Genomic DNA, 144,179 nt, shown 5'->3' with positions numbered 1-144,179 from the left:
GCTGCACATTCACCATACAAGGGAAAGGTGGTTCCCTGTGATACAGATATTTGATTTTTCCGTCTGGTTGTATTACTCTTTGTTCGGACCAAAATTCCCTCTGCAAGTCCCTTGCTACTCTCAACCATGCTTCTGCACTTTCTAGCAGACCCTTGTCTCGTAGAAGACCCCTACGTTCGGTTACAATTATTCGCCAGTTTTCCGGCTGTAATCTAGGAACATGGGAGGTTAAATCGCAAATTTTTGCGAGTTTGTCATATTCCTTAACAGCCTTTTTTCCCTCCCGTCGTTTAACAATTTCAAAGGCCGGTATCCCTTCAGGCTGTTTGCTATTTGTGTTTCCCATTTTGATATGAGTGGGTCAGGAGATTGGGTCTTTTTAGGAATGTCTCCTATTCAAACAGTAATTACATATACACAATACACAAAGAATACCTACTATCCCTAGACTTAACACAAAAAATACAATATGTGGATAGACAAGGAAGAGAGGTAAAGCAGACATACAGACACCGTCACCAATCAAATTACTGACCCCGCACTCCTGATATTAAAAAGGGGCTTAAAGGTATGACAGAAGGTCTCCGACCCTGTCTATTTCCTCAGCCTCACTCTCGTCCAATCCAGCTGCTGGGTGACTGTCGCACACAACTGGGTGTTGGCCGTATATCTCTATATAGACAATCACCGCCTCACACTGGCTACTTCACAAAGATTCAACAGTGGGAGGTTTAACTGGTACTGTCCATATACTTATATAGAGCACGACCGCCTCACACTGGCTACTTCACAAAGATTCAACAGTGGGAGGTTTAACTGGTATGCATCTATATCTCCCGATACTATCTCTGTTCTCTCCGTCCAGGGTCCCTTATATTTTATCCAAATCACCCAGAGACGAAGTAACACACAACATAAACAGGGCAATAGATACTCTTATACAGGTCAGGTAAATGACCCCAGGCAAGATGTTACCTGTCTTTGCTGACTGCTAAAAGTCGATATCGACAATAGGCACGACCAGTAGTAGGTATAGGTATGACACAGGCAAGAAACTAGAAACATAGGTCTTACCTGTGTCCCGGAGGTGATCAGTCTCCGTCCTTTCCTCTACTGGGCGACTACCGTCCTTGGCATCGGCTAAAGGTCAGGCAGAACCTGGGGCCCCACGTTGGGCGCCAATTGATAAGGACAGAATCAGTCCTGAGAGTATCTATTCCCATCCTAATTAGTTTGTGCAAAGGTCTAGACCGAAAGAATGACACTGACACAGACAGTTCAGTATACAAAATGCTTCTTCTGCTTTATTCTAAGGCACAGAGGGTTATATAGGTTAAGTGGGGTGTCGGCTGGCAGCCCCGGATATAAGAGTTTTATCAGCATAGCCAATGATCATAACAGAAATCATAATATGTCCTTATTCGGAAAGCTTCTGCAGTCATCTTCATGAAACAGGTGCAGAGTGGCTTGGCCACAAACCGTTGTGACACTTTCTTAGCATGACCCTGTTTCTTTGAAGAGGTTCCTCTTTGTTACTTCCTAGCATATAGCAATATATGATATATGTTTGCAAACAGCTGAGCAAGGAAATAGTTCAAAACACACAGCATAACAGTAAAATAGACTTTTTACCTAGAAGATGATAAAGTAACACAGACACCTGAATCTGATGTGTTAAAATGTGCAGATACAAAATCTGTGCCCCCTTTAATTAATTATGGAGAATAAACCATTGGAGGCATGGATGAAAACCATGACACATTTCTATATGACCCTACAAACATAATGATACTCAGCAGTATGAGGAAAGAAGTGTAAGCATCTGCACTCACTGGGGAATAATGGCATGTCAGGAATTCCTGCTCAACTTCTGGTAAATATGTGAAAATAGGAATTTTATAACGTATGCTAGATTATGCTTAAATTATTTTTTTGTAGTCTTAGAGGGGTTGTTCACCTTTAAATTAACTTTTAGTATGATGAAGAGATATTCTGAGACAATTTGCAATTGGTATTCATTTTTTTATTATTTTTTTTTTTTTTAGTTATTTAGCTTAGCTTTAATCAGCTGCTCTCCTTTTTGCAATTGTAGGTCCAAATTGCCCTAGCAGCCATGCACTGATTTGAGTAAGAGAATAAAGTATGAATACAAGAAGGCCAGTAAAGAAAGAGGAATAATAAAAATTAGCAATAGCACTAAATCTATAGCTTTACAGAGCATTTGTTTAAGATGGGGTCAGTGACCCCCCATTTGAAAGCTGGAAAGAGTCAGAACAAGAAGGCAAATAATTCAGAAACTATAAAAAAGAAAAAATGAAGGCACTTGAAAAGTTAACATACTAAAAAAAATATAAGAAAATTAACCAAAAGGTGAACCAGCCATTTAATGTGCGGTGATTCAAATTACATTATTATCCAGAAAGCCCCAGTTCCCAAGCATTCTGGAAACAGGTCTCATACATGTATGACAATATGCCATTTTCCAGTATTATGATATTATTACTATGATTTGAAGAGAGAGAGGGAGGTTTCATCGTGTGTTGGATGCAGGTTTCTGTACACAAAGGAAGCTTACCTGTAGTTATCTGCCCACAATGCTACTACTTTGGGAGTGCTGCACAACATAATCATACACCCATTTTTATTATTTGATGTCTTCATATTCTCTATAGATGTTATTCCATCAAAACAGATTTAATTAAAGCTTAATAATGCCTCCATGCCCTAACATAAACAAACTTGCCTTTTTTTCACTTTGTTGTTGCAAGGAGTGGCCCCATTGTGAAATTCTGTCACCGGAGTGAGGTAAGTCGCCTGATGATCTCATGATAAATAAGCAGCTTTCTTTTTAATACAGGCCAATGTTGTCTTGGATCAAATCAGAAAATGTCTGGAACATATATGTTTCCTACATCTGTTGTAGATTTAACTGGGGAGAAAGGAAAATGGACTGCAGCGCTAGGAAATCTGTTTTTGTAAGGAGCTGCTTTATCAAATGCAGAGCAGTTTCAGTTGCATAAAGGGGGGAATAGAACCAGAAAAATGTTGGTTTTATCAAAGGCAAACACAAAAGATGACTCTATCCTGAATCATTGCTGCATTTATGTTTCATATTGAGGAGTAAACATAATATAAAATTAGCTTTTTTTATTCTATTACTTGGGTCTCTTTAGTATTATTTGTTTGACTTTGCGGTGCTCTGGTCTCTAGCATGCATTTTGTGATAGTAAACCATGTCACACTGCCAAAATAAATAAAATACAGCATGGTAACCATTACCCTCCTTTTGACATTGGTTTAAAAGAGTTCCTGCAGCAAATACCCATCAAACACCCACAATTGATATTTGCAGACAGTGTACTTGCACATACATTATGGTTGAGGAAGACTCACTTTTATTCTCAATAGCCCCTAGATGTCTTTCCCAGAGGCCTCCAAAACAGTGTTACTAATATCATTGTTGTTAGCAACAATGAAGCTCTTCTTAAATGTGCCTCAAAAATCACCTCCAGTGGCAGAACTATTGTGAGAGCAGTGGTTACAGTTAAGCTGTTACCCAGAGGCGGTGCATGCAGGACCAGATTTCAACCCAAAGCACCCGTAGGCCTCTCACACACCCCCCTGCTGCCCACCCCACATACTACCACCCGCTCACACCACACTCTTACCCCCTACTGCCTCGCCAACTCCCCGCTACTGCTGGTGCCAATCTCTTGGGTCACTAGGGACAGGGTGGGCAGAAGATTCAAACAACGTCAAATTCTCCCGTCCAGTCCCCCAGTTCAGATGCAGCCAGCATATGGCATGTCAGCCTTTGTGGCCTGCCCACTAATCTGGCATCCTCTAGCCAGGGATATTAAAACATTGTTTATCTGGTCAGTGTCGGACTGGCCCACCAGTATACCAGGAAAACTCCCGGTGGGCCCAGGTGTCAGTGGGCCCTCTTGCTTCTAATCATTTGGCATATTTCATGATCTTTTCCCTATTTCTATGAGAACAAAGAGGCTAAATAGATGGATTAATAGATTATAGTATGTAAAGAAAAGAGAATAGGAAAATAGAGGTTGAGTGAGGAGAGGAAGAATAATAGTACGGAGAGTGGGCCCCTGGTCTAAGGTTTTTGGGTGGGCCCCTGTTGTCCCAGTATGACCCTGTGTGGGCAGTGGGGGCCCCTGAGGTAGCAGTCCCTGTGGGCCGAGGACCCCCAGTCCGACACTGTATCTGGGCTTACTTAACATTTTTTACCTTTCCAAATGGATGAAGGGATTTTATTTGCTTATCTAATTCAGGAATCAGTCCAGAATGGCGGCACCAGTTTTATGAAAATAATACAGTGAAACCTTCGTTTTATCTCCCCTGATTTCATATTTTCCCTAATTTTACACCATTTTACACCATTTTTGTGGTCCCCTGAAAAACATAAAATAGGGGTTCTACTGTATAAATGCATTGTACACAATGTGCTAGTGTGGAGATTAATGGAGACATAAGTAGGATACATATTTGGAATAGGGGTTCTTGCCTGTTCCAACCTTTCACAATTATACATGTCCACCTACTGTTTGAGATAACATTTAGTATGATGTAGAGAGTGATATTTTGAGACAATTGGTTTTCATTTTTTATTATTTGTGGTTTTTGAGTTATTTAGCTTTTAATTCAGCAGCTTTCCAGTTTGCAGTGTCAGCAATCTGGTTGCTAGGGTCCTAGTTACCCTAGCACCCATGCAGAAATAACAGACTATGAATAGAATAAAATAGAAAGCTGCAAAGAGTCAGAAGAAAAAGGCAAATAATTATAAAACTATAAAAACAAATTAATGAAAACCAATTGAAAAGTTGCTTAGAATTGGCCATTCTATAACATACTGAAAGTTACCTTCAAGGTGAACCACCCCTTTAACTAACTATCGTGCAGTCCCATGGAATAAAAATGAGTCTCCAGTCATACTTTAAGCATTAGAATTTCTCACCCATTGCATAGGACATACTGTATACCATAAAAATCTATTGTTTAAAATACCAAGTTGATTTGTTTTTACCCTGCACTGTAACATAAAAAAACAATATATGGCAGGGTGATTTCTTGACTGGGGGGGAGGTCTTCAATGTTTTCAAGAGCAAGTACAAAGCGGATTCTGACATATTTGGTTTATTTCTAATTGTATTTCCCATTTTACAATTTCCGAGTTTGGCCATTGTCTTCATGCTTTATTTAGCAAACGAATGGCAAAAAGACATTTTAAAAAACTCTTCATGAGTAATAATTGGACTGGGCATGTGGTCGGCAATGAATCAAAAAGAAATGATGAATTAAAGGCGGCTTCTGTTCAAAGTCTGTCCTTGTAGAACAATCAGTGAATTTTTAGTAAAGGGAAGCAAGGAGAATCTTTTCATGTGTGCAAGCAAATGGTCTCCACGGGAAGTGACTATGTATCCATGAGCAGCATATTGCATGCAGATGACCAGATGAGTCAGTTCATTTGGATCCCAGAAGCTTATAAAGAAAACTCCCAGTCATTATCCAAGACCAAACTGGGTGATTTTATTTATAGAGATGAATTGTGCTTATTCCAAACTGCATCTATCATGTACATATTTTGGCTTAACCATGAAACCTTGTGCTTCCCCCACCATGGTGCTTAGACATAAATAATGTTCTTCGTTAAACCCTTTTTTTGAATTATGAACAGTAAGCTGGATAGTTCCTCTATTAAATTCATTGTCTCTGATTTATTTTTATTATAGGCTATATATATTTCATCTGAGTACACTTTAGCCAGCTTTCTATAAACCTTTATGGGTTCAAAATTAAAATCTGTGCTGTGTCAAATGATTTTTTGTGTAGACCGTTAGACCATTAACAGCAGTCAGTGGGGACATTTATAAAGTTAGAGCAGAGCGTATTATTTAGCAAATGGTTGTATTGCCCATGTTTTTTCCCTGAAAGCTAAAATATTGCACTGCTGTGCCCATCTTTCAGTTTTTTTTTTTTGTGAATTTGCATTGCCAAAGAAATATTTACAAATGAGATGGGTGTTTGCATGTGTGCGGGCACTATGTGAGGTCCTTGTGTGAAAACAGCATTGACAGTAATTAAATTCGCCAGCAGAGTAGGTGCCATATTTAATGACATACTGTATTTAAAAAGCTATTACGGACATTCGCAGTGCAAATAAACATTTGCAAACCTGTTTGCACATTAAATACACCACTCTTATCCAGCTTTACAAATATAACCAGGGGTGCCTCGCCAATGAGGCGAGTTGAGGCTGTCGCCTCAGGTGGCAGCACCCCACTAGGTACCAGGGGCAGCAAAAATGCTGCTTCTGGTACTTTAAGAGCTAATTTCCGGGAGAGGGAGGGCAGCAGCAACTGCTGCTGCCTCAGGCGGCAGAGGGGCCAGGATCGCCCCTGAATATAACCGTGCTCAGGGCAGTATGATCAAACCATTCTGCGCTGCACAAACTTTATAAATGAGCCCCAGTGACTGGCAAAATGACCCATCAGAATGTTACCACTACATTATTAAATGGAAAGTGCCCATGCTAATGCACATGGAACTCTGAGAGGCACACCACCATGCTAAAATGCATGAGCAGATGTCTGTCTGTGGACAGACTTTTTTTTCCACTGTTGTTTTACTGCTGGATCAAAGGTGGTCAAAATTGCCTCTGTGCCATTGGCCTTAAGGGTGGTGGCAGACAGGGAGATTAGTCGGCCATCGACAAATCTTCTCTACTGCAGGCGACTAATCTCCCCGAAATGGCATTTCTGAAGTTGCCCAAAGTTTCCTCGTGAGGCAACTTCGGAAATCCGAAGCGATTCACATGCCATCCCGCCGGCGATTTGTATTCTTGCCGGCGTGAAGGCATTTGGGGAGATTAATCATCTGCACTACAGAAGATTTGTCGATGGGCGAGTAATCTTCCCGTCTGCCACCATCCTAAAAGGTAAGTGTATGTGGGACTTACCCAAGGTGCATGGCCATCAGATTGTGTTCATATATATATATATATATATATATATATATATATATATATATATATATATATATAGTGAAAATAAAAGGATATTATAAGTTACAGAGGAGTTTAATGACCATATAAAAACACAAGGCCGATAATATGATAATAAGGCTGAGGGCTACTGATAATACTCTTAATACAGTGCTGATTGAGGGCCTGACCTGGCTGCTCTTTTGCATTTGAAAAGGCACTTTGTAATCCTGAGGGAAATTGGAGATCACTTCAGAAGAACTTTTTCCATTTCATCTGGATCAGTTATACTGTAAGTAATAGGTAGGATTTATTTGAACAGATTTATATTTAATGCAAGATTGTTTTCCGATCTTAGCTATGTGACTATGGATGTGACTTGATTACACAGGCAACAAGAGAACTTATTTATATATACTGTATATATTGTCACTCAGCACAAGCTATTAGTGATTTATATGTGCGTTTCTCCTAGGGGTGGAATTTATTTTTATACAAGGTTAGAGACCTTGGTCATACATGGTGAACAGTGACTGACTGCTACTTGTAGCTTGATAGAAATAAGTGCAAGTGTTTTGAGTTGTTGAGGTTTTATAAGGCAATTTGTCTAGGAGATAAGCAAAGAGTAGGGTTTAGAAATATTTTGGGCTTAAGGGTGATTCGGGGAGATTAGTCGCCCAACGACTTTCTCTTCTTCGGGTGACTAATCTCCCTGAAATGCCTTCCCAAGAAATACGAATTGGTGGTGGGATGGCATAGAAATCGCTTTGGATTTCCAAAGTCGCACAAAGTTTCCTCATGAGGCAACTTTGAGCGACTTCGGAAATTTGTATTCTTGCGGTGGGAAGGCATTTTGGGAGATTAGTCATCGGAAGTAGGGGAGATTTGTCGCCTGGCAACTAATCTCCCCGTCTCCCACTACACATGGCTGATCTACAGAAGAACAGCAGCAGTCAAAAAGCCTAAAACACAGTAGTTTGTATCTGCTTCTTATAGTATGGCAGAGGTATCTGCTCCTCAACGTATATGGCAGACACAGGTTTTTACAGCAGGCAGGGGCAGAACTAAGGGTAGGCAGAAGAGGCACATGCCTAAGGTGTGAGTGGGGCACCAGGCACATAACTCATTTGTAGCTACTCCGAGACCGGGCTCTTTTGCACCTTAACCCCTGCATGTTTTTCAGCTCTCCCACTACCCATCAGCGAGACAATGGAACATGCACACATGTACATTCGTTAGATCGGCCATGCTCTGGTGAGGGGAGATGTGGCTTGGCCTGGAGCTGACAGCAGGCACTGGATGTTTTAGGTATTTTGCCTGCTGCAGTTGTTCAAGGTTATCAAAATGCCCAGGGTGCCATGGTCTTTACAGCCAAAGCTCACCCTTTGAAGTGATCCCCAACCATTGGCTCATGAGCAACATGTTGCTCACTAACCCCTCGGATGTTGTTTTCAGTGGCCTTAAAGTAGATGTTTAATATTCAATTCTAGGCTTGGAAGCAATTTTTCATTGCATAAAAACCAAGTGAAATGCTGAACAGAGCCTCTTGTAGGCTGTCAGACCACATAGGGGTTACCAAATAGCCATCACACCCCTTATTTGGCACCCACAGTTGTTTTTCATGTTTCTGTTGCTTCTCAACTATTTTAACATTTGAATGTGGCTCTCATATAAAAAAACATGTGATGGAAGAACTCTACAAGCTAAGGCAAGACAGGTTAATATACATTTGTATTTATTTTCAAATAACATACCTTCCAATAAATATTGTTTATTTTAATCACATGCTGTAGGCTCTTCTAATTGTCGCACAAGATGCTGAAAACATCTTCGAGTCTGTTTGGCAGCACGGTGTGTCCCTCAATGGCGGTGTTTATCAGAAGAACGTTGATTGACTTTCAGTGGGAAACATAACTCACACTGTGTCACAAGGAGAGCTGGAGAAGCAGTCGCCCACTTCAAAGGCAACCACTAACTCACTCTGGTTTCTGCCCCTGAGAAACGTTTAGTTCTATTTTTAATTGAAGATGAATGAGGTTTCATATAAGAAAGTAAGATTATGCTTTAATGTGTCAGAACTGAGCTCATAAAAAACGGATTTGGTTTCAAATGTGGGTGAAACTCTATTTAAACACTTTTTTTTTTTTTTTTTAAAAAGTCAAATAAAATATATGCCTAGAAACCTCTGTAAAACATAATATATAACCTCTCTATGAATGCACGGGCCATACTTTTTATAATCATACCACACAAAAATAACAGGCAATAAAAATCCTTCAGAATGCAGCTTTACTGAATTATTAATGTTCAACCAAATATCAGCAGTAGTAAAGAAGGAAGAGGCAAAGTATTTTGGTGCTGCACACTAGGGTTACCGGCATTCTTCTGCTGCATGTGGAACTAAGGAGGACAACTAATTTGGTAGAGGAAGACAGGAAGAAGGGGAACAAGCAAAAGGCAAGTGCGTAGAAAGTAAAGACATAGCTTATTAGGAGAGGGCTTTGACAGAATGGAAACTATAGGAGCAAATGGTGATTAAATAAGCACAGAAATGCAGAACGGGACATTGACAAAAACAAGAACACACTGGCAAAGCAAAGGGGCAAACAGATACACAATCCCTCACTCAGACTTGTAAAGGTATGGGATCAGTTGTCTGGAAACCCATTATGCAGAAAGCTCAGAATTATGGGAAGGTCATCTCCCATAGACTACATTTTAATGAAATAATGCAGAGTTTTGAAAATTATTTCCGTTTTCGCTGTATTTATGAAACAGTGCCTTGTACTGAATTCCAAATGGGATATAAGTAATACTTATTGAAGGCAAAACACTTAAATTATGGAAAGATCTCTAATCCAGAAAACCCCAGGTCCCGAGCATTCTGGATAACCTGTACTGATATGGAATGTGTTTAGCTTGATATGTTACTGTACATGACCCTAGCACCCTAAACAGCCACAACCCAGCTACTTTGGCATCTTTGGAGACACAGATCTTTACTGCTAAAGGGCTGTGGTTGCCTTGGGCTGGTACAGAAGCCCAAAACATAATGTACATTTCTAGCTGTAAGTAGCAGCTATCATAGGAATTTCCACTCAATGGGACATAGTTCATAACTGGTCTCTTCATTATTCATGGCAAGCAGCAGGCTCCAGGAAAGAACAGGCTAGAACAGGAAGCAATGAGATATATTGGGCAGTTTTCATGTTTATGTTTGTGCTGACAAGATAATGCGTCACTCAAGAAATTTCCTTCCACTGGACATTTATAACATTATCTACGTGCAGTACAGAAAGGCATTCAAGCCAAGAATGTTATCTGATTAATTACCCTGCACATACATTTAGCTCTATGTGGGGCAGTGACCTCCTACCTGTCTGTCTTTTAACATCTGTATTTTGTTAATGTATATATATATATGTATATTGCGTATTCAACTGTTTGTGTTAATAACATGCTGTAAAGGGACAACCATATATACTACTACGAACTACATCCTTTTTTGATATCCAGTGGAAAAAAAAATACTAGCACATATCCCTCATTATGATGATAAATGCACTTAGCATGCCCTGTAAGTGCGGATTACATAATCATTGTTTGAAAAATGCTAACTGCTACGGTTAGATCAGGGGTAAATTTACTAAACGGTGAAACATCGACAGCGACGGCTTCGCAGCCAGCGCAACACTTCGTCAGGCGTAAATTCACTAGGAAAATTTACTAAAATGCAGTAACGTCCAGGGCGTTACTTCTGCAATCAAAGCGAATATGCGCTAGCGTTCAATTCTGCCTAACGCAACTTTGTTAGAGGTCTTTGCTCAGGCTAATTTGATTACGGCGGGAAATTTAAAGTTGAATGGACGTATATGTTTCAGCAAATACAATACATTACACAAGTCCAGGGAACCTTAATAAAGACAATAGAGTTGTTATAATGCCCTACACATGAGCCCACTGTATAGTTTACGTTCCATATGTTAGGAAATGTATGGGGGAACCCGGTTTCCCAAAATAAATTTAAGGACTTCTGCAGGCTATCACTCTGAAAAAAGGAAAAGACACCAGCATTTTTTGTGACTTTTTGAAACTTTTTCCACTAAAAATATGATGTAAGTAACAGAAGAATGAGGAATATCTATGCACTCCATTGCACTTCGCCTGGTCTGAGCTGGAGAAGGCAAGTCTGGCGAAAGAGGTAACGTTCAGTAAAATCCGCATCTTAGTGAATTTGCGGAGTAACATCCATTCGCCAGAGCAAAAATTTGCCTGGCGATAAATTGCGAATGACTGCTAGCGTCTGTCTCTTTCGCTAGCAAAGTTACCCCAAAAAAGTCATGGGTATATTTATCAATGAGTGAAGTTAAAGATCGCCACAGTCCTCTAGAGTGAAATTCCGCCATTCATTTCTATGGGATTTTTAAAAGAGTATTTATCAATGGGTGAAAGTGAAAGTTCATCCTTTGATAAGTACGCCTTTCAAAATCCCATAGAAATGAATGGAGAGTGGCGGAATTTCACTCTAGAGGACTGTGGCGATCTTTAACTTCACTCTTTGATAAATATACCCCAGCTGAATTTTCACTGTTTTATGACTTTTTTGGGGTTTTGACAACCCAAAAAATATCCCGACCCAAAAACTAGTCACGGTTGAGTAAATCGGCCCTTTAGAGTCGCACACACAGGGGCACATTTACTATGGGTCGAATATCGAGGGTTAATTAACCCTAGATATTCGACCATCGAAGTTAAATACTTTTTTCCTTCGATCAGAAATTGCTAGGAAAGCCTATGGGGACCTTCCCCATAGGCTAACATTGGTGCTAGGTAGGTTTTAGGTGGCGAAGTAGGTGGTCGAAGTGTTTTTTAAAGAGACAGTACTTCGACTATCGAATGGTCGAATAGTCGAACGATTTTTAGTTCGAATCGTTCGATTCGAAGTCGAAGGTCGAAGTAGCAAATTCGATGGTCGAAGTAGCCAAAAAAATACTTCGAAATTCGAAGTATTTTTTATTCTAATCCTTCACTCGAGCTAAGTAAATGTGCCCCACTGACAACTGTAATGTTCAGATGTATTTTAGCACACTGTAAAAAAAGGTCCATGTGTGAGAACAGAGGTAATGCATTGCCTGACGGATTCTTCATTTCCTTTCCCTGCAGCCCCTTGTTACTAAATAAGAGTTACTTCCCGTGAATATACATTTCCACAAATATTACAAAGAGCACGTACATCATGCGGAGTAAACATTACCAGCAGGGGAACAATATTAACAATAGCCGACAAATATCCACACGCATACACTTATATTGGATAATGAGACCAATACATAGGAAAAGCTGGACTGGGTTGCTGCAGGGCAATTATGAATACATCTTTCTGAAAACACGATTACAGTATACAAATGTCTATTTTTAAAGCTCACTTTTTCAAATTTTTTTCTATGGCTGTAAACGGCACAGCTAACTCTGTTAAAAGAATGCTCTCTGCTATTGTGGGGACCCAGGCATAATACTTGGGCCATGGATAAAAAAAAACTCTAAAACTTAGAAATTGCTTATAACAACAGACCAACATGGAGTTTAATTAATCCAAGAAAAAAGAAATGCTTTGGTAAGCTTTTTCAGTTTTTAGCAAATCAGGTAAAACATTGGGGCCCATTTACTTAGCTCGAGTTGGCGCCCATTTACTTAGCTCGAGTGAAGGAATAGAATAAAAAAAACTTCGAATTTCGAATGTTTTTTTTGGCTACTTCGACTACGACTTCGAATCGAACGATTCGAACTAAAAATCGTACTCTCTCTTTAAAAAAAACTTCGACCCCCCCTAGTTCGTCACCTAAAACCTACCGAAGTCAATATTAGCCTATGGGGAAGGTCCCCATAGGCTTTGCAATCTTTTTTTGGTCGAAGAAAAATTGTTCGATCGATAGATTAAAATCCTTTGAATCAAACAATTTTTCATTCGATCGAATGAATTGCGGTAAATCCTTCGACTTCGATATTCGAAGTCGAAGCATTTAACTTCGACAGTCGAATATCGAGGGTTAATTGTTGTGTTTCAAAAGGAAAAATACAATTTTAATTCAATTGGGAACCCAAAAATTGCAGTTGTTTCCCTTAATATACCCCTGGTTAGTTTAGAAGGGTGAGGCAAATTACTGCTTCCCACAACCATTTCAAAAGTTTGTTTTTTTGCATAGCAGACAGACATTCAATACGAGCCAAATGACAGAATGAGTTATTCCTCCCTTTTGTCAAATAGCCCACATTTTCAAGTAATATATTGTGGGGCGTCTGGCAGTGGAGAGATCGAATACAGCTCTAAATGTGCTTGTTCTTAACGTTTATTATAGGGCATTTCTCTGCCTCCTCTAACTATGTGAAAACGGCTAATGATCCAGATCATACTTGGCAGTTTCTGGGTTTGGGGGCAGATTATTAATACTAATGTTCCACCATAACCATGTCTAGAAGCTGTTCGCACGAATGAGCCTAAATCAACACTGAGGTATGTGAGCTTAGATGGCAGGCAGTATTTCATGTCTGAAGGACAAAAAAATACGCTGCCTATCTGATTTAATATGTAAGTACAATACTGGCTATGTAGTCATTTCATGTGCAGATGCCAAATGAGCAAATGCAGTATAATAAAAGAAAGAAAAAACAGAGAGAATTTATGTTTTATATAATACAGTTATATACTGTAAAGTGATCACAACTTTATATCACAGCATAAAATGTAAAAAAAACAATGGTAGTGGAATGCGGATTCTCAAAGACTCATATGCAAATTTAAAAAAACTAATCTCATGTTCATATTTGATGCAAAAATGTACTGCGGCAAACAATATACACAGAGAAACTCATAGCAGGAAGTGACATAGAAAATAGAATTATGGACAACAGGCTTGGCATATAAAAATGATGGTTTCATCTTCCATGTTTCAGGTCAGACCATTAGTTAACCATATATTGGGCAATTCTAGCAATTTGCAGTATAGAGCATCACTAAAATTTGGCCTTCCATAACCCTTAATAACAAATCCTGCATGTTATTGCTTTCCACAATTTAGTGGTTTGTTGCAGACATATAGCTGGGGTCAACTTCCATGTTACAGTGTATGAAAAAAAAAAATAATGTTCAATAATAATGGCCTAAAAAGTCCAATATGACACTAACGTGAGTTCTTGCTAGAGGTTTCGGACCTGTTATCCAGAATGCTTGGTTATCCAGATGAGGGATCTTTCTGTAATTTGAATCTCCATACCTTAAGTCTGCTAAAAAATAATTTAAACATTATGGGGCACATTTACTAAGGGTCGAATATCGAGGGTTAATATTGAGGTAAAATCTCGTAGGATTTACCGCAAATCCTATGATCGAAGGAAAAATTGTTCGATTGAGCTATAAAATCCTTTGAAACGAACAATTCGAAGGATTTTAATCGATAGATCGAAGGATTTTCCTTCGATCAAAAAAACCTTAGAAAACTGATGGGGAAGGTCCCCATAGGCTAACATTGTAGCTCGGTAGGTTTAAAGTGGCGAAGTAGGTAGTTGAAGTTTTTTTTAAAGAGACGGTACTTCGACTATCGAATGGTCGAATAGTCCAACGATTTTTAGTTCAAATCGTTCGAATTGAAGTCGAAGTCGTAGTCGAAGGTCGAAGTAGCCTATTCAATGGTCGAAGTACCCAAAAAAAATTCGAAGTTTTTTTACTTCAAATCCTTCACTCGAGCTTAGTAAATGTGCCCCTGAATAAACCCAAGGGATTGTTTTGCCTCCAATAAGGATTAATTATGTCTTAGTAAGGATCAAGTATATGGTGATATTTTTTATTACAGAGGAAAAATAATTTTAATTATTTGATAAAAATGGCATCTATGGGAGATGGCTTTCCTGTAATTTAGAGCTTTCTGGATAACGGGTTTCCAGATAACAGATCCTATACCTGTACATCTGATCATCACTATGGAAAACTACAGAATTATGTCAATTTACATACATAAATATATAGTTAGTAATTCAGTTATGCGTTACACTATGATTGGCCAAGCAGGGCAAGAGGTTTACATATGAAACTCCAGTTTGCCTAGCTCAGAGTAACATGATATTTATTAGAGATTAGTTGATAGCAGTGCTCTTCAGTGAACCCTGGTTGACTGCAGTTGTTAAAGGTTTGTTCTAAAAGAAGAGGCAAATTCAGCTCTTTCTGGGCCTTTTGGGCACTGGGTTTCCATCCTGTCCAGTATTTTGATTCATTACAGAGTTCCCATACGATGGAGTATACAGTATATATATTAAATATTTCATGATGAGTGAATCTGTCCAGCATCTATTCAGTATTCGAGAAACGGCGAAAGATTCTAAATGCATTGAAGTCAATGGGCGTGCAATTTTTTTTCTCTCTAAATGCATTAATGAATTTTTGCAAAAGTTACGTGAAATAAATCACAGGTGGTGAAGTGTGGAATTTCCCCAAAAAATTCATGCCTGGGTGAATTTGTCCCATTTTGCCTAGCCAAAAAATCCACAAAACCCTGGAAAAATTCACAAAAAGGCGAAAAATTGTTGAAAAACTTTGAAGTCAATGGGTGTCAAAAATGTTTTTACACGCAACAATTTTTTTATAATCGCAACAATTTTTTCTCACTCCAAGTGGATTAAAGTCAATTAGAGTTTTTTTATGCGCGCAACAATTTTTTATCACTCCAAATGCATTAAAGTCAAGGGGTGTTTTTTCTTATGATAACTTTTTTGTCTCAGCGATAATCTTGTCTTGGCAACTTTTTTGTCCAAATGCATTAAAGTCAATGGCCTTCTTATGGCGACTTTCTTGACTTGGCGACAATTTTGTCATGGCAAAATTTTCCAAGGCAAATTCTTGCCGCAGTTTCATAAAAACATTTCTGCGGATTTTTGCCGCAAATCCATGCCTGGTGAAAAAGTGCGCTTATCATTACTAATTAGCGCTTTTGAATATCTCAAGCTTAAGGTTATTTTTTTTTCAATGATATAAAAAAAACATAGACAAATAATATATATAGCTTATTACCTGTACAATATACCTGTATAATAAAAAAAAACTACAAATAACTTGTAAATATACATCTTTATAAATGGTGTTTAATTATGTCATCATTTTGTGATATCACTTGAGACTTTGTAAAAATGATGCATAATAAAAAATATGAGGAAAGTCACCTCAGAGTTCTATGTCTATATAAAAGCATCAAATGCCTTCTATTTCTGTTATATGTCCATGGAACTCCATGGAGATTTCTGATAGCCCTATATTTAAAGGGATACTGTCATGGAAAAACCTTCCACTACGACTTCGACTTCGAATCGAACTAAAAATAGTTTGACTATTCGACCATTCGGTAGTCGAAGTACTGTCTCTTTAAAAAAAACTTCGACCCCCTACTTCGCCACCTAAAACCTACCGAAGTGCAATGTTAGCCTATGGGGAAGGTCCCCATAGGCTTTCTAATGTTTTTTTGGTCAAAGAAAAATCGTTCGATCGATGGATTAAAATCCTTTGAATCGAACCATCGATCGAACGATTTTTCGTTCAATCAAACTATTTGCGGTAAATCCTTCGACTTCGATATTCGAAGTCGAAGGATTTACATTCGGCAGTCGAATATCGAGGGTTAATTAACCCTAGATATTCAAACATATGTAAATCTGCCCCTAAGTGATTGGAGTTTATCAGAGCACAAGTCACATGACTGGGGGCATCTGAGTAATTGACAATATGTCTAGCCCCATGTCAGATTTCAAAATTGAATATAAAAAAATCTGTTTGCTATTTTGAAAAATGGATTTCAGTGCAGAAGTCTGTTGGAGCAGCACTACTAACTGATGCCTTTTGAAAAAAACATGTTTTCCCATGACAGTATCCTTTTAACAATGGTATACCCTCTATATACCAGTCAACATAATCATGTAACTGAGTAAATGTGCTGATTTTTTTGTCTTGCTAAATACTCTGCAACCTAGTCTAATTGCTGCATACAAGAGATGGCTCATTGCTTGCCTGCTCATTATCCTTGTGAAGCTTTTCTATTACTCTTCTTTATGCACATTGAGTACTGTTCTTCTATAATATCTTGGTGGTATTAGTTACTATACATAATATATTATTTAGCCTTACTATACTGTTTAATGCTTGCCATTATGACATTATTGAGGAAGACAGTTCAGACTTTTTATGATTTGTTAATATCATCTTGTGGAGGGCAATTTGCAGAAACCTTGGGCTCTTATCCAATGATTCATGCAATAAAAACAGATGGAAAAAAAGGAAAAACCATAGTCAAACATACAGAAAGAATAATATAATTTTCATTTGCTTCCAAAGAACCAAATGGCAGTTTTATGTAAGGCCTTTGAAGAGTTCGCTGACTGGCAAAAGGTCAGATCATCTGTCACGATTGACACCCTGAATCCAGAACTAGTGCAAGGCTCCTGGTCACGGCTCAGTATTCTGCCTGTAGCAGCCGCCTTTGGCCTCGGGAAGAGCCCTCAGCTACTCAGATGCTGCCAGGTCTTTAAATCAGAGGAGAAAAGTGAGGAGTTCTGGACAAGCGAAGGGGCGCGTTTGTAATTCAAGATTAGGACGGAAGGCAACAGTTCAAGGAGTAGACAATAAAGGTGGCCATACACGGGCTGATAAAAGCTGCCGACAGACCGAGTCGGCAGCTTATAGGCCCATGTATGGGGCCTCCGACGGGCTTCCCCAATAGATATCTGTCCGAAAGTCGGGCAGATGCTGATCGGACAGGACTAAACATCCCGTCGGATCGCAGCCGCATCAGACATATCGTACCCAGGAAACTAATCAAATTAGACCTAACAACGGCAATAGTTTTCAGCCCAAAGCCCCTTTAAATATTTAAATTTTCACGCTGCAGCATGATGACGTCATGTGCCGCCGGCATAAACCCAGAAGTAAATGGGCGCACGAGCCATAGAGGAATTACAAATCGGCCCAAGCGGATCAAGACAGCAGGCGTCCCTGCCAGGAGAGCGGCAGACATCCCCTTACATCATCATCACAATATGAAGTTGCCGCAAACTGTGAATGGATAAATAAAAACTATAAAAGGGGACAAATATGTTGAGTTATAGCCAGATCAAATTAGAAAAACATTATCATCTGAAAATATCATTGATGTCTATGAGAAATGATAGCAGTGCCAGTGTCCAGCGCAGAAAGTGAAATTGCGCTCTCTGCACTAGAAAAACCGAATTTCCTGGAGAGGCTCCTGGTAACTTCTGGGGAGCTGATGGGAACATAGAGCGATATTGGAATTGTCAAAAATAAAAAGAAAGACCAATTGAAAAGTTGCTTAGAATTAGCCATTCTATAAAATTTAACATAAAGGTGAACCATCCCTTTAAGTTTTAATAAATTTGGAACTGAAATAGAAGAACATTTTATTCCTCAAAATATTTATGGCCAAAAGGCTCTGATTCAATTTAATGAAAGAAACATTCCTCCTAATTCAATTTCAGTATTCCTTTATATAATTTAACTGACTTTACACATTACAAACCATGAGATAAATCAGCAGATTCACTAACCGGCGAAAATTCGCACCCATCGCTACACTTCGCTGAACTGTCACCAGCGTTAGTCACTTCGCCCTTTATTAAATCTGCCCCAAAGTTCCCATCAAATAAGCCAATGGGGCAGATTCAGTTTGATGAAAAAACTTCATGATCATGTTTTATCATAAGACTAGGATCTGTGGCATGAGAGCCCACATTAAATACTGATCACTAAACCTTTAGACCAACTCCCATAAGAAACCTTGAGTTTTACCTCGTTGACTTGGCCAATGACCAATATTCAGTTTGATGAAAAAAACATGTCATGTTTTATCATGTGAATTATTCCGGATGTTAAGTGAGAACCCTTCAATGTGGGAGTTTAAGGCTAGGTTTTTTTTGTAGCAAGCTTTTAATTTTTCCCCAAACCTCCACTCCTGGAGAGAAAAAAACCCTTTGTTTATTTTAAGATTCAGTCGGCAACAAACCAAAGTATCTAAAAATAAAAAAGGCAAGTATGTTCAGAAATTTAGTAGCAATTTCTGTTACTGATTGCTAGAGTCCAGAGGCTCAAAATATGCCCCCAAGTGTGCCTATGGGAAACAAATCTCTTTCCTCTATCTCATGAAAACGCAATAGAAATATATGGGGAAACATAAAATCAAATTAGGGAGAAACATTTTTGTTGTCAGTTTTAACAATGCACACTAACCATGTACAGCTTGCCTGTTGGGTGCCAATTCATTTTGCCATTTTTTTGAATCCCAAAAAGCAACGTTATCAACATTTTCTTGTTTCTCCACTCCACCATAACTCCACCAGTTATGTACAGAAATTGTCTCTTTTCTCCTGGCTATGGAAGGCTTTTTCTTTTCATACTAGAAGAATTTTAACCAATATAATAGACCTTAGTTATATTTTGTCAGCATTGGCTCACACAGCATAAAATAAATTAATTTCTTCCTCTTAATTATATGATCTTTACATATTTTATGACGAGTATGAGTGCATAGAAAAAAAAATTGTTTACATGATATTCAACAATGGTAATTGGACAACAAACTAAAATCCAAAATGTACTGTAACTGCAACTATTTTAAAGGCCCTCTTTACCGCTTTAGTTACTCGTTGATTTTTGTATGTAATCTGTATGTTATACACCTATTATTATACATTGCTGTTGAATTGGTTGGTGGTTTATAAGCACATGTTAATAGTACTACTAATAATAATAATAATATTGCTGCTACCAATTGTATGGCAAGCTATTTGCATGGCAATGCAAACCTCACAAAACATTTTTTCCTATAAGAGTGCTGTTGATTTATTTCTTCATTAATAGAAAAGGTGCTAATACGTTATTTTCTAATTAGATTATTTAACAGAATACCATCTTGATTTGTAAATAACACTTCTCTGCAAAGTCTAGATAGGCTTTCCACACCTTCAGTGCTTTAGTTAACTAGCCCTTTGTTTGTTATATGTGTAAGTAAACCAGCTTTATTACTGCATTTTATACTACTTTGTTATTATTTTTGCTATTATTATTATTATTATTATTATTATTAACATGTATTTTTAGAGCCCCAACATATTGTGTAGCACTGTAAAATGAATGTGGTTATACAAAGAAATAATCACAAATATGGAGCGCTCACCTCCCAACTCGTCTCACAGTTGCTGTGCCAGGTGCTGAACCGGAAGACCCCAATCCTGTCAAAGGGTCACATCAATACTCCAAGAAATTACCAGCAGCACACTGTTAGTCTTGCATAAGTGCTCAAGTGCAGATTTATTGTGTAGCCCATAGCATATAAAGGCAACGTTTCGGACCTCCCCGGTCCTTTGTCAAGCTTGACAAAGGACCGGGGAGGTCCGAAACGTTGCCTTTATATGCTATGGGCTACACAATAAATCTGCACTTGAGCACTTATGCAAGACTAACAGTGTGCTGCTGGTAATTTCTTGGAGTTATACAAAGAAATGACATGAATTACATACAAATAACATACAGAGTTACATACCTAAAGGGTAAAGGAATGAGACACAAGGTGGGCAACATCAAAAATAAGCAGGTGAGAGATGTAGCATATGGTATTGCATTTGGTAGCTAAACAGAGTGAGTGTAGGCTTCTCTGTGTATTTGAAGAGATCTTTTGACAGCAGACAGGTTAGGAGAAAGTCCGACAGGGAGAGAATTCCAGGAGGGGTGCAGCAAAGTCTTGAATACGAGCATCTGAGGAGGTAACAAGAGAAGAGTTGAGGAGCAGGTCAGTAGAGGAGCGCAGTAAGCGGTTGGGTGAGAATATAGAAATGAGATTAGAGATGTAGGGGGGGCAGAGTTATGATGTCCTTTGAAAGTCAGGGTCATTAGTTTGAATTTTATTCTGAAAGGTAGCGGACCCCAGTGCAGGGACTGGCAGAGTGACATGGCAGAGGAGGAGCAGTTGCTGAGGTTTATGATCCTTGCGGCAGTGTTCATTATGGACTGGAGAGGTGATAGTCTCTGGCGGGGCAGGCCAATTAATAGAGAGTTACAGTAGTCTAGACACAGTGGTGTTACTAGATATTAATGGGGCACACAGTAAATTATTTTTCAGGCCCCCAAATTGTCTAGAGGTTGACCTTTTTTACCAATATTTATTCAACTTCTATATGAATAAGCGCCTCATGGGGCCCCTATACCTTCTGGGCCCCCCCTGCAGCTACAGGGTCTGCTTCCTCTGTAGTTACGCCCCTGTCTAATGAATAGGAATTTTGGTGGAATCTTGGGTGATAAATTGTTGTATCTTGGATATGTTCTTTAGGTGAAATTTCAGAGTAAATAATTCCACTGGCACAAAGGTCTTAGTTGCAAGCAGGGACAACCCTTGCTGTATTTTATTTGCGTGATGCATGACGCAAATAAAATACAGCAAGGGTTGTCCCTGCTTGCAACTAAGACCTGTGTGCCGGTGGAATTATTTACTCTGAAATTTGTGGGTTTCCGAAGCCTTCTCGGCCGGGCACCGGGCAATATACGATTTGGAGAGCCAGGGTGTGCAAGCTGGTAACTATACCTGTTTCTTTAGGTGAAATTGACATGATTTAATACGGGACTGGATATGAAGAGTGAAGGACAGGGTAGAATCTAGGATATCCCCAAGGCACCAGCTTGGGAACATGCCGGTACGTTCCAGCCTGCAACGCTGCCTGAGGCGGCATTCAAAATGCCCCCCCGCCTGTCGCACTTACCTTAAAATCGCAGACGGGGGTCCGGGGGGCGCATCGCTAGCGCAGAAAGCTGAATTGCGCTCTCTGCACTGGAGAGGCTCCTGGTAACTTCTGGGGAGCTGATGGGAACATAGAGCGATAGTGGAATTGTCAACTACGGTAGATACTTCTGGGATGTTATGGGTGTTATTTGGGAGAAAGAGAACAATTTCCGTTTAAGAGAGGTAGCGTGTGATATCCAAGTAGAGATAGTCATGAGGAGACCCAAGTTAAGAGCTCTGGATCAGGATCTGGATCAAATTCGCCCATCAATAGTCTTTTTTCCATAGAAATCAACCCCAATCGTCGCCCCCTCATAATTTAAGGCGTTGAGCTCATTTATATCCCTCTTAAGGACTGGAGCCCAAAACTGCACTGCATACTCCAGATGAGGCCTTACCAGGGATCTATAAAGAGGCAAAATTATGTTTTCATCCCTTGAGTTAATGCCCTTTTTATGCAAGACACACCCCAGTCCAACTCTGATTTCACCAGGATTTCACAACTTCAACTGGGTCAGAGTAAAAGATTTTAGCCCCACTTCTGTCACACGGTCAATTGCCATCCACGAAGAGGGGAAAAAAAGCATTTTTATCCTTCACTACATGTTGCTTATTCACCACTTCAGGTGACAATAGAAAATTTACCCTAGATGTAGGAAGCAAGTTTCCATAAGCAAATACACTGAAAACAAGCCGACAAAGAGTGGTTTAAATAGTAGTCCCATGCTGCTGTGACTACACACGTGTAATTTCCCTAGTTCTCAAACTGAACAGAAACCTATTTTGTTTGATCGTATTGTTTGGCTATGATTCCTGCATTTCCCTGCCAACAGAGGTGTGAGCTGAGCCAGTGAATTGTGTTGGGGTGATTGAACGTTTGTCCTTGAAGCGTGAAGACAAGTTGCTTGTCAGGCAAGAACCTGGTGTAACTACATCGACCAGCTGGGACACTGAAAAATGATCAGACACAGAAAAGCAACAACTTAATTATGACACCACTGGACCTTATGGTTTGTGGGTTTTAAACAAGGCCTTCGCCCAAGAACAACAACGTTTCTCTCCTGAGTCAGTTGAGGCTCATCAGAACTTAATGTTTTACTCTAATTTAGTCTCCTTTGATGAGCGCAGCCTACAGCCTACAGGCTCAGAGTATTTTTTGCATTGTATTGGTTATATAGCCATCTTATGGGTGATAGGTCCCCAAATGGAAACCGGTCAGAAAAGCACTCTTCAGCCTGGTTTCTGGGTTACTAAAGACAAAAGTACTCATCCAAATGAAAAGAAGTTCAACTTGTATGACTTTATTCTTTACTTCACCTCTGTGAAGGGGGTGGCTTTACAGGAGGTTCCTTGTAGAAATGACACTGTATATTCGTATTAGCAGTCACTGCAGTGAATACAGTATAAAGGTGGCAATAATAATGTAGTGGTTATCATATTCACCTCATATTTCAAAGGCCCCTGGGTAAAACCCACCCCCTCGGTAAATTCTTTACTGGCACCCTCACATTGGAAAGGTCTCTGGTCTTAAAATGGGCAGAAACATCATATTGTTATGTCTGATCCATTGGTGTCGGTAATAGGGGGCAAGAGGGGCAGTTGCCACACCCTGGCTTCTTCAGATAGTTCCAGGACATTGTTTGTAAATTTGTATTCCCAACAGCACAAAATGTTTTTTAAACTTCCCACCCCAAGGCAAGCCTTAATGATTTTTTACTCACACAGTGATATTGGAAGGGACTAAGGAGGATTTGAAGAGAAGCCTGCAGTGCCAGTAATAAAGTTTATTGTGGGCAGCAACTTACCTGTAGCATTTGCAGAGGATTGGCTAAGCTAAGAACATGCACTCAGTAGGGAGTGTCCATTGGCTGTTACTACATTAGTGGGAGAGGTTAGGATGAAGGAATTGTGTTCCTATTAACTGAATTTTTTTAGACACATTTTAATTAAAACTGAGTCTACACCTATGCTGAGTAGAGCAGAGTAACACTAAATTAAATTAAATACAATTAATTTAGCTAGGAATGTATTCATTTATTATCATATTATGCATAATTAGATTATCTACTTCATCGTCATAAGTTAATTTTCAGTGTGATGCTACCCTATATAATATTATCTTACTTGCCATCCCCGCCCCCCCCCCTCCCGGAAAATTTTCTGCAGACACCCATGGTCTGATCATGATGCTTCAATTGATAAGGGAAAGTTTACCTTTATGCAAAAAAACCCTAAATATAAGGCCAGCTAGGCATGCAAGCTCCTTTTCAGGAAATCTTTAAAAAAATCATTTAAATACTTACTTTTCTAAACTCATATAACCTCTATTCTCAGTGCAGCTCCTATGAAAGTGAAGGGAAATGTGGAGTACCTGGGACACATAGTTCTGTGATCATTTCCTTCCAAATCTATGAGTGCCAATGTGCCCTATGAAATATAATAATTACTGAATAAATGTATTGTAAATGGAAGCAGGATGCTGTTTGCTTTGTGCTAGTAAATGTAGAATTTTGGAGAGCCCATACAAAACATTGGAGCACTATATTGCAGGAGAAGGAAAGAGCTTACAACACCCAAACCGGTGCATGCACTCTAATTGCCGGAGTCGTCAATTCCTTTACTGAATACTGTTTTGCTCTAATGTAAGCCATGTCAGCAAACACGTTATAGGGGTCAGTGATCCCCTCTGTGAGCAGGTGTCCCATCCCAAGGAATTTAGTGATATGGCAAACTCAGAGATTAATATCTTTAAACCCTTACATTTTTGATAATGGGTGTGTATTGGGCATTTTCTCTATTGAAAGCAACTTGTGTGAAGGTGAACATCCCCTTTAAAATCTGTATCAGCCTCAAACTATTCATTATTACAAAGCAAATACATGATGCTGTCACAACTGAAATAATTGTCATGTTTTCTATTTGGGATTCAGTGACTCATACATTTAGGAATGAAAAGAAAATATGTTTATTTATAATGAGATGAGGTGATTTGGAGCAGCAGACACATCTGTCAGGCCTGATGCTGAGCCGACACTAACAATTAGCAGCGCAGCAAGGAGATTTTCTCACATCTTGATGAGATGCAAAAGAAGGAAAAACTGTCAATTGAACGGAGGCAAACATGTCTGGAAAGAAAAATAAAGCAAGAAAAATATTAATACAAAGGATTAACAGATTTCTTGCTGTGTTTGGTGTCAGCATGTGTGAGAATGGTAATTGTTGGCTAGAGCCCATATTATGTCTTCAAACACTTTGACTGTGATTCAGAATTTTCTGCTGCAAAAGAGCACATTCGTCTCTGAAAAAGAGACAGATCTTTATATTTCATTCTGCATTTAACCCTGTACAGCAATGCTGATAAATCTAGTAATGAAAATAATTATTGAAGTAGCAATAGCACCCATATAACCTAGGCTTTATTTTGCTCCATTAGGCACATTACTTGTAAATAAGGTAATGCCTATTAACCTATTTTTAAAGTGGCCACTCGGGGACTCATAAAAGCCACTTAATTGGCTCCTCTAGAGCAAGTCAGCTATACAATGTTGCATCCTATTGTCTAAATAACACACAAGTTAGGGAACGCGTAGGGGTAGGATATAGTGTGAAATTCAGGCAGAAACAACAGTTCAAGTAAGAATGTGAAAAATTGCAGTTTGCACCCGTTTTGCACTTTGTGAGAAGAAATGTCAGTACTTAAAAATGTTTTTAAGAACTACTTTTACCCATAAATATGAACCCCATTGAAATGCATCCTAAATAGAAAATGGGCTTCCCAGGTATAAATGGAACAGGTAGCAAAGAAAGTAAGCGCCTTATTTATCAAAATCCGAATCTTTCTTTTAAAAGAAAAGAAAGTCAGACCAAACTATTGAACCTTATTTATTATTAAAAAAGCTTGATTTAATCAGATTGGGGACAAACACAAAAAAAAAGTCGAGTACAATGTTTTTGGTGGGTTTTCCCTGAATTGCATGATTATTTCGGGCTTTTTCCCAAAAAGACAGAATTTTTCAGATTTTTGGCCGAAAAGTCCATAATAGTCGGATTTTTGGGCTAATTCTAGCACAGACCACAGAAACTTCCAAATAGGATAGGGACCTCTCCCATTGACTTATATACAACCTCGGTAGGTCTGATATGCAGGATATTTGGATTCAGAGTTTTTCCATCCTGGGGGTGTAATAAATCTCAAAAAAAAAAAAAATTTCCAATTTTTTCATTTTATAGTAACAAAAACTCAATTTCTTTAAGTTTAATAAATAACCCCCTGAATCTCATTACAAGAGAATTGAGAGACAACCTGAAACAATAGAGCGCACTACTTGGGTCCCAAAAGTAAAAAAATAAACCTTGGTGTCACAGCTCCCTAAATTCAGAACAAGTGCTAAGCTCCCTGGTCACGGCTCATTCTTCTGCCTGTAACAGCCGCCTTTGGCCTTGGGAGGAGCCCTCAGCTACTCAGATGCCGCCAGGTTTTACATCTGAATGAGCAAAGGGGCATGTGCATTTCCAAGGTTTTGGACGGAAGGCAACAGTTCAGGGAATAGATAAAAGCGTAGTCAGGCAGGCCGGGGTCAGTAAACGTGGAGTTCAAGCAGGGTCAGACAGGCAGTGGTTGGTACAGGCGGATTTCAAGCAAGGCCAATCAGGCCAGGGTCAGTACAGGCAGCGTTCAAAGAATAGTCAGGCAGGCAAGGGTCAATACCGGTAGAGTTCAGAATGGTCAGGCAGGCAAGGGTCAGGATTAGCAGAGTTCAGGTCAGGCAGGCAAGGATCAAAACTGGAATCAAAACAGACAGAATAACAACGGGCAATGATTACCAGCCCAAAGCCCCTTTAAATATTCAGAATTGGTGATGTCATGACGCTCGCAACATGCAAAACCCGGAAAGTACGTGCTGTGCACACCATAGGAGAACAGGAAAGTGAAGAGAGAGGATCACCGCAGCAGGCGTCCCAGCCGGCCCACTAGACCACCAGGGTGAGTCCTCACAATTGGCTTATCGGTTAATAACAAAGCACACCAGTTAAAATACACAGAAAAGTGGTTGTATTCTAACATATGTGGTTTTTCCTGGGTACAACCAAATACATCAGGATGCAACCATTTGGCTGCAGCTACTTTCTTGTATATTTTAACATGTGTGTTTATTTTATTAAGTGAAAAGCGAGTAAATGTGTACTTTTGGAACCCAAGTGGTGAGCTGCATTGTTTCAGATTTTCTCTCCATTCTCTTTTAATATAATTGCATTCCTTTGCTACATTTTTCACATGGCAGCCTGCCTTCCAGTTGATAAAATGAGCACTACAGTATAGATGTTTATGCGGCAGTGTTTGAGTTTCCATCAGTTATCATGTGGTGGAAAGATACAGCAGATGTTTTTGATGCAATACTTCCAATATAGCACAATGCAGCTTATCCTTATTCACATTTAATTGAATGGTATTCCATGTGGGCCATTTTGTGCTTTGTTTTGTATTATTTAAAAGGTGTCTAAAGCCAAACTTTGGAAATTCAAAAACATTTGCCAGAATGTTCTCCTAAGCACGTTGTACAGCTTACATTTCTATTTTGGCTTTATATTATGTTTAATTATAATGAGAGGAACAAACTGTCTCATACATTAGCCAGTGAGGCAACTAATCTGAACCTGCATTGTATAAATGTATCTGCCAGAACACTTACAGGTCATTATTAAAAGCTGCAAAGTGCAAAAAGCGGATACAAGGCTCACTGTTTTTCATAGTCTGTGCTCCACCTTGAATATATCTGAATTTCTGCAGATGTGTGCTCCAAAATAGAGCAAAGAGACCTTGCATTCCCCCCATGAATAAAGAGCTGTCTACATTTGGCAGTGATGTCTTCATAAAGCACTCAATGTTGAGTGATAAAAATGTAAAAACATATGATTACATTGGCAAATTTGCAATATATGCTGTAGATTACACAACTTTTTTAGTTGAAGATCACTATATGGTTACGTTGGAATTATATGGCTTTCTATATATAAATATGAGAACAAGCATTCATTTAATTTGGACCTAATGGGGTCATTTCCAGAGTCTGGGGACCTCTGACATATGCAGAATATCCATGATAAACTGGTGCAGAGATAGGCTACCTAAACCACCCCAAATGTTCTAAGCATTTGCAGTGGTGAAGGTAAACTAACCCTAACCCAAAGCTAATTTCGAGATTCAAATAAGCTACTGGAGGAACTTTATTGCAGTTCTGAAAAAGCATGGTGCTGGTTAGGTGTGCATTATCCAGGTCTAGCACTTTGTGGTTAATCTCACTGGGGCTCATTTACCAACACTGGGCAAATTTGCCCATGGGCAGTAACCCATGGCAACCAATCAGAATGCTGCATTCATTGTTCTACTTGCATCTGGTTTCAAAAAGCTAAACACGAATTGGTTGCTATAGGTAACTGCCCATGGGCAAATTTGCCCAGTGTTGATAAATGAGCCTCACTTGTTTATTCATCAGCACATGTTGTGCAGGAGAGATGTACAATACAAATACAGGTATGGCACCTGCTATTCTGAATGCTTGGGACCTAGGGCTTTCTGGATAATAGATCTTTCCATAATTGGGATCTTCATACCTTAAGTCTACAAGAAAATCATATAACCATAGATAAATTCAATGGGCAGTTCTGCTTCCAATAAGGTTTAATTGTATCTTAGTTTGGATCATGTACACGGTACTGTTTTATTATTATGGAGGAAAAGGGAAATATTTCCATAATTCAGAACTTTCTGTACAAACGGGCTTCCAGATAACCGATCCCATACCTGTTCTAATTTCATATAAAGGGTTATATGGTTGTTAGGCAGGGTGTCTTTGGTCTATATCGATAGTGGTAAATTATTTACAATATATATATATAAGTTATATACATAGACACTTGTAGAAGTGAAATCAGCATGTTGTTATCGCTCATCTCTGCAACATATTGACTGGGACTTTTTTTTACATGGGTATTTCCTTAACAAGCATAATATCATAAGTTATGATAATAAATCTACAATCAGTATAGATATTGGTATATATATATATATATATATATATATATATATATAAATATATATATAGTTTATGCGTCTATAGATAGGTCGGTATGAGTGTGTGTAAGGATATACACTGGGATTATTTGGAAGGGTTGAAAATGATAGACTTTAGTCTTTTTCTAACCGTATCTATGTAATATTGGACAGTCCAACCAGTCCTTAGTTAACCTGAGGAAATGTACTGGTCTGATAGTCCTGTGAAATATTAGGGAACTCTGTTGCTGGCTATTGATGTTATGTATATAGCCACATGCAAGGAAAACACTTCTAAAATATATTTTTGTGTTGTATTAAAAGATAATTTTTTATTAAATTTTTGCTTCCCAGTTACATGTTAGATTATCTGTGAGGCATTTTTACTGGCTATCATCACTATATGTTTAAGTTGTTTTAGTTCTCCAATTTTATGATGCAGAGACATTCTTCTATAATCACTTTACATTTCCAAACTGTCTGGGGCTTATTTTAAATGATCAATGTTTATAGATGGTTTATAAAGAATGTTAGACCCCTGTTGAAGTGCATTTTCTTGGACGTGATGTATCTACTGGTTGATCGCCAGAGGATTGAAGTTACTAAAGATGCTTGGCTGAAACATGCTGCCATATTGGACACATATGTTCTGGCCACTTGGACAAAGAGATATCCAGGATTTCATATAGTTGCAGGGTTACAGATCTGAATTCCTGCGGCAAGGACTTGCACTGAATGAACTGAATATCATGGGATCACTTTACATAGTTGTAGATTACTAATACAGGATAGTTTGCCAAATCTTCTCTGTAACAATAAAACAGTGCCTTTTACTTGCTCCTAAGTAAATATAAATGTATATAAGGTCCATATAAGGTCCAAGATCCAAATGAGGTAAATGAACCCATGTCCCAAGCAAACCAGCACCACATATTTAGTGTATTTATAATAACAGAGCATGGTGTATATAGAATTCTATTTTATATACATTCATATGTTATTCATTCATAACAATGTATATAGAATTTTATAGCATTCATTAATACACCCCAGCTTTATGCAGTAAACCCCATTGCTTCCTCATGTGTATGTGCATGTTCCCAGTCTTGCTGGTGTGTTGTGGAACATGTGATGGTGTAACAAGTTGGGAAGGCACATTTATCAAAGGTCAAATTTCGAATTCATGTGAGTTTTTTAAAACTCCCCTAAACTCCCATAAATTTGAAATATCGACCAAAATTCATTATTAAAATCAATTTTTTTTTCAACTCGGACGAACTGAAACAACCCCGAAAATTCGATCAAACTCGATTCGGAGTTTTTTTTACGAAAAAAAAATCTAATTTGAATTTTTTTTAAAAATTGAATTGAATTTGAATAACCTTAGTCAAATTTCACAGTTTTGAAAAAAAAAATTGAAAATTCAACTTCAGATTTTCAATTCAACCCTTAGTAAATCTGCCCCTTAATGTACAGCATGTGTGTTGGCATCATTACGTGCATCCTTTGTTTACATTGTGGCATAGAGTGTAGGTGGCCAATTTAGGCGCTTATTAATGAGCATTTTTAGTATTTCATGTTGTAACAGGTTAATTTACATTTATTGAATTTGCTATGGGGCACAGTAACATCTAGTTCCACCACTGGGTGTTACATTCACTTTCTAAAGCAATTATCTTGATAGGCTGTTCTATAATGCCTTATGCATATACTATTTTAGTTCAAACATTGGCTATTTCCAGTTCAACTTTCCTTTGCAAAGTTATCTATAAAATTTGAGGGCCTTATTGTTATTGCTTTAGCCAGTCAACTTTATGTGGTCATTCTAATTTCTTGGGATTATGTGTGCAAACATTATCTTTTGGTGCACTTTTTAAAACCCTGGATGCACTTTTAAAAAATGTACAAAATTATCTTCATGCCATTTTTTATTAAAGGTCGGATTTTAGTGATATTAGAGCTTTTTGAAACCACAATTAAACCCATTTTCTCTAAAACGATGAATGATATAAAAGTTATTAAAAAATCCAATTATAATAAAGCAGAAACAAAAAATAGCTGCTGAACAATCCAAAAAAAATCCGAAACCCTTCAAAATGTTTGTAAATGAACATTTGTGCGCTCTAAAACCATGAACAAAAGACAGTGTCGGACTGGGACACCAGTGGCCCACCAAAAACCCTTAGACCAGGGGCCCACCCAAAAACCTTTAGACCACTCAAAGTATTATTTTCTTCCTTTCCTTATTCAACCTCTATTCTCCTATTCTCTTTTCTTTACATACTATAATCTATTATTCCATCTATTTAGCCTCTTTATTCTCATACAAATAGGGAATGGCCATGTTTAGAAGCAGGAGGGCCCACTGACACCTTGGCCCACCGGGAGTTTTCCTGGTATCCCTGTGGGCCAGTCCGACACTGACAAAAGACAGATCTTTGCATGAAAAGAAGAGCAGCTTCCATTGATTTCTACATGACCTCAACCACTTAGTTGGTGAACGTTTGTATTTGTAGATTGTATGGATTTTACACTTGAATAAATTACGATACAAAATAGTGGATTTAGGAAGCATGAGAAAAATGCACTAAAGAGCCCAAATCAGAGAAACGAACTTTCTGAGAATGTTCTTTAATTGGTCCCCAAGAGTGAGAACTGGAAATATTTTGTATATTTTTTGTATATTTTGTGTTCATAAAAATTGTTTACACCAATGATAAAAAATCCCAGCCCTTTTAGCTGCAAGAGAACAACAAAAGTATATAGTGTAGTATTTATTGCTTCAATTATCCACCATATATGTGTGAGAGTTGAGAAAACAGGTGTAAAAAATGATTCCCAGTTGCCCCAGGGGACTGCAAGGGATAAAAAAAGTAGACTGTACCCAAAATCCGTAAAGCTTATTTAGATGGGTACTCACAGACCCCCTACCCACTTGGGTATTATCGTATCTGAATCTCACTCCGCCCAAAATACTCTGCTGGTATGTTCTTCAAGAAACTCACTAAAAATATAGAAGCAGGGGAGTTCCCAAAAGTGTAAAACACTTCGTTATTATCAAGCTTAAAAAAAGTATTTCACTTACAAACAATCCTTGATAATGCAGGCACTCAGTAAATCACTCAAGTCCACTGGTTTGGATCCTCTAGCAGTGAGGGTAAATATTAAATGCCGGCGTTCCTCTCTACTATTGGCAAATATTCCTGCAAAGAGGCAGATGGAGTATTTTATCTTGTATTTTGGCCTATATACAAAATATCGTTTAGCTGTTTGCTTTGCCATAAAATGCTTTGCATTGCAGATCAAAATTCCTGGGCAATGTCAAATTTCTGTAGTATTTATATTATATATACCGGCTTACAATGTCCACATGAATAAGCAGCACCACCTTTCTTTCACTTACATTTCGCAGAAACACTATAGGTAAACATGGAAATAACTAGTGTCGCTTCTCATACACTGTGCTTTTTGTTACTGCTGTTTGTTATTAGGATTTTTCCAGCTGCTAAAATTGGAATCTGTCTACCACCTTGGTTTTTCGTCACAGTTCACAGTCACATGTCTATACTCTGAGCAAATAAATAATCACCAACTACACACTTCCACGGATGATACTTTCAAACATCATCCGTGCAAAAAAGGATTTCTTCCTGACTTCCTGACATCTATATCTGCATGTGTGGGCTCTGTATTGTCAGACACATTGTGGTATTAATGGCTCATTTAATTTACATATTTAAACATTGAAGAAATCACATTTGCTGCATAGGAAGTTTAAACAGGCAAGTTTGGAAATGACGTGGAAGGAACAACCAGAAAAAGTGGAACTCAACCACATCCAGATCCCAAGTACCACTTAACAAATTGTCTTGTACTTTGTTTCTGCTTGTCTAATTACCTTTACTTACAAATGTGCCGCTCAATGCTCTATGGTACCTTACAGCTTTGGGACTGTGCTATAACGGATGCAAATATTATGCAGAGAATATGGACAAACTGATATTGCTTTTAAGTACAGGATGAAGTACAGGATGAATAACACAGCTTTCCTGCTGCTAGTATGTTAATAAAGAATGAGGTGACTTTTAACTTACATGACTTTGTGCAGGGACGGACTGGGGGGCAGGGGACCCACCTGGGCTGCTGTCACAGGGCCCTCCCTCCCGGCAGCCCCCATGGCTTCCCTCCCCCCGCGGCATTAAAAAGGCTGTTTTAAGGAGAGTTGCTGTAGATTTACTTCTACTAAATATCTAATATTAACATACCTTCCAACTGTCCGTTTTCTGTGGGTCAGTCCAGATTTTGACAGCTCGGCCCGCAGTCCTGGATTTTTATTAAAAAGTTCAGAGTTTATCTTTGATCTCTTGCATTAATGGCAGAAAAAGATACAGGGGCACATTTACTTAAGGGTAAATTTTGTTTTTTTTTGTCAAAATGACAATTTGCAACGACATTGCCTAATTTACGAAGACAATTTGCTAGTGAGAAAACTCAGCGCTAGAGAACGTTTGCACCGTTTTGCCAGGCAAACAATCGCTAATTAGCAAATTTACGAAAGTGGAAATGGAAAATTGTTAAGATGAAGCTACATCCTCAGCATTACTATGTCAGTGACATCATATCCTGTATTCAAAAGAGTCATATGAAAAGAAAAAAACGCTAGCGTTTTTTCATATTTTAATGTGGGATTATGTTTAAAAGTAACTGTTAGCGATATCCTATTTACACTTTTTCAACCATTTGAAGCCCATGTCACATTTGTTTTAGCGTAGGCTCATTTTAGAACAACAGAGGATCTCTTTTGTCTTTATTTTGCTTCCTTGGACATTTTAATAAGTGGCCACTTCCAGCAATTTCACCAACATCACCATGTGGGGGCCCCAGTCTTACAATGAGTGCAGCGGAGGAGGAAATATCACTAACAGCCAGTACAGCAACAGAATATAAGCCTGTATGTTGTACTGCCCCCCCACCTCATTACACAATACAAAAAAGTTCTGCACACAAAATTCATACAAAGGCAAGAGGTCCTCTGCAATCAAACCTTTATCAATATACATTTTGTGCATTAAAGGAGCAACAAACCCTTGCTACTAAAATCCCCTACCCTACATAGACCCCCCTCCCTGCCCCCCCAGCCTTGGTGGTACCTTTGCTAAATCCTCCTAACTCTTTACTTACCCCTCGGTGCAGATTCTGTCCAGTGGAGTTCACAGGCATTATCTTCAGCAGCTTCGGTAATGCGTTGAAAATGGGTAAATGAAGACATCTCAATTGAAACTTTGCCAGTGCTGTCGTGTCCCACCTTTTAATTTTTCTTTAATATATGCACAAAAGAATAGTAATAGCAATAATAACACAGAGTTAACATAAGGCATTAATAATAGTTTCTCTAATGCACCTGCAGGAGACTACACTGCAAAACAACTCGTGCTTGCATCTCTGGTGCTGGATTGGTCTAAATTATCCACATTGCAATGCACCTTGACTCTTGTGCGGATTAAAAAGAAAGAAACACTGTAAAGCTACATTGGGTATTTTTTTTGCTAAGAAAACAAGATAACAATGTGTCTTTTTACAGACTTTGTTTAACTAAAAAGCATGTATTGGGTGGGTAACTAATGCAAAAACTAATGCAAAATGCTTTGCTCTATTTATAAGCATGATGCCCACTTTGGCACTAAAGAAGCCATAGCTGTACAATAATATTGCAACCTAGGGCCCATATCTTGTAAATGCTACAAAATGCAAACCTAAAAATAGTATATTTAAATCATTAGCTATGGGTTATATTCCTGCCAACACTCAAATGAGCTGGAGATAAGAGCTGCCAGCAGACTTTTACTCCTACAGCTGGATAAGTACTAAATCAATGCTGTGAAAATTAAATATCAGCATTGGGGCACAAGCCATCATTCTGCTCTGGATTCAGGGAGCTTTTGAGGTCAAGCAGTTGCTAAAGGTTTGGAAGGTTTAGATAAACATAATTCCCTCTGTACTTCTCTTAACCCAACCTTCAAAGCTTCACTATCATCTACTCATTCAGCTCAAGCCAGCATTATTTCATCGTGTGTATCTCCATATTTATTTCTCTTCTTTTTAGGCATCCTTCTATATTTATTTTGCATTATCTAATATCTTATTCTTCTTTCCAGCATTTCTCCAAAGTTTTGAAAAGCAGACACAGACATACATGATGTACTGGACCCAGGAGGGCGAGGAGCTCTCTAAGTTTGATGAGCAATGACTGCTGCTGCTTTGATCATTGAGCTTCTCTTGACCTTCTGTGCACATGGCTTGGAAGTTATAAATGTATCACTGTCTGCAGAGCAGTACTGTAATAGTATCTTTACTTTAACTGTGGACCACATTGAAAGAGGAGTCAGTAAGTATAATAAACACTGGTTGATATAATAGCCCTGTATAGATTGCTGTTATCCATGTTTTCCCATAATAATAAACATAGGAGTCAAGCCCTAGTATTAAAATTAATTAACAGTAGGGAAATGTAAATTTAACAACGGCCTGTGTTGTTAATAGTCCTAATACTGGTGGTGGGTCAGCTGCAGATTTTGCGGTTTCTTAAAGGAGAACTAACCAACCCACCAAAAGCCCCCCACCTTAAACTTGCCCTGAAGCACATTTCGGGGAGGGAGGGAGGCAATGCCTGCAAGTTTAAGGGTCTTTTGCTGGAGGTTTTAGTTCTCCTTTAAAAGAGAAGGAAAAAGCCAATCCAAGGGGGCTGCCAAATCTAAGGGCACCCCCCAGAATTGTAATGACTTACCTGATACCCCAGGCTGGTGTTCCTGTCAGCAGATAACTGAATTGGCCCCAGGTACTTGTGAGCAAGCAATCCTTATCCTCCCTTCTTCACTCTTCAAAATCCAGTAGCCAATGCATGCACAGTAGATCGAAAAAGCCAGTTTTTAATTTAAAGTCCAGCCTTTGACTCTACTGCACATGAGTGCCCACACAAATAAGGAAGGAAGGAAGAGGATCACTCACTTGCAAGTACCCCGGGCTGATACAATTTTCTGCTAACAGGAGCACCAGCATAGGGTATCAGGCAACCCCCTTGGATTGGAGTGTTCCTATATAATTAAAAACACTAGTGATTAATTTTTTTTGCACAATTTTTATGTGCAACAATTTTGTAACTATTGCAACTATATATTTTTTTTTTTACTACGAATGCATTAAAGGGATTCTGTCATGATTTTTGTGATGTAGTTTTTATTTCTAAGTTACACTGTTTACACTGTACATAATTCACTATACCTATAAAATTTTCATTCCTGAACCAGCAGGTGTATTTTTTGTGTTGTGATATTGGTGTGTAGGCAGCCATCTCAGGTAATTTTGCCTGGTCATGTGCTTTCAGAAAGAGCCAGTGCTGCACTATGGAACTGCTTTCTGGCAGGCTACTGTTTCTCCTACTTAATGTAACTGTATGTGTCGCAGTGGGACCTGGATTTTACTATTGAGTACTGTTCTTAGAAGTACCAGGCAGCTGTTATCTTGTGTCAGGGAGCTGCTATTTGGTTACCTTCCCATTGTTCTGTTGTTAGGTTGCTGGGGGGGGAGCGGGGTGACATCACTCCAACTTGCAGTATGGCAGTAAAGATTGACTGAAGTTTATCAGAGCACAAGTTACATGACTGGGGGCAGCTGGGAAACTGACAATATGTCTAGCCCCATGACAGATTTCAAAATTAGATATAAAAAAATCTGTTTGCTCTTTTGAGAAAGGTGGCGATTTTTTTCCACGACAAATTTTTGCCGTAGTTTCACAAAAAAATGGTGAAATGTGGAATTTCCCTGTGAATCCATGCCTGGTAAAAAATTCACTCATCTCTAAAAGTCACACAAAATATATAATAAGGTCAATAGAATAGTATCTAAGAATGGTATCTGTCTATAATATTCCAAAAATAAACATAAAGGTGAACTTCCTCAATAAACTGTTTTGAAAATAATTGATCTGAAACTGAATGGGAGGGTGATATGTTGCAGATTAAAAACTCTTTCTATCCTGTACATCTAAGGCTTGAGCTGGGTAATGCGTTTCTCCACAGGTCGAAAATCCACTCCTCTGATGCTCAATGGAGTCGCACCCAAATAATTTGCCTTGAATTGGGTCCAGGCAGACCTAGTGGATTTTGGTGCTGAAATCCACCATGTCTGTTTGCACCCGAGCCAAAGAAATGTATTTGGGTGCAGGCATCAGAGGAGCAGTGGAGGAGCAGCTTTTTAGCCTGCGGAGAAGCACATCGTCTGGCACAAGACTTAGATGTACAGGATAGGAAGAGTTGGCTTCTCAGCGAAATGATTTTTTTTTATCTGTTGTTGGCACCACAAGTACTTTATCCATTTATCTTCACTTCAGTGGCCCTGTTAAATCTGTATGAATTAGTCACTGGAATATGTTTGGGCTTTTATCAGTATCTGAGCATAATGTTCAATGTTTAAAACTAGCTACAGACTGCCTCTGTCCACAACAAGAATTATTGCTAGATGAGCAGTCAATTTAAAAAGTAATTGGACATGGCGATTGCCAGAGGATCCCTCTATAGAGAAGTAAAATAAGCGTTCTTCATCCCTTATTGTAATTTTTTGTATTAGCTGCAACAGAGAACATCCATTTGGAATTGCATGGCTCTACAAAATTCTGGGGCAGTGCTTGACACCATTTATTTATTATTATGGACAATTATTATGGACTAATGTGGCTGAACTTGGCACTTTCCAGTGTTGAACTGTGGTCAATATAAATACTGTGGAAATAGAACTGGGTCCGGGAGCAAGAAATAATCAACCCAAGATTTTTTTATTCCATGGCCTGATAGTAAGCAAACAACTAAAGGCACTGCTTTGTTTATGTAAATACAATTGGGCAGATATCATTTTGGACAAACTTCAGTATCTTTTCCTCAATCAATTTCTGCAGATCCCAACTGTTTTTTTTTGCAAATAAAATGTTACATTACCTAAATGTTACATATGTGACGTAATGTAAAGTATTTTCAGATGTTCTTCTAATAAATAAAATTGTGTGTCATATTAGAGCCTGTAATAAATATAATTATCCAGCTCTTCTCCATAGTTATAGGGAGACTTGGCAAATTTAGGATTGGATGGAAAAATCGGGCTGCCTAATGTTTGCAACAGTTCTTCGGTCATAATGACTGATGTTTGAAAATAATCAGGGAAGGTGACAGTCTCGTTGGAGTTGGCCATTATGAATATGGATGCAAAGGATACAAGCACCTTATAACTTTGTTGTATATTTGCAACGTACATGAGGTGTTTGCATTTACAAATGCAGTAGAGTCCTCACAATTCTATGTTGGGGCAGTTTCAAATTACAGGTATTGGGACTTCTTATCCAGAATGCTTGTGACCTGGGATTTTCCAGATAAGGAATATTTCCATAAGCTTACATCAAGGGGCCCATTTACTTAGCTCGAATGAAGGAATAGAGGAAAAAAAATGTTGGATTTCGAATGTTTTTTTTGGCTTCTTCGACCATCGAATGGGCTACTTCGACCTTCGACCTTCGACTACGACTTTAAATCGAACGATTCGAACTAAAAATCATTCGACTATTCGACCATTGGATAGTCAAAGTACTGTCCCTTTAAAAAAAACTTCGACCCCCTAGTTCGCCACCTAAAAGCTACCGAAGTCAATGTTAGCCTATGGGGAAGGTCCCCATAGGCTTAGCTATCTTTTTTTGGTCAAACAAAAATCATTCGATCGATGGATTAAAATCCTTCGAATCTAACGATTCAAAGGATTTAATCGTTCGATCGAATGAATAGTGCTAAATCCTTCGATATTCGATGTCGAAGGATTTAACTTTGACAGTCAAATATCGAGGGTTAATTAACCCTCGATATTCGACCTTAAGTAAATTTGCCCCTTAGTCTACTATAAAATCATTAGACATTAAATAATCCCAATAGGCTGGTTTTGCTTCCAATAAGGAATAATTATATCTGGATCAAGTACAAGCTACTGTTTTATTATTTTAAAGAAAAAGGAAATATTTATTTAACATTGATTTATTTGATTTAAATGGAGTGTAATTCTGAGCTTTCTGGATAACAGGTTTCCAAATTACAGATCCATACCTGTATAAGCATACTGTACAAGTACTTTTTGTTGGAAATTAAAGACTTTTCCATTGCCATAGACATGCTATATATCTTCAATGCCAGTTGTGAATGAAATGTTATAATATGGGAGATGGAGGTGCTGCTACTTACACTATTTACTTATTACACTAATAAAATGGACTGAAGCTAGAATCTGAACATTTTCTCATGCCCTTGGCCTAAACCATCCAATGAGGTACAGTATGTAATGTGACATGAAGGATCTGACATGAAGCAGAAACAAATTAATCAATAATTAATCTTGGCAAGAAACTGGTCATTTTGTATTACTTCTGTTGCTAAGATTTTTTTATCTGAGTCTGATTTAAGGTGATAAAGACATGCAGTATATTTGAGTGAGCTAATAGTAATGTGACTAGTGGTCTCTACACCATCTGACAATGAAAGGAAATATCTCTTTGATGTATGACTAATCAGTGTTCTGTTCATTTAATACAGATGGTATTTAAAGCATCCCAGACCTGCAAAGAACGCTCCCCATAATGTTTGCCGTTCACAGCTACAATATCCCGTGCGTCTGCTGATATAGTGACACGCACAGAGTTATGTAAAAGCCTATAAAATGTGACTGTTATGGAGGTAGTGGGAAAGTTATTAAAGAATAATGTGGCCTCTGTGCTCATCACAGTATTATTAAAGGAACAGTAATACCAAAAATGAAAAGTGTTTGAAAGGAATGAATATATAATGTACTGTTGTGCTGCAATGGTATAACTGGTGTGTTTGATTTGGAAACTCTACTATAGTTTATATAAACAAGCTGCTGTGTAGCCATGGGGGCAGCCATTCAAAGCTTAAAAAGGAGAAAAGGCATAGGATACACAGCAGATAACAAATAATCTCTGTAGTATACAATGGGATTCTTCAGAATTTATCTGTTATCTACTGTGTATCCTGTGCTTGAATGGCTGCCTCATGGCTACACAGCAGCTTGTTTATATAAACTATAGTAGAGTTTCTGAAGCAAACAAGCCTGTTTTACCAGTGCAGGGCAACATTACATACTATTGTCATTCCTTTCAAACACTTTAATTTTTTGGTGTTACTGTTCCTTTAATACATAACAGGTTCGGTTTTTACACTAACAAGTTGCTTAAATGATTATAAGTATAAAACTGCTGCTCTACTGTTAAAAACTCATTTTAAGATGCAGATACAGTATCTATTATCCAGAAAGCTTTGAATTATGGAAAGGCTGATTCCCTTAAACTTTTTTAAACAAATAAATCGAAATTTTAAAAAATAATTTTTCTATGTTGTAATGAAACAGTACCTTGTACTTGATTCCAATTAACATATAATTCATCCTTATTGGAAGCAAAACTTTAATGGTTTCGGGCATCAAAGCCGAAAAATTCTCACGTTCCAGGTGTCAAATCTGAAAAAGTAGCAGTACAAATCCATAAAATCGTATGTTTCACAATGTTATCTAGTTTTTTTCCTGAAATTTTTTTTTCCTGAAAATGTATTGATAATAGGGGAAAAAGTCAATACGGATTTGGTTGGAGTGGTCTTCAGAAAATAGTGAGCACATTTTGGATTTTGATAAATAACCCCCTAAAAATCATACATGTGATTTTTTTTTAGCAGACATAGAGTTCTACATGCTTTAGACAGATTTTAGTTGGAGTATTTTCGGATTCTGATTTTTAGCAGCTTTGGAGCATAATAAATTTAAAGTTTATTTTTTTCCTTAAAAATTTGTGTTTTTTCCCTGTAAAAACTCGACCAGATAATTTTGAGGTTTAATAATTAATAAAGTCCATATTACAGAAAGCTCCACATCCCAAGCATTCTGTGTAATGGATCATATACCTGTATATTGTCTGCATTTTTGTTTGAAAACTATTTGCACAATAATGCCCAAGAAATGTTCCTCTATATTGGCACCTTGGCCAATTGATCCTGCTTTTCTGAGTAAGTTGAAAGGTGCTAATTTCCAGGGACTCTTTTGCAGTTTGGTCTTCACTTCCCCCACATCTACTATGCACTCTGTAGCAGGTTTTTAAATTAGCCCTGAAATCAAGAGTTGTTTAGATAAGAAAGCTACAAAGGAAGATAAATTAAAACCCTGTGATTTAAAAATTGCAACATATCTAATACATAAAAGGCTTTTTTGAAAATTCGTGTGGTCTCGCTAAATTGAACACAAATGTATTGACACCTTTCATTAAAGGTGCTTGACTAAGTGAGAATATTATCCAATATGAACAAAAAACAAGTACCAGGGGTACACTCATGGTGTACACACTCATGGTGGATCCTCTTGCTTCAGGGCACTGGCGCAAGGAGATTTGTTGCCTAAATGGGCAGTAAATTGGCACTACCATGGGGTATTGAAAGTCCTGAAGATGTCTTCCTCTTGCCTAAACCTTGGATCTTTGCAAGTGAAACATGTTACTCAAGGAGATCGAGCTTTCCCACCATTCAGCAGTGAAGCACATAAAGCTTAATCTAGGGGAAGACTATTTCAGATGATTTGTCACAAGCAGTAGTACAGAGTTGAGTGTGCCGGCACCCTCAAGTGGGCTGCTTGCTTCAGAGGGCTTGGTAAAATATTATCAAAAAACATTCCTTTAAGAAGCCAACTCTGATGTTGATTGGCAGTAGTCTTCAAATGAAGATGGAAGACCCGTACACATAGGGTGGGGGGTGGTAATATGTTAGGCCAGGGGTCCCCAACCGCGGACACTCCCGCCAAGCCCAGTGCACAAAAACAAGGCCGCCACTCCCCGCCACGAACCCTCCCCCTCCCCCCCCTAGTCCTTGCAAAAAAAAAAAAGGTTGGGGACCCCTGGGCTATGGGCACCGCTGAGCACAGTGCACAAAAACAAGGCACGCCAAATTGGACTGCTGACCCGTGACACGACCCCTCCCCCGCCCTCCACCGACCCCAAATCCCAACCCCCCCCCAGTCATCTCAAAAAACCCAAACACAGAAGAAAATGTCAGCCACTGTGATCCAGAAGGCGTACTGGTACAGGATGGTGTTGAATTGTTCCATGCATTCTGGAGAGTTCCAGCTTTCTGGACAGAGTGTATATACCCAAAATTTGTTGCCGACCCCCGCCATGACCCCACCCCCCTGGTCCTCGCCCCAAAAAAAAAATTCAAAAAAAGTTTGGGGACCCCTGTGTTAGGCAACCCCAAAAGACGATGGGGAATGGTAGATAAGATCACGGATATGTTTTCATTTTTCCCTAGTTTTGTGCAGTTTATTCCTTAAAGAAGCACCTGTTTAAGGAATAAAATAGAGATTACACTATGGGATAGGGGTTAACATATTGGTCCCCCCATTGAATGATGATATGATTGCATGTGCTGGGAGATGTCCTACATTTGAGTACAGCCGCTCTGCTACAGGTTTCTGGTACACAGCTTGAAAATGCTTAGTACTAATTTTTTTTTTTAAAGTTATAAACGACTGTCTATACTGTATGTTTACTGGGCACTTACAGGTGATTCCATTTCAAAATCAAAGGGGGGGAGGTTATTTATATTGTTTTCCCTCCCACCCATGGAGCTACAAAATGCTTAAGATCACCCTGTGCACCATTACCCTTTGTGTTCCCTTTAAAAACAGGAAGGAAACATCAGTGTTTGATGTCCATTTCTATAATCTGCCTTAATTGCTGAAAAGTCTTTCCTAATTAAAAATGGTACTTCTTGTAATCATCCAAACAATATCACTGTTCTATTTATTGCATTTTGTACGGTACTAATGGAAATAGAGTCAATGTTGTTTGATGGTAACTGTGCAAGAAACACATGCAAACTAGGCTAAAATTAGAAAAGCACTTCAGGCCTCTCTGGAGAAAATTACTTTTAGCAAACGTCATCAAAGTCATAACTGCACGCACAGAAATAATTAGGGAGCAGCAATTTCACTCGGTTTAACCTAATAACGTATCCGGTGGCCATCTGTGTTAGGTCAGTTATGTATGTTTTCATCTCTTTAAATATTTCTATTTGACTTTTTAGAATGAAATTCAGTTAGAGAGCAGATTTTTTATTGTCTGCCTATGAATGAGAATAGTCTCGGACACTATATACACAAAAATATACCACCAGAAATGTGCCATTGTTGAAAATCATTTTAATGTGAGGATATATGCAAATTCTAGCATAATACTATTTCATCATAGCCAGGCTCATCTCTAATGTTCCCAATTAGAGATCTAATGGGGAACAAGTTGCAAACCTTACAGGCCATGACATTCAGGGGAGGCTCATGGACTGCCCAATGCCCATGCACACAGAGGGCCTAATATAGGCCTGGAGGTAACATGGAACTGCAGGTCAGGGAGCCTAACAAAAATGGTTAAAATGAGCCAGGCAGGTAGAGACAGCAGCTGAGATGAATCAAGGTAAATAGGAAAGGTAGAAATGCCACCTGGGGTAGGCAGCATGGTATAAATTGCAAGCCTGCTGGGCTAGTGGTACTAAACCAATGGGGCACTATGAAAAACTGTTATGTATTGTTGCATAGAAAATAGTATAAAAGGTTTTGGTTAATTTAGAATTGGGCTGACTTAAGCTGAGATGCTCCTGGCCAAATATTAAGGCAAGGGCAGTGGACAGGCGGCTGGGGATTTTTACTCTAGTCATCTAAGTTCATAGTAAAAGTTATTATGTGTGTTGCTTGTATACTATAAACAAGCTGTTGATATTGTTAACTGCCTATATCTTGTCTCTTTTCTAGTACAGTGTACAGGTATGGGACCTGTTATCCAGAATGCTAGAGCTTTTTCCGGATAAGGGATCTTTCCATTATTTGTAGACCTTAAGTCTACTTAAAAATAATTTAAATCTTAAATAATCCCAATAGGAGCATTATGCCTTCAATAAGGATGAATTGTATCTTATTTGAAATCAGGTACAAGGTACTGTTTTTTTTATTACACAGGAAAAACGAAATAATTTTTCAAAATTTGAGTTATTTGATTATAATAGAGTCTATGGGAGATGCCCTTCCTGTAATTCAGAGCTTTTGGGATAACAGGTTTTCTAAATAATGGATCCCATACCTGTACAAACATTTATTTATATTTAAATGTTTTTATTGTTTTTCATATTAAACAAGCAGGATTTCAAACTAAGGATCAAAGAACAAAGCTATACAATGAGGCAACCCTATACAACTTGTTGTGGCTAAATGCACAGTAAGAAAAATAAAATCTAGTTTTTAATTGGTGATGCCACCTAAACAATTTACTAGATTACAAATGAGTAAATTAAACCAAAGCCAACAAGTTAACTACAAAATCACGCTCAGTGAATGTTTGTAAGATTCTTAACTGTTACAATCATACAACAAGGAATGAAAACTACTTTTCATGGACACATCAGATTAACCACTATAGGAAAACTATAACTGTAACAAGCCCAGAATACGTGGTGGTTTGAAGCTAGAATCAATTTGGTCCCAGAATATTGACCAAGTTTCAGTAAATCTTCTTTTTAGATGGGGATCTGCTGGTTTAATCCTTATTGCTTTTTGCCAGCAGAGTTGATTTAAAAGGGACTGTATAGAAAAGAAAAGGGGAGTTGCAATCGCATTCCGCTCACATTTGTCTTTTGCACCGCAAAAAATCATTTTAGATTCAGAAAGCAGATATATTCTCTTACAGGGCACTCTATTTGGTTTGGAGGTAACCATTATTAATGTTTATGCTCCATTTACAGGACTACAGCTATTTTATACTAAAATCTTTGATTTGTTACATCGTTATGCTAAGGGAATGATTATTTTTTTGGGTGATTTTAATTTGGTAATGAACCCTTCATTGGACCGTACAGGAACACTTTCACACACTTCTGCTGCTTCTCCGAAATTTTTGAAACGTATGCTAATAGATGCCGCTCTCGTAGATACCTGGCGATATTTAAACCCCACTACCCTTGACTTTACTTTTTATTCCCCAGTGCATTGTTCTTATTCCCGTATAGATTTTGTTTTTATGTCACAAGCTTTTTTGCCTTCCCTGACTTCGGCACTTATAGATACCATCACCTGGTCCGATCATGCCTTGGTGCTGATTAACATCAAATTACCCACTTCCATCCCTGGTAGATCTGCCTGGAGACTTAATGAAACCCTAATTTTGAATCCGGGAGTTCAAGAACACATTGCAAATGCCATTGAACAATATTGGGTTGAGAACTTAGATGATGAGTTATCAATGGGTACCTTATGGGCGGCACATAAGTGCACTATTAGGGGGGAAATAATTAAATTGGCCACTCACCATAAGAAATCTAATAATGACCAGATAATAGCATTGGAAATGACGGTATCCCATCTCGAGTCACAACATAAGGCTGCCCCGACTTCCACCCTTTTTACTGAATTACAGGCAGCAAGGCACCGTCTAACCTCCCTTTTGCACTCTAGGGCCGATAAACAGACTAAATGGGTTAAACAGAAATTATTTCGCTTAAAAGATAAACCTGATAGGCTTCTTTCAAAGAAATTACAATTAGATTCTGGATATAAGCCCATTCATAGTATAAAATCAAAGACTGGTGTCCTATTACAAAACCCTGTAGAGATTCTGAAAGTTTTTCAAGACTTTTATACTAAATTATATGCTACTCCAACCCAGGATAGTACGGTGATTAAAGAGAACCTATTGGGACACATTCGTTTACCTAAATTAACTGAGGAAGATAGTGCTGCTTTAAATTCCCCGATTACTCTCCAGGAAATTGAAATTGCGATTAAACAATTAAAAAACACTTAGAGTCCTGGACCTGATGGTTTTCCGTCCATTTATTACAAGAAATTTCAAACACTTCTCCTTCCTCATCTGGTCGTATTGTTTAATGAAATGCTCCAAGGCCACTCTTTACCCCCAGAGATGTTGCATGCTAATTTATCATTAATCCCTAAACCGGGAAAAGACCATTCGGAAGCACAAAATTATCGTCCAATTTCGGTCATTAATGTGGATGTGAAACTTTTTTCAAAAATTTTGGCCACTAGGCTTAGCAAATATTTGCCTACTTTGATACAACCAGATCAAACTGGCTTTATCCCTGGAAGCCAAACTACAGATAGTATCCGCAAGCTTGTTAATATTATTGCAGATGCGAACCATTCTCAATCTAAACTGTTGGTGTTAATGTTAGATATCCAAAAAGCATTTGATTCTGTTACTTGGCCATATTTATTTCATATTCTCCCTCGGTATAACATCTCTGGAGCCTTTTTAGATGCCTTACGAGTGTTATATCGTGACCCACAAGCATATATCAAATTTTTAGGGCGCCAAACCTTACAAATTCCAATTCATAGGGGGACTCGTCAGGGGTGTCCTTTATCACCTTTATTGTTTTCTTTAGCTATTGAACCTTTAGCCTGCCTTATTCGCAATAATGAAGATATAACTGGATATGTAAAAAAAGGTCATTCACATAAGCTTAATCTCTACGCAGATGACCTATGCCTTACTCTTACTAAACCCCTGACGAGTCTCCCTAACTTGTTCTCTCTTTTAGACAAATTTGCTAGAATCTCTGGTTTACAAGTAAATGTTTCCAAAACAGAGGCTTTGCCTATTAATATCCCTCATTCACTTCTGAAACTATTAGAACTCAATTTCCCCTTTCATTGGAGGACTACCACAATAGATTATCTTGGAGTTAAAATCACAAAGTCCTATCAAACTTTATACCAACACAATTACCCACCTATGTATAATAAACTGCGGACATTTCTTACAAATTGGAACAAATTACTTATCTCGTGGTATGGTCGTATTGCTGCTATTCGGATGATAGTACTCCCCAAGATTTTGTATTTATTTAGAGCCCTACCGATTGCTGTCAGAACAACAGACCTCCTGTTATTACAGAAACAGGCTTGGCAATTCATATGGAAGCACAAATTTCATAGGCTGAATAGGAATGTTCTATACCGTCATCCGCATCAAGGTGGTCTCAAAGTTCCGAATTTCCAATTGTACTATAGATCTGCCAGATTGGCTCAGATTATACAATGGCATAACACCCCTGGTACACTTCGCTGGGTCGATTTTGAAAATGATACCATATTCCCCTTACAGCTTTCAGCATTGTTATGGACTACTACCAAAAATATAGCAAAACATACTATTTCCAATCCCATTGTCAAGTATCATTTGCATTTATGGCACACATCCTATATACTAACCGAAGGCCTATCTATGTCCCGAGTGGAGGGGAGGCAGATGCGCACGCAACTTCGGTTAGGATCTATGAGATGCGCGCGCAACTTCAGCCGAAAGACATAGATGCGGCCTTCGATTAGCAGATGTGCTGGAAGGTTAGGATCAGAACAGGTTAGGATCGGGGAGGCAGATGCGCTGGAAGGTTAGGATCTAGGGAGGCAGATGCGCTCACCGTCTCCTTCTGCCTCCCGCCGCCTCTTCTTTCCTGCTCACTCAGGCGGCGACCGCTGGAATGTTAGGATCTAGGGAGGCAGATGCGCTCACCGTCACACTAGGGGAACCGGTTGCGTACCTGCACGAAAGTCTGTATAAGCGTCGGCCATCTTGCTACTCCTCTGCGACTTTGTCATCCGCCCACTGCCAAATCCGCCCACTAAAGTCTGTATAAGCGTCGGCCATCTTGCTACTCCTCTGCGAGTTTGTCATCCGCCCACTAAAGTCTGTATAAGCGTCGGCCATCTTGCTACTCCTTTGCAAGTTTGTCTAATGGCGGCGCTAGCGTCACTCTAGGAGGGGAACCGGTTGCGTACCTGCGTGGGTGGCCATTTTTAGCAAAACGGGCTATATTATCTCCAAAAAATATTGATGTTGACATGATAAACAACCAAGTGATTGCATTACTTCCTGGACAAAGCTGTGTCTTTCTGAGTACTGACTGTATTGATTCTGAAGACGAAAGTGAGAAACTTAACTTCCCATTAGAATATTTAAACACTATCAACAATGCTGGATTACCACAACACAATCTTATACTCAAAGTAGGAACAATAGTCATGCTGTTAAGAAACCTTAAGGGTAGGGGCACACGGCGCGATTTCGCCGCGATTCTGCGCTAAGCGAGTTGTCGCTGCGTTTTTTAAGCCGAAATAGCTTTGCTAACTTTGGCGCTGGCGTCAATGCAAATCGCGGCGAAATCGCTGCGCTAATTCACACGCGGCGATTCGTTTTCTATTGTCGTCCGAAGTTGCCTCGCTGAGCGTTTCCGGGCGACAGTAGAAAAAGAATCGCCGCGTGTGAATTAGCGCAGCGATTTCGCCGCGATTTGCATTGACGCCAGCGCCAAAGTTAGCAAAGCTATTTCGGCTTAAAAAACGCAGCGACAACTCGCCCAGCGCAGAATCGCGGCGAAATCGCGCCGTGTGCCCCTACCCTAACACTAAGCAAGGTTTATGTAACGGTACACGGTTGGTTGTGAAGAGCATGAGACAAAATGTTATCAAGGCAGAAGTGCTTACAGGATCCCATAGCGGTGATACTGTTTTGATTCCCAGAATTGACCTTACCAGTTCTGACCAGGAATTACCTTTTAAACTTAAACGACGACAATTCCCCATTAAGGCTGCATTTGCCATGACAATCAACAAATCACAAGGACAAACATTGGATAAAGTCGGCATTTACCTATCTGAGCCTGTGTTTGGTCATGGTCAACTTTATGTTGCATTTTCAAGAGTGCAGCGTTCATCTGATGTTAAAGTCAAGATTTTAAGTACAGCTCACCAGGGAGAACTCATTCAAGGACAGGAGAACATTTTCACAAAAAATGTTGTTTATAAAGAAATTTTTCAGTAACACTTTACTACCAATAAACTCAAAATTTAAGAATTCTAATAGCAGATAGGTAATAACAAGCAATAGGCACAGATTCACTCTACATCCCCACAAATTAGCGTCGCCAGTTGCTGCCTGGGGATGCCGAGTGAATCAGCACCCATCGCATTTTGCTGCCTCACTGTTGTTACCATTCTTTCATTAACGATTCTTTAGAGAATCGGGGGTTTACTGGTTGAAAGCTAAGCTTATTCCACAAACTACCAATAGCTATATGCAAGGAATAATTGGAAATCCGGATTTTCCTCCGGGACTGCATCATAAAGATTTTCAGTGGTGGTCATCGCATAGTCTTACCAAGCTGTATGATCTCTTAACTATTGGAGGTTTCAAATCATGGACTACTCTTAAAGATCAGTTAGCTGTACCCCCAAGAGAGTTTCTACGATACTCTCAACTTTCTCACTTTTACTTCTCTCAGATAAACTGCAAACCTACTCTTCAGGGGTCTTGGTATGAAAGCTGTTGCAGAAATCCTCAATTTACTAAGGGGAATATTTCCCAGATATACTCATCGCTAATAGACACACAACCACTAACTTTTACCTCATATATGACAGCATGGGAGAGAGACTTTAATCTCTCCTGGACTTTAGAAAATTGGTCTAGAGCACTCACTTCCACCCATAAAATTTCAACTAATATTGTAACTCGAGAAATATCTTATAAAGTGTTATCTAGATGGTATATTACTCCACACCGTAAAAGCTTAATGCACACTAATATCTCTCCACTATGTTTTAGAGGTTGTGGTACGCTTAGCGATTATAAACATGCCTGGTGGACCTGTCCGATAGTAACGAACTTCTGGCAAACAATAGTGAACATGGCTTCCTTAATGCTAAAGGTCTCTTTGAAATGTTGTCCACAATACTGTTTGTTAAACTATCCTTACCCTGGATTGTCCAAGGACGTAAATTATCTATTACTTCAATTATGGGCTGCTGCTAGATAGGTAATAGCATTGAATTGGATATCTCCAACACTTTCTATACCACAATATGTATCCCGACTGAATTACATGGAGGAAATGTTATATTTGACCTCGCTTATTGAGGATAAGAGAGAAGTTCATATGGAACGTTGGCAGCCATGGTCTGAATTTAAACAATCTCCTTCGTTCCCCTTATTACTCGCCTAATTTGAATTACTCGTACATATCCCGCATGGCATAACTCACGTTTCACCTTTGTTGATTCTTGGATAATGAGGACATACGTATATATATATTTTTTTTTTTTTGTTGTTTTGTTAATGTTTATTGCTTTCTTTGCCTTGATACAGTTTGTCTCTCTTTCTCTCTTTTACTACATTTCGCTTCAGATGACTTTCTATACGCCTTACCATGTAAATGTCGCATGTGTGTCACTATACTCTGTATAAGAACATTGTGCTGCATTTTATGTATAATTGTATCTGATATCTTGCTATGTATCCTTTTTTTGGAAAATAAAAAAAGAGAGAAGTTAAAAAAAAAGGGACTGTATACAGTATCTGTTAAAGAAGGAGTGGATTCAGACAGCCAATTTAAGAACTATTATTTTTTAGTAGCGGCTGCATACAACAGAATTAGGCTGAACAATAAATCACTTAGGGGTTTGGGGGGTAGCCCCTTCGGATTGAGTCCTAGAGAACCCAGATGTAGTAGCGCACACTTTGGGCTTAATTTAATATGAAGCTTAAATTTGAGTCTCAATAACTTCTTCAAGGTTAACCATACCCTGTATACAGTAGGACAACTCCAAAAGTAGTAAAATAATTCTACTTTTTATTGTTTACATTTCGGACAGAAGGACTGGGAGCCCAAGCTCGATGTCCTTTTATACTATTTTCTATAGCCCAAGTGGACTAATTTAAAGTGTTGTACTCCAGTTTCCAGACACCAAGTACTTATAATTACTAATGTGAAAGTTGGGAAGGAGTGATTGCTGTTTTTAAACAACCCGACCACTTTTCTGCTACTTTATTAAGAGGATGTGTTTATTACCGGAAGACCAACGTTTTTGAGAAATGAGATCAATGCCCATCAAGTCAGGGTTTTCAATAAAATCATTTATTGACTTACAAACATTTCTTCAAGCCTCAGTATGTTAAAAAGTAAATTCCAACTGATTCTGCTGTAATATATGCCTAAAATGTGGAGGTCCAATACAATGTAATAGATACACGGCACACCCGGAGTTTACTCTCTCTGCAGTAGTGGTGCTGGTTCTCCGTTGACCTGACACGGTCAACTTTCCATTTGATATTGGTGGTGTAAACAAATAAAAAGAAGGGGAATTTTCCTCACTGCAGAAAATTTGTATGTGTGCGGATCCGTGAATAGAAAGTTGCTAAAATGTGGAGGTCACATCATAACACACACCATATGCCATCCAGTAACTAAAAGCAGCTCGCAGGAACCAGTCAGCCTTTCCTAGTTTAGTGCAGATAGAATAATGAAGGCTAACTCTTATTGATTACTATGAGTTACTCTGAGTATGTCACTACTTAACCCCCATAAACTGTAATGCTACATTCCTTCTTATATCCAATAGATAAGTTATTTAAGCTGTCAGAAACTGTTTCACCAGAAAGCTCTTTATTACTCTCAAACTCAGAGATATGTGAGAGAGCCAAACAGCTGAACATAGTCCGCAGTGACTTGGTGGCACACCCTATAGTCTGTTGCTTCAGTAAATTCCACAATAACCATAGCAAGTTGAGCACTATGGACTTGTCCAAATGCCCCCCTGAACTTTTGTTTGTCCACTTTATTTTTACAATATCCCCATCTTGCCTTGTTCACATATTTTAAAAATGTTAAATGATACTACACAATGATATTACACAATGATACTATTTAGAAACGTACTAAGGAAATATTACCAATTATCTACACCCCAGCCCGACCAAAGCCCCACCCCAGATCCCACCTACCACACACCACAGTGAAAAGGCCACACTGACATCAGCGTTAAAACAGTAAAAACTAGTCATAAAAAGCCATTAGTGGTCAGGGCCCCCCTACAAGCTAAAAAAAACATAATTGGTGGCCAGCCCCCCTAACAATGCTCTGTGGGATGGGGACAAATCATCCTTTAGCCAGTGCTGTCCAACTGGACCCCCCTTGTGTGGCCCCCAACATGAAAGTCTGCCTGTTGTGACTACCGGTACTTACCTTGTGTAAGCTTTAAAGGGTATCAATACTGAGATTAATTGACCAATGCATTGGTTTACCCTCAAATTCAGACTGTAAATGTCTGCATTGTTTACCCCTGTAATCCCCCCTGTATTGTTCATACCTGTGACACCTCTATTGTTCGCACCCCTAAATCCCTGTACTGTTCACACCTCAGACACAAACTGAAAGTGCCCACAATGTTCACCTGTTCACACCTCACACAATAACTACTTTATGTAGCACAGAAAAATTATCTTAAAGTTCTGACAGGTTTCCTGTCTCCTGCTGTATTCTGCCTTTCCTATGCTCCCTGTGTGTGCCATACTTTGCCTGCCCTATGCTCCCTGTGTGTGCCATACTTTGCCTGCCATATGCTCCCTGTGTGTGCCATACTCTGCGTGCCCTACGCCCCCTGTGTGTGCCATACGCTGCCTGTCCTATGCTCCTTGTGTGCACCATATTCTAATTGACCTATGCTCCATGAGTGTGCCATACTCTGCCTGCCCTATGCTCCCTGTGTGTACCATACTTTGCCTGCCCCTATGCTCCCTGTGTGTGCCATACTCTGCCTGTCCTATGCTACTTGTGGGGCGAGAACCTTGTAAGGTTTGTTAGCATTTTGAAATTGTTGTTAGGGGCCCCTGAGGTGTTTAATTATGTGCTGATGGTGCTGTATGTATTAATATGACTTAAAAGTTTCACATTTTAGTGATAAGTGATATCCCTGCAGTGAGCACCAACCATTTATTTTTTTGGAGTGCTACCACCATTAATGTGGACATGGTCTTGTGGTGACATGGGTGTGGTTTAAAGTGGGTGTGGCTTAAAAATAGGGAGCGCTGGCTTCCGTTATTGGCCCTCCACCATATAGGCCAGAAAAATTCCATCCCTCGTTACCACAGAAGTTGGACAGCTCTGATTTATGCCATGAATAAAGTTTAGCCAGAGTGGGACTTAAACCTAGTTAAACTATTAAAAAGAGGCAATAGACTTTAGAATCTATTGAAGGATTATTAGAAAAGTGGCAGGTCCATCCGGGCAAGGATACAGGTGAACTGTTAAGCTGTTCACTTCCAAACCAAATATTTTTGTTTGCCACCCTCTACAAAGACCAGTGCCCATCCTTGATGTTAGTGGTCTTAATCCTTTATCTGGAGCCCATGAACTGTAGTTGGTGATGGCATTATATTAACCCTTTAAGTGCCACAGAACGTAGAATCTACGTTCTGTGGATCAAAGGACCAAAGTGCCACAGATCGTAGATTCTACGTTCTGCAGCACTTCCGGGTTTGCGAGCGGAGGAGCGGCTGTTAGAGCCGCTCGCTCCTTCACGATCCCCTGCCCCTAGACAACGAGCAGAGCAGGGGATCGTGTGGCCCCTGGGGCGCGATCGTCCAGGGGCCCCAAAGCAGCAGCAGGGACGCGTTTCCTATGCGTCCTGCTGCTGCCTGCGCTGCACTTCCGCCCAGCTCCGCCCCCCCATGGCTGCTGACCGTTGGAGCTGGAGATCTGCTGCGTGGGACCCTTTCTCATGGATCTGATGCATCTACCCCAGGTAAGTGTAACATTTACACACACAAAAACACACAAACACACCAACACACACTTATTACAGTAATATACACTTACAGTCACACTTACACACACTCACACATAGATTTTTGGGGATTGGGGGGGTCACACACACTCACAGCACCCATGTACACTTGCACACGCGCACACGTGCAAATAACATGCAATTTACCCGTTGTGCACACGCATATGTACATATATGGCTTTGTGGCTTTTTTTTTTTTTTTTCTTATCGCATCGTCTCTTTTTGGGCTAAAAAAAAATGTTTTATTGCCGTTCCGAATAGCGTATTCGCTAACCGTACTGTGCAATAGTTTTTGTATGTTATTTTGGTGGTTATATTGCAATTTTTGGGTATTTTGGTGCATTTTTTGCCATTTTATTGAATTTTTAGCCATTTTATTGCATTTTCAGCTCTGCATTTGTGTTGTTCACTTGTTTCTGTCCGTATAATCGATTTGGCCCAGCTAAAATATTCAAACGGTAATTCTGGTGGCCGATTACACTAGTGTGAAAAAAAAAAGCATTGATTTTTGTGGTTTTATTAGTTTTTGGTAATTTATTTGCATTTCACACTGTTCTGTGTTAGTTTGTTTTGCCTATGTAAATTTTATCTACTATATATCCATTTGTGAGTCTCTGTGCGCCACATAGTTTGGTATATCTATGCATATTGGGCATCAAAGTGTTCAGTAGACCCCTGTCGTTCATATTTAGGATGTTTTATGCTGATACGTTACGAAATGTGGGGCATATAATGGGGTAAAATTCAAGCTTTGTGACGATTTTCAGAAATTTGATAAAAACCGTTATGTTCAGCATTGCTTTGCAGTTTGGCAGTTTGCAGTAGAAACACTTATTCACCCATTTTGGATTTGTCAGAATGTGTACTTTCTGAAAATATATGGTTTTCTGGGGTCTCTGTACTGTTAGGGGGGGTCTAATGTCGCATAATACACACACCAGGTGCTTATATTGCAGCAGCCAGCGCGTCAGCTGTGAAAATGTATATACATATTGTCATTTGGGGGTCTCTGTGCGCCACATACTTTGGTATATCTATGCATATTGGGCATCAAAGTGTTCAGTAGACCCCTGGCGCTCATATTTAGGATGTTTTATGCTGATAAGCTACGAAATGTGGGGCATATAATGGGGTAAAATTCAAGCTTTGTGACGATTTTCAGAAATTTGATAAAAACCGTTATGTTCAGCATTGCTTTGCAGTTTGGCAGTTTGCAGTAGAAACACTTATTTACCCATATTGGATTCGTCAGAATGTGTACTTTCTGAAAATATATGGTTTTCTGGGGTCTCTGTACTGTTAGGTGGTCTAATGTCGCATAATACACACACCGGGTGGTTATATTGCAGCAGCCAGCGCGTCAGCCGTGAAAATGTCTATACATATTGTCATTTGGGGGTCTCTGTGCGCCACATAGTTTGGTATATCTATGCATATTGGGCATCAAAGTGTTCAGTAGACCCCATGCACTCATATTTAGGATGTTTTATGCTGATAAGTTACGAAATGTGGGGCATATAATGGGGTAAATTTCAAGCTTTGTGACGATTTTCAGAAATTTGATAAAAACCATTACGTTCAGCATTGCTTTGCAGTTTGACAGTTTGCAGTAGGAACACATATTTACCCATATTGGATTCGTCAGAATGTGTACTTTCTGAAAATATATGGTTTTCTGGGGTCTCTGTACTGTTAGGGGGGTCTAATGTCGCATATTACACACACCGGGTGCTTATATTGCAGCAGCCAGCGCGCGTCAGCCGTGAAAATGTATATACACTATTGTCATTTGGGGGTCTCTGTGCGCCACATAGTTTGGTATATCTATGCATATTGGGCATCAAAGTGTTCAGTAGACCCCTGGCGTTCATATTCAGGATGTTTTATGCTGATAAGTTATGAAATGTGGGGCATATAATGGGGTAAAATTCAAGCTTTGTGACGATTTTCAGAAATTTGATAAAAACCGTTATGTTCAGCATTGCTTGGCAGTTTGGCAGTTTGCAGTAGAAAGACTTATTTACCCATATTGGATTCGTCAGAATGTGTACTTTCTGAAAATATATGGTTTTCTGGGGTCTCTGTACTGTTAGGTGGTCTGGCGCATAATACACACACCGGGTGGTTATATTGCAGCAGCCAGCGCGTCAGCCGTGAAAATGTCTTTACATATTGTCATTTGGGGGTCTCTGTGCGCCACATAGTTTGGTATATCTATGCACCTTCAACTTCCCAGCACCATATCACCCATGTATCGTTATGTATCACAAAAAAGCACCCAAATTGTGATTGCCAGGGGTCCTCCAAATAGTTTGGTGCCCACTGTGCATAGGTTTACCAAAGTATCTGGCATTTAGAGGCCCCAAAATGAAGTTAGCGCATACAAACAGTCCCGTGGGTAACTTCAGCTAATGAAAAATCAACACATTGACTGCATTTTTGTGGGGTAACAACACAGAAATATATGTTTACCCCCCAAACCCATATATTTTTGGAAAGAACACATTCTACCGAATCTAAAATGGGTTCCCATGCCTTTCTGCTCCAAACTACTGAGTCGCAAGGCTTTCCCACAATTGTCGGTTTTGGTGAAATATCTGAAAATTGCCTCAAAGCTTCAACTTCTCAGCACCATATCACCCATGTATCGTTACGCACCAAAAAAAAGCACCCTAAATATGATTGCCAGGGTTCCTCCGAACAGTTTGGTGGCCATTGTTCATAGGTGTACCAAAGTATCTGGCAGTTAGAGGCCCCAAAATGAAGTTAGCGCATACAAATAGTCCTGTGGGTAACTTCAGCTAATGAAAGATCAACACATTGACTGCATTTTTGTGGGGTAAAAACACAGAAATATATGTTTACCCCCCAAACCCATACATTTTTGGAAAGTACACATTCTACAGAATCTAAAATGGGTACCCATGCCTTATTGCTCCAAACTACTGAGTCGCAAGGCTTTCCCAAAATTGATGGTTTTTGTGAAATATCTGAAAATTGCCTCAATGCTTCAACTTTCCAGCATCATATCGCCCATGTATCATTACGTAACACAAAAAAGCACCCAAATTGTGATTGCCAGGGGTCCTCCAAACAGTTTGGTGCCCACTGTGCATAGGTTTACCAAAGTATCTGGCATTTAGAGGCCCCAAAATGAAGTTAGCGCATACAAATTGTCCTGTGGGTAACTTCAGCTAATGAAAAATCAACACATTGACTGCATTTTTGTGGGGTAAAAACACAGAAATATATGTTTACCCCCCAAACCCATATATTTTTGGAAAGTACACATTCTACCGAATCTAAAATGGGTACCCATGCCTTTCTGCCCCAAACTACTGAGTCGCAAGGCTTTGCCAAATTTGGCGGTTTTGGTAAAATATTCTGAAAATTGCCTCAAAGCTTCAACTTTCCAGCATCGTATTGTCCATGTATCATTACCAGCATAAAGCATCCTAAATATAAACATAGGGGTCTACTAAACAGTTTGATGCCCAATGTGCATAGATATACCAAACTATGTGGTGCACAGAGACCCCCAAATGACAATATGTAAAGACATTTTCACGGCTGACGCGCTGGCTGCTGCAATATAACCACCCGGTGTGTGTATTATGCGACAGACCACCTAACAGTACAGAGACCCCAGAAAACCATATATTTTCAGAAAGTACACATTCTGACGAATCCAATATGGGTAAATAAGTGTTTCTACTGCAAACTGCCAAACTGCCAAGCAATGCTGAACATAACGGTTTTTATCAAATTTCTGAAAATCGTCACAAAGCTTGAATTTTACCCCATTATATGCCCCACATTTCATAACTTATCAGCATAAAACATCCTGAATATGAACGCCAGGGGTCTACTGAACACTTTGATGCCCAATATGCATAGGAAGTTGAAGGTTTGAGGCAATTTTCAGATATTTCACCAAAACCGACAATTGTGGGAAAGCCTTGCGACTCAGTAGTTTGGAGCAGAAAGGCATGGGTACCCATTTTAGATTCGGTAGAATGTGTAATTTCCAAAAATATATGGGTTTGGGGGGTAAACATATATTTCTGTGTTTTTACCCCACAAAAATGCAGTCAATGTGTTGATTTTTCATTCGATGAAGTTACCCACAGGACTATTTGTATGCGCTAACTTCATTTTGAGGCCTCTAAATGCCAGATACTTTGGTAAACCTATGCACAGTGGGCACCAAACTGTTTGGAGGACCCCTGGCAATCACAATTTGGGTGCTTTTTTGTGATACATAACGATACATGGGTGATATGGTGCTGGGAAGTTGAAGGTTTGAGGCAATTTTCAGATATTTCACCAAAACCGACAATTTTGGGAAAGCCTTGCGACTCAGTAGTTTGGAGCAGAAAGGTATGGGTACCCATTTTAGATTCAGTAGAATGTGTACTTTCCAAAAATGTATGGGTTTGGGGGGTAAACATATATTTCTGTGTTTTTACCCCAGAAAAATGCAGTCAATGTGTTGATTTCTCATTAGATGAAGTTACCCACAGGACTATTTGTATGCGCTAACTTCATTTTGAGGCCTCTAACTGCCAGATACTTTGGTAAACCTATGAACAATGGCCACCAAACTGTTTGGAGGAACCCTGGCAATCATATTTAGGGTGTTTTTTCTTGGTGCGTAATGATACATGGGTGATATGGTGCTGAGAAGTTGAAGCTTTGAGGAAATTTTCAGATATTTCACCAAAACCGACAATTGTGGGAAAGCCTTGGGACTCAATAGTTTGGACCAGAAAGGCATTGGTACCCATTTTAGATTCGGTAGAATGTGTACTTCCCAAAAATATATGGGTTTTGGGGGGTAAACATATATTTCTGTGTTTTTACCCCACAAAAATGCAGTCAATGTGTTGATTTTTCATTAGCTGAAGTTACCCACGGGACTGTTTGTATGCGCTAACTTCATTTTGGGGCCTCTAAATGCCAGATACTTTGGTAAACCTATGCACAGTGGGCACCAAACTGTTTGGAGGACCCCTGGCAATCACAATTTGGGTGCTTTTTTGTGATACATAACGATACATGGGTGATATGGTGCTGGGAAGTTGAAGGTTTGAGGCAATTTTCAGATATTTCACCAAAACCGACAATTTTGGGAAAGCCTTGCGACTCAGTAGTTTGGAGCAGAAAGGTATGGGTACCCATTTTAGATTCAGTAGAATGTGTACTTTCCAAAAATGTATGGGTTTGGGGGGTAAACATATATTTCTGTGTTTTTACCCCACAAAAATGCAGTCAATGTGTTGATTTCTCATTAGATGAAGTTACCCACAGGACTATTTGTATGCGCTAACTTCATTTTGAGGCCTCTAACTGCCAGATACTTTGGTAAACCTATGAACAATGGCCACCAAACTGTTTGGAGGAACCCTGGCAATCATATTTAGGGTGTTTTTTCTTGGTGCGTAACGATACATGGGTGATATGGTGCTGAGAAGTTGAAGCTTTGAGGAAATTTTCAGATATTTCACCAAAACTGACAATTGTGGGAAAGCCTTGCGACTCAGTAGTTTGGACCAGAAAGGCATGGGTACCCATTTTAGATTCGGTAGAATGTGTACTTCCCAAAATATATGGGTTTTGGGGGGTAAACATATATTTCTGTGTTTTTACCCCACAAAAATGCAGTCAATGTGTTGATTTTTCATTAGTTGAAGTTACCCACGGGACTGTTTGTATGCGCTAACTTCATTTTGGGGCCTCTAAATGCCAGATACTTTGGTAAACTTATGAACAATGGCCACCAAAATGTTCAGAGGAACCCTGGCAATCATATTTAGGGTGCTTTTTCTTAGTACGTAATGATACATGGGTGATATGGTGCTGGGAAGTTGAAGGTTTGAGGCAATTTTCAGATATTTCACCAAAACCGACAATTTTGGGAAAGCCTTGCGACTCAGTAGTTTGGAGCAGAAAGGCATGGGTACCCATTTTAGATTCGGTAGAATGTGTACTTTCCAAAAATATATGGGTTTGGGGGGTAAATATATATTTCTGTGTTTTTACCCCACAAAAAATGCAGTCAATGTGTTGATTTCTCAGTAGCTGAAGTAAAGTCCTGAACAATTTGGATGTGCTAACTTCATATTGGTGTCTCTAAATGCCAGATACTTTGGTAAACCTATGCATAATTGGTATCAAACTGTTCAGTGGACCCCTGGCAATCATATTGCAGGTGCTTTTTCTTGGTACCTAATATAGTTTGGGATATGCGGAGCAGCAAAATAAAACCTTTGAAATGATTTTTCAAAATTTTGAATTTTATTTTGAAAAACCGCTATGTTCAGACAAGCTTTTCTGTTTGGTAGTTGGGAGTAGAGAGACATAGTTACCCATTTTGTAATCGGCAGAATGTGTACTTTTCAAAAATGTATGGTTTTCTGGGGTAAACCTATGGTTTCAGGATTTTTTGCCTTGGAATCTAAAGCATGCCGTTTTCTGCCTTAGTGCTTTCAAAATTCAGTAATATACTGCCGGGAGTTTTTGCTGTACAGAAGTCCTAAATCTCCCTAAAACTATACATATCTGGTATTGGCACGTTCGAGAGACATAAGGCTTTCCAAATCAGTTGGATATTCATCTGTAAAATGAAATATTTTTCTGGTATAAATTGATATACGATGAAAAATGGTAATTTTTCTTTTTTTTTTGGTATTTAGCACTATAAATTTTTTTGCACAGGTGGAAATACATGAAAACTCAGGCAGATTTAGAAAGCTCAGTTTCTACCGAAAAAATATAATATAATAATAATAATATAATATAGTTTTCCTAGGTAAACTATAGGTTTCCCCTCAGAAAATGCCCTTAAAGTGAGAGAGCACAAAATGCTTAAAAACGGCTGGCATTTCGCGTAACCAAAATGTGAAATTCTGCTGGCACTTAAAGGGTTAATCATAAAAACAAAACAACCAATACTGTAGGTGCAGTATGACACCTGCATCAGGCATATTTTCAGTTCTTTATCATGCATTTGACTGCTCAAATTGTACAGTAAGTTGGTGTTGGGCAGCCACCAACACATGGAAGATTCTTGACTGTGAAGGCTAGACGCCCACTCCTCTAAGTGAGTTGCTAAAGTGTTCATCAGTTGGGTCATTTAGGAACTGTGCTAATAGCAAATGTATTTCCTATTATTTGTGTCTCTTATTAAAGGCATGGCAACATGTGGGAGGGTTTTTTTGCAGAAACCTGCCACATTTAAGAAATTAAACATTCTCTCCAATCTCTGAGTTTTTTTATTTTCAACAATAAATGTAAATCCAATCCCTATTATGCAAGTTCTTGAATATGTTTTTATCCACGAGACCTATTATGAGAACCTGCTCCCATCCATTTATCCTGGCAGTTTCCTTCTGATTTGTAGGTGTTGAATGCTTATGTATGCAAAAAGGCTGATTTTCAAACAGTGCTGTCATGGTGCTGACACTGCGTAGAAACTGGGAGCAGCTGGTGTCTGTCTTGGTATATCTCCATAATTACAGGGTATTTGACAAACGTCTGCCTTGTGGTAAAGATGCTTGTTATGTGATGTCTTTTTTGACTTTGAAAATTGTAAATATGCTTAAAAAATAGAAAGGAAAATAGGGCATTTATACAGCACATCTCTCCAGAGACTAAAAGTTCTTCATTAAACGTTAATGAATGTAATGAATGCAAAGCTGGGGGTAACTGCGAGGGGCTTGTCATATGCGAGTACTTATATTTGCTTCAATAATAACAATGTCACTTGCAATTTAAATCTATTTATATAACAGCTTGGGAATATGGGAAACTACTTTACCAATGCATTTGGTGCAAGAAACGTGCAAAATAATGCATGCATAAAACAACAGAAGAAAAACCATAAAACATGTTTTATTTGTTTCAACTGCAGCTGAACAGTTGGTGATTTTTTTTTGTCCGTTTCTTCTGCATGAGATTTAATGGAAGAGGAAGACTCCAATTAAAATAAGCAGAAATTAGCTGCACCCAGTTTGCTCTCTGGGGACTGTACCAAGTGTGAATGCCAAATACAGATACTGTAAGTGCTGCAAATCCAATTTTAAGTGTGTTTGTCATTTCAGGGCACTGTCGTAGCTACATATCCTTGGAGAAGTCTGGGGTCAGCTAAGTCCAACTTTCTTGTGTGGTGGAAGGCATAAAAAGGCCACAGCACAGAAACCCAATTAGAAATGCCTTTTGGTAAGTATATAAACAGAAAAAAAAACTATCCAGAAAAAATTGCTTGATGTTGCATAGGAATAGGGGAGTCTCAAAAAGCATACTGACGTAAAAAAGGTAAATACTGCATAAAAATAATAAAATATTTTTTTTCAAAAAATTTAAATCTAGGCAAGTGCATTTTTTTGTTTTCAAACTCTAAATATATTTTGAACATGCTGAGTGCATAAAGATGCAGCATGACAAAATACACAATGGAGTGTAACCATGCACTTTGGTGTCCTCAAATATGCTTCCTAATCCTGAATTAAACACACACAAAAAATCTGTGTAAGACCCTTACATTGATCCAATTGGTTATGAAAGTAAAGGTTTAGACTTTTGAGCCTAAAGTTGGCCATACATACAGAGGTCAGCTCGTTTGGCAAGGTTACCCCAATATCCCTAGGGCCCAATGATCAGATCACAAGGAGGAGAATATGGGCAATCAACGAACCGATGTGCTCCTCCATCTAACTGGATTTTTATACCTGCCCAAACGATATCTGGACGACTTTTGGCCAATTATCGATCAGAGAAGCCACATGGGAGCTCCATACACTGCACAATAAGCTGCCGACTAAATATGTCCCATATGGGCCCATGTATGAGGAGCTTAAGAGCTGGAGTTTAAAGGAACAGTAACTCCAAAAAATTAAAGTGTTTTAAAGGAACGATAATAAAATGTACTGTTCTTTGCACTGGTAAAATGGTGTGTTTGCTTCAGAAACACAACTATATTTTATATAAACAAGCTGCTGTGTTGCCGTGGGGGCAGCTTTTCAAGCACATGATACACAGTAGATAACAGACAAGTTCTGAAGAATCCCATTGTATACTACAGAGCTTATCTGTTATCTGCTGTGTAGCCTGTGCCTCTTTCTCCTTTTTCAACTTGGATGGCTGCCCCCATGGTTACACATCAGCTTGATTATATAAACTATAGTAGTCTTTCTGAAGCAAACGCACTCATTTTAACAGTGCAGGACAACACTACATTATATTTGTATTACTTTAAAACACTTTCATTAATTGGTGTTACTGTTCCTTTAAGCAAAAAAATTATCATTACTAATTATTTTTTTCTCCGATTTACAACGTTAACTTGATTCTTGTTTTTCGAATTTAAGATTGTGTTGTAAATATTTGACATTTAAGAGCAAACTTTGTATTTATTACACCCATTTACTAACAACAGCTAAATGTTCACCTGGGCTGTAACCATGACAACCAATCAGTGATTAGCTTTGTTCATTAATCTGGAAATAAAACAAACAATAAGAAAACAGCTGATTGGCTACTGTTGGTTACTGTCCAGGTTTCCATATAATACATTTATAATAACTTCTCTAAATAGAGATTAAAAATTGTAATTAAACCTATAATACCTACAATTATATATTCATTTTGGACTTGTTTAATCATTCACTGCATTGCTGATCATATGGTAGAAACTCATCATTTCTTTTAATTATTGAGACTTTAATGAACAATTTTATTTGTTTCTGGGCGTTGTTTGTTTCTCATAGGATATGCTGAGGCACAAAGCACATGTTGACAGATGACATACGCTGGTCATACTGTATATACACCATGGGAGGACGGTCATAATGTTTACTAAAGTAGTACATGTCTCCATATATTGATTTACAAGAATATAAAACTAAAGAGTAATATGAAATTTGACTAGGCTCTAGGCTACTAGGCTAATATCTTTTTATAGATTTCAATCCTCTGAATGACAAGTGGAAACACTCATTTGCTAATTCCATACACATGAAATAAATATTAAAGGCAACATTAAAATGATTAATAATCAAATGGGTCAGACACGATTATTAACTTTGGTCGTTTACTTCTCTCCTCTATTACCTAAAAAATACCCATTTAATCTCCTTGGAGAAGAGCAAAGCCTCTGCCTTTATTCATTAATTATACAGGTATGCGACCTGTTATCTGGAAACCCATTATCCAGAATGCTCAGAATTACAGGAAAGTTGTCTGCCATAGACTCCATTTGCCCTTATACATCTTTTTCCTTGAAGCTCCATTTACATCGCATTTGCAACTAAAGAATTGGGCGCAGCAATCACTCACACGATGAACATTGGAAATGATTGGATTAGACTTCTGTGTAATTGTATCCAATGTGAATGACATGCGTACTCGGTTGTGTTCATTTTGACAAATCAGAAGCAATTGTGTCAAGTGGATGAGCCCCCTTGCAACCACAAAGTATTGTGGGAAGAATCCCGGAGACTGCACACAAAATTGCACTTTGGTCACTGAAAATTTGGATATAGATGAGCCCTTTTGCATCTTAGAAGCTGAGCTTGAAGGTCATTTAAGATGAGAATGGGGTGATGGTGCATTCTCAAGTAGTGCTATATATTATTACAAATATACATGCATACATGTTTGCAATTTTCTTCAGAAAAATGAGTACAACTGGACTGACATTTTGATACTTTGCTGACACCTAGTGGCCAAGACAGCATTTTTGCTTAAAATGAGCACAATGTAAAAAAGCTATACAGAACAGTCTAACAGCCAGTGGCCCACTTTTAAAGGAGAAGGAAAGTCTATTTGCACTTGGGGTGTTAAATGTAAGGCACTCCCAAGTGAATTTATTGACTTATCTGAAACCCTGGGCCGGTGCGTCTATCAGCAGAAAACTGCACTGGTCCAGAGTTCTTCCAGCGAGCACCACGGAGTGATCCTCTTCCAGCTTCTTCTTCAAATTTCCTGGGGCAGACGCATGCACAGCAGAACGAAATAGCCGACTTTTTAGTTAAAGTTCAGCTTTTCACTCTACTGCGCATGCGCTCGCTGGAAGAACTCCGGCCCGGTGCAGTTTTCTACTGATCACTTTCAGCACAGCAATAAGGGATGCGGTTAATAACGACATTAGCGTGCAATTTACTTGGCAATAAGATGCAGCTTTTGACATAACCACTAGCGGAACCCTAAAAAAAATTATGACAACTTTTTTCTAATTTTGGTTCTGTACATTACCACAATGAATTTTAAATTAAACAACTCAGATGCAGTTGAACTGCAGATTTTCAGCTTTAATTCAGTGGGTTGAACAAAAAGATTGCATTAAAATGTGAGGAACTAAAGCTTTTCTTTTAACACAATCACTTCATTTCAGGGGCTCAAAAGTAATTAGACAAATTAAAAAACTGAAAAATAAAATGTTCATTTCTAATACTTGGTTGATAACCCTTTGCTGGCAATGACACCTGAAGTCTTGAACTCATGGACATCACCAGATTCTGGGTTTCCTCCTTTTTAATGCTCTGCCAGGCCTTTACTGCAGCGGCTTTCGGTTGCTGTTAGTTTGTGGGCCTTTCTGTCAGAAGTTTAGTCTTCAACAAGTAAATGCAGCTCAATTGAGTTCAGATCAAGTGACTGACTTGGCCATTCAAGAATATTCCACTTCTTTGCTTTAATAAACTCCTGGGTTGCTTTGGCTGTATGTTTTGGGTCATTATGTAAAGCCTCCCAATCAATTTGTCTGCATTTAGCTGGATTTGAGCAGACAGTGTCTCTGAACACCTCAGAATTCATTCTTGTGCTTCTGTCCTGTGTCACATCATGGATAAACACTAGTGTCCCAGTGCCACTGGCAGCCATGCACGCCCAAGCCATCACACTGCCTCCGCCATGTTTTATAGATGATGTGGTATGCTTTGGATCATGAGCTGTTCCACGCCTTCTCCATACTTTTTTCTTGCCATCATTTTGGTAGAGGTTGATCTTGGTTTCATATGTCCAAAGAATGTTTTTACAGAACTGTGCTGGCTTTTTTTAGATGTTTTTTAGCAAAGTCGAATCTAGCCTTTCTATTATTGATGCTTATGAGTGACTTGTACCTTGCAGTGCACCCTCTGTATTTACTTTCATGTCTTCTCTTTATGGTAGACTTGGATATCAATACGCCTACCTCCTGGAGAGTGTTGTTCACTTGTTTGGCTGTTGTGAAGGGGTTTCTCTTCACCATGAAAATAATTCTGCGATCATCCACCACTGTTGTCTTCCGTGGACGTCCAGGTCATATTTGCGTTGCCGAGTTCACCAGTGCTTTCTTTCTTTCTCAGGAAGTACCAAACTGTAGATTTTGCCACTCCTAATATTGTAGCAATTTTTTTTTCCTGTTTTTGCAGCTTATGGATGGCTTGTTTCACCTGCATGGAGAGCTCCTTTGACCACATGTTGTCTGTTCACAGCAAAATTTTCCACATACAAGCACCCCCCCCCTTAAATCAACTCCAGGGCTTTTATCGGCTTCATTGATAATGAAATATGAAGGAATTGCCCACACCTTTCCATCAGAGCTAGCTTGAAAGACTGAGCTAATGTCTTCATCTTCTAGGCGTCTTCTAAGCAAATGGTGAAACCCCCCTCAAAGGATATACTAGACCTGTCAATCAAAACCTTGCTGCATGAAGAGAGACAGTTTGCTGAGATGGGGGAGGGAGTGGAGTAACTTGGTCATTTTATAAATTATACAGTAGATTTAATTGATTATATTCATAAACTTTTTTATTTCAGTGAGGTGAAGCTTACATTTTCATTTTTGCGATAGATTGCGATATATAGTAAAAGACTTGCCAGCTCCCCTATAGTTTCTGCCTCCCCCCAGCAGTTGGTAGTTTGTTTCATCTATAATTTCAATTCACAACTCTATGTCGGCACACAACTCCCCCACTGTTACGGTGCATGTTCAATAGTGGCCAACTATCACTGTAGAATTTCCAACGACGTAAAGAACAGCACTACTTATCAACTTTTCTTCAACAATATGCACTGGTGATAATTACGTGTAAAAACACAACAATTACATTAAGAATAAAATCCAATTCAATTTAAAAATCGTATGTAAATCATACTCTCCGTTCAAGCCATTAGGGGTAAGGGTTTCCAGGCAGCGGATCCAAAGGGCTTCCTTTTTGAGGAGCCTCTTCGCTCTATCACCTCCCCGTCGTAACTGGCGGACATGGTCCACCACCTGGAATTTGAGTTGTTGTTGAAAATGGCCTGCAACCGCCTGATCAACCTTTTTTGTTTTTTATTGCAGATTTGTGTTCTCTAATTCTGTACAGACCTGGCGAGTGGTCTGACCTAGATATAGTAACCCAAAATATATATCACATATACAGCAAACATGGTTGAACAGGTGTAATAACCATTATTATTAATAGGGGTTCCTTTCTGTGGATGATGTACATGAGGGCCTTTAAGACAATTTGTGCAGCAGTTGCAATTCAAGCATGGAAATGTCCCATGCTTTTTAGGTTGTAACAATAGCTGTGTGTCTTTTTTTGCACCTATCTGCCAAAACAGACCCCATTGGTGCGACCATTTTTGTAAGACATCAAGGGAGGTGATTTAAAACGCTGCACATTTGGAATCCCATCTCTTAGGACCCCCCAAATGTTTGCACAAGATGTTAGCAATTTGTGGGCTAATGTTACTATATGTGGTTACAAATGGTATGCGATCCAAGACCTTTTTAGGATGTCCCAGTAACATATTTTCTCGATTAGACTACTTAACTTCTGATCGCTGTTGGACTAATAGAGGTGTGGGATACCCTCTTCCACTGAACTTCTCATTTAGTCTTTGATGTTGTACTACCTGATCACTAACAATTCGCCTCACCCGTGAAAATTGAGCTTTAAGGACAGGACTACATGGCCGATTCAGCCTCGATCCGAAGCGCTGCGCAAAATCGTCGGATGTGACGGAAATAAGGTAAGTAATTCAATTGTCGCATCGTGTCGCAGCATTGATGCGACATGACTGTCGGATGCAGACACTGCACGCTCCGTCTGAATCCGTCGTGTCGCGTCAACAATGTGACACAATCTAACACTGCCATTACTTACCTTGTTTCCGTCGCATCGACGTGACACCTGCGATTTTGCGCAGCGCGTCGGATCGCAGCTGAATCGGCCATGTAGTCCTGCCCTATGGCAACGATTTCTTTTTAGACCTTTTTAGGTAGATCGCAAACAACGGCCACTTCAGAGGAAGAAAATGTGGAGGGCGTAAGGGGACATGTTAACACTTTACAAGTAGGTACATTAGAGGACATTATAGACAAATAGCAGGGGACCTTTTTACCCATAAAGTGGATCACCGTACCAGAGGCCACCCCTTTAGACTAGAAGAAAAGAACTTTCATTTGAAACAACGTAGGTGGTTCTTCACAGTGAGGACAGTGAGGTTGTAGAATGCACTGCCGGGTGATGTTGTGATGGCTGATTCAGTTAATGCCTTTTAGAATGGCTTGGATGATTTTTTGGACAGACATAATATCAAAGGCTATTGTGATACTAAACTCTATAGTTAGTATAGATATGGGTATATATAATTTATGCAAATGTATGGAGGGGTGTGTGTATGGATGCTGGGTTTTCATTTGGAGGGGTGGAACTTGATGGACTTTGTCTTTTTTCAACCCAATTTAAATATGTAACTATGTCCTCAATATCGGCGCAGACCCAAACGGTGGTAAATATATTCTCAGTGACTTTAACACTTTTACAATTGCAGGTACTTGAACGGGGACAGTCGTTTGGACTGACAACTTCTCTCAATTTTTTTGAACTGGACCTTGACTTGTACAGGTTTTTTTCTGACTTTAAAATTAAAAGTTGAATTTGCTGATAGAGAAAGACCTGCTCCTCTAGTAACCCCGGGGACTTTTGTAGGTAATACATTGAATTTAGAAAGAGCCAATACTCCCTGACCTTATAATGTATTTATAGAGGCATACATCGAAAATGTCAAAAATGAGTTAGCCGAATTGGAGAATAAGGTCAGAAGGGGAGAGGGACATTTTTCCCAACATATTTTAACTAAGGAGGAAGATATGGCACTAAGACAATTGATGACCAATGATAGATTGGTTACAAAACCTGCAGATAAGGGTGGGGTGCTGGTGGTCATGGATAAAGTGGCTTTCATACCAGATATAAATTGTCAATTGTCGGATGACAAGACGTATAAACACGTGACCACCAGCCAGGGCCGGATTTCTTCCCCGCCCGCCCCTAGGCCGCGCGGTCCGACCAGGCAGCCGCGCGGTCCTAGCGCCCGCCTTCCCAGCGCAGCTGGTGTAGTTGAATGGGGACGCGAACGTCCCCATAATGCGGCTGGGCGGCATGCCGCCCCTATTTTTTGCCGCCCTAGGCCCGGGCCTATGCGGCCTTGCCACAAATCCGGGCCTGCCACCAGCCCCCTTCCCTCTATTAGGAAAAGGATCACCGGCGTTAAATTCTGGGATCATGGATAATTCATTGACTATTTATTTACAGTTTGAGCACCCTGTGAACCCTATTTTTAATGTCTTGCCAAAGATACACAAGAGACTGGAGTGCCCCCCGGGGCACCCTGTTGTCTCTTGTGTTGATTCGGTACCGACTCCCCTTTCTATCTTTGTGGATCGGATTTTTAATCCTTATGTAGCACAACATGCTTCATTTGTGCATGACACTGGGGATTTTATACAGAAGCTAAAATAAATAGATTGATTACCCACTGGGGCACTTCTGGTCACTCTTGACATGGAGAGCCTCTACACCTCCATCCCACATGATGGCGGTGTGGAGGCTGTCCACGCCGAGTTGGTCGGGAATGACTCATTGGATGGTTCACAAAACATTTTTGTCTTAAAATACTTGGAACTCATTCTTCATAATAACTATTTTCTGTTTCAAGATCAATTCCATGTACAAATTAGAGGGACATCGATGGGGTCCAATGTGGCCCCATCGTATGCAAACATCTACATGAATCAGTTCGAGGAAAAATATATTTATACTAACATACAATACCATGAACACTTTCTTCTATGGCTTCAATACATCAATGACGTGTTCATGATTTGGGTAGGGCCGCGGATAATTTTTTTGATCATATTAATTCATGTTCTGTGTATATTAAATTTACCATACATGCCAGTGAGGTTGAAATTCTGTATCTTGACACTAGGGTTTATATATCGACGGGTGAGTTGTCAACTGATCTATTCACCAAACCGACAGATAAGAATACCCTGTTACACTACAATTCGTTTCACCCAGCTCAAGTTAAGAAATCGTTGCCTAAAGCTCAATTTTCACGGGTGAAGCAAATTTTTAGTGATCAGGTAGTACAACATTAAAGACTAAATGAGATGCAGTCAAAGTTCAGTGGAAGAGGGTATTCCACGCCTCTATAAGTCCAGCGATCAGAAGTTGTCGTCTAATTGAGAAAATATGTTACTGGGATGTCCTAAAAAGGTCTTGGATCGCATACCATTTATAACCACTGTACAGGACTCCAGGGATGGGTCCTGGACAGCAGGTATATTTCGCCTTTATTCAGGTCCCTGGATGGTGCATAGCAGGGCTAATTACTGCAGCAGTGCAGGAGTTAAGAGAGCCCTGAGAGTTCAGGAAGGGGGTTGGTAGACACACGTGAGGTCTGCAAGAGAGAAGTGTGTTTGGAAACTGCTCTCCTGGCTGGGAATCAAAAGCTTTGCAAGGCTAGGTGAGCCTGATCCCTGAATGGGAATATGAACAGTTTTCTTTCAATTCTGCTGTGCATGAAAGTGATTGTTACTTTATGCTGAAGACTATGTTTAAGTTGACTTATTTTACCTGCTGAAGATACAGCCTGTTTAAGTTGTTATTGTTACCTGCTGAAGATACAGCTTGTTTGTTTGCATATGGAATAAAAGGACATTTATTCTACTACTGTGTTGTGGCCGTACACCACATATAGTAACATTAGCCCACAAATTGCTAACATCTTGCGCAAACATCGGGGGGGGGGGGTCCTAAGAGATGGAATTCCAAATGTGCAGAGTTTTAAATCACCTCCCTTGATGTCTTACAAAAAGGATCGAATCATAGGTTCTGTTTTGGTACAATCAGACATAGGTGCAAAAAAAGACACACAGCTATTGTTACAACCTAAAAAGCATGGGACATTCCCATGCTTGAATTGTAACTGCTGCACAAATTGTCTTAAAGGCCCTCATGTACATCATCCACAGAAATATTAATAATGATATATTAATATTAATGGTTATTACACCTGTTCAACCATGTTTGTGTATGTGATTAAGTGTCATTGTGGGTTACTATATCTAGGTCAGACCAGGTCGCCAGGTCACGGATAAAATTAGAGAACACAAATCTGCAATAAAAACCAAAAAGGTTGATCAGGCGGTTGCATGCCATTTTGTACAGATGGGGCACAGGGTACAACAACTCAAAATCCAGGTGGTGGACCATGTCCCCCACTTACGACAGGGAAGTAATAGAGCGAAGAGGCTCCTCAAAAGGAAGCCTTTTGGATCTGCCGCCTGGAAACCCTTACCCCTAATGGCTTGAACAGAGAGTATGATTTACATACGATTTTTTAAATTGAATTGGATTTTATTCTTAATGTAATTGTTGTGTTTTTACAGGTAATTATCACCAGCGCATATTGTTGAAGAAAAGTTGATAAGTTTCCTTTTCAAGTGGCTACTTCCACTACCAAAACGGATACAAGTGTATTTTATATGTAACTAAATATTGCTACTTGTTTAATAGATGGCGCTGTTTTAATAGGGAACGGCTTGAAATGTCGCTGTATCTGGTCTGAGCCGTATTTAAATAAAGGCCTTTTTATTTCATTATAAGGTGCTGTTCTTAACCTCGTTGGATCATCTATAATTACACCCCAGCTTTTGAATAAATGGATTTGGGATTCAAGATAAATAACTTGTAACATTAATGATGTTGGCAGCAAATAAGGAAAAGAGAAAAATAGTGAATAATAAAAGGAAAAAAATACTATATTTACTATAAATGGCAAAAGTGCTTAGAAGAGTATTGTAATACAGGTATGGAATTCGTTATCCAGAAATCAGTTATCCAGAAAGCTCCATAATTATGGAAAAGCTCCCATGGACTCCATTTTATCCAAATAATCCAGATTTTTTAAAAATGTTTTCCTTTTTTCTCTGTAATAATAAAACAGTACCTTGTATTTGATCCAAACTAAGATATAATTAATCCTGATGGGAAGCAAAATCAGCCAAATGGGTTTATTTTGGGGCAGATTTATCAAGGGTCGAATTCATGTGAGTTTTTTTTAAAACTCCCATAAATTCGAAACCAATCGAAAAGTATTAATAAAATCGAATTTTTGATTAATGAATTTAAGCGACCTGAAAACTCGAATCGCATTCAAAAAAACACAATTCGACAGGTCTGAGATGCCGGATTTTCCAATTCTGACTTTTCCAGCCTCGAGGTTTAAAGGGATACTGTCATGGGAAAAAAAATTTTTTCAAAATGAATCAGTTAATAGTGTTGCTCCAGCAGAATTCTGAACTGAAATCCATTTCTCAAAAGAGCAAACAGATTTTTTTATAGTCAATTTTGAAATCTGACATGGGGCTAGACATTTTGTCAATTTCCCAGCTGCCCCTGGTCATGTGACTTGTGCCTGCACTTTAGGAGAGAAATGCTTTCTGGCAGGCTGCTGTTTTTCCTTCTCAATGTAGCTGAATGTGTCTCAGTGGGACATGGGTTTTTACTATTAAGTGCTGTTCTTAGATCTACCAGGCAGCTGTTATCCTGTGTTAGGGAGCTGTTATCTGGTTACCTTCCCATCGTTCTTTTGTTTGGCTGCTGGGGGGAAAAGAGAGGGGGTGATATCACTCCAATTTGCAGTACAGCAGTAAAGAGTGATTGAAGTTTATCACAGCACAAGTCACATGACTTGGGGCAGCTGGGAAATTGACAATATGTCTAGCCCATGTCAAATTTCAAAACTGAATATAAAAAAATCTGTTGGCTCCTTTGAGAAATGGATTTCAGTGCAGAATTCTGCGGGAGCAGCACTATTAACTGATTCATTTTGGGGAAAAAAAAATTCCCACGACAGTATCCTTTTAATAAATTCCAAACAATTCATGGTTTTTTTTAAAAGTTCGATTTTATATAATAAAAAAAAAAATAACCCCCTTAATGTATGAAGATGCAAATTACAGAATGATCCGTTATCTGGAAAATCCCAAACCTTCTGGATAACAGGTCCCATACCTGTATTACATTAGGTTAAATTGGTGGGTAAATAAATCGAATTCCTTTCAGTTATAGACATTTAGGGGCAGATTCACTAAGGGTCGAATTTCGAAGTAAAAAATACTTCGAAATTCGACCCTCGAATTGAAATCCTTCGACTTCGAATATCGAAGTCGAAGGATTTAGCGCTAAACGTTTGTTCGATCGATCGAAGGATTTTTCGTTCGATTGAACGATTAAATCCTTCGAATCGAACGATTCGAAGGATTTTAATCCAACGATCGAAGGAAAATCCTTCGATCAAAAAAAGTTTAGCAAACCTATGGGGACCTTCCCCATAGGCTAACATTGACTTCGGTAGGTTTTATCTGCCGAAGTAGGGGGTCGAAGTTTTTTTTAAAGGGAAAGTACTTCGACTATCGAATGGTCGAATAGTCGAACGATTTTTCGTTCGAAAAGTTCGAATCGAAGTCGAAGGTCGAAGTAGCCCATTCGATGGTCGAAGTACCCAAAAAATACTTCGAAATTCGAAGTATTTTTCATTCGAATCCTTCACTCGAGCTTAGTGAATCGGCCCCTTAGCTTTCCCAGTCCTATTCTGCTTACAACACTAGGCTGAGCTCATCTGATTTAGCAGCTAAATTGCAGCAAAGCTGCTGCCAGTGGAAACCAATCTGATTTCTGCTTTCATTTTTCTAACTAATAGCAGCAGACTACTGATCCCAACTAAAAGCTGATTGTTTGCTATGGAGGCACTTGGGCAAGTTACAGTGTGCACCCAGGAAGTCTGTACACCGGTCGCAACATGAACAGGACGACAGACGCTGCTGAGGGCATCACCACCACCGAAGCACCCACATGGCTTATTCAATCGGCGCCAATGTCTATAGTCCAAGCTCCCCAACAGGTATACGATAAGAACGAATCAAAACTGAAACTGTGAACAAATGTCCACAACCCCTCCTACACACAACTCCCGGAGCAGCACTTCCTTTTCCCGTGGTGTCACGTGGTGTTGTGAAGCAGTCAGATGCTTAGCAGGGATAGGAGAGAGACTCTTTACTCTGTGATGACATCACGCCTCCCGCCCACTTGTTAGTCACATGACTTTGAGAATCAGACCTCCTGAGAGTGAGTGAATCGTAGCAAGTACCGGCTTGCAGGACTGAGGGAGAGAGAGAGAGGGTGAGTGAGGGGAGAGGAGGTGTTGTGCGGAGTTGGATGCGTTTTGCTGCCAGACAGGTGCTTGTTTTTGGGCATAAAAAACGGTGACAGGGATTTCGTGACAGGGAGTCCTCTGAGGTTGCTGGTTAACACATAAATGACAGTTCTGTTTTTTTCAGGGTTTTTGGGAAGTCTTTGGGACTTTACAAAAAGTTTGTGTTTGTTGTTATTTTCCAAGTCCCCTGTTTCCAAGACCCTGTCACCCACGCTGTGTCACTAAGCTGGGCTCGTAATATGGCACAGATATGCCTGCTCATAATTATGGCACAGATATGCCATGGATGGAGGAGGGAACAGTGCTGGCCAATGCCGGCTGGGTGCCTCAGGAAACTCAGCCTGTCACTTTGTGCTGCGCGCGGCCGTGCGTAATCGAGGACGCACGTGCACTACCTTGCGCAATCAAGGACGTGCGTGCGCAATCGAGGGCGCGCGTGCGTCACTGTGCGCAAACGAGGACGCGCGGGCGCTGCGCAGTGTGCTGTGATTAGTGCCTGACAGTGTAAACAGGTTAGAAAGTAGAAGAGGCATTTCACTGGGCTTTGCATTTTCCACAGCTTCTTACATTTAGTTAAAGCATTAATTATAATATCCCATTATTAACTAAGGTCAAGGTCATACTATGACAGTACCAAAGAATTTCCCAATGGGCCCTTTCCTTAATGGGACCTTTGGCAATATGACCCCTATTACATTTAGCACTCCCTGCATCTAACTGGTGGGTCAAGTTTCCTGGTAGAGGTCTAGGAAGCCCATCCCAACATGGACTAGGGCAGGGGTAGCAACCTGCGGCTCCGGCTCATCCTGCTTGCTGCGGCTTTGCCTGTCACATTGGCTATACAGCCCTCGCACCTGCTGGTAGCTTCTTGAGTGTGCGTCGCACACTCAGGAAGCCGCCAGCAGGTGCGAGCGCTGTATAGATGTCCCAGGAGTGACAGGCAAGACCGAGCCTCAGCAAGATGATTCGTCATGGTCCTTACCGCGGTCACACACTCAAGAAAAGCGAGTGAAGATCAACATGGAGCTTCAGAAACAGAAGTCACATTAAACAGATAAGAACATTAGAATTTAATAGGACTATACAGTGTTTAATTTATTTCAAAGTAGGCCTACACATACACACTGCACTTCTGTTTGTTGTATTCTGTTGTTGTAACAGATACAATTAAAAAAAGGTTAAACCTTTTATAAAGTTTATAAGCTGTGTTATGTTTTGCGGCTCCAGACTATTTGTCTTTAGTGGAAGAGGGGGCAAAATGGCTCTTTTGATAGTAAAGGTCGCTGACCCCTGGACTAGGGTTAACACATCAATAAATTCACATATATAAAAATATATACACATACCTATACTAAACTAACTGCAGATATTGGGATCACTGTAGTATTCGATAGCACGCTTGTCCTTAAAGATATCCAATCCTCCTAATGGTATTAATAGGATCTTCCATCACATCACTCAGCAGGGTATTCTACAACCTCATTGCAAAATGCAGGCAGCGGTGCTTTCATAGCTTTGCCATGCATTCAGGTGCAACACATGCACTGGTGTAACTATAGAGGAAGCAGACAACAAGGGGGGCGGCTCTCAAGGGGGACTTTTTTTTTTTACTACATGTACAGGTAATGATGTACATTTATGGGAATGTTATTAAGGCTATGGGGCAGATTTATTATACAGTATATTGAACTGGGGAATTCATAAGGATTTGGATTCAGCAACGCTTTTTCTGACTGCAAAAAGTATTTCATTATTTTGTCGCGTTATTTATTGTTGCTAAAGTTTTACCAAATGGTTACTGTTGTTACTGATTACAAAAGTGTACAGGCACAAAAGATTTAATATAGTTATCTTATCTCGCAACACAGAGGATTTGACTTGAAATGTATACCTTATGCATAGAAGTAGCCAACCCAGATAGAAAACAGCACAAAGCAAGTGCTACATGAATACAAGAGGGACTTAATAGAAAGATAAGTAATACAGTACCAATAATTTAAAAATTGTAGCCTTGCAGAGCAGTAATTCTTTTGGCTGATGTGGTCCAAAATGGAAAGAAACATAAGTGGAAGGCAAATAATTAAGAAAACTGAATAAATAAATGGACACAGCTAAACCAGCTAGGTTTAGTTTTAAAAAGCCTAATTCAGTGAGGGGAGGGTGCCAATATATCCGTGCATCCCAATGAATTAAAACACAATTTTTTAGAGGATGGCAGGAAAACTATGCTTCCCCAGGGATCTTTCTGTAACAGCATCTTGATGTCATCTCACCCTTTTTCCCCAGGAATTCTTGGACTTATGTGTGGGCAGTATAAGCTAGCACCCCCCCTGTTGATCAAGACTTTCATTTTACGTTAAAGCAATGAATTTCAGACTTTGTCGGTGGGTTAAAGGAGAACTAAGCCCTTAAAGTGAATATAGCTAAAAATGCCATATTTTATATATTGAACTTATTGCACCATCCTAAAGTTTCAGCTTCTAAATAGCAGCAATGATCCAGGACTTCAAACTTGTCACAGGGGGTCACCATCTTGGAAAGTGTCTGTGACACTCACATGCTCAGTAGGCTCTGAGCAGCTGTTGAGAAGCTAAGCTTAGGGCTTGTCACTAATTATCCAGCAGAAAATGGGGCTTGCCTGTAATATAAACTGATGCTACAGGACTGATTATTAAATTCCGATGCCAATTGCACTGGTTTCTGTGCTGCCATGTAGTAATCATCTGTATTAATTACTAATCAACCTTATATTGTGACATTTATATTCTATGTGTACTTTATATTGTGAGTGGGTCTATAAGCTCAGTAAGCGACAGTAACACAAAGCATGTGCGGTGAATCAGCAGAAAAGAAGATGGAGAAGTACTGGGGTATCTTTGGGGGCACAGATCTTCACTGCTAAAGGACTGTGGTTGCCTTTGGCTGATACAGAAACCCAATACATAATGTACAACATTTCTAGCTACTGCTTTATTTAAGCTTTAGTTCTCCTTTAAGTTTCCCATTGAGGTTTTACATTTGTTTAGGGTCCCTTTAGCTTGTTAGAAAGTCAAAGATCTATTAAAACATCATTCTATCAACCAATCATAATTGTAACAACATATAACTAAATTGGTTAGAGGGATGGAAGACTTAAATTATGAGGGTAGACTGTCTAGGTTGGGGTTGTTTTCTCTGGAAAAAAGGCGCTTGCGAGGGGACATGATTACACTTTACAAGTACATTAGAGGACATTATAGACAAATGGCAGGGGACCTTTTTACCCATAAAGTGGATCACCGTACCAGAGGCCACCCCTTTAGACTAGAAGAAAAGAACTTTCATTTGAAGCAACGTAGAGGGTTCTTCACAGTCAGGACAGTGAGGTTGTGGAATGCACTGCCGGGTGATGTTGTGATGGCTGATTCAGTTAATGCCTTTAAGAATGGCTTGGATGATTTTTTGGACAGACATAATATCAAAGGCTATTGTGATACTAAACTCTATAGTTAGTATAGGTATGGGTTTATAGAATTTTAATTAAAAGTAGAGAGGGGTGTGTATGGATGCTGGGTTTTCATTTGGAGGGGTTGAACTTGATGCACTTTGTCTTTTTTCAACCCAATTTAACTATGTAACTATGTAACTATAAGTCTTTCTGCTAACTTTCACCATATCTTGCCTTCATGATGATCTTCCAGATGTTCTACAAGAGTAAATAGACTTCTTTTCAAAACCTGTAAACCTTTCAATGCATATAACTATAAATACTGGTACATTGTAATTATGTCAATGAACGTGTCATTGTTATCACCAGTATCTCAAGTGTTATGCATTGCAGGTGCTGCGGATTTTATAGCCATGTTGTATGTTACTTTTCTGTTGTCATGGTTTTTATTTAAAATGAATATCAAAATATGTAGAAGCTTCTTTAAGCAAGAACAGTAGGACGGTCAGGTGTAGTAGAGGAACTGCACTATCCAATATATTGAATTAAAAAGCCTTTATTGGAAAATATAGCTTTGATCTGTAACAAAGTTCAGTGTTTCAGACCTGATATGTTGTAATTTGTGGGCAACATGTAATGTGCCGATATTATTGATTCAAGAAAAGTAGAAGAGTGCTGACTGTTTGAATTCCTATATGTCTGGATTCATTCATACAGTGGCCTGATGGGGTGATTGTTTTTGAAAAGTCACTTTTAAATAGGTAAAGGGTAAATGATCTATTATTTCCTCTGTTTGATCTAATTCACTTAAGGGTTAATAAATGTTAAAACATTGAACCACAGTCCTTTTGCTTTTTTTTAGTTAAAAATTAAATTAACCTCACTTTTTGCCCAAGAACTCACACTACTTTCTACCCATAATTTCTACCCTTATTCAGTTTTGGACTTTAGGGATTCTTTAAATAACATTAACATAAGTCTAAAAGTGCAAAAAGAACTTTAGTGATCTCATATGTTAAAAACAGGACCAGTCAGCGATTACAGCTGGCAGTTATAATATATTTATAGGTATGCCATGGTCTTTGCTCCTTCTAAATAATCTCTTTTCCTTGGTTTTAAGTGTTCCTTGGATTTATTTGTTGCATTGTGTTTAGGTTTTGTAAGCCAACAGTCAAGATCTTTACATTTTCACAATTGAATATAATTATTTTGTTCTTTTTGCAGCGTGTTAAAGGGTTTAGTTTAGAGGAATAAGCTGTAAATGTGTGCTGTCTAGATGTCTTTTTCTCAGAGAACCAATTCGGTTTTAAGAAATCATTTACAGACAACATGGAAGGAATCAAACTGGGAAAAAAACAGTTGCATTCCCCTTCCCTGTCTCATAACATGGTCATGATTCTTGGTTTCATTAGGCAGCACTGATGGGCAGAGGGTTCAAAGAAGGGCTGTAAGTAAGTCTCGTTTCTGCCAACATCTGGGCTGTGAACAAAAATCCTTCTGGAGGTGCATTGAGCACGGCAAACTCATAGAAAACCTATGCCTTTGAATATTTTATAATGTAGTAGAAGTGTGAACTTAATTTATGATTTATTAACTGATCGTTTTGTTACTGAGCTATATAAAAATAAATTCTTTAGAATAAATGCAGAAAAAATATGAGAATGGTTTCTGTTTTTTTTTTGTTAATGAATAAAAATGTGTGTACAGAATGCAAATATTAAGTTATTAAACAACTTGCCATTTGCTCTTTTTGGCTTGGCAGGCTTCCAGAGCACTTTAAAGCTACACTTTGACTTTCAACCTCTGAGAACCGGGATGATACTTTACAAAGGACTGGGAATCCAGGCCATTTCAAGGCAATTGCATGCTTGACATTAGCCTTTATGAGCCGAACCTTATCACTCAGTGCCTAATAAATCCAGCACTGAAAGAATGTGGCCTTCTATTCTGCATGAGTGTTCTTATTCTATGCTGCCAGTTTACTGATAAGGCACAAAACATAACAGCAAAAAAAAAAATATTTTAGTTAGAGGAAAATCATGAATTTCACTACTCTGCAATAGCTTGATCCTTCAAGGCATTTAAACCAAGTGACATTAAATAAACATGTCTCACTCGGAGAACAAAACCTTGTTTTTGGGGGTGCTTGCTGGTGCGGCTGGCCTCAGCTTGACATTGATGTTGCTGAAACGCAACAGACCTCGTTACCTCCAAGGTTTATCTGAGATATGGTCTTCTGTCAAAGAGCCTTCTTCTGCACAGGACAACCAAGGAGCAGTTTTGATTCTTCAAGGTAGACAGCTTCAGATCCTGGACAAACTGGGTAGCTTGTTGAAGAGTGTGGAAGAACTGAAGGAAGAAGTTAAGTTTCTAAAAGAGACCCTTCCAAAGCTTGAAGAGCAGATACGAGATGAGCTTAGAGGGAAAAATGATGCACGGAAGATCAGCCCCCAGCATAAAGGCATTAAAAGAAAGAAAAGTGAAACAACTAAGGGAGCAGTTGAGTATCCTAGCTCTGAGGAGGCTGAGAGTGAAGGAGGGTAAGTCTGCTAAGGTAGAAATATCTTGTAAATAGGCTAAAAGTTTTGTTTGTTTAAATCCCCAAATGATTTAACAATCAATTAAGTATTTATTTCTGTCACGCCATTTTCACAAAGAGCCGTTAACATTAATTATGGAACAGGGACATCACCTTCTTAGAACCGCTTGTTCTATTTTTGTTTAAATAAATTGTGTACCTAATTATCTCCAGAAAGTATAGGGCTATTGTAAACGTGTAAGCAACTCTACCAGTCTAATCTACTTAGCCTTGAGCAGAGATTATTCATGAAGAGTTTAGGTAGAATGTAAGCATTACCATGTCAAGTACATAATCCATTTCAAATCTCGAATAACTTGGAACGGGTTACAAAATGACCTTTGGATACATGATAAAAGTATGTGGGGGGTAGTGGGATCATATGAATAGGTATTCTTAGTTACGTAGTAGCAATATTTAGGTGTGCTAAAGTCTTACAGAAGTAATTTATACATACCCATGGAGAAAATGAATAAATGCTAAATATCTTTTTAAAATGGTAACATTGGTTACATTTGTTTAATAATTTCTTTCTGCACTGCAGTTTGCATCAGTGATAAAGGATTCAGAGTGGTGACAAAGTTCACTGCAAAGAGCACTAACATCTCATATAACAAGAGGGTGCTTTTTCTGCTGAATTCACCTGTATATCTACAGTGAAAAATCTGTCAATTCATTAAAATGCTTCTGGATTGCCCTATATTTATATTTAATTTCAGAATTATTTTTCTTTTTTTGTTCTGCACGAATCCAACCCGAAATTCAGTATGCAGGTTATTGGACCTGTTATCCAGAACGCTTGGGACTTGGGGTTATCTGGATAATGGATCTTTCCTTAATTTTGATCTTCATACCTTAAGTCTACTAGAAAATCATGTAAACATTAAATAACCCCAATAGGCTGTGTTTGCTTCCAATAAGTATTCATTATATCTTAGTTTGGTACTGTTTTATTACAGAGAAAATGTAATCATTTTTAAAAACTTGATTTGATTCTAATGGAATCTTTGGGAGATGGCTTTTCCTTAATTCAGAGCTTTCTGGATAACAGGTTTCCGGATAATGGATCCCATACTATACCACTAGCTTGCTAGGACCAATAACCTACTTACTGTGTTTCTGCAGGCTACAAATTGCTTCTCATCTCATATGACATTCCAGTAGGCAGGGGAAGAGTCAGACTCTGAACTGTTAAATTTTCAAGAATAAAGACTGGTGTATATCTTTCGCATAAGGCTTCTGTATGTGTTGGGTATTGTAGCACCTCTATGCACAACACACATGTACATAGCACTGATGTTAGCACTGTTTTGTAAATTCACCCAATATATTTGTTGTTCTCCAGAATGCTCGGGACCTGGGGTTTTCCAAATAACGGATCTCTCTGTAATTTGGAACTTAAGTCTACTAGAAAATCATGTAAACATTAAATAAACCCAATAGGCTGGTTTTGCTTCCAATATGGATTAATTATATATTGGTTTTGATCAAGTACAAGCTACTGTTTTATTATTACAGAGAAAAAGGAAATATTTTTAAAATATTTGGATTATTTGGATAAAATGGTGTCGGTCCTTTCCGTAATTCGGTGCTTTCTAGATAAGGGGTTTCCGGGTAACGGATCCCGTACCTGTACAATATTTTTAAATGTATCTGCCTATTGCTATTATCTGCACTGTTGGTTTTGACTATTGAAACTCTGTAGTGTAAGCTAGTTTTATTAAAGAAAAGTGAAAATGCATGCCTGCCTTTGTGGGAATTAAAGTGATTTTAAATATGGGGAAGGGAAAGACAGATGCTGCTTTCAACAGAAACCACATTTACAAATATCTTTAAAATCATTTAAAAATGTTAATGTATATTAGAAAGTTGCTACGAATGATATATTCTTCTATTTAGCAACACTTTATTTTTTTTTAATAACACAGAAAAAAATAGTATGAATAATGTATTGGGCTGATTATTTATCCATTCTGCCATGTAGGGGACTGTTGATTGGATTGCTATTTCTGCTGTATTTGTGTTATTTCTGCTCACCTGCTTCTCTGCTTACATTCTTTTAATTCTTAATGCTGTGCAACATATTTGGACACCTGGTGCACGCTAGTTATTGGCCTCCCTGTTGCAGATGTAGTCTCTGTTTAACCTGTCTACTCTGGTTTTTAAATCATATAATCCATTGAAATGTTCTTACCTTTTCATTAAAGTAGCCTTAAGCTGGCCATAGACGCAAAGATCTAGGATTCTTACGATTTTCGGACCGTGTGTCGAAAGTCCCAACATTTTTCATCGGGTGGAGATCGGTCGTTTGGTCTATCGGACAGGTTAGCAGATTTCTGTCGGCTGCCGATAATATCTCTGCATGTATTGCTGATCATACGATTTTCAGTGGGATACTGTCACCAGCTTTTGTCGGACATAACTTTCGTATGATTGCTGTCAGGGGCAGAACATCGGTTGATTTGTTCTTTTCTACTTTATTTGATCAGAATAGTTAGTGGCAGGTCGGGAGATGGGGAAGTCCGATCATTCGATGATTTATACGATCGGATCTTTGCTTCTGTGGCCAGCTTTATGTTGCTTAAAGGGTCTTTACTTTTAAATTTACATTTAGAATAATGGCCATTACCCAGGAATGAAACTCCTGACTTCATTTTTAGGAAATTATGAGCAAATAATTCAGAGTTTACTTTGTTAATGTCAAACCTGGAGAATTCATTGCCACATTTTCAAGATTATTTTCTGACACACAGGTGAACTGACAGGGTCCTTAGAATATGAACTATATGGTCTGTGGAGAAGCATTAGGTGTTTTACCCCACCCATTGAGCAATTCTCCTGAATTCTCAGTGTGCCATAGCTTGAAGCCATAATTAGAAGAGGTTGTGTAGGGCTTTTTTGTTATAGCTGTAAAGTACTGCCTATATTGTTTCACTTAAATATATTAAACACATAGGGCCTTATTTATCGAAATCCGAATTTTTCTGACTATTTAAATTAAAAAAAGTCTGAACAAACTAGAATCCATGATTTGACCTTATTTATTATTTTTTTTTAAAAAAAACATGATTTAATTTGATCGGGGGCAAACACGAAAAAATCGAGCGAAACTCCAAATTGTACAGATTTTTGCCGAAAATAGTCGGATTTTTAGGCTAATGCCAGTGCAGACCACAGAAACTTACAGATAGGATAGGGACCTCTCCCAATGACTTATATACAGCATCAGTAGGTCTGAGATGCCGGATTTCACATTCAGACTTTTTGCATCCTCTGGGTATAATAGATCTCTAAATTTTTCAACAAAAAATTCGGATGTTATAGTAAAAAAAACCTAACATTTTCCGAGTTTTTGGCATTTAGACTTTAAATACGAGCAGCATCCTCATGGTGCAGCCCTGCTTTCAGATATTAGTATTAGATAGAGATGTTTTAAAGTCGCTTGCTGTCCCCTCTGTTGTAACCTTTGTACAGACGTGGTTACTGTATATACAAAGCAAACAATGGCCACGTACCTTTGTGTACAAGTTGAACATTAAATCTGACCTGCCTAACCACCCTTTATGTAACAAGTTTTTCAAGAAAAATACTTTGTTTTTGCAAGCAGTACAGTACATTGATTTATTTGAGCAGCATCCAGCTATAGTTTATGATATTTATTATTGTTAAGGAGAGCTAGAGAAAGTCATCATTCTCAGATAACAAACTCTTTCCATTTTGAATTAAATAGCAGAAAACAAACAGTAAAAGGCAATTTGGTTGATGCATACAAGTGCAAAAAACACCCATTTTCCAGCAACAGTCATTGCGACGTCCACTAATCTTGTACTAATCTAGTGCTCTTTCACTAATCAGTGCAAATGTCTCATTGCTATGGGTTGCTGGACTGAAGCAAGCTTGGCTCTCATTATCACCTAACTCTAAAGCTGGCCAGAGATGCAAAGAGTTGACTGTACAAATCTTTGTTTCGTACGATTTTCGGACCATGTGGGGAGTGTCCCCACATTTTTCGTGCCATGTCGATTGGTCGTTCAGTGGATCGGACAGGTTTCTCTACTAGGGTTGCCACCTTTTCTGGAAAAAAATACCGTACTTTCTATATATTTATCTTTTATCCCTATTAATAACATTGGGAAACATTGGGTTTGACTACCATATTGTTTATCATGAAAACCTGTAACTGTGGTGTTGCCATGCTGCAGTAAAGCACCTCATTCTCTTAAAGGAGAAGGAAAGCTACCAAGGCAGTTTATTGCCAATAGATTAGCCACAACAGTGCAAGCTAGAACATGTTTTTTATTCTTTAGAATGCTTTTCCATACTTGTGCAAACAGCTGTAGACACTGTCTCTGTTTGTTTAGGATAACAGCTGCCATATTAGCTTGCTGTGACATCACTTTCTTCCTGAGTCTCTCCCTGCTCTCTCATAGCTCTGAGCTCAGATTACAGCAGGGAGGGGAGAGTAGCAAACTGAGCATACTCAAGTGCATGACCTGGAGGTTTAAGCTAAAAGAAGAAAGTCTGATACAGAAGCCCATGTCTACACAATAGAAGGAAAGAAATGTGGTGTGACTCTGAGCAGCATTACGTTGCGGGTTTACTAGTGTATTCATATAGACCTTTCTGATAAAGCTTACTTAGTTTTAACCTTTCCTTCTCCTTTAGGAAATTGCTGATGATAATCATCACTTCACAGTAGGTTATTTCACCCCTTTTATTATATATCCCTTGTTATTTGCTGCTTGAAAGCTCTTGGGCTTTGTATCCTTTGAGTAAAATTGTTCAAAATGGGTCACTGTCTTCCTCAGGTTTCCACAGTAGGTTTCCACTCCATTTCACAGTGTGACTAATGAAGGTTATTGTTACATGATCTGATGTCATGTGGATAGTACAGGGTAGAGGAAGAGATAAGGCGGAAAAATCTAGAACAAGAAACAATTAAATATTTTTTTCTAGCAAGCCTTTAAAGTGCAAGCAAATTAATTTATTGTCATGAGATATCTGTATTATTGTTGGGGACTATGATACCTCTGAGCATCTTTGTGATAAAACATAAAGATGCTCAGAGGTATATGTTGTACTTGAATTTACTGAAATAACAAAATAAAAAACTATTTTGCTTAAAAAATCCTTAAAGGAGAAAGAATACCACTTTATACTTGGGCATGCCAAAAGTTAGGCACCCCAAGTGATTATATTTACTTACTTAACTTTCTTTTTCCTTCTTTACTTCTCCTGCCTCTTAAACAGTGTAGCACACACTAGCTCTAGTAAAGCCAAGACTCCACAGTGCCTTGCATGTTCTTTAATTAACAGACCGCTGAAGAACCATGTAAAGCATTGTGGAAACTAGAGTCTTGGCAGTAGGAGGACTGTGTCTACATGGTTTCTGCAGTCATCACAAGAAATGCAGAGAATACAACATTTTCATAATATCAGCGGTGCTGACCTCTAACTTCTAAAATTTCTTAAAACTTGGAAGCAGTCAAGAATTTTGACGTTCATTGTAGTATATCCCCTAATAGGATTAAAGGCTAAAATCAACAGACTGTTTCTGTTAACATTTGTTCTCTTAATATAGATTCATGTCAGACCCCTCATATCTCATTTGTGGATAGACATGCCATGGAAGGCAGTGCCATCTTGTGGATGATTTGCATCTGTGCCCTAATCCACAGATATTCGAAACAATGCAAGTTGTAATAAAGGGGTGAACCTTTATCAATATTAATCATTTTATTAATTAATATTAATAAACATATTGATACAAATATTCAGAATCAATGATTAAACCTTTTGATATACTGCTTGTGATCAATAACTTACACACACACAAGTAAAGGTAGAATTTAAAAATGTTTACTTAACTTCATTTGATGGTAATTACAAGAATAGCCAGTTCTGCTTCAATTCAGCACAATCGGGGAGCCCCACAACCTTTGGTTCATCACCCTCAGGTTCCCGATAATCAAGCAATAATCCAAATACTGGCACCCACTCATGGGTCCCAGGTGAAGCTCCTCATCTCAAAATGAAGGTGTCCTTTATACACAACAGCTACAGAGATCTTTAACCCTGAATGCTGACCTAGGCAATATTGTAAGCTTATTGTTCTAAAAGATCAGCAAGAACTTTATATCTCTTCAACCAAGACTCGGTTTGTTACTCAATCTGAGTCCTGTCTGTCTGCTGTCTGTTTATTCATTTTTAATGATATTTGCTGGGTAACCATACCTGTGTTGTGATGGACTGTTTACCCAGCAATACATGTAGAGCAAGGACACTTTACTTATAAGCCTTACAATAGCTCTCTAAAAAGTGGTGTATTTACTTCACTGGCTAAATTTAATGAAGACTCAATCAGAAATATATATTGTAAATCATAAAATCAAATTGGAAAATATCCACTGTGCTACACAAGTCCTGCGTGTAATTTGGCTACCTTTAGGACAGCTGTATTGTCCATTGTTGTTAAACAGAACATTATATTTTTAAATGAAAGATCCAATGTTGCGTTATTTATGTATAACTCTATGTCAAGTATATGATAGGCCTCATCAGAATTTGTTGCAGGCCGCATGCAACAATAGGAGCATACAGTGAAACCTCGATTTTGAGTTTCCCTGTATTTTACATTTTTTATTTGTGGTCCCACCAATTTATAATGCATTTCAATGGGTCACTGATTTTAAGTTTATGTTTTCCTGGATTTTACATCAAAATTTTGTCCTGATGTTCCTCAAAACTGCCTTTTTTCCTCTATGAATGTTATTATTTGTGAAATAAAGAGGTTTAAAATACTAACCAGATGTATAATTTTTACTGCCTGTAAATGGTCAATTCCAATTAGTCTGCCCCTTATATAGTCCTGCGCCAATCACTTATTGCTTTAGGTTGTGTATGTGACTGACCGAGAGTCTTGCACTTGCCACCATAGTATAACATTAACACTGGAATGCTTAACCCTTGTTAACAGTAAATATTGTATCTCAAAGTAAAACTCACTCATATGCTTATTTTCTTTCATTCCTATAAAGGATACTGGCATGGGGAAAAAAAGATTCAAAATGAATCAGTTAATAGTGTTGCTCCAGGTGAATTCTGCACTGAAATCCATTTCTCAAAAGAGCAAACAGATTTTTTTATATTCAATATTCAATCAGTTAATAGTGCTGCTCCAGGTGAATTCTGCACTGAAATCCATTTCTCAAAAGAGCAAACAGATTTTTTTATATTCAATTTTTAAATCTGACATGGGGCTAGACATATTGTCAATTTCCCAGCTGCCCCAAGTCATGTGACTTGTGCTCTGATAAACTTCAATCACTCTTTACTGCTGTACTGCAAGTTGGAGTGAAAGCACCCCCCTCCCTTCCCCCCCCCCCCCCACCAGCAGCCAAACAACAGAACAATGGGAAGGTAACCAGATAGCAGCTCCCTAACACAAGATAACAGCTGCCTGGTAGATATAAGAACAACACTCAATAGTAAAAACTTATGTCTCACTGAGACACATTCAGTTACATTGAGAAGGAAAAACAGCAGCCTGCCAGAAAGCATTTCTCTCCTGAAGTGCAGGCACAAGTCACATGACTTGGGGCAGCTTGGAAATTGACAAAATGTCTAGCCCCATGTCAGATTTTAAAATTGAATATAAAAAATCTGTTTGCTCTTTTGAGAAATGGATTTCAGTGCAGAATTCTGCTGGAGTACCACTATTAACTGATGCGTTTTGAAAAAAACATGTTTTCCAATGACAGGATCCCTTTAAGAAAAAGTTACTTTAACGCATTTCCCTGATTTAACATTTTCCCAGATTTTACATAATTTTTTCCTAGTCCCTTGAAAAATGTAAAATGGGGGTTCTGCTTTATTAGTTATCACCTCAGATATTACATTTTGCGTCCATGGTATAACTGGACCCTGCCATATGTGTAGGAGCAGGTATTCAACAGGAATGTAACCGTTTATAAGAATACCTATTCATCTTCAATTCATTTTAATGCTGTTGTGATTAAACAATATATCAGACTGGTATTCCCTGAGCATTTGCTGTGGCAAGTTAAAGGGGTTGTTCACATTTGAGTTAACTTTTAGTCTGACAGAGAGTGATATTCCTAGACAATTCGCAATTGGTTTTCATGTTTTATTATTTGGGTTTCTTTCGGTTATGTAGCTTTTTATTCAGCAGCTCTCCAGTTTTGCAATTACAGCAATCTGGTTGATAGGGATTAATACCCTAGCAACCATGCACTGATTTGAATAAGAGACCTGAATAGAAAGAGGAGTAATAAAAAGTAGAAATTACAATAAATTTGTAGTTTTACAGGGCATTTGTTTTTTAGATGGGGGTCAGTGACCTTCACTTGAAAGCTGGAAAGAGTCAGAAGAAGTATAAATAAAATAATAAATAATGAAGACCAATTGAAAAGTTTCTTAGACTTGGCCGTTATATAACTACTTAAACGAAAACTTAAAGCGATACTGACACGTTCCTATAAAAATCAGTATCAAGTAAATGCTGCACAAGGAATAGTTCCCTGCAAAGCCTCCCGCAAAACCGCCCCCAACCCTGCGAACCTGTGTGCAGCAGACGGCTGACACTACTAACAGATCTTCCGGGTTGCTTGGCTGGGGGCGGAACGATCCTTCCATAGGCTGAATTCCTGTTTTCATTTGTAATTAGCCAATGGAAGAACGTTCCGCCCCCAGCCCAGCGTCACTGAAATGGTTCAAAAGATCATTTAGCAATGTGAGAGGGTCGGGTGAATGCATGTTTTCGGAGGGCTTTGCGGGGAACTATTCCAGATGCAGCATTTACTTGATATTGACACGTTCCTATGATTTTTATATGAACGTGTCAGTATCGCTTTAAAAGTGAACTACCCCTTTGAAGGCTGTTTCTCAGTGCAGGTTTCATTATATTTATTATGTTATAACTTGTTATTATGAGAGCAGTGGAGGTAAAAAAAAAAAAACCTCATATGTTGTATATGACAAATTGGCAGTATATTTAAAGCAGATGAGATAATTAGCATGTACACATGTAATATTGCACCTTTATTCTTCATTCTACAGTAGCGAGATCTCATAGATTAGGGTTGTACAAACAGGGGTCAAACATTATTGGTTAGTGTGTTCCCACAATTGCAAAATGTGTTGGGTGTATCATCTGAAAATCTTCAGAAGTTATATATTTATATTAATATCCCTATACACTGGAATTTGCTGCCAAATTGGCTAGGAGACACTATTTATTGTGCTACTGGAAGGAAGTAATAAAATTCCAGTGGTTTTATGTTCCTTGCCTAGAGGACAACAAGCAGAATTGCTAAGACTTGCCTGTTCTGGGAAAACTTTGAAGAATAATCAATCTTATTACACCTGTCCAAAGCAAGTAAAACCTTGGTTTTAAAGAGAGATTACCGTAGACTTGTATTCTGCAGTATATCATGTAATGGAGGGGAGTCATATCTTTTACAGAAACCCACTGCACAAGTCAACTTTTTATGTAGTCTAAAGCCATCGTTGTTCTCACTCAGCAAACTACTGGGACAATTAAGTGGTTAAAGGAACTGTAACACCAAAAAAATTAAATTGTTTTAAAGTTATGACTTGCACTATTGCTTTGCACTGGTAAAACTTTTGTGTTTGTTTCAGAAACACTACTATAGTTCATATAAACAAGCATCTGTGTAGCAATGGTGAAAATTTAAAAAAGGCTATATGGCACAGGTAAAATAGTGGATAACAGATAACACCATTATGTTCTACAGAGCTTATCTGCTATCTGCTGTGTAACCTGAGCCTTTTCTCCTTTGAATAGCTGCCCCCGTGGCTACACAGCAGCTTTTTTTATATAAACAATAGTAGCGTTTCTGAAACAAACACAACAGTTTTACCAGTGCAGGGCAACACTGCATTATATTTTCACAACTTAAAAACAATTTGATTTTTGGATGTTACCGTTACTTTAATCCTATAAGGTACAGTAATGTGTGTTAGAGAGAATAACAGTGGCAATAAAAGGTCAGAAGACTGTACATAAAAGGCCAGAAGAGTGTACATAAAAGGCAGGAATGGCAGTGCACAATGTATGGCTGAAAACACAGCAATGGAAAAGCATGTTGGACAAATACACATTAAAGATAAATAAAAGGAGAGCAGACCATAATATTTAATTTTCTAAAACTACACCTTATCTGGAAACAGAAGCAATTGCTATAGAAAGATCTAAAAATATAATGTAGACTAAAGTAGAACAAGATTCATTGACAATAATATAGTCTGTCCTTCTGGACTCTTAGGGGCAGATTTATTAAGGTTCAAATGGTAAATTCGAATTCTAATTTTCGCAAAAAAAAAATTACTCAAAATCAGTCAATGGGAGACTTCCAGGGATCAATTTTGAGTTGTTTGCAGCCTTTCTGATATTCAAGTTTTTCTTCAGAGAAAAAACTCGAATCTAGTTTTTAAAATTTCAGTTTGATTCAAGTTTTTGGGTAGATTACATTCATCCACATTTAAAAAATAAAAAAAAATTTAATTTCGAATTTATGGGAGTTTAGGGGAGTTTTTTAAAAACTCACATGAATTTGAAATTCGACCTTTGATAAATGTGCCTCTAGGTGTTCAAGCGGCTGCAATATGAACCTAAGAATATTTTTAAACACATTTTGTGTATTTTAGGCTTTCTGTAATGTAGCATCCCACACTGAAGATTTGCATAGTTCAAGTCATGCCAATGTATTTTTTTTTTTGTATTGAAGTGACATTCATGTGCAGACCTAGCACCATTTGTTATCGGGTGGATACTTCTCTTAAACAATCACCCTCTTTATAGGATTATCTAAAGATTTTAGCTTTGGGTCTTGCAGGGCTCAGGGCTAATACCGATGGCATTCAGTCCTTAAGGTTAGGGTTAATAATACCCAATTATGAACGCTGAAAACAGTCAATGCTTTGTGCGGCGTTGTTGAGTAAAACTAAAGGCTAGATATTTCGTTTTTTTGAGAAATACTTCAGGTTGGGGATGATATTATTAGGGATAAAATATTTAATTCTAACTAATTTTTATGGTGGGTATAGTAGTTACTATCCTGAATCCAATTGTAGAGTCTTATTCTAACAAACTCTACAACATTTTTGACAGATTTTTCTTTTTCTCTGTAACAATAACACTGCACTGGTAACCATCAACTAACGTTGATGGCATTGCCATTCTATTGAGGTTGTTAATGTTATAACTGTTAGTAATTTCATCTTACAAAAAGACTTCCTTTTTTGGAGAACCTCAGGTCTCGTGCATTTCAGATAATAGATCCCGTTCTATAAACAAAATGAAACATAAACAAAATAACTGTGGAAAATGTTGATGTAGTGTTAAAGAGTATGATTTTAGTTGCATCAGCAGGGGTGTCATGTTCTTCATCTAAGTAAGCACTTGAAAATATATATATATATATATATATATATATATATATATATTCAGAACCAAAGCGAGCACTCTCAGGTGTTATTAGTCCAATAAAAGTGGTTTTTATTTAACATTGCTTTTTGCTGATAGCACCTAGGCAAATAACACAGCGGATTTTGGGTTGTGCCGGCTCTTCACAGATTCTATATACACACACACACACACACACACACACACACACACACACACACACACACACACACACACACACACACACACACACACACACACACACACACACACACACACACACACACACACACACACACACACACACACACACACACACACACACACACACACACACACCCTCGATATTCAACACACACACACACACCCTCGATATTCAACACACACACACACACACACCCTCGATATTCAACACACACACACACACACACACCCTCGATATTCAACACACACACACACACATACACCCTCAATATTCAACTGCCGAATGTAAATCCTTCGAATATCGAAGGATTTACCGCAAATAGTTCGACCGAACGATCGAATGAAAAATCGTTCGATCGAACGATTTAATCCTTCGAATCCATCGATCGAACGATTTTTCTTCAACCAAAAAAATTGCCAGGAATCCTATGCAGACCTTCCCCATAGGCTAACATTGCACCTCGGTAGGTTTTAGGTGGCGAAGTAGGGGGTCGAAGTTTTTCTTAAAGAGACAGTACTTCGACTATCGAATGGTCGAATATTCGAACGATTTTTAGTTGAATCATTCAATTCGAAGTCGTAGTCGAAGGTCGAAGTAGCCAAAAAAACCATTCGAAATTCGATTTTTTTTATTCTATTCCTTCACTCGAGCTAAGTAAATGGGCCCCCACATGTGTGTGTGTGTGTGTGTCTATATATATATATATATATATATATATATATATATATATATATATATATATATATATATATCTATATCTATATCTATATATATATCTGTATTTGTCATCTTTCCAGGAAATGTCCATAAACGTGTATATGTCATCTATGCATTCTGACCAATTCAGAAATAAAGTTGAATAATTATGGGGCCGTTTCACCAAACTGTTAACTAGCAGAGTCAATTTTACTTTTGGGTTTAACAATTTATTTTCCATTTTAGGTACATAACTGCTCACACTGACACTGAGCTTGAATCAGATGAAGAACGAGGGCTGAAGCATTTGAATGCAGAAAATGCTAAGGTTACAGAAGAGAAAGCAGAGTTACTTTCTGTTCTTCACCAGGCAGATGCTGGACATTGTGGTTCTGAATCAGAAAAACAAGAAACGTTTCGAATGATGCTTGTTCATGAGGAAAAGGTATTTTTCTAAATTAGATAAGACCCTTTTGAATGAAAGTCTAAAGTTTTGTTATATTTTCTAGGATCCATTCTATTTTTTTTCTGTTACTGACTGCTGGAATAATATGTGTCTCTATTATTCAACCTTCTTTACCATCTCCCATACCCCTCCTTCCACATCTGAAACCCTTAACAAGAAAGGGACTGTCCTAGCTTCCAGCAGGATGTGGGGCTGACACCATTACTTGCAAAACAACCAGAATGCTAACAGGAACTAACCAACTATCTGGTTGCTGTGGTACAATAGCATGTGTGAGCAGATGAGTAGTATCCTGGGCCCCTCTGAAGATTTTTTTTTGCAGGGAGCCCCGGCACAGTGTTGGTATGTTGCTGTCAAAGACAAAAAGTTTTTTTGTGGCTGCAGATTTGGAAACAGGCAGACGAGAAAAACAAATAATTAAAATACTGTAAAAATTACAAAATGAACATTAATAGAAAAATTCTCAAGAACAGGACATTTTAAAACATACTAAGGAGGTTATTTACTATACTTGTTCGGGCTTTTTGTTGCAAAACTCAAATATTTTAGATTTTTTTTTTTAAATCTCAAATTTTTCGATACTTATTAAAGTCCGATGCAGCAGAAAGTCTGAATCCAAAAATCCCCCATCGCAGAACTGTGAGGTTGTATATAAGTCAATGGCAGAAGATGTATTGGATATCAGGGGTATTAATATCACCAGAAATCCTGTCTCTATACATGCAGGATTTGTCCAAAAAGGCAGTTATTTTGTTAGATTTTGTTTGTACTGGAATCAGTTATTTGAGTGAGCTCTAATACATCTGCTAGGAAAGGAAGCCCCCCCTATAAGATATATTGAATTTAACTGTCAATGAATATCTGACACCCAACTCCTGCATGAAGACAGAATGAAGATAAACAGATGCTGAGAAAGGGATAGTGTACATAAACTTATTTCAGAAACAATGCATAATATTTAATTGATTGTATTTACACAGTTTGTTATTTCAGTATGCTGAAGCTTATGCTTAATTTTCATTTTTGAGATAATTCCTCTTCAAATATTTTATAAACATTGTTCTTATTTTTTAACATTGGTAACATTAAACTCAGCACCATTACTCATAATAACCAATCATCAATTAGGTTTAATCAGTCTGTTACAGGTACAATAATTCACAACAAATTTGTGGTTGCTATGGATAATAGAGGCAAATGCACCCATTGTAAAAAAAACAAGATTAATGTAGCGATGAAATTAAAAATCCAAAAAAAAGCAAGTCATTTTATATAGTCTGACCATTCCTTTTTCCTTTTAGTATGGAAATACTGTGGATTTTCTTTGGAGACTGGCACGGGCATATGGAGATATGTTTGATATGACATCTGATGTTGAAGAAAAAAAAAACTATGCAGCTAATGGTAAGAGTTATATTAGAGATGATTGAGACTGTGTCAAAGTAAGAACAGTTTATAATAAAAGTTTAAGTTAAATCACTGAAACTATATTTAGTTTAACATTAAAACTATGCCCAACAATAAATGGATCTATTATACACATGTACTCCACTACAGAATATATCCACGTCTAGTATTCAGGCAGTATATGATATTTATAGTGGACTTTGGTTTTCTGTATTGTGTGAAAACACAGGCAGTTTAATGGGTTTCCAATGAAACTTCTAAACATAAAAGAAGAGGCACGCTCCCATCGTGTTAAATTGTATCAGCATCTTTATTCAGTAATAATCATTCCCATTGGATGGATGTGATGTCAGTCAGCTGAACACCAGAGGAAGGGACATAATAAAAAGAAACATCAGAGGTTCAACTTACTACCCATAAGTCCCAAAAAGTGGAGAGAGGGCCATCATATGTAGGGAAAGGATCAAAAGAAGTATCCTCAATAACAGAGCCAAACAGAACCCCACTAACACACACACTCTGTATTAATGAGTGGTAAGAGGAGGCAAATAGGATTCCTGCATTATTCAGGTGCAAGGTTGGGAGTGTCAGGATATGCAGCCCACATCTGTGCCCTGTCCTTACTCCTTGTCCTAAATGTATATCAAAATTCTAGTAAGCAGTGAAGTCCATGATGTTTGCTCTGTATTTACATGGTATACACACACATCATCTTTATTTATTTCTCAGCAATAACATAAATATGTATCTATGTTGTAGGGAAGAGTTTTGCTGGTAAAGCAGTTCAATTAGAAGAATCCAGTGCAGAGGGCCATAGATGGTAAGTTTATGGAATACATAAATATATTAATTATATTTATTGTGAATATATTATTTATCCACTGCAATAATACAGCTGACCCTGCAAACACCAAGGGGGTATTTATTAAATCTCAAAATTTTCTCATTATATTAAAAATAATAATAATAATTAAAATTCGACCTAACGCCAACCACAATTTCGCTTAATTTACTTTTAAAAAAGCAGAACAACCGGAAAACAAAACCGCAAGACAATTCAAGTTTTGTCACTTTTTCAAATTGTCGGCCAAAAACTTGAATTTTAGAAAGAAAAGGCAGAAAACATCTTCAAATTGTAAAAGGGGACACCTACCATTAACTTTTACATGAATTCGACAGGTTTTAGCTGTAGTATTTTCATATTTGGATTTTTCACAGTTTTGGAGCATAATAAATCTCAAACAATTTGAGGGTTTTTTATTCCCTCTAAAAATGTTAGTTTTTCCCCTTACAAACTTGACCAGAAAAGTTTCAGGATTAATAAATAGGCCCCCAAATATTCTATTATGGGCAGCATGTTCTTGCTTTATGTGATTTGGCAGAATTCCAGACTGATAAAGCATCCATCCTACTAAGTACAGAGAACATCTGGGAATTAATAGGACAAGTTTGTTGGATTTTGAATAGATCCCATACCTGTATAGTCAGTCTGAGCTTAGCCCTGTCTTTCCCCTCAAATAAAGGACTGACTGTTTCCTAATAGATTTGAAATAACAATTTTTAATGTGCATTCCAATGCACAAGCCTGCACGTATAAATAAGTGCTGATTTTTGTTATGGGGCAGGTGGAAAACATGGAAAACCTGGTGTATATATCTTCCTCCCCAATGCTCATTGCAATTCCTCCTCGGGGGGGGGGGAGGAATGAGCCGAACTCTTTTTGGCTTTATTGCCTAAAAGAGTTGTTAATATCAAAGGGATGATAATCTGGGGTGGCATGGATAGGCTTTTTCACCCACAGAACAACCAGAACAAATCAATAATTGCAAGCATGCAATATAGTATCCATAACGATCAGAGAAAGGAATTCTTCATGCTAATTTGCTAAAAGTAAGGTATTTTGAGGAAAAAATAATGATAGCACCTGAGTAAGGTTTAATGATTAACCACATACATTAACTTATTATTTAGTAAAAAAACATGTAAAGGTCACCTATTTTGTTAAAAAAAAAAAAAATAGCCACAGGTCACAAAAAAACATAAAAAAGTTTTGTGTTCTTGAGTGCTTTGTTTAAGTAAACTTTAGTTCATATACTAGGTTTGGAAATGGCTTGTGTTCTCAATGGAAACAACTGCCACTGTTTTTTGTTCAAATTTGATGGAAATTGTTAGTTTGCTACATTGAAAATTACTTTAACAGGAATTGTGGCATAGTACCTAGTTTATCCCTCTCCCATAGAACAGTTTTTGGGGAACAGTAAGTTACAGCATAAAAAGGAGCCCCAAAATGATTACTTGCATTCACACCTAAAGACTATATATACTGAAAAGAGTAAAAGATCTGTCCAGTACTGTTAGGAGGTCTGGATACTGGGGGAGATGCCTAGGAAAGATTTGAGAAAGGTTTCTAATTGTTTTCCTAAGCAGAAGAACATCAGAGCAAACATAGGGTTTATGGTAGAGTAAATTTTACTTTCCTTGCCCCTTACTTTTTCTGCTGGAAAGGCCGAGTGTGGGCTCTTATGTGATAAGTAAACCTTTAAAATAAGTGAATGTAAAATTGATGAGGGGGCCACTCCAAGCACTTTTGCAATGTACATTCATTCATTATTTTGTTTTTATTCCAAGTTATTAAGAGATACATGTACTGTTAATATGAATGAAGCCCTCTACAACAGTGCCACCCGCTGGTCACCATCCCACCAGTCCGACCACCAAGCAGTCAAGGAAGTTGCCAGGAGAAAGAAAGAAAAGCCGCTCCGACGTTCTTCTGCCTAGGAAAGATTTGAGAAATGTTTCTAATTGTTTTCCTAAGCATAAGAACATCAGAGCAAACATAAGAGTTTATGGTAGAGTAAATTTTACTTTCCTTGCCCCTTACTTTTTCATTAAAGTTACAGTTCTGTAAATAGCAAATTATCATTGCATAGGTTAAATCAGGGAAACAGCAGGTTTTTGCAGTCCGCTACTAACTACTATCCTTTTACTAATAATTTAAACCTGATGGTGAAAATATCTGGTTTGATAACATGTTGTAGGGATGGGAAAAGCTTTCGACATTAATCATTGTCAGAAAGTGATGAACGAAGACTGTCAGCCAGTAGAGGGCAGCGTTACACTTGTACACTATAAGAAGTGTAATTGGTTTGATATGCGCTTCCGTTTATAGAATAAAGTACACCAACTTTTGTGTCCCCCAAATGTCTCAAAAGTTCCCTGTATTCTACAGGAATCCGGAGCCAAAAGATTTGTCCCGATATTGCGTTCACACCTGGCGATCGCTTCTTGTCTTTAAAATAAAAGAAAAGACAAAACGCAACAATGTGAAATATCGTAAGAGCCGGTATTAGGGCCCTGCTTAGTTAGTACTCACAGGATTTCCCAGACACGGCTACAGATAGAAACCGATCCGCAGTGTGGCAAAGCTCAACCCGTCCCTCCAAGCGGTGTTACTGCTCTCTTCACGGTATGTTGCGCTCACTATCTTTGCGATCTCGCTCCTGGACGCACTAGTTGCCTCGTGTCCCACAGTCACTAAAAAAAATAGTAATGGCATATAAATTCCTTATCTGTCCATGCGTCGCACTCTCTGCACCAGTCCGTGTGTGTTTAGTCCCCAGAGCTGGTCCCACTCGCGTGCCAGCAGTCGTTCTCCCTGTGGTCCGGATTTCGACCTCTCTGAAATCCACACTTATTCTTGGAGCAGCTTCACTGTTTCAGACGTACAGACTCCTCACTTACCTTACGTCTGAAACAGTGAAGCTGCTCCAAGAATAAGTGTGGATTTCAGAGAGGTCGAAATCCGGACCACAGGGAGAACGACTGCTGGCACGCGAGTGGGACCAGCTCTGGGGACTAAACACACACGGACTGGTGCAGAGAGTGCGACGCATGGACAGATAAGGAATTTATATGCCATTACTATTTTTTTTATCCTTACAAGGCATCTCTTATCCGCTAACTTATCCCGTGAGGATCTGACCCTGGTTGAACTAGGAAGTGGATGAGAAGACGCCGAGACTGTGGGACACGAGGCAACTAGTGCGTCCAGGAGCGAGATCGCAAAGATAGTGAGCGCAACATACCGTGAAGAGAGCAGTAACACCGCTTGGAGGGACGGGTTGAGCTTTGCCACACTGCGGATCGGTTTCTATCTGTAGCCGTGTCTGGGAAATCCTGTGAGTACTAACTAAGCAGGGCCCTAATACCGGCTCTTACGATATTTCACATTGTTGCGTTTTGTCTTTTCTTTTATTTTAAAGACAAGAAGCGATCGCCAGGTGTGAACGCAATATCGGGACAAATCTTTTGGCTCCGGATTCCTGTAGAATACAGGGAACTTTTGAGACATTTGGGGGACACAAAAGTTGGTGTACTTTATTCTATAAACGGAAGCGCATATCAAACCAATTGTTTTAATCTTTTAGGGACGGAATCCCTTTGTACTTTGCGCATCCAGTATTTTATTTTTGCGCAAGATCTATACTACTGTATAACTATAAGAATTGTATTTTGCCTTGGAATCTGAACATCAGTGATCCAATTCTTACCACAAAACAAGCACAAAATAGTACTTAAATAGTACTTAAATAGTCTTAATATTCATATAAATAACATACTATATAATAGTACAATAAAAAAACATTTTAATTTTTTTCAGGGGAATAGAAAAGAAAATGTCAAATCCATAACGTATTCTTCACACACTCAAAGTATATAAGAACATGAGTCAGTTTTACTTTGAAATACAATATTCACTTATTGATTAGGCTATGTAAAATGAAATTGAGTAAAAAGCTGTGTAAAATGGATAATTTATCAAGGTAAAATTGAGGTTTTAATGTACGCAAAACCATGAAATCATCTGCCGTCCACAAAAGTGTAAAAAAAAAAAAGCAGACTTGTAGGATAAATGAGAAATTCTGATGTTCTGGATCTAAAGTTGTGCCAACAACCAGATTGAAGATATATGAATTCCATGTCTGTGTTTCCTCATATTACTTTGTAAACTATATGATAGGCCAGCATGATAGTTAGGGTTTAGGGAGCACACACACGCGAACACACACACAAGCCATTATCCATAAACCCATTACGTGGAAAGCTCTGAATTATGGAAGGCTGTCTCCCATTTTATCGAAATAATCCAAATGTTTAACATTTTTTTCCTTTTTCTCTGTAATAATAAAACAGTACCTTGTAAATGATCCAACCTAAGATATAATAAATCCTTATTGGATTTAGAACCAGCATATTGGGTTTATTTATTGTTTACTAGATTTTCTTGTACACTTAAATATGAAGATCCAATTTATGGAATGATCCGTTATCTGGAAAGCGCCATGTCCTGAGCATTCTGGATAACCGGTTCTATACCTGGTTCCGGTGAAGACACACAGAGCTATTAGTAGCAGCTAATTGGCACAGCTACAAAATAGACAATAGTGATAATTGGCTTTGCTAAGACACTACGGAGCAGATTTATCCACGGTTAAATTAAAAATTCAAAATTAGAATTTTCAAGTTTTTTTATGGCCAAAACTGTCAAATTCGACCAGGTTTTTTAAAAAAAAATCAAATTCGATTTTTGAGATTTATCATAATCTGGCCCTTAAAGAACTCAAATTCACCACCTAAAACCTGCCGAATAGCTGTTTAAAGGGATCCTGTCATCGGAAAACATGTTTTTTTTCAAAATGCATCAGTTAATATTGCTACTCCAGCAGAATTCTGCACTGAAATCCATTTCTCAAAAGAGCAAACAGATTTTTTTATATTCAATTTTGAAATCTGACACAGGCTAGACATTTTGTCAATTTCCCAGCTGCCCCTGGTCATGTGACCTGTGCCTGAACTTTAGGAGAGCAATGCTTTCCGGCAGGCTGCTGTTTTTCCTTCTCAATGTAACTGAATGTGTCTCTGTGAGACATGGGTTTTTACTATTGAGTGTTGTTTTTAGATCTACCAGGCAGCTGTTATCTTGAGTTCGGGAGCTGTTATCTGGTTACCTTCCCATTCTTCTTTTGTTTGGCTGCTGGGGGGAAAAGGGAGGGGGGTGATATCACTCCAACTTGCAGTACAGCAGTAAAGAGTGATTGAAGTTTATCAGAGCACAAGTCACATGACTTGGGGCAGCTGGGAAATTGACAATATGTCTAGTCCCATGTCAGATTTCAAAATTGAATATAAAAAAATCTGTTTGCTCTTTTGAGAAATGGATTTCAGTGCAGAATTCTGCTGGAGCAGCACTATTAACTGATTCATTTCCTGACATTAAAATCTTTAAAATTTGAATCAAAGTTGATTCCATTCAACCGAGTTTAAAAAATTCTATTTTTTTTAAATTAAATTTAGATTTACCTCTACGTGTGTGTACGCATAGACAATTCTCAGTATTGTCTATGGCAGGGGATTTATTTTGGAATTTTGTAGGCACAACAAGTAGCTGCTACTAGTACCTTTTGGGTGGCAGTAATTTTACACTCCCTCACCTTGTTCCATGTTGAAGCAATGAATTCTGGGATGTGAAGGCCCTTTGCTTTGTGTGTATGGGTATTTACTTTTGGCAGATCAGATAAAGTTTATGCACCTTTGTTACATAACCCCAAGTAAATACGTTTATGCTAGAAAGAGGCTATTTCTTCTCTTTAAATTGCCACTGTTGTCTTCTGTGAAATAGAAAGTTTTTGTCTCTTATTGTGTTATGTAAAACTACTTTCAAGCATGACATGGTATAGAAATTCACCGAGTTTAACTACTGCACCATGTAAATAGCCTACAATAATTGTAAGGTTCAACAAGGAAGTAAAAGTATATTGAAATGTGTAGAAATAGCTCTTCCAAGTGAATGGTAAAACATAATATTGCATTGTGTGTATCAATGTGAAAAATGACAGGCTGCATGACAAAAAAAGCTGTAAGCTCTTGTCTTCTTACTCTAATGAAAAGATAACTTTCTGTAAGTTAGATTGATGCTTGTTCCATTGCGTGCTTTGGTCAGCTTTTATGAGATTTGCATGATCATATGTCAGTTTGCTGTCCAAACATGTAGTGCTTTCATTTAGTTCCTCTGATGTGTGATTTTAACTGTTAAACAAAGTACAGGTCCAGAACTGCATGTCCAGTTCATTTTTGTTACATGGCATAGGGTGGCTTTACTGCTTTTCAGGTACAGAGACTCTTTGAGACTAAAGAATACTACCCCTGTTCACCCACAACATCCGTACTGCAGTTGTATGTGCAAGACTGCCATCAGAAATCCTGGGTCCCATACAAAGTCAGCAGGGCCCTTCCCACCTCATTAATTATTGTATAGAAGAAAATAAAACACCAAGACAAATGTAATTTTAAAATCGCATAGTCTTTATTAAAAAATAATTTACTGAAACTCCGCTTGTGCTCCTCTTTAAAAAAGCCGGCAGGGCAGCGATCCATCGCACTGTGCTCAAAATCTCCTTCCCTGGCTATCTCCTATAAAAGGCAGGGAGGAGAAATCGAGTGCCGCACGTTGGATCGTCGTCCTGTCGCCTTTTCTGAAGAGGAGTGCAAGCAGAGTTTTGGTAAGTTATTTTTTAATAAAGACTTTGCGATTTTAAAGTTACATATGTCTTGGTGGGTTTTTTTTCCATTCTATACAAACAATTTTTTTTAAAAAAAATTGATGTTTCTGTTCCTTTAACCAAATGCTTAACTCGGGGCTCTGGGTGGTAGACCCAGCCAACAAGTAAAATGGAACCCCAGCCTCCCCTGCAGGGCAACAGGACCGCCATCAGAAATCGCAGGGCCCCGTACAACAAAATTTCCTGGGCCCCCTGGGCTGCACCCACCGCAAGCCCCACCTACAGGTCCACCCTTCCCATCCCCACAGGTCCTCCCCCCACCACACAGTAAAAAAACAAAAAAAATATTGGTGGCTAGGGTTCCCACATGTTAATAAAAAATAAAAAAAAATTTGTGGCCAGGGCCCCCCATTAAAAAATATTGGTGGCTAGGACCGCACATGAGAAAAGAAAAATTGGTGGCCAGGGCCCCCCCTACATATGAGAAAATTGGAGGCCAGGGCCCCTTAAACGTCCATGCCTTCCCGAAGTCAACAGCTCTCAGAAAGATGGGGGGTAATCAAGTAAGTGTGGCGTGGCAGGGCCCCCTACAACTCTCCCTCCTGTCCCCCCCTGATGGCTGCCCTGCAGGGCAACATGCCTGAACGGTAAGCCACTCCACCCGCCCCCCAACAAAACCTCAACCATGATCCATCCAAGCCACGTCCCACTCCCTGCAAGCCCTGGTCCATCTGTGACCAGTAAATACCAGGCAAAACCATGGAAAACCTCAGTACAAAACAACAGTCTGGACTTCTCCTCACTTATTGATGCAGAAAGCATAGTGGATACTGTCACAGGAAAACTATTTTTTTTCCAAAACACATTAGTTAATAGTGCTGCTCCAGCAGAATTCTGCTCTGAAATCTGTTTCTCAAAGGAGCAAACACACTTTTTTATATTTAATTATGAAATCTGACATGGGGCTGCCCCCAGTCATATGACTTGTGCTCTTATAAACGTCAGTCACTCTTTACTGCTGTACTGCAAGTTGCAGTGATATCACCTGCCTCCCCTCCCCCCCCCCCCCAGCAGCCTCACAACAGAACAATGGAAGATAACCAGATAGCAGCTCCCTGACACAAGATAACAGCTGCCTGGTAGATCTAAGAACAGTAAAATCCATGTCCCACTGCTAGGACTTCAGTTACATTGAGTAAGTGAAACAACAGCCTGCCAGAAAGCAGTTCCATCCTATAAGTGCTGGCTCTTTCTGAAAGCACATGACCAGGCAAAATGACCTGAGATGGCTGCCTACACACCAATATTACAACTGAAAAAAATACACTTGCTGTTTCTGGCATTAAATTTTACATGGTAGAGTGAATTATTTGCAGTGTAAACAGTGTAATTTATAAATAAAATCGACACCATAAAAATCATGACAGAATCTCTTCTAAGCTTCTAGACCCCAGTTCCACAGCATTGGCCATACTGTGAATATTTCCACCTTTACTAGGCAGGTTTAAACATAGATGGATCTTGAAGTAGGGTGCAGGGAAGGATAAAAGCAATGTAGTTGTTTGTGGTGTCTTTACCTAGGAAACAATACAGCAGCCGTATGCCATGTAACATACCTATGGGGGGATGTAATAAAAGTCTGAAACTTTTTAGTGACCAATGCAACATGGGAAATATTATAATTTGCGATAGTGTGCACTGTATGTAATAATACGTCTTACTGAAAAAGTTATGTTACGCCACCTTAAAAGTGTGCAATTAAAAAGACTAACAGAGAATTTTACGTTGCAAAATGCTCATTTTTTTATTTATTTTGCGAATTTGTATTAACTTTGCGAATTTGTATTAACTTTGCAAATGTTATTATTTCCGCTCCTCCTCCGTCCCAGTGTGGAGTTATTGATCTAGGTCTTTACTTGCTCTTCATTTATTTATTTTTTAATATATGCTATTTACAATTGCTTGCTTGCTCAGTGGTAACAGTGTTTTGTTTACAACCATCTTTTATAAATGTTAATGTAATACAATAGAAACTCTAGTGCAGGAATTCTTAGCTTATGGTCCCTTGTGCTGTTAGGAGTGGGGTCACCATGATCCCTTTGAAATCAGTGACAGATTCAGAATACAAAAATCTGTAATTGAAATGAGATGCACATCTTGTTGTGGAGCAGCAGTTCCAAACCTTTGGGTCTAGACCCAAAAATGGACCCCATGATCCAATCAAATACAACAGTGAAATGTCATCCTCTTTAATACAGAAAGTAAGGGAACACAGAGGGCAATTAATAACAAATCCGAACAGTTACAAATGTTAAGTGCCACACAAGAGGAAGGAGGCCCCTGGCCCATAAACTATGCTGTCATGCTTCACTGCAGATTTAACGAAAGCATATATAAAAAATAAACTTAACAGCAAAATAGTTTACAAAGAAAGAGTCAATGGCACTGAATACAGTGCTTTTTGGAAAGTTAGTCTTGAGTTTCATATATTTATTGGGCATACCTAGATAGTAACTGAGAGAAAAAAGAGAGAACATTCTGCATTAAATTCAAACCTTTTTGAGACACGTAGGATCCTTTATCAAGCACATCATATTAAAGGACAAGAAGTGAAAGAACACATTTCATTAAAGGGGTTGTTCATCTTCCAGAAGCTTTTTTTCAGTTTAGTTGTTTTCAGGTTGTTTACCAGAAAAAAACATTTTTCAATTACCGTCAATTCTCTACCAATTTTCCAAAATTGAAGTCTAAAATTGTATGTTCCTGTCCCTTAATGTTCTGGCAGTTTAGTAATCCAGGTGCAGATTCTGAACTGTTACATTTAATTGTAACAACTGTTATAATTTGCTACATTTAACTGATACATCTGTGGAATATTAGCAACTATTGAATCAATTCTATCAGCCGTCTATAATGAAACTCGGGGATTCTGCTCAGCAGGGCCAACGATAACAAATTTATTAACTTAATGTATCAATTTAGAACATTTATAGAGTCGATGACCCCCCGAGCTGCTTTAGAAAGTGAAAAATGAAACTTTACACTTCAATATTTGAAAATCGGTCACAAATAGAAAATACAAAGTAATTGGAAAGAAGTCTTTATTTCTGGTAAACTATCTGAAACCAACTGAAGTGAAAAAGCTTTTGAATATAAGGTTGGATTCTGTCATTTTATAGCAATATACATTTATAGCCATTTGGAGATTCTGTAGAATGTCAGAATCTGCCCCTATGTGTCACTAAAGCACACCCAATATTATTAGTTATAGGGCTACTGAAGCTGGGCTAGTACAGTTAGTTAACTATATAAAATACAGGTATATAACCTGTTTTCCAGTATGCTCAGCGTCTGTGGTTTTCCAGAAAGGATTTTTTTCTGTAATTTAGATGACCACACTTCAAGTTGAAGTTTTGCTGTCAATATGGATTCATGTAGCTTAATTACCATCAAATACAAAGTTTTACAGAGAAAAAGGAAATCACTTAGAATTAGAATTATTTGCTTGAATTTTAGTCTATGGGAGATGTTCTTCTTGTAATTTGTAGCTTTCTGGATAACTGACCCCATACCTGTATAGCATTTCTAGCCTTGTTGGTTTTTTGGCTTTGTTCTTCTTTAAGAAGATACGTTTCACTACACGTATAGGGCTAACTTGAGGTTCTGGCTGTACATATTCTCATCAAGTGCCAGTTAAACTAATCACAAGACCCAAAGCTGGTGGCAGATAAGGGACAGATAAGGATTTTTTTACTATCCCAGTTATTTAATTTATGTCCCTAAACTTCCTTAGGAATGTCTATTCTTGTTAAAATGGCCAGTGCATTTATGTAGGGAGAATACATGACAATCCTTTCAGACCACACATTGTAATTACCCTAACCCCATGGACTTATTCAGTTTTAACTAGTCCTATTTTATCTCCTTGTCACGCAAAGAGAAACAAACCCTACAAGATGCTGGATAATCCTGTGCACTTTTCATTGTTTTCTTTTTTAGTAGCAATCCGTTTAGTTATGGTATGTTGAGTTTATATGATTAGCTCTTGCAGAATAAAAAAAAAATCAAAAGGAAACTATTTCATCTTCAAGATAGGCTTGACAGTGAAACAACCACCACACTTTCTGGCCAGGTTAAATCTTTACAATAAAGCATCACACATTCATGCATATTGTTGTGATGCAGATTATTCACTTTTATTAGATGCTGAAATCACAGATCGCTCACAAGAGAGTTCCTTGCTTTTTAGGAAAAAAGTATAATTTGGACATAGTTTACTTTTTTCCCACCCTATAAAAAAACAGATTTACAGATTTTTTTTAACACAATCACTTCATTTCAGGGTCTCAAAAGTAATTAGACAAATTAAAAAACTGAAAATACATTGTTCATTTCTAATGGTTGAAAACCCTTTGCTGGCAATGACAGCCTGAAGTCTTGAACTCATGGACATCACCAGATTCTGGGTTTCCTCCTTTTTAATGCTCTGCCAGGCCTTTACTGCAGCGGCTTTCAGTTGCTGTTTGTTTGTGGGCCTTTCTGTCTGAAGTTTAGTCTTTAACAAGTGAAATGCAGCTCAATTGATGCAGATCAGGTGACTGACTTCAAGAATATTCCACTTCTTTGCTTTAATAAACTCCTTGGTTGCTTTGGCTGTATGTTTTAGGTCATTATGAAATGCCTCCCAATCAATGTGACTGCATTTAGCTGGATTTGAGCAGACAGTGTGTCTCTGAACACCTCAGAATTCATTCGGCTGCTTTTCTGTCCTGTATCACATGGGTCAAGAATATGTTGGCAAATGGCAAACCTGATTATCAAAAAAGTGTCACCTTCCATTGTCCAGTGCTTTAACCTCACAATTGTATTGAATTTAGCTGAGTATCAAGGATTATTTCTGTCTTGCAAAAAGTTCTAAAATTTGACAGACCAAATCCTAGTAGTTAATAAAATGGAAAGAAAACCCTCAACTATAAGTAGATATACATGACATGTATGTTTCCTTTAAAAAGCCCTACACAAAAAAGAGATAAGTACAAATCTAATTTGTCTCTTTTTCTTAATCTACATGAATATTTTTTAGTCTATGCTATTTGGTATAATGTTGTATTTACTGGATTTTATTATTGTGGTGTTTCCATGTGCATGGGCCTTACGTTATAGTTTAAACATTTAGGGGCAGATTTGCTAAAATTCTCACTGGGAAATCACTTTCCTTTAACAGTGCACATACACGTTTGTTTGTCAGTTTGTGTTTGTCTGCTTTGAGCCATCAAGTACCAATCAGTGGTTAAATGCAGGAGCAAATTTGGCCAAAAGAAAGAAGATAATTCTAATTTGAAGCAAGATTCCAATATACATTCATTAAACGTGTTCAGTGGTTTTTATGTTATTTGTCAGTGCAGCATTTGCAATTGAAGGCAGTATATTTCTGTCTCTTTCTGCACTGCAGTTCAATCTACGCTGAAACAATGTACCAGTCGGCAGGCTTGCATGTATCTTTATTGTTCTGTTAATCAGTTGGCTTTTGCTATATTGTTTCAAAAGTCAGAACCACCTGGGCATTTATTATAAATAAATATGAAACCATTGAAAATGTTTAATGTACAGATATGGGACCTGTTATCTATAATGATCGCGACCCGTTTTTTTGTGGATAACGGATCTTTCCGTAATTTGAATCTTCATACCTTAGGTCTAATAGAAAATCATGTAAACATGTAGGGGCAGATTTATCAAGGGTCGAATCGAAAATCTGATTTTTCAAATTTCTTTATGGTCAAAACTGTAAAATTCGACTAGGAGTTATTCAAATTTGAGTAAAGTTTTTTTAAAAAAAATTTAATTTATCCTACTCTGGCCCTTTAAGAACTCAAATTTGAATATTCACCTCCTAAAACCTGTTTAAGTCAATGGGAGAAGTCCAGGGATCAATTTGGAGTTGTTTGCAACCTTCCTGTGTTTTTAAATTCAATTCAAGTTTTTGTGCCGATTCCATTCATCCGAGTTTTAAAAATTAGATTTTACTAATAAATTTCGATTGATCGAATTTCAAATTTATGTTTACTGGAGTCTTTAAAAACTCACATGAATTCAAAATTCGACCTCTGATAAATGTGCCTCCCCATAAACCCAATAGGCTGGTTTTGTTTCCAATAAGGATTAATTATAATTTAGTTGGGATCAAGTACAAGGTACTGCTTTATTATTACAGAGAAAAAGGAAACCATTTGTAAAAAATTGGATTATTTGATTATAATGGAGTCTATAGTCTGTAATTCAGAGCTTTCTCGATAATGGGTTTCTGGATTCTATACCTATACAATCGAAAGTTGGTCAGAATTTCAATTTCTTTTTATTAGTCAAGTATTATTTGGGGCTTTACATCTCCTTAAATGCACAGTGGAAAATACCATACCTTCATTACCAGTGAGCTTCACATATCACTGAAAGATCTAGGGATACAGTAACAGCCTGTGTGCATCTTGAAACCCTGTGAAAAGGAAATACAGGCTTTGTTCTGTATTGTTTTTTGAGACAACTTGGAAGAACTGGTTCTTTAATGAAGGAACTCTATTGACCCTACAAGCTGCTACACCTCCTCCTCCTCCTGAACAGCCCTCGCACGCCACTGTTACAGCCGACAGGAGCACCGGCAGGATTAGCCAGATTCTTCTCACCGCTCTTTGATCACAGTCTGTATCCTTCCCCACGTTGTCTGACAATGTAGCCAAGACTCACGCAAGTCCAACCACAAAGTTTACATTATAAAGGACTGTTAGATTGCCTTTCACTGACCAAGCAATAGGGGGCTTCCTATGCGGATTTCCGTTCCCAAGTCACAAAATGAATTTTACAAGGAGAGGGGAGAGCTCTTCTTTATGAAGTTGTGTTTACAACAGGCTTTCGTTTAAGTGATTTATTTCAAGGTAGTGGGGAAAGTTCAGACTATCTGAGGGTTTGGTATTACAAAAGAATTGCTTAGCCTTGTTCACAATAAGTAAAGTCCTTGTCTGAAAGCTTTCATTGAGAGCATTGTATGAGAGACATATTGTAGGTTGGCATGGGAACACAATCTACATGTAGAGGCAGACACCAATGGCCGGAGCAGGAGTGGCAAATAACTAATAGGGGCAATAACATCTACATTATTAATGTGTAGGCTGTGCTATTATATCTCAATACTGTGCAGGTGGCATTTATGCAGTACCAACACATTAATGGGCAGATTTATCAAAGGTCGATAAATTTGAATTCACGTGAGTTTTTAAAAACTCCCATAAACTCCCATAAGTTCGACCAATCGAAATTTAGTAAAAATTTATATGAATTTGTAAAACTCGGATGACTTAAATCAACCCGAAAACTGGAATCGAATTCAAATTGAATTCGATTCGAATTTAAGAAACTCGATTCGAGTTTTTTCTCCGAAAAAATGTTGAATGTCAAGAAGGCAGCAAACAACTCCAAATTGATCCCTGGACGTCTCCCATTGACTTAAAGTGAAACTGACACTAAAAATTTTCTTTCCAAAATATTAATCTGCATTAAAAGTTACCTATAGGTCATGATTGTTTTTCGCTGATAGTTCTCCCTTGTCAGTAATTGTTACTTGAAGTTCCTAAACCTGACTGTTTTGCTAACCTGACTGTCTCTTCTTAACCTGTCTGTAAGAGTTTCTAATTGCTAATGAATTACTGCTGCACAAATATGGCAAGTCCCTCGTAGAGGAGCATGGGGTTAAGAAAGGTAATGAAAAAGCATCAGGCAAATACATTTATGGCAAAATTATAAATAGCATATAAAAACAATATTTTATGGTGTCAGTATCTCTTTACATAGCAATTCAGCAGGTTTAAGGTGTCGAATAGTCGAATTTGAGTTCTTAAAGGGCCAGAGTATGATAAATCTAGAAAATTTGGCTAAGTCAAAGTAAAATCGTTCGATTGATTAAATCGTTCGAAGAATTTCATCGAACGATTTTACTTTGACCGAATATGGTCAAATTAGATTAAAAAAACCTTTGCCTCGAATATCGAAGTAATGCAATTCGATGGTCGAATTTCAAAGTTTTTTACATTTCGAAATTTGACCCTTGATAAATCTGCCCCAGAGGCGCCTTGTGTGTTTATACAAAGACACTGTTGTTTTTGCTCCCGTTCCACATTGCCTGATGAAGCAGGAAATGCCTGCAAAACGCGTTGCAATACTGTTTTGTGAATAAACTATTACTGAAAATTACCACTTTCGTTGGTGTCTGCTTGGAGGAGGTAAGTCCACTACTACCTCCTCTGAATTACCCATTGGGTTTTTAAGTGTTTTTAGCTAATTTTATCCTTTTGGCGCCTCTGTTTTGTCTTACTAATTTATTTCACTCTGCTGAGCAGAATCCCTGAGTTTCATTAAAGGCAGCTGTTAGAATTGATACAATAGTTGCTAATATTCCAACGATGCTGCTGAGAAATGTATCAACTAAATGTAGGAAGTTGTAACAGTTCAAAATTTGCACCAGGATCGTTGAGCTGCCAGACTAAACACCAGAGACACAAAGATTATAGGGCAGATTTATTAAGAGGTAATTTGTAAATTCAAATTAAAATTTTAAGCTTTTTGGTCAAAATTCACCAATTCGAGTTGGGAATAATCCAAACTCGAATTTGAATTATGATATCATACCTGGACCCTGGGAACAACTCGAATTCGACTATTCGCCACCTAAAACCTCATGAGTTTATGTAGAAGTCAATTGCAGAGGTCCAGTGACCCATTTGAAGTTTGGAGAAAAAAATCTATTCGAGTTTAGTCAAATTCGATTCGAAGTTTTCGGGTTGGGAATATTCATTTGATTTTTAGACATACAAGTTTTTTCTTGAATAAGATACTTTTCGAGTTTCAAGCTCATTTGAGTTCATTCTAGGTAAAAAAAAAACTCTAACATTTTACCTTTGATAAATCAGCCCCTAAACGTTAAACGGTAAAAAATGAAAGATGGAAAGCAATTGAAAAAAAGTCTATACTTCTGGTGAACAATCTGAAAACAACTGAACTGAAAAAGTGTTTGAAATGTGAGCAACCCCTTTAACACTTTTGTTATATATTTTTTCTAGGTATTCTTTATTACAGCTTTTGTTTGACAATGGTAATCAGCTTTATTTTTAACTTTTAACTAAATATGTTGTGCTTTTTTTTTTCCAGGTTTGCAATAATGTGTGGCTACTTGTCTGAGTACGAAAGTGTACAGGATAAAATTAAAAATGGCTATCTCTTTAAGGTATGTTTTTAAAGGACAAATAGAACAAATTTGCACACACCATCATGTTTGTGACTGAAAATTTCTGTGAGTGCCTCCTTTCTTGCATGCTATTTTGCATATGTATTTTTGCATGTAGAAGAACACAAAGAAGTTTGTTTAGACCAAAGAGAATTGATGGCTAAACACAGGAGAACTGATGGCAAACCATCTGCAATAAAAATACAAACTCCTAAATCAAAAAAGATTTGTAAAGAAATGTAAAGAAAATGATAGGTCTAATCCAATTAAACCTCGTTTTTTATTCTTTTATTCAAACTATTTTTTTATTCCAATGAGAGAATAAAATAACACATTTGCCCTAGCAGAATCTGTGGATCTATACAGTATTACAAATGAAAAGAAATTAAATGGTGCAAAGAAAAAAATTATCATTTGTCTGAATGACTTAAAAAGACTGGATTTAAAATCATATACGGTGTCTCAATGTATTTTTGTTTCTGCTGGGTGGAAATGTAATTGGGTTTTTTTTTGTTTTTTTTTTTACAAAGAATAAAAAAGAAATGGTAAATTTTGCCATTCTGCCATGACTATATCCAGTTTTCGTGTTGGAGAGATTAAAATAAAAGTCATCGGAGAATATGATTCATAAATCAGCCATGCCATTTGGGATTTTTTTATGAACTGTATATATTTTCCTTAAATGTATGCCTCTGTCTAGCCTGAAATGTAAAATATTGTCTAGCTGTTGTGGTCAGCGCTGCCTAGCAACCATAGAGAACATCGAGAAGAATTAAAGGTTGCCTTAGTATACCAACAGTGTTGGACTGGGGTATCCATGGGTCCACCACCCTGGTCATGAGCTCTAGCACCTACAAACATAACATTCCCTCCCCCTGCCACATACTGCTTTTGTTCATTACCTCTTGCAGCCACAATTTGGGGTGAGAGCAACAGGCCTGGTTCAGCGAGGGCCCCAGGTTTTTTCCCAATGTCCTACCAGCCAAGTCCAATCCTGTATACTAAAGTCAAAATCATATTATGGGCAGGTACCTGTTCAAAGGTTTTCTGCCTACCCCTAGTCCGGGTCGTTCCCTCCCCTGCTCCTATCCTCCCTCCACTCGTCACTCTTCTCCCTCCCCTTGTCACTCCCCTCCCTCCGTCACAACCCTGCCCTTCCCTTAATCTCTATGGCAGATGCGCACTCTCGCCGGTGCGCTGTCGTGAGCATATGCGCGCTTACAAGGGGGGGGTAGCTGACCGGGCGCCTAGGGCACCTTGTCAGCTTGGCCTGGCCCGGAGGATCACATACAAGCGTGCCAGAGAAAAGTTCCGGCGGGGGAACACGGGTCTGGACCAGGGTACACGAGGAAAGGTAAGTGCTTGGCGCCCCCCACTTCATTGTGCCGTAAGTACGTGCCTCTTCTGCTTAGCCCTAATTCTTTGCCTGATAGCAATTCCAGGGGCTTCAAGGGGGTAATATATCGAAATTCGAATTTATCAGATTTTTTTTTAATTTAAAAAACTCTGACCAAACTAGAATCCACGATGTAACCTTACTTATTAATAAAGAAAACACGATTGAATCGGATCAGGGAAAAAAATTTTTTTAAGGCTTTTTCCTTAAAATTCAGAATTTTTTGATTTTTGCCAGAAAAGCCCAAAATATTTGAATTTTCAAGCTCAATCCATCGCAGACCACAGAAACTTCCAAATAAAATAGGGACCTCCCCATTGACTTATATAAAACCTCAGCAGGTCTGAGATGCCAGATGTTCGGATTCTGACTTTTTGCAGCCTCATAATCAAAATTTTCAAGCTTTTGACATTCAGACTTTAATAAATAACCCCCAAGTCTCAGAATCTGTTACTTTACATTGGAGCAAGACAAGCGAGGGTTTGCATTACACTGTTAAACAAAGGAGGTGGGAAACTAGTCAAAGGAGCATAGCGATGGGCTATAATGACTTGCCCTGTAATTCTGTTTAAAAAAGGGCAGGTATATTTTCTCTTTAACCTACTGTGGTTTTCATTATTTTCCCCATAACTAACCCTGCTCTTTTCTGTGGTTTAAGGCCTTAATAGGATGTCTATGAGGGGAAAACCCCTTTCAATGATTAAACTTTTGTGGAGTGCAAGCTTCATTGTTCTCATATTGTTCTCATTTCAGGAGCATCTGGATAAAGCAATAGAACTAGATCCAAAGGACCCTCTACAGTATTACTTATTAGGCAGATGGTGCTATGCAGTAAGTTCTTAATATTTTTTTAATATTTTGATTTTTAAGTAATTTTTAGACATCCTTACATTCCACTTCCTGTTTGCTAGGGTAAATTTGCTAATTGTTGCATTCACAATGGGATTTCCAAAATATCTACAAAACAGATTACAATGGATTTACTATTTCTTTATGAAATTACACCACATAGTAATCCAAGGAAACACTATGCCTGAAACACATCTTCAGATAGCAGGCTAAACCTCCATTCAGAAATACTCAAGCAAGCATTTTTTGATTGCAGGCACCCCTAGGACAAACTACCCCGTCACTGTTTTCACCCCTACTTTGTGTGCACATGTTTCATTGTTTGAGTCCAGAGCACTGAGAATTTTGTGCACAGGAGATTTATGGAGCTATCAGATTTCTTGCCTGGTCCCAGCACCAATTGCATCTAGGCAGTAAGCACCAGCACCAGATGCATCTAGGCAGTAAGCTGCCCCAGGCCTGGACCTTTGTGGCATTCTCACAAGTCTGGGCCGGTCCTGAATGATGGCAATACAGTATTCATCTAGAAAGTGTAGGTCATTGCGCTCCTACATCTGTGGCTGGCAGGGTGCAAAGTGCAAAAACGTTGCACCCTGCCCTGCTATTGTTACTCAGCCCGTACAATTTGCTATTGTCATCAATGACTTTGTCTGTCCAACCGTACGTGTCGGATTTATGCTCCTATAGTCCTCCAGGGATATAAGATTCTCAGCCACGATGAGTAAGTCCCTCTTGGATTTAAATAAATACTTACTCAAATCGAGCCTGGCCCCGAAGTTCCCCCTGGGCCTGACTTGAACCAAACAGATTCTCTCAGGAAATTAACCAGACAGCTTTATTTGAGGAATACATTAATACAGAGTATTACAATGCAGAGTATTAAATAATAGCTCACACGCCCTGAAAGCTCGTGAGGACGTTGGGGAACAATAAGCAATACAACAGATGACTATTTAACCATTTCTACTTCCATGGGGCTGATCCAGTGGCATCCAATCATCATTCTTGTTTTAGCATAACTGTGTCACTATTTCCATCTTAGGGACAGGCTCACAGTCTCAGTACAATAGCCAAATAAGGTGTAACTACTGTGTAAGGACAGTGTCCAGAATGGTATCTATGCTGTAGTTTCTGAAACTATATGTCTTGCTTGGCCTTGCACTATACTTGTGACATGAGACAACAGATGTATTCCTTGTTCTGTGCAAACATTCTACATTCTAATAACAGAATGGCCTTTAACCTTGAGCTTCTTCTACAACACAGCAATTCTGTAACTAGTGTTGTGTTCTATAATCTTTGTTCTTTGATAACCACTTATGGCTTAAATCTTAAACTCTGATATCTACAGTATGTACCCCATAAACAGGCCACTGTAATGACACAATGCTGTTTCATTATGTCCCTTACTATATACGAATCTGTGAAATCATAGCAATTCATGTTAGTCAGCCATTTTATTAAGTACATGTATGTCATGTGTAGCCATTACACCCTAGTTATAAACTACAACAACATTTCTATCAAATTTATTGTAAGTTTCATCCAAAATACTTTTTCCACCACTTATAAGCCCATCAGTGCTGAGGCATTTCCCAAACTAGTAAATAGAAAGCAGTGTTTTCATAATTACTAGTATCAGAGTGCCAACTGCCTTAAGATGCCCACTGGGCAATCCCATATTGTATCCCTAAGGCCAACCTGGAAATAATGTTTATTTGATAACCTTCCACTTATTCTATTTGTAGCGATAGCGAAAATTGTCAAAACAGAAGAAAGTGAAGAGGCTGATGCTCAGTGCACTGAACAACATGGTTCATCGGCAGATTACATTTTTAAACCTGTCTTGTTGAGACCTAAAATTTTGAGGTCTTACATATCTTTTTTCCCCTTACCAAAGATCTTTCTCTCTTCCACTTTCTCTGTCTATCTAGCATTTATGTAGGGGGTCTCCTTCCTTATTTGAACCCTTATTAAACCAACCTAATTCTTGGGTATTTTCTAAATGTGTTTAAAGCATTGCAATATTTCAAAACAAGGAGACGACTTGTACAATATTGTACGTAGTTATCTGCTCATAAAACAGGTTGTTACTGTCTCTGACTAATGAAATTTCCAACTGCAAAACATACTTAAGGTTAGGTACTAAAAATATATATCTATATTTAATACTAAAAGGAAAATTATCAGCCTGGATAACTCCCTGACACCTTAACTTGACTCACACAGCTCTTCAATTGGATGGTTTTCCTACTGAAAAGTGAATCACCAGAGTAATAAAAAGTCATTTGCACACACTGTCCTACTGTTCTGCAGTATGAAGTGATTTTTTTTCTCATAGATTGTTTTTTTTCTATTTGCTAAATTAGCCTCTAAAGTCCATCACCTAATAATTAGACTCTAATATTTATTTAGTTGTTGCTTATTTTTTATTTAGTGTTTAAATGGCATTTCCTGTGCAGTGGTTTTAGGGTGCATATATTAGCTCTTTAATTATTAGAGGTTAAAGCTTTGTTTCCATACTTTTCAAAATAGACTTTTACCTTACTGAAATGTTCTATGTATAGGTTGTGGACACTATACCGCTAATGTTCCAAGGTATAGCTAAACAGAAATTGCTTTATGTAACAATATGAAAATGATTCAGTTCACAGTATCTCAGAAAGCCACTTTCAGCACAATCATCAAATTTTAATAAAATAGTCTATATTTACCAATAGGCTAGTAGGTGTAGGTGACTCTGCCTATTGTACAGCACTGCAAAATACATTAGTGTTTTATAAAAAATATTTTAATACTGATGCCATTTCTGGTTATTTCTAAAAAAATTTCTGACAATGCGCTCCTAACATGGATGATCTTAGCAAAGTTTTGTCAGTATGTTACAGGCAAAGAGGAAGATACAATAACATTTAAAGAAAATTTAAAAATATTATTACAGGCACAGGATCAGTTATCCAGAAAGCTCTGAATTATAGAATGGCCATCTCCCATAGACTCTGTTTTATCCAAATTATCCAAATTTTAATAAATGATTTCCTTTTTCTCTGTAATAATAAAACAGTGCCTTGTACTTGTTCCAAACTAAGATATAATTAATCCTTATTGTAAGAAAACTAATTTAATTTATTTAATGTTTACATGATTTTCTAGTAGACTTGAGTCATGAAGATCCAAATTACAGAAAGAGCCATTATCCAGAAAACCCCAGGTCTAAAGCATTCTTGATAACAGGTCCCATACTAGTATTGTTAAAGTTATTTTAATTGTAGATATTATTATTATTATATATATCCATTTCTATGCCCTGCAGGTTTCTCAGCTATCTTGGATTGAGAGGAAAGTTGCTGCCACACTTTTTGGGAATCCTCCAACTGCAACCATACAAGAGGCTTTGCAGAATTTCCTCAAGGCAAATATATACATTTCACTAGTGTTTTTTAAACGTTATCTTCTTCAGTGACATTGTTTAAAAATACATACCTTTATCATACTAAAAAAATACAATTGTAAGATGTATGCATGTATGTATGGGTAAACAGCATGTTTGCAGGTACAAAGATTTGTAATGAAGCTATGTAACATCCAAATTCAAGCTTTGTATTAACTGAGAAAAGCAGAATTCATAAACATAATCTTCATAAACCATAAATTAATTGGTCATAAAAGCAGATTATTATAAATTATATTTAAAGATTGATTAACCTAATATGCCATTTTGCACCTAAAAAAGCAGGACCAGTGCATAATTGTTATTGTTGTATAAATTGCACATTAATTGAAATGTATTATTGATCTGGCTCAGTGTTCATTCCAAGTATAGTATAAATGTCAGAGACTGTCCAAATATTGACAAGCATTCCAATCTCCAATTGGTGAGTATCCCCCCTCTATTAAAATGTTGTATTATATAGTACAAATATCCATTGCATGCACAACGTTAACAGTTAAAATAGCCAAAAACTGTGAATATTAATTTAAGCTGTGTTTATGTGTTTGTTTGTTTAATGTTTTGCACCAGAGGAAGACTGATGGGAGCCCCCACTTGGAAATGTGGGAGCCCCAACCAGGAAATTTGTATTATTCATGAAAGCATCGAAAACATGGTGATACTGCCCCAACTGGAGATTTAAGTTTTTGCCTCTTTTCAGTTTTTGACGGCAATATAGTTATACAGTGGACCACAATATGAGTTTGGTGCAAAATACTGATGCCAAATTGCCATATTTTTTTGCACTTTGCTATTTATTACAGTCCGAATGGCAAAAACTCGGAAACTTCAAGTTTTTTTTACTATGAAATCTTTTTAGTGTGGAAAAAAAACGAAAATTTTTCAAAATTTATTATACCCTGAGGATGCAAAAAGTCAAAATCTGAAAATCTGCCATCTCAGACCTGCCTAGGTTGTATAGAAGTCAATGGGAGAGGTCCCTATCCTGTTTGGAAGTTTCTGTGGGCTGAGCTGGAATTAGCCCGATAATTCATCTTTTTCGGGCAAAAATCCGAAAACTTCAGACTTTTCAGGAAAAAGCCTGAAGAAAATCGAGCGATTGGGGAAAAATCAGAAAAAATGGTACAATTTGGGTTTTCACTCAGTTTTATTGAGTTTTTTCCAGATCCAATTAAATTGTGCTTTTTTATTAAAGGAAAACTATACCCCCCAAACAATGTAGATCTCTATAAAAAGGTATTGCATAAAACAGCTCATATGTAAAATCCTGCTTCATATAAATAAACCATTTTCATAATAATATACTTTTCTAGTAGTATGTGCCATTGGGTAATCATAAATAGAAAATTGCCATTTTAAAAAATAAGGGCCGCCCCCTGGGATCGTAGGATTCACTGTGCACACATACAAACCAACAAACCATACATGTAAGGTCACATGAGCCAATTAACAGACAGAGTTGTGTCTTTTGCTTCCTCACTTCTTCCTGTTACAGTTAGAGTTGAAGTATTTCTGGTCAGGTGATCTCTGAGACAGCACACAGACCATCACGAAATGGTGGCTCAAGGCAAGAGATGTAAAAGGGCAAGATTTACTTAAATATATATTCCAGTTTGGTAAGATTCTTTAATATGCCACTTAATATGATATGAACTATCTGTTGCTTAAGTGTTCATTTTGGGGGTATAGTTTTTCCTTTAATAAATAAGGCCAAGTAGTGGATTCTAGTCTGACTTTTTTTATTTTAAAAAATCAGAAAAAATCAGATTTTGATAAAAAAAAAACTAAACCTAAGCCTAAACAAGCTTTAATATGAAGCTGCCTTGTGACCACAGCACTGAGCTTTTGTACCACATCAATCAATGGGGTATATTTATCATAGAGTGAAGTTAATAGTGAAGTTCCACCACTAGAGTGAAATTCCGCCACTCTCCATTCATTTCTATGGGTTTTCTATAGGCGTATTTATCAAAGGGTGAACTTTCACTTCACCCATTGATAAATGCGCCTTTCAAAATCCCGTAGAAATGAATTGCGAGCTGTGGAATTTCACTCTAGTGGCGGAACTTCACTCTTTGATAAATTTACCCCTAAAATAGCACAGCTGCAAGTTCTGTGACTCCAGGAGTTAGTCGTAAGGGGTGCAAAATTATTATATAAATAGTTATTACTGTACCAAAAGTTGAAGGAATTGACAGAAATAATCTACGCAATGATATTGTGGGGATTAAAGTAGCTCAGTTTCAGCATGAGAAACAGCACTTAGCAAACGGTTCTCAAGGCCGAGGGCCGTTGTTATGTGGTGCAAACAGGTCTCACCACCTTGTCAGTCAGGGTGCCAGTGATCAGAAAACAGCACAAACAAAAACACAAAAGATATAAGCTCCTTCTTGTCTGAGCAATAACTAATACAGAGGCATCCCTAGCTATACAATGCCTTTTAGCTCAACAAATGCATTCACATAAATACAGATTTTTGTCCCTATTCTTACAGTCAAAGCTTTGCCTTGAGTTCTTACCCACAGTAAAATCTAGTTTCATTCAATTTGTAAATACATTTAGTATGGTAATTCAAAATCTATTTGCCAAGGGGAAGATTTATCAAAATGTGAGAATAGAACTCACAGCAATAAACTCGCCCATATTCATTCCTGTGGGATTTTTACAATCCTATTTATCAATGGAGTTCGCCATTTGAGGAGTGAATGAGTGAGTTCTAAATTCACACATTGATAAATCTGCCCCTAAAGGTGGCCATACACGGGCAGATAAAGCTGCCGATATCGGTCGTTTAGACCAATTTGACAGCTTATCTGCCCGTGTATGGGGGCTTCTGACGGGTCTTCCCGATCGATATCTGGCCACGATATCGTTCGGGAAGGTTTGATTTTTAACCGACTGACCCATCGGATCCCTTTGGCGTATCGTAATTCGATCGTTCGGCCATACGACCGAACGTTCGAATTACCCCCGATATAGCCATGCCGTTAGTGGCATATCGGGGAAAGATCCGCTCATTTGGCGATGTCGCCAAACGAGCGGATCTTTGAGTCTATGGCCAGCTTAAGTATGTTGCATATGCTGTACCTGCAGTGGTGCTTGGAAGTTTGTGAACCCTTTTGGATGATCAATATTTCTGTATACAAATGACCTTATAATGAGATCTGTTCGCACAAATCCTAAACCATGAAGACTATCTGGGCTCGCTGGGACCAAATCCCCACACCCTAGGCTGACAATGTAATGTATCCCTCTCTTACCTTGTCCCTTACCTATTATAAAGTGTTTTTCATAATGGATGGTACACAGATTCTTTGGAAAGCAGAAGGACTTCAAGTCCCACAATCCAGCATTTTACAATGGGACAAGGTGATGGATGGGTTGCATTACACTGTATATTTATTTTAGAAGTTTTGGTTATATATTTATAAGATCTTGATTAAACTTGTGTAAAAAAAAAGGGGGGTGGGATAAATTTTCCATTTAAGTGAAGATGAATCAGCTGTGAATCTCTGTCCAGTCATAATGATCTGTGCTATCATAAACTGACCAATTGGGCTTATAGTTGCTCTTTAATAATTCTCAAACTAAACATTTTTAAAATCCTTCAAACTAAGCTGGTCTTGTTTAATACAATGACTGGATTTGCTCCAGTGCAGTAACCCAGAGGAGATAGTAATATTTGCTTTCATTATTCTGCCTGCAGTAGACAGATCAGAGCTAATTATGACACTGTCGGAACTCTCCTCAATCAAGCAGGAGGTTGTAGCTTCCCTTCTCTCTTCCTTTTAATATCAAATTTGAATTATTGACCCTTATAAACTAAGCTCTTTTTCACAAAGCCCAAACTTATGTTTCAAACCTTATCTCCAGGTACTTTCTCCAATAACCTTAAATTTACCGCCTTAGGCTAGGGCCGCACAGGACTGAAATCAGCTATCTGAATTATGATGGCTGATTTCATCCCCTACCGTGGGCCTTTCATTTTCTTATCCAGAATTGTTGAAACGACTCCTGTGTGAATAGACTCTATAGACTTTGGTGAAGAACCGCAATTTTCTGCATTTTGAGCCTAAGTCCACTGATGTCTTTTTACATAGGAGCCGATTCAGTGATTCAGGAGAGGCGGCTAGTGTACACAGTAGGGGCTGAAATTAGCAACCATATTTCAGCTATGTGTGGCCCTAGCCTTACACACACATGTACAGAGCTTCACTAGAGCATAGAGCATTGTGGAATTGATTACCGCACAACATCAGACATTCCGTAAGCCTGCTAAGTTGCAAATGTTTCCTCAAGGGCTAGGGCACATGAAGCATATGAAAAGCTTTTTTCCACCTGTGGATTTTAATGAGGCAGAGAGAAGTGGATTAGCTAAAATCAGCAGTTTCCCCTATCTGCGCTGAAAAATAGAGCTTCGTCTGCATGTGGCTACACAAAGAGGAGCGGGCATTAGCCTTTAAATACCTGCTTTTTTCATTTTTCAGGCTAATCCCTACGCCACTGCTGCATGCAGCCAGAAGCTGCTGATTTGAACTGATCCATCTCTCTCTGCCTCATTAAAAATCCACAGGCGTAGAAAAGCACTCCATACCCTTTATGTGCCCTTGCCCTAAATCTCACCTCTCACTCCAAGCCTACACACTAACCCATGACCTTTAGTGGTCCCCATAAAGTCTTAAATTCCCACAATGAATGCCTTTAGCTCCCTAATAAGTTTTATATCCAATTTAAACTGCCCCATCATTTTATTTAGATTGGAATAAAATAGTGGATTTAAGCTAAAGGTATCATTGTATCTCTTGTTGATAATTGTAAACATGAAGGGATCAAGGATAAATAGTGGGGGGGTTTTCCCAAATTACACTGAAACCATCATTGAGTAAGAAGCAGTGCCAAACACTTTGAGCACATGAATGCCTCCTTTACATAAACATCATGCAGATCATGTGCTCTGACTTCATGTCACTTAACTCATATCTGTATTGCTTTAAATATTGCAAAATGGAATTAGCCATTTGTTTAGATATCTAAACACCCACTGCCAACACCTAATATTTCCTCTTTACTTGAACAGCAAACAGTAAAGGTCACTTGGATCTGCTTTGAGTTTTGATCATGGCTACCAGTTGACCAAGAAAGATTCCACTTTAAGTGAATGGGAAGGAACCTTGGGCTGTTGCTGCCACATCAAACATCATCAAACATTTAGAACAATGGTTTTTGACTTAAGGCTCCTTTCAGGGCAAATTATTTGGTCAGGGCCCCTTTTTTACAAGGTTCAGTCATACTTCCAAGAATATGAATTTGGATCTTGGTGGTTTTAGAAGTTTTTGACATCATGACTAAACTCACTTTCTTTAAAACCATGATTGTCATGGAATTTAGTAAAAGATCTGAATATAAAAAGTACAAATGAAAAAAAGTGCTGAACAATGTGTGAAAAAAATATGAATACCTTGGAAACCTCTAAAAATTCTAGTTTTTTGGACAAAAATAAAAATCCAAAAATCTCTAAAAGTTGGAACTGATTTAAAGCGGTCCAATAAGATCATCACAGCTCCCATTGACTTCTGTAGTACCTCGACAACTTTTACTTTAAACTTAGGGGGTTATTTTATCGAAGGTCGAATTTTGAAGTAATGTGAAGTTTTTTTTAACACTAATAAATTTGAATGTACTCCCAACTCGAATGGTAGGTTGTTTAAGAAAAACTTGAACGAATAACATTTGATCAAGCATAGGAACGACCTGAAAATTCTAATTAAATTTGAATCAAGTTCCCCCCCCCCAAAAAAACTCCAATGTCAGGAAGGCTATTAACATCTTCAAATGGTTCAACCTCTGCCATTGACTTCTACATGAACATTAGGTGGTGAAGTATTGAATTAGAACTGTTTCCAGGGTCCAAATGTGATAAATCTCACATTCGAATTGTTGTTGTTGGTGGTTTTAAATTGGAAATTGTGAGTTTTGACCAATAAACCGAAAATTCTTAATTTACCATTCGATTCGTAGTAAATCTCCCCCTTAATAAGGTTCAAATTTTTAGAGCTTTTTAGAAATATAGTAAAACCACAAATTTTTGGAGAATTGTGGAGAAAAAATCACAATTCGATTGTCAGTAAATGGACCCCCATATGTTTACTGTAAATCTCAGCACAATATAAGAAAGCAAGTTAACATTTTGCCCTAAACTCACCCTTTTAGTTAAAAACTGAGAGCTAATATAGAAATATATATAGTGTTTTTTTTACTTAGAATTTGCATTCCTAGAATGGACTCATCTCATGTGTCAGGTTGAAACAGCCTCCAATACTGTTAAAATACCAAATTAAACATGTAGTGAATAGGAAAGTTGATATAGAATTTGGCTTATTTTAAGCCGATTGATTCCCTTTATGACTGATGTCATGTACTCATGGTCAGCCTACGCATCATCTCAGTAGAATGGGGAACTGAAGGATTAAGCAATCAATCACAAAGCTGAGACTGTAACCTCAGTGTGCCAGAAAAGAACGCAATAATGTTAAACACAAACAATTTGAAGATATGAGCAAAACTGAAATATACGGTGCTGTGCATTCCACCACTTCTCTTAACTGTAATAATGGCTGTCCTTTTGTATTTTAGTTTTTCACTTTCAAATTGACCTTTAGTATGATGTAGAGAGTGCTATTCTGAGACAAATTGCAATTGGTATTCATTTTTTTTTAGTTTTTTTATTCAACAGCTCTCCAGTTTGCAATTTCAGCAAGAAAGAGTCCAGATTACCCTAGCAACCATGCAGTGATTTTAATAAGTAACTAGAATAGGAATAGGAGTCGGAGAGGGCCTGAATAGAAAGATGAGTAATAAAAATTAGCAATAACAATAACATTTGTAGCCTTACAGAACATTTGTTTTTTATATATGGGTCAGTGATCCCCTTTTGAAAGCGGAAAAGAAGGTAAATCATTCAAAAATTTAAAAAAAAAAAATGATGGCCAATTGAAAAGTTGCTTAGAATTAGCCATAATATAACATACTAAAAGCTAACTTAAAGGTGAATTATCCCTTTAATAAAGCTTGCAATGATCTGTCTCATTTTATCCTATTCAGTCCATCACTTGGTTTAATATTTTATAGTGTATTTTTTTCTAATTTATTCCTGTTCTTTTAATTTAAAGGTCGAAGAAATGCATCCTGGTTACTCCAAATATAACTACGTCTTCCTGGCAAAGGTAACTAGAACATTTTTATATGTGCAATTAGCAATTAGTTGTGTTTATCACTGCAGTGTATGCTTTAAACTGATATGTGTTGTCGTTATTATTATTAGTGCTACAAAGATCTCGGGAAGAAATCCATTGCTTTAAAGTACTGTGATGAGGCATCAGCAATAACGTCTGCTAATAAAGAGGTTTGTATGAGGAATAGACATTATACATTTGATCTGTTCTCATTCCTTCCTTTTGTCTTGATTAGAATTTTTTTCCAGAATTCAAGTTTAAGGGAAATGGCACAGCAGGAAATAAATCGTTAGCGATAAATCTCTGCTTCTGCAGGTGACTAATCTCCTGAAATCTCCAGTAAAGTTTCCCCTAGGCAATAATGTGAATCTCTGGTGGTAAAACCCATGTGTCGCTTCAGTATCCCAAAATCACTTAAAGTTGCTACAAGAGGAAACTTCAAGCAATTTTTTGGAGACTGGGGGTCAGTCCACATGAGCAGATTCGGGGAGATTAGTCGCCCCCGCAACAAATCGCTTCTTCTTCAGGGCGAAAGTCTCCCCGAAATGCCTTTCCCCTGCCCTCTGCCAGCTGAAATGACAAAACACCTGCGAAGCGCTGCGTGTGTATTGCCCCAGGCAATTTTCATTTTAGCCGGCGGAGGGCAGCGGGAAGGCAGTTTGGGGAGGTTGTCGCCCCGAAGAAGAGGCGATTTGTCGCTGGGGCGACTAATCTCCCCAAATCTGCTTGTGTGGCCTGACCCTTAAGTAATACATGGGTTTTACCACCAGAGATTCACATTATTGCCTATGGGGAAAGCTTTTACAGATTAGTCACCCGCAGAAACAGAGATTTATCGCTAGCAATTAGTCTCCTGGTGTGCTGTTGCCTTAAAGTTTAATGTTCCTGTCTCTGGTGTTTCTGTCTGGCAGCTCCGTAATCAAGGTGCGGAATCTGAACTGTTACAATTTGCTACATTGATTTTTTAACTGCATCTGTGGGATGTTAGCAACTATTGTATCAATTCTAACAGCTGCCTTTAATGAAACACATGGATTCTGCTCAGCAGAACTGTAGTCAGAAATGTATTAACTAACATATCATTTAGAATAATTTGTAGAGTCAGTGGCCCCCCATGCCTGAGCTGCTTTTGCAAGATATAAGGAGACAAATGAAACTTTACGCTTCCATGTTAGAAAAACTGTCACAAATACAAAGTAATTAAACAACTTTCTTCATTCCTGGTGAAAACAACTGAACTGAAATCCAGTCCAAGCCTTTTTATGCCACGACCATACTGTTGTTCTGCCCAAGTCAAGTATATAAATACAGGAGACTCCAAAAATAAATGATAAAAATAAATATTTTATACTATAAATGTTTATCAGCCTGTAAATCACTTCCAATAAGTCTGGCTAGGCATGTATTCAAATGTATGCAGATGCAAAACATCACAGTGCATGAGAGAGCCAGCTGGGTTTCTAATTATGCCTTTGGTGGCAGAATATTCATGAGTCAATAATGTAGAAAGCAAATAAATCAGATATTTTCTTTTAACTTGGGCTATCAGGCAAAACATACTCTCTGTTGGCAAACTAAGTCAGACATTTGCCTCAAGATTTCTGATTGCTTAAATGCTTTCTTCATATATTATGCAATATTGTAATATGATTAGCACACATTTATCTGGGATCTGTAAATATATTACATGCTACATTTCCTAAAGCACTGTAGAATTAGGGTATTTCTCCAAAAGCAGTAGCAGTTGTAGAATGATGAACCCCTATATGATGATCCATACAATGTAATGACCTAAATCAGGAATGATTGTGTGTCTGACATTCTTCATCATGGCAAAATAATCTTTAAGACTCCAGATGGAAAAGTAATCAAGTACCCCCTTTGCCATAGACAACAGAATTAGTCAATTAGGTTTTCTTTTGTTTGTAGAAAGGTTCATTACAGTACTTGACTGTTTTAAGATAAACTACATTATCAAAAATAAAACTAATGATAGATTCCCTTTTACAAAAAAGGTTAAATACAAAGAAGCAGAATCTTTTGTCCCTTCTTGCATGATATGTTGAGAATAGCCTGTAATATTATACCACAGGGCATTGTCCTTATAATCAGTGGCTCAGGCTACGTCTGCTAGTGGAACTGTTGCTTCTTTGTACTGCTGAATATAAAAGGGTGGCTAATGATGTTGAACTTAAGCTTCATACTACTGTAACCCCTTGTGTTCTGAGTAATAGATATTATAGACTTTTTGGATCTTCTTATAAATTATATGAAATATCTTGTTTTGTATCTCTACTGCATTGTCAGAGTAGGTTTTCCTTCTTTATTACATGCATATACAGTACACTGTAGCTTATTTGACCTACAGCTTATCTTGACATGGTTTTTATTTTTACAGTTAACAAAAACATTGGCGCTAGGGCCCCCCTTACAAGTTAAAAAGATTGGGGCCCCAAAAATTTTTTTTTTAAAAAAACATTGGTGGTAGGGCCCCCCTTACAGCCTTACAACTTAAAAAAAATTGGGGCCCCAAAAAATTTAAAAAAAAAAAAACCTTGGTGGCATGGGCCTATCGAATATTAATACATTGGTGGCCAGGGTATTAAAAAAAAAACCCACATTGGTGTTCAGTAGAATTGAACTCATGGCTTCAGCACTTCAACTTTGCCTCCTTTCGTGACTTTGGGTCTTTTCGCAGCTTCAGCACTTCAATTTTGGCTGTTTTCGCGACTTCGGATCTTTTCGCGACTTCGGCTATTTTCGTGACTTTGGATCTTTTCACTGCTTTGGAAGTCCGGCTGTTTTCGTGGCTTCGGCTGTTCGCGATGGCCGCATGCACAGCTTTGGTGCTCTCAAGGGGGCCCAGCTCTTTTCAAAACTGCAGCTCTGCCGGGCCCCCCTTCATGCCCTGGCTCGGGACACTTGTCCCCCCTGTCCCCCCCTGATGGCGGCCCTGAATATGGTATTTTACAAGATTCATTTTTCCTCTGTGTTCTTTCTAAAAGCCATTGGAAAGACAAATATTTAACAGTTCATTTAAAGCCTGAACCTGTTAGAGCACAGGGACTGTTAAGGTAGTTCTGAGAGGACCCCGGACTACCAGTTTTTCTCTTGAGGAAAAAATGTTGACAAAAAAAGAACAAATATATGATCGATTAATAAGCAATTTCAGCATACAGATCAGGAATGCCTGGCCTTTGCCATCCAGTGAGCTTGTAACTGCTGTTCCTTCCTACAAATATTAATTTTAGTTTCTCTAGCACTTAACAGTCATCATAAATGTAGCCTGCATTATTTATCTAAACAAATTGTTGGTTTTATCTTCAGCATTTTCATGGCTATCATGGGTATTACTGTATCGGGTGACTACTATAGCAGGGTGACTATTAAGGCAATTATGTATAAATCTACAAGCATGTTGGGTATTTGACAGGTTTGTCTGCAAAGAGGGCTTGAACTCCAAAAGAGTGTGAAAAACTCTCCATTAGAAGGACCATGTTTAGGCTTTTTCAGGTTTAAGGCAGTAAGAAAATATGAATGTAGATGTTTGCACTAGGTTTATGGGCATTTATAGGACAAGTATCCAGGTTACAGTTTCCCTGGCAAAATGCAGTTATAAAATAAGAAATGCCTTAGGCAGAACCCATCTAAGTTGCAGGAAACATGTTTGGCATTCTGTTGTGTGGGCTAAAATAGGAATTATTTGTCTTCTGCCATTGCAAAAATGCCAAAGGCGCATGCTTCACCTTGAAAAGCATTTAGGCTTGTGTTGATAGTAATTTATTGCTCGATTTCTTTTTAATTCCTGGTCTTATTGTCTAACTGAGAAGTGATAGCGTGCAGCTGTGACTACAGGCCAAGTCATCTTGGGTGGTGGGAGGCTTTATTGTACATATGATATGATAGAAGCTGTTAAAGAACTTTGTGGTGGTGAAGTCTAAGTTTACAGGTACAGAGATATAAAACTCATCATTGTTTCAAATGATTGCATAACTGCACACAAAGGCTGGATTCAGAAGTTGCCATTAGTTCATTGCCTGGGAAATATTAACTTGTGATTTATACAAATAGAAAAGGAAATCTTTTAAAATAATGCATAATGCCCACAGGTGAGGGGATCATGGAGCATGCTTCTGTACTATAGAAAAAGAACATGTTGGCTCATCATTTGGAAAAGCAAATGTAAATATACCAGCAACTGTAGGTATCACTCCTGATTGTGTACCCTTCATAACCAGTAATAAACAAGGTAATGCCCCTGTCAATAGATGAAAATGCCATATATTCAATTCTATGCTTAGTAGCCATTCAGTATATTTCTACACTGAAGTTACATTATACTACAATTATAATCATACTACAGTTAGACCTGTCCTCATGTTCAGAGTTTGGAAGTGGCTGGGTGGTTTTGCTTCCCTTTTTACAGTTCAAGGAGTAGACATTATTATAAAGAAATACATAGGCCCCGCTTTGCAATTCGTTTTCTTTGCCTTGAAGGCAAAATACATTTGCAGCATCTGCTTAGCAATATTTCCCTTGTTGCCTTATATACTCTTTGCTTAACAATAGGACCTTAGATATATTAGAATTATGTTGGTACAGTGTAGGGTTAAATGTGCCCATAACCTCTAAGCTTTTCATGGCTGCTCAACACATACAGTAATACACAGCTATGGCTTGCAAGCCAAGCTATCGAATACCATCCCAATATATTTTAAAGGAGAAGGAAAGGCTAAAATGAAGTAAGCTTTATTAGAAAGGTCTATATTAATACACAAACAAACCCTCAAAGTAATGGTGCTCTGAGTCCTCTGTCAAAAGAAACACTGCATTTCTTTCCTTTTATTGTGTACACGTGGGCTTCTGTACCAGACTTCCTGTTTTCAGCATAAACTTCCAGGGCAGGGCTTGAGCATGCTCAGTTTGCTCCTCTCCTCCTCCCTCCTCCCATACCTGCTGTAATCTGAGCTCAGAGCTGTAAGTGAGCAGGGAGAGACTCAGGCAGGAAGTGATGTCACACCAAGCTTATATGGCAGCTTCTATCCTAAACAAAAAGAGACAGTGTCTAGAGCTGTTTACTCAGATATGGTAAAGCATTCTGCAGAATAAATATAGCGTTCTACCTTGAACTATTGTGGCTAATCTGTTGGCAATAAACTGTTTTGGCGCTTTCCTTCTCCTTTAAGAGAAAAGGTGCTCGTGGAAAATAATGTTTTTAATTTTTTTAGTGAAAATTACAGGTTTTTTCAAATTACCCCCCCCCCCATCATGATTCATTGGTAGATAAAAGGGCTGCTCATTAATAACCTCAAGTACAGTGAGAAAAGTGCAATTTCAAGTTTGCCAGGTTTTATGACCTCAATGCAGCTTTTGTCCCCCAGAATTCCAGCATCATTGCAGGCACAAAGGTTGTGCTGTGCTTGAATACTTTCCAGGTCTGTCTGGGGTCATTTCTAGTGTTGGACATTCAAGTGAATACAGTGTATTTTATTCTTTTGAACACTGTAGGAATCCTGGAGTTACTGCCTGGTCAGTAGGTGGTGGTAGCTCCAGGGTTCCCTTGTGTCAAGTGGCCCAGCAGTGTCGATTCATAGTAGAAGGCTGGAAGGACTGAGCCACGCAGAGTTCAACTATACAATACATGAAAGTGAAGAGCTAATTTCCATGCAAGTAGTACCTTTAATAAATTGGCTTTACATGCAAACTCACTGCAGGGTAAAGTTGCCCACTACACTGTCAAAATGAGCCCTAAAGTTTTCATACAGAAAAGATTATCTCTGATCCAACTGGATTTCAAAAAAGTCTTTCAAATCCAGCCCAACCCAGCCTGCATGCCCAGATGTACTCATACAAACTGTGTAGCTTTAGTCTCACTGTATCTGACGCATAGAGTTTTCATACAAGAGTAATCATGGGCTAACATTCAGGAACTGACACCACTTACTCTTAACATGGGAACAGTCTAGATTTCATCTTATCGCTAGACAGGCAACCTGTCATAAAGTTTTAATATTACCGTTTAAAATTATTTAAAATATAACAGTGTATTTGTAAAGGTGACATGGTGCTGATATCCTTCTTTTATATCTGGGAACACAAATTGATTATTTTGAGCAATTCAAATTTCATCCAGTCGCCCTTGGTGTTTCAACATGGAATCTGGTTTGCCAAATAGCCTGTTGAGTGTGTTTAGGTTCCATGGCTGAGTGATATGTAGGCAGGGCCACACTCCTGGCATTCAATTGTTTTGCTACTGGACTGAACAATGATATTGGTAAAATAGGCCATTATGGTGATAACAATTGCAAAGGCTCGAATGTGACAGCCCTTGAAATAGAAAGGAGTTCAATAATAAAAGGGGGTGAAAATGGCACACCTAGGGGGTTATTTAGTCCGAATGCCAAAATTCGAAAAATTTAGAATTTTTTTTTTACTATAAAATCGGAATTTTTAGTGGAAACAAAAACTAGAAATTTTTCGGGCTTTATTATAACCCGAGGATGGAAAAGTCCAAATTCGAAAATCCGGCATCTCAGACGATTTTTTCACGTTTTTTCCCACACATGAAATTATTGGAAAAATGTATTAATAAATAAGGGGAAAAACCCGTGTGGATGTGGTCTTAGTTGCTTTCAGAAAATACTTGGATAATTTGGGATTTTGATAAATAACCCCCATAGTGTTTACATGTTAGGTGTATGTTGTACTGTGTGTATCAGTAGGCATTTGAGCTTCAAAATAAAAATATCATAGAGAACGCCATGTTAGTGTAGGATTGGTATTTTAGTAACAGGGGGAAGAATATTGCAAGGAACTGTAAAAACAAAAGGCCATAGACTTAGTGCATCTATAAAGGTCACAAAACTCTGAAGTGATGTCCAATATCATGTCCCCACTAGCACTTTGTTACTGTTTTCTTTCTCTTTAAGCCATAAATTCATGGTTTTCGGCAGTTCTGTAACAACATTTGATACAGCGTCTGCAGGGAGCCCAAGAATATAAAAGGTCTAGGTGGGACCCTTAAAGGGATCCTGTCATCAGAAAACATGTTTTTTTCAAAACGCATCAGTTAATAGTGCTGCTCCAGCAGAATTCTGCACTGAAATCCATTTCTCAAAAGAGCAAACAGATTTTTTTATATTTAATTTTGAAATCTGACATGGGGCTAGACATTTTGTCAATTTCCCAGCTGCCCCAAGTCATGTGACTTGTGCCTGCACTTTAGGAGAGAAATGCTTTCTGGCAGGCTGCTATTTTTCCTTCTCAATGTAACTGAATGTGTCTCAGTGGGACATGGGTTTTTACTATTGAGTGTTGTTCTTAGATCTACCAGGCTGCTGTTATCTTGTGTTAGGGAGCTGCTATCTGGTTACCCATTGTTCTTTTGTTTGGCTGCTGGGGGGGGGAAGGGAGGGGGGTGATATCACTCCAACTTGCAGTACAGCAGTAAAGAGTGATTGAAGTTTATCAGAGCACAAGTCACATGACTTGGGGCAGCTGGGAAATTGACAATATGTCTAGCCCCATGTCAGATTTCAAAATTGAATATAAAAAAATCTGTTTGCTCTTTTGAGAAATGGATTTCAGTGCAGAATTCTGCTGGAGCAGCACTATTAACTGATTCATTTTGGAAAAAAAATTTTTCCCCATGACAGTATCCCTTTAAGGAGAATATACAAAGTAAAAGTTGTGTGTGCTTCAACCACCTTGTAAGAACTTGTGAAATGGGTGCAAAACAGACCGGAAACCCTTGCCAGGGGGTTACATAGACATCCAGGTTGTCTAACCTAATAAATTAAATTTTTCACTTTTGCAACTATGAGGTGCTGCAGCAGTATTTTTTCCTAGACAATTACAAGGATAATAAGCTCTTATATATGTGCAGTACAGAATCAGCTATGATATGGTTTTGTGTCTATGCAAATAACTTAAATTGTCACACTCCATGTTTTTGTCGTGCAGGACAAAGATGCTCAGAAAGAACTGGACACCCTGATGGCATCCCTGAAGCAGTAATATAAGCACATTTTCTGATGCAAAGCAAACATATACATAACAATACACAGATGTATTTTGTCCAATTGAGTAATAATTCAGTATGAGACCTATTATCCAGAAGCTGAGGTTTTACGGATAAGGGATCTTTTATGTAATTTGGAGCTCCATACATTGGCTACTTAAAATTAATTTAAAAAATAGACCCAATAGGATTGTTTGCCTATAATAAGAATTAATTATACCTTTGTTTGAAACAAGTACATGATACTGTTTTATTATTACAGAGAAAAATAAAAAAAACATTTTCAAAATCTGAATTATTTGGATAAAATGGAGTCTCTGGATAACAGGTTTCCGGAGAACGGATCCTATACCTGTATAACAAAACTTCACTTTGCACAAAATGTAACTCTGCAGTGCTTTTGATTTTACTCTGAATACTACAAATGATTGAACAGATATTTATAAAGTGACAACTCAATAGCCTCACTTGTGATGAATCCTGCATGTTTCATCTTTTAAATGAATGTAAAAGTGTAGAAATCATTTTAAAAATCTGTATGAGCAATAATGGAAGACCTTAACCCAAAATTAGCACAATAAACAAGTTTTTTTTGTTTTAATGATATTTCTTTAACTCTACATAGCTATGGTTTTATACTAACTTCCTACATTCTCACCTGCAAACATTCTTCAGCCTAGTTTCTAAACGAATAAAGTTGTTGTTTATTGATGTGCCAGAAACAGCATGGACTCACCACAATTGGAAGGTCTCAACCTTGTTGAACATCTCTTGGTACTTTTATAAAGGGAAAACATATTACTTCTACATCACACTCTCTCTCTCAAAGCAGCTGAAATAATAGGGATTCTTTCATTTAAAAGGTTGTTTATATATTTGAAAGATTATACAGTTCAGAATAATAACAGTCCAACATCAATACCCTGATCAATCACTGTTTTTGGGTAGAAATTATATTTCTAGTAGGGATGGGCGAATTTTTTCGCCTTGTTCCGCTGCAAAAATGACGCCCATAGACCTGTATGGCATTGTGCTTAAAAAAAAAAATTCGCCGCACGACAACATTTTTTGACGCCCATAGACTTTAATGGGCATTGGTGACATTTCGCCGGCGGCTAATTTTGACGGAACGGGTCAAATTCGCCCATCACTAGTTTCTACATGGCAAATAATTTACTAGTTGCTTTAAAGGGACACTAAAGCATACGACTTCTCTTTGAGTGTCCACTTTGATGTACTTTCATCACAACATCGACAATTTGCTAAAATGCAACTAGTTTCGTTTTTTAATTTGGCAGTTTTATCTTTTCACCATGCGAATTACACCACTGAAAAACTTAAAACTCAAAAAAAAAGTATCAAGACCATTGATTTTTTTTGCCAACAGTAGTTTTGCCAGGTCCAGACTGACAAATTTCCATTATGAAGACAGCAACCAAATGAGCATCTCACTATGTCATATCTGTTTATCTATGTTTATATATGTTTATCTTACATGTCATTGCTTTATTACACGAGTAAAGGTGGCCATAGACAAAAAGTTTTTGACGCACAATTTGTTGCGTGACAATTTTTTTTCACCCGTTAGAGTCTATGGTCATCATTTTCACTGTGAAACTTGGTGAAAAATTTCACTCATCACTAATTAACTCACCAACACAGTAATAGTAGAGGGGCCAGGCCAGGTATGGACTGAGAATCAAAATAGGCCCTGGCATTTCAGGTACACAGAGGCCCAAACAGTCCCTCACCAGCCCAATAATTAGTGACTGTCTATGGAAACATACAGCAGCCCCTCTGGCATTTGCCAGAACCCACAGATTGCCAGTCCGGGCCTGGGCCAGGCAGCAGATCATAACTATCCACTGGGGATCAAATTGGTAGGCAGAGGAGAAGCAAAGAAGGTGGTTGTAATAGCCTGCAGACTGTCCACCAAAATTCGCAGCAGATCGACAGGCAACCAGCCAGGAATTGCACATCTACAGCTGCTCCCTCCCTGACTCGCCTCTCTCTGATTCCCCCATGTGAAGGACGCCAGACAGTCAGTGACATCATCGAGGAGAGAGCGCACAAACATGCGTACAACCGAAGTTCCAAAGGGAAAGAAGCAACATGGACAGTCTAGGGCAAGGTAAATGACCTTGTTGGGCCATATATGGCCCGCGGGCCGAAGATTGACAACCACTGGGTTAGAGGGATGGAAGAGGGTAGACTGTCAAGGTTGGGGTTGTTTTCCCTGGAAAAAAGGCGCTTGCGAGGGGACATGATTACACTTTACAAGTACATTAGAGGACATTATAGACAAATAGCAGGGGACCTTTTTACCCATAAAGTGGATCACCGTACCAGAGGCCACCCCTTTAGACTAGAAGAAAATGACTTTCATTTGAAGCAGCTTAAGTGGTTCTTCACAGTGAGGATGTGGAATGCACTGCTGGATGTTGTTGTGATGGCTGAGTCTGTTAATGCTTTTAAGAGGGGCTTGGATGATTTCTTCTAAAAACAATATCCAAGGCTATTGTGATACTAAAATCTACAGTAAGTAGATATGGGTATATAGTTTATATGGAGGGGTTAATGTGAGTGTGTATGGATGCTGGGTTTCATTTGGAGGGTTTTAACACAATGGACTTTGTATTTTTTCTACCCGATCTAACTATGTTTCAGCAGTAACAGTCGCCAATGTTTGGGTGTCTTAAAAGGCGGCAAATCTTTCAGACCTACCCGATCGACGAGCAGACCAATATACAAGTTTTTGGCTGAAATTGGTCGGCTCATCTCCCACCATACAAACATTGGGATATCTGTGTGTCTGTGGCCACCTTAAGTTAAAGTATGGTAGGGGGGCAGATGCAAATTTGAAGGAGAACTGAATTGAGGGACAGATTTAGCAGATAACTGATAACATGCTGCAGGTTTTCTCTACAATAAGCCATACAATCAGTGTCGGACTAGCCCACAGGGATACCAGGAAAACTCCCGGTGGGCCCAGGTGTCTGTGGGCCCTTGTGCTGCTAAACATTTGGCCTATTTCATGGCCATTCCCTATTTATTTGAGAACAAAGAGGCTAAATAGATGGAAAAATAGATTATAGTATGTAAAGAATAGATACTAGCAAAATAGAGGTTGAGTGAGGAGAGGAAGAATAATAGTACTGAGAATGGGCCCCTGGTCTAAGGTTTTTGGGTGGGCCCCTGGTCTCCCAGTCCGACACTGCATACAATCTCTTTAGGGCATAAAAATTGATACAACTGGCTTAGTGAATTTGATAGTTTATACTTTTAGAGACTTCTCATCTATCTCAGATCTAATCAGGCAGATTTGGCAGCATGGTGGTTTAGTGGTTAACATTGCTGCCTTGTGTTACTGGGGTACTACGGTTGATTCCAGCCAGGTTAAATTTTCTAAGAAGTGCTCCCCTCTTTTATAGACAACAGGTTCACTTATACTCTCAAAATATATAATGCACCATTATACCTCAGTAATAAAATAGATAAAAGAGAGAGTTAAATAGCACTCCTTTCAAACCCTTTCAATGCTTCATACGTATATAAAAGTTACTTTTAGATGTTAAAAGTTCCCACAGTTCTCTTGTCACTTATGTGTAGTGATGGGCGAATTTATTTGCCAGGCGCAAATTTGCGGCAAATTTCTGAGTGTCACCACTGGTGAAAAATCCAACGCCGACAACAAGTAAATGGACGCCCATTGACTTTAATGCGCTGGCGACGGAATTGTCACCAGCTTCTCAAATATCTCACAGGTTTTGCAAATGTTGCGGGAAATTCCCAAATTTTGCGGCGAAGTGAAACTGGACAAATTTGCCCATCACTACTTATGTGTGCGTGAGATATCCAATCTCTTCCAGATGAACAAAAAGTACAAGTGCAGTTGTGGGTGAGTAAATCCTGCTCCTCCACTTGTGATCCCTCCAAAACAAAAAACTTCGCTACCTTTCTCCTCCCTGAGCGTAACTTCGGATTTAAGGGAATTAGCGGTGCCCTGGCGAAGTGCGGCGAAGCCAAAGCTGGCGCAACTTCGAAGGTAAGTAAATTTGCCCCAAAGTAAGTGCAGTGGTGGGTGAGTAAGTCCTGCTCCTCCACTTGTGATCCCTCCAAAACAAAATCACACAGATTTCATAGCACAGCAGACTTCTTATAATCACCACTGCATGCTACTGAGCAACTTACTTTGAGTCTGGAGAAATTCTCCATCAAACACAGATCTGTATCTTGCTTCCCTTCCTTACATGTCTGCCAGTAGCTTGTACAGTATGTACTCCCTTTCCTGCCATAGGTTTACCTTTAAGTTCCTGAGCTTTCTTTCCAACTTCATTAAAAAAAACCCGGGTGCTTAATTGGCTTCTATAAAATTAACCAATGTTTGTGAATGTAAAGCACTGCAGAATAACTTAGCCCTGTATAACTATATAGTGAATAAAGTACCCCCTCTTGTAAAATATAAGGATATTATAAGTTACCGAGGAGTTTCATGACCATATAAAAACACGAGGCCGAAGGCCGAGTGTTTTTATACAGGTCATGGAACTCCGAGGTAACTTATAATATCCTCATATTTTACAACTGGGGGTACTTTATTAATTATAATACACACATTTTAGTGAGTCATGTGACAGAAATTACATCACTACTCACCGTTTATAACTGATGACATCACTACTCACCGTTTATAAGGATATAATTTACAAGATATTCATGGCTTTTGTGTATTATAAAGATATAAAGATTGGCTATGAGCTATATTTTATTTTCTGGGTTTGGTGGTTGGATCAGTATCAATTTTGATCAAATCCTACTGCGTCAGGTTTTCCTAGGTGATTAGAATGATTTGCTGTGAGTTATTTGATCAGATTCATTATTTACCTTGCTAAATATAAAATGCATTATGGATCATTCTGAATCAATCCATCCATTAGGAATAGTTCATAAATCTTCAGCAGCACAGGGGTGCAATGGCTAGAATTCCTGCCTTGCAGCAGTGGAATCCCGGGTCTGTTCCACCCTGGGCACTATTTGCAGGGAGTCTGTATGTTCTTCTGGTGATTACATGGGTTTCCTCTTCCAACAACAAGAGAATGATTGATTGGCTTCTGATAAAATTGTGAATGCAATAGGGAATTAGACTGTAATCTCCACTGGGGCAGTGAATAATACTGTATATAATCTTCATAAATTAATACTGAACATGTTGACGCTATTTAAAAAAAAAAAACAGGAATAAACTCTACGTTCATAAAGTGAGAAATAGATGCAACAATTGCACTGTAGTTCCATATAGATAATTCTATGCATCTGAGACAATTATAGTTCATACTTACATAGAATCAATTTAATTTAGAGTAGTCTTGAGCTGTCAGGTTCACTAATGGATGACATTAAACAATACATTTGTAATGATTTCTTGTCTGTCTAGCACAATTGCTTTTGGAAAGAATTCAGCAATTTTAAACAAATATTTATCTGAGTGATCAAGGTCTGCCAGGTAAAATGTATTACCTGGAATAATTATTCAATGAAATGTTTATTATGCCTTTATGGACAGCTCCAGTGAGCCTTTTCTTAAGTGAGTGATATCTGCCGCTTAGACAAAGAAAATACAAGACATGATACAAAATGCATGGTTTTAATTGCTGTTACAACTTTAAACATACACTATGGGGCCCATTTACTTAGCTCGAGTGAAGGAATAGAATAAAAAAAACTTCGAATTTCGAATGATTTTTTGGCTACTTCGACCATCGAATTGGCTACTTCGACCTTTGACTACAACTTCGATTCGAGTTGAAATACTGTCGTTTTAAAAAAAAACGTCGACCAACTACTTCGCCACCTAAAACCTACCGAACATCAATGTTAGCCTATGGGGAAGGTCCCCATAGGCTTCCTAACAATTTTCTGATTGAAGGAAAATCGTTTGATTAGAAGGATTTAATCTTTCAATCATAGGAAATGCGTAGGAAATGCGGTAAATCCTTCGACTTCGATATTCGAAGTCGAAGGATTTACATTCAGCAGTCGAATATCGAGGGTTAATTAACCCTCGATATTCGACCCTATGTAATTCTGCCCCCAAATGTTTAAAGTTGTATAAACAATGGAAATCACATGTAGTTATATAACATTTGACATAAAAGAGTTTATGGCTTTAAAAAACTGTGGCAAAGACCACTTGTTTTATGCATTTGACACTATTTCTCACATCATATATATATAGTTGTGTTCAGAATAATAGCAGTCTGAAATCACTAAGCTGATCAATCACTGTTGTTGGTAGAAATTATTTTTCTACATGGCAAATAATTTACTAGTAGGTGTAGTAGAGTGATAGAAAACCAACAGACCCCAACGATCATGTCATGCATGTTGCTGATTCTGTGAAATTGAATCATTAATTGAGGCCTATTAAAAATAATAGCAGTGTTCAAAATAATAATAATAGCTTGTTCAAAATAATAGCAGTGTGGACTTCAATTAGTGAGGTCATTCATTATGTGAAAAAGCAGGTGTCAATTACGGCCCTTATTTAAGGAAGAAAGGCAGCAAATGTTGTGTATGCTGGTTATAGTGCATTTCTATCTGAACATCTGAATAAAATGGGTCATTACAGACATTGTTAAAGGAGAAACAAAGCCATTATTAAAAAAACTCTAACCCCCTACCCCACATAGACCCTCCTCCCCCAGCCTAGTTGCTACCCCGGGCAAATGCCCCTAACTTTTTACTTACCCTATGGTGCAGATTCAGGGATCAGAGTTCATGGCAGCCGTCTTCGGAAATCTGAGAACGAAACAGACAAAGCGGTGCATGTGCAGTTGGAGCAATTTCCTGGTTTGTGTGCATGTGCCCAAATTGATGGAGATTGCCGAAGCACTGGAAGAAAACCCGGAAGATGGCTGCCATGAACTCCGATCCCTGAAAGTAAAACGTTAAGGGCATTTGCACAGGGTTGCAGCTAGGCTGTGGGTGGAAGGAGGGAGGGAGGGGGTCTATGTGGGGTAGGTGGATAGGGTTTTTTTTTTATAAAGGGTTTGTTTCTCTTTAAAAAGAACAGCGTACTTTGATTTAAAAGTTGATTGAAGAGGGGAAAACATATAAAGACAAATGCTTTAAAATGGCAACCAAAACCTGAAAGACATGGAAGAAAACAGAAAACTACATGAATGGATAAAAAAGCTAAAATGGCAAAGAAGCAGCCAATGATCAGCTCCAGGAAGATCAGAGGTCTAAAGTTACTTGTGATACTGTTACAATTAGAAGATGCCTATGTGAAGTCAAACTATCAGCAAGGAGCCCCCGCAAAGTCCCATTGTTGAAAAAAAGACATGCTGAAGAGCTTACATTATAACACGTATATACTGTATATATACTGTATACACACACATATTTACACATTATAGTAACCTAGTAAGTTGGGTTGAAAAAAAGACACACGTCCACCAAGTTCAACCTTTTAGGTTTGTATATAACCTGCCTGACTGCTAATTGATCCAGAGGAAGGTAAAAAAACCGTTTGAAGCCTCTCCAATTTGTCTCAGAGGGGGAAAATTCCTTCCTGACTGGCAATCAGACCAGTCCCTGGATCAACTTGTACTATGAGCTATCTTCCATAACCCTGTACTCCCTCACTTGCTAAAAAGCTATCCAACCCCTTCTTAAAGCTATCTAATGTATCAGCCTGTACCACTGATTCAGGGAGAGAATTCCACATCTTCACTGTAAAAAAACCCTTCCGAATATTTAGGCGGAACCTCTTTTCTTCTAATCGGAATGGGTGACCTCATGTCAGCTGGAAACTACTGGTAAATAAAGCATTAGAGAGATTATTATATGATCCCCTTATATATTTATTCATAATCATATCACATCAAGCTTCTTTTCTCCAGTGTGAACAACCCCAACTTGGCTAGTCTTTTCTAGCTGAGTTTTTCCATACCAGCTGCCCTTCTCTGTACCCTCTCTAATTCAATAATGTCCCGTTTGATCACTGGAGACCAAAACTGTGTGGTGTATTCTAGATGGGGCCTCACCAGTGCTATGTACAGTGGAAGAATGACACCCCTCCCCCTGTGAATCAATGCCCCTTTTTATACAGCTCAAGAACTTATTTGTCCTTGATGCTGCTGACTGGCATTGCTTGCTACAGCCAAGTTTATCATCTACAAGGACTCCAAGGTCCTTTTCCATAATGGATTTTCCTAGTGCAGTCCCATTAAGGGTATAAGTAGCTTGGATATTTTTACATCCCAGGTGCATGACTTCACATTTATTAACCATGAATTGCATCTGCCGCTTAGCCGCCCAGCTTGCCAGTTTGTCAAAGTCCTGTTGCAAAGATGCCACATCCTGGATGGAATTAATTGGGCTGGATAGTTTTGTGTCATCTGCAAACACTGATACATTACTTACAATACCCTCCCCTAAGTCATTAATGAACAAGTTAAATAAAAGTGGACCCAATGCAGAGCCCTGAGGGACCCCACTAATAAGAACCTTACTCCTAGTAGAGAATGTACCATTAACAACCACCCTCTGTACCCGATTCTGTAGCCAGTTTCCTATCCATGTGCAAACAACAGACCTTAGTTTAGAAAGCAGTCATTTCTGTGGCACAGTATCAAACTCTTTGGCAATATCCAAATAAATCACATCTACTGCTCCCGATTGTCCAGCATCTTACTTACCTCATCATAAAAATGTGTCTGACATGACCTATCCTTCATAAAGCCATGCTGATTACTGCTCATAATGTCATTCACCTGGATGAACCATCACAGACATAAGATCAAGATCAAATCATGTGATACACCAGTGAGACAACACTTCTGCAATCAACAGTCTTCAGGACATGAAGGTCTTAATTCTAAAAGGGAACTTTAAAACTGAAAGGAAAATAACTATTTATGAATTCAAATGTATGAAATTATTTAACACATGGCCTTAATTTAGGGTCACGCTATGTGACCTGACTGAATCCAAACCCCTGGACTAAATACAACCCACCCTAATTAATTTTATTATCTCTACAATTAATCTCTTTCTGTAACTTCCTTATTTATGTCCATGAATACATTTCAATGTGTCTTTCCAGCTTTCATTTCTATTAAGCCTGACAAAGGGGCTTTGGTGCTCAGAGAGCTTGCAATGTATCTTTATTGTTAACCAATATAGGTATAACTTCTACAATACTTTTTGTATGTGTTTTTTTATTTTTGCTACTGGCTAACACGGTACCACAATTGTTTTGTCCTATTCACCAGGACAAAATTTTGAATGTGATCCCTTAACATCAAATAATTTGCCGACCATGGATGTCAAAATTTAATGGCCTATAATTTCCAGTCTTAAATCGTAATCCATTTTTAAATATTGGAATGACATCAGCTTTCCTCCAATCCATAGGCACCATACCAGTTGAAAGAGAGGCCTGTCTAAAACTGAACTAAGCACTCTTATTACCCGAGGGTGTATTCCATCTGGCCCTGGTGCCTTGTTTACATTTTTAGTAAAGCTTTATGAATCATATCCTGAATCAGTCCCTGACTGACTAATTTGTTTGTGGTGACCCAACAGTGCAGCTATGAGGTGGGTCTTGGAACTCTGACTCCACTATTGGATTCACTGAAGAAAAGAACTGATTTAGCACATTTACCTACAGTATCTGTTACAAGTATACTAGTACCATTATTTAAAGGAGCCACACTCTTAACCCGCATCTTTTTACTATTAATAGACTGGCCTAAAGAAAAATGGAGCAACATTTTGTGGACAGATAAAAGTTTTTTTTGGGTTTAGGGGCCGCAGACAGTTTGTCTGACGACCCCCAAACACTTCAACAATAACAATTCAAGCCACAGTACACTGTGATGTTGCCTTATGCCGAAAAGGAAATGGCCATGAAATGGGAGTTTCAACAAGACAATGACCACAAACACACCAGTAAATGAGCAACATCTTTGTTCAAGACTAACAAGATTGAGATTATGGGGTGGCCCGCCCAATCCCCAGATTTTAATCCAATATAAAACTTGTGGGATGACATAAAAAATGCTGTTTGAGGCAAAACCATAAAATGCAGAAGAATTATGAAATGTAACAGGTGCCAGAAGTTGGTGGACTCCATTCAACACAGAAGTGCAGCAGTTCTCAGAAACACTAATTATACAACTAAATATTAGTTCAGTGATTCAAAGGAAAGCAAAATCTTGAAACATTATTAGTAGTGTTTTTTGAGTTAGTACATGTTTTTTTATTTCTAGTTTGGAATGTAAAGTCCTTGGTTTCTTACAACAGTATTTGGGTAATGATTTGGATAGAAAGAGAAGCAATTAAAAAAATAAGAATTACAATAAACTGATTTATTCTACTTTTAGTGGCCACCTGGCAGTGATCTGTCACAGATATAGCATTTACATTGCTAGTAAATATGATTATGCGTATATATATATAAATTTCTGTAGAGCCAATGGATAAATTAGGAGCCATAAAACACGTTGGAGGCTGGAGGTTCTCAGTCTGCCACAACATATTGGGCAGGTTTGGAAATCCTGTTGGGTGAGGACCATTAGGTGTGTTGATGAAGTCCTTGTCCGGCAGGTCTCTGAAGACCCATTGGTGTGCCAACAATACGATCAGCCCAATTTGGCCTAACACATTGGTCAGATTTAATACTAATGTCAATAGTGGCCTCACTATCTATATCCTTTTGAATACCAAAGGAATCAGCACTTTCAGCAATAACTCCACTGCAGTTGTATTCTCAGCCCTCATTAGTTGCAAGTGAAAGAAAAGAAGAGAAAATTAATACATTTTCTGGCCATAGTAAAAGTCAGCACTGAGGTTAAAGAGAGTGAAAGAATGCTTTATATTATATTAATCATTACAAAGTAAATGCATGGTTTGAGAAAGAAACTTCTGATAAGCTCTGTTGAAACTTGAAATGAATATTGTCTTTATTCTACTAAAATGTTTGAACACGGAATGCAGAGAGGGCATCCGGAAACATTTGTTCCAACATGAAATCTCCAAATACAACAGGGCAAGTTTTTCCCTGTTTTCCTTGCTTTAGTTCTCATTTGTTTTAGATATTGAACTATGCATACATGTGTCATTTTTTTGGTGAAACGGCATCAAGATATTTAAATGTTGTCGGTACTTGGCATCAAAGAAACTAGAGCCGTTTCATATACAGGTATGGGACCTGTTATCCAGAATGCTCAGGACCTGGGGTTTTCCAGATAATGGATCATTCTATAATTTGTATCTTCATACCTTAAGTCTACTAGACAATTATGTAAAAATTAAATAAACCCAATAGGCTGGTTCTGCTAACAATAAGTATTAATTATATCTTAGTTTGGATCATGAACAGTTGTGTTCAGAATAATAGCAGTCTGATATCATTAACCTGATCAATCACTGGTTTTGGTAGAAATTATATTTCTACATGGCAAATCATTTTTTTTTCTTAAAAGAGAAGCAAACCCTAAAGTTAAAAAAACCCTAACCTACATAGACCCACCTCCCTCCCCCCCCCCCACTTAGCTGCTACCCCAGGCAAATGCCCCTAAGTCTTTACTTACCCCTTAGTGCAGATACTGTCCAGTGGAGTTCACGGACGCCATCTTCCGCCGCTTTATTATTCTTCTTCCGTCGCTTCAGCAATTTCTGTGAGTTTCGGCGCATGTGCAGTTGTTGCGAAACAGAAAATTGCTCCGACTGCGCATGCGCCAATACGGCACTTACTTCCTGAAGATTACCAAAGCGGCTGAAGATGGCGCCAGTGAACTCCACTGGACAGAATCGGCACGAGGGGTAAGTAAAGACTATGGGGCATTTGCCTGGGATAGCAGCTAGGCTGAGGGGAGGAGGGAGGGGGATCTACAGTATGTAGGGTAGAGGGGTAGGGTTTTTTTTAACTTTAGGGTTTGTTTCTCCTTTAATGTTTTTATTAAATAAAATTGATTACATATAACAGAATAAACCAAAACAGTTGTCGGT

General features: G+C 38.4%; 1 protein-coding gene across 2 annotated transcripts; it reads left to right on the top strand.

Annotated features, from left to right (window-relative positions):
• Positions 1 to 73,969: 73,969 nt before the first annotated feature.
• On the top strand, positions 73,970 to 132,762 carry rmdn2.S (regulator of microtubule dynamics 2 S homeolog). 2 transcript variants are annotated; one of them, NM_001094547.1, is given in 12 exon segments: positions 74,100 to 74,124; positions 79,348 to 80,125; positions 92,757 to 92,955; positions 94,278 to 94,380; positions 95,143 to 95,203; positions 111,138 to 111,213; positions 113,363 to 113,440; positions 116,772 to 116,870; positions 124,079 to 124,132; positions 124,231 to 124,264; positions 124,266 to 124,311; positions 132,104 to 132,456. In NM_001094547.1, coding segments are annotated over 10 exon segments (1,068 nt in total). In that variant the 5' UTR covers positions 74,100 to 74,124; positions 79,348 to 79,763; the 3' UTR covers positions 124,268 to 124,311; positions 132,104 to 132,456.
• Positions 132,763 to 144,179: the final 11,417 nt, after the last annotated feature.

The sequence above is a fragment of the Xenopus laevis genome, chromosome 5S, assembly GCF_017654675.1.
Source record: "Xenopus laevis strain J_2021 chromosome 5S, Xenopus_laevis_v10.1, whole genome shotgun sequence".
NCBI lineage: Eukaryota > Metazoa > Chordata > Amphibia > Anura > Pipidae > Xenopus > Xenopus laevis.
The sequence above is the reverse complement of the archived record's forward strand: the minus strand, read 5'-3'. Positions and strand labels throughout refer to the sequence as shown.

Excerpts from the sequence above, each read along its gene's own strand:
- rmdn2.S (XM_018264505.2), top strand. The coding sequence starts at position 79,692 with ATGTCTCACTCGGAGAACAAAACCTTGTTTTTGGGGGTGCTTGCTGGT. Across the intron at positions 92,956-94,277 it reads TGCTTGTTCATGAGGAAAAG|TATGGAAATACTGTGGATTT; the intron begins GTATTTTTCTAA and ends TTTTCCTTTTAG. Across the intron at positions 113,441-116,771 it reads TAGGCAGATGGTGCTATGCA|GTTTCTCAGCTATCTTGGAT; the intron begins GTAAGTTCTTAA and ends TATGCCCTGCAG.